The 144,179-nt window shown below is 39.5% G+C and overlaps 2 protein-coding genes and 1 long non-coding RNA gene across 5 annotated transcripts; 1 reads left to right on the top strand and 2 right to left on the bottom strand.

Moving 5' to 3' along the window:
• Window positions 1-29,357: 29,357 nt before the first annotated feature.
• plod2 (procollagen-lysine, 2-oxoglutarate 5-dioxygenase 2) lies at window positions 29,358-65,235 on the bottom strand. Of its 2 annotated transcripts, XM_004546782.4 has the most exons (20): window positions 64,823-65,235; window positions 51,937-52,028; window positions 50,543-50,679; window positions 46,941-47,104; window positions 44,498-44,610; window positions 44,110-44,173; window positions 43,733-43,830; window positions 42,662-42,763; window positions 40,635-40,760; window positions 40,399-40,520; window positions 38,781-38,885; window positions 37,867-37,992; window positions 37,201-37,342; window positions 36,414-36,476; window positions 35,154-35,267; window positions 34,794-34,859; window positions 34,467-34,571; window positions 32,315-32,461; window positions 30,583-30,708; window positions 29,358-30,415 (listed from the first exon to the last, which is right to left on the bottom strand). In XM_004546782.4, the coding sequence occupies exons 1-20, from the start codon at window positions 64,920-64,922 to the stop codon at window positions 30,260-30,262; spliced, it is 2,268 nt and encodes a 755-aa protein (XP_004546839.1). In that variant the 5' UTR covers window positions 64,923-65,235; the 3' UTR covers window positions 29,358-30,259. The 2 variants fall into 2 exon arrangements, with proteins under 2 accessions (XP_004546839.1, XP_004546840.1); XM_004546783.5 differs by lacking the exon at window positions 36,414-36,476 and having other exon boundaries at window positions 64,823-65,234.
• LOC112435307 (uncharacterized) lies at window positions 65,158-80,389 on the top strand. Its single transcript, XR_003024537.2, has 4 exons — window positions 65,158-65,291; window positions 66,425-66,584; window positions 68,773-68,900; window positions 79,914-80,389. It is a non-coding gene; the product is annotated as an uncharacterized LOC112435307 (long non-coding RNA).
• Window positions 75,564-82,587, bottom strand: si:ch73-206p6.1 (phospholipid scramblase 1). 2 transcript variants are annotated; one of them, XM_004546780.3, is made up of 7 exons: window positions 82,483-82,587; window positions 81,743-81,836; window positions 79,376-79,418; window positions 79,059-79,279; window positions 78,725-78,886; window positions 78,055-78,216; window positions 75,564-77,672 (listed from the first exon to the last, which is right to left on the bottom strand). In XM_004546780.3, the coding sequence occupies exons 2-7, from the start codon at window positions 81,809-81,811 to the stop codon at window positions 77,643-77,645; spliced, it is 687 nt and encodes a 228-aa protein (XP_004546837.1). In that variant the 5' UTR covers window positions 81,812-81,836; window positions 82,483-82,587; the 3' UTR covers window positions 75,564-77,642. The 2 variants fall into 2 exon arrangements, with proteins under 2 accessions (XP_004546837.1, XP_004546836.1); XM_004546779.3 differs by lacking the exon at window positions 82,483-82,587 and adding an exon at window positions 82,092-82,450.
• Between the last annotated feature and the right edge of the window lie 61,592 nt (window positions 82,588-144,179).

The following is a 144,179-nucleotide window of genomic DNA, read 5'->3' as shown; positions in this document are numbered from 1 at the left end:
AAGCAGCAGTATACAATTTGACATCTAGCCTCCAAGCTCATTGCTCCCTGTAAATATAATACACACAGAAATTGGGGAATAGTGAGTAAATATCCCTCTAGAGCCTAAAAGTAGAGACGGTGTTGGTGGAGGAGTTGGAATAGCAGGCAGTGTTGCATAGGGAGTGCAGGGCGTTGATATACCATAGGGATAGGAAATTCTGCAGCTTAAATCGAACAGCAGATTAGGAATGTGTGTTTGTGGCATGAGGAGGCTCGGGAGTGCTAGTGTGTATGATTCAGTTCATCATAGCCTGCCTGAACTACCTCACAGTCTTCAATACATTTAGCATGGCGACTGTTTAGTGCTCCTGTGGGATTAGTGGTGACGCTTTGCACGTTGGAAATCTATATTGAGCCGATATTAAAGCTGGGAAGATGTAGCCTTGCAAAATTGTTTGCTTGTATAGTATTAAGACTCATCGGTGCCACACGGTATGTTATGTCTATCTGATCATTGGAAGTAGAGTAATTTAGAGCGTGACATCAAAATAACTGCTTGGATTCATTCCAAGAGTTGCTTCCACAAGGACTAGCATTTGACCAAGATAACTAATGAGGCCAGTATTTTTTTCTATCCACCCACCCTAGATTTTTCATAAACAATATATCAAAGACAAATACATGACTGCGAAAATAATTAATTGGCGTTCCCAAGCCAGACAAGAAATGTGATTTCTCCAAAGTGCCCTGGATCTGCACTGGGGCGTCCTTCTAGTCGGACATGCCCAAAAACACCTCACCTAGGAGGCCCTCTGGAGGCATTCCAGAACCACCTTAGCTGGCTCCTTTATCCACTCATCCATATTCTTCCCCTTATTCATTTCAGGGTAACTGGAGGGGCTGGAGACCATCCCAGCTGCCATGGGGCTAGAGGCAGGGTACATCCCAGATAGATTGCCAGCCTGTTGTGGGGCAAGAAACCAATTCACACTCACATTCTCACCTACAGACAGTTTAGAATAATCAGTTAGCCTAACCTCACTAACTGCATGTCTTTAGACTTAGGGGGGAAGCCCAAATACCCAGAGTGAACCCATGCAAACACAGGGAGAACATGCAAACTCTGCACAGATGGTTGATTCAAACCCAGGGCCTTCTTGCTGTGAGGCAGCAGTGCTAATTTATTATTTTAATATTTCATATTATAATGAATGGAAACAAAGTAACATCAATCATCAGCTTATTAGCAATTTTTTAGCGTTATTATTTTGTTCTTCTTTAAAATAACTATTCACTAAAGTTTTACTTGGAATCACTTTACAGTTTGTGTGTGTTACTCATAGGCTTAAAGAATAACTAGTGACAAAGAGACCTACAACAAGTTTGTTCTTATGTATCTTTAGATGCAACTATCAATTTTTTTAAAATGTACTTACCCAATTCAAGGTTGCTGGGCCGTAGCCTTTTCCAGCTGACACTGGGTGAAAGGCAGGGTCCACCCTGGACAGGGCACTAAGACATTTGTCTTTATTTATATATATATATACATGAATTAATATCTGTCCCTGCTCTAGTATTTCACAGGAAGGTCTTGTTTGAGCTACAAAGACTGAAATGCTGTTGTGGCAAAAACCTTTTGAAAAGATCTGGCAATAATTCGACAAATTGAGTTTGATGCAGCCTGAGTATTTTACTCACAGCAGGCCAGTGTTGTGACTTCAGCTACAGTTAAATACAGAGGCTCGGAGGAAAATGCAATTTTGTGTGTAATGCAATCATTTTGCAGACAGTAATTTGGCGAGCAAAGAGGCAGAGTTCAGTGCTTATACAGGCTTGCACCCATAAATTGGCCACAGTTAATGCACTTTTGACATGTTGTTTGACATAATGCATTTGCTTTCTATTATTTTTATCAAGGCTATAGAAGAATATCGCTGGGTCATATGGTTTACTAAATTGGATCTAATGATGCAACAATGCCGAGGCACCTTTGTGTGAGTAAAGAAAAAGTGACATAGTGGAAATGCTTTGTGAAAACACTGAAAATGTTACAAAACAGGCAGCACAAATGATTATTTCATGCCTGGAATTTTGAAATGAATTTCTCCTTAGTACAAGGAGGACACATAATGTAGCACTTGCCTCTGACTGTCAGCTATGTGACACAGATTACCGTTCTGTCTGATTTTTTTTTCTTTTTTTTCTGCTGTGTTTCTTGATGACCAATGAAGTCAATACATAGTAAATGATTGTTTCAGGGAGCTGTCACTGCACAAACACTAGGCTTGCATCCTGTGGTGTGTGATGCTAGTAATCAACCAACCAGTGGGTCAGACAGACTCCAATCAGCCACAGACTTCATCTCACCCAGCATGACTGCCCATATCAGAGATGGCCGGTACCACCCACAAGATGCCATCTGCTCAACATTTCATCTCAAAATGCCTTTACCATCTCTGTGCTTGCTTGGTGTACACTTGGTGGACTTTCGGAGGAGTCGGGCAAGCAATTAGATTTTGACATTATGGGGCTAGTCTAGTCTCTAGGGACCTGATGTTTTTTCTCCCCACAATATATGATCTACAGTATCACTCAAAATGTTTACTGAGAAAATAATCATTTCACTGCAATATATATGATTGCACGACAGTGCAGTGATATTAGTGGGTGTTATAAAAGAATGCTGAGTTAATGTATATTTTCTTCTGCACCCAAATCCTATATGTTTTTATAAACCCTACTAAAATCTGTTGAGTCTCTCAGTACTTTCCACGTTTCCTGAATATCTGCTGCATTCTGTCTGTTTGTTAACAGGCTAGCATCCACAGTTTTCAAGATATCATTTGCAAACTTTGTGTGATGGTAGTTCCAGCTGATTTAATTCTGGTGACAATTTGATTGAGGTCAGCGTCAAACCAAATGATAAATTCAAGCTACCTAACATGATTATCAGCTTCAAACTTCACAACAAGATATTACGCCTTGGGGGACATGAGTACTTCTCTTGGCTAAGCTCTTGACTTTGACCTTCACTATTAGTGGCCAAGGTCAAAGTTGACCTTGAAAAACAATTTCAAGAAGCCATACCAAGCTGCTCTTGTTGGTGATTATTTTCAGGTGTGAAGTATCCATTCATCCTCTTCTGCTTATCCTTTTTTTTTGTGGGGGGGGGGGGCTTAACCGAGCTGTCTTAGGGCAAAACAGGGTGCACCCTGGACAAATCGCCAGTCTGTCGCAGGGCTAACACATTTACACAGACAGCCATTCACATTCACACCTATGGGCAATTTAAAGTTTTCAATTAGCCTATCCCCACTAACTGCATGTGTCTGGACTGTGGAGGAAGCCGGAGTATCTGGAGAGAACCTACGTAAACACATAGAGAACATGCAGACTCCACACAGAAAGACCCCGCCTGATGGTGGTATTGAACACAGGACCTTCTATATATTTCTACATTTAATGAGTATTTTTAATGTGTGTTTCTATATTTCTGATAGGAGACCAAACTCTTTTGTATAAAGCACTTAGCTTTCATTGAAAGGAACTGGGGTATTTTGGCTTTTCTGCTTTTGAGCTAGGAATCTGATTGAGTCTGTGGCCTGACACTGACATCATTTATCTTTTGAAATTTCAAACATCCTAATGCTCTTTTGAATGTCCCATCACTAAAGAGCACTAACCAGAGTCAGCTATCAAGCTTGAGCGAACATCAAAGTCTGCCTCCAGTAACTGTGTTCACTTAAGAAGAAGAAGAAAAAAACGCATGGTTTGGATCCAAAATCAAAGTCAACAGTTTTCTTCTGACCATATTGTACGCTCCAGGGGTTTAGCTCATTAAGATGTAGCTTGTGGAAAAAGGTTTGAAACCACTGTAGTGAAAGAATATTTGAGTCTGTGAGTCTCTTCATGTGAGGCATGCATTTGGATATGTGTTTCTGTGTATGTCCCACAACATTCATTCTCATTTTGTCATTCTGACTAAGGATTATATTGTGTTAACCAGATGCAGTCATGATTCAGAAACAATAGTAACATTGTCCGCTCCATTTCATTGCGCCGAAGATTATGTTATTCCTCTCCAAACCTAGAGCAGCAGAGGAATACCTCAGAGTCGGCTTGCGGCCCTGACACAGGAAGCCCTAGATCCATCACGCCATATCATTGTCTTAGTGTGCTTTGTTACATTTTAGGGCCCTGCTCTCGGGTGAAGATAAATGCTGTAAACACTGCTTTATGAATGAATAAATTCCCCTCGCACCGACATCGCTCCATGGCCCACCGTTAATAAACTGATTCATGGCGTAATCCACTCTCTCGAGCGTTCAGAGCCCCCTTTTTATACCCCCTATTTATGTTTGCTGTTATTTCAGAGAGTCAGCTGAAAGGAACCGCAAGAGAAAGAAGATAAATCACATTTCCCTGCTTTAATTTATGGAGGTGAGCCGGTGTTATATGATCAAATTGTGTCCCGGCAAACACCGCTGGTGAAAAGCAGTGGAGGAAAACCTGAAAGGGAAGACGAAGTCATGCACGGCATCTCTCCCTGCGAGCAGGATAAGTGAGTGAGTTCATTACAAACCTCATTGTCCGTAACCACGACAGAGAAGAAATCCTGGAGAAAAGGTAGAAAATATGTTGCACCTAAGTCCTTGCAAAGGTTTTGTCTTTCATCATTGTTACGAGGCATGAAAACTGAAGGCCTTTCTTTCAGACAGGAGAAATCATTTTGCAGAAAACTTTAACATTTGTCAGAACAAATTATCATTCTGTTAAGCTTTTTTTTCCCTTTTTTTTTTTTTAAACTGTGGACATTTCATTCCACAGTTGATGTAGATGTTGATGTTTGGTTTTCTTCCTGAATACTATCGTTGTTTATATTTACTGCGGGAAGAAACGGTAAAAACGGCGTTTTATAAGGAAAATGCTCGAAAGCGTTCTCCGCCTGTGAGCAAAAACAAAACCAATTGGTCGAAAAATGTACCATGTCGACCAATTAAAACATGGCATTTAGTTGTTTAGGGAGGGGGGAAGTTTTAGGAGTGACGGCGGTGTTTTGAGATGTGAGAGATTTGCGACGTTTAGCGCAAATCTTGTGTAGTTAGTGTGTACTGTAGTCAATGGTTTTGTTGTGTGTGTCAGAACAATGAGGCGACTGCTGAATGTTACGGGTGTTACAGGAGTGATACATCTCCTGTTGTCAGGCCTGCAGGTATCAGGCTGTTGTTCTCCTTTATCTCATAGTGGACAGAAATTATTTTTTGGAGCGGCACAAATAATTTGTGTGGCATCAAATTGATGCAGAACAGCTGATTGTTCTGTAAATAGCTTGAAATGTTTGTTATAAAAAACGCCTTGGCTGCATTTTTAGGTAAACAGCTGCAAAAAACTTTGTTTGCAAAACTCAGTAACTTTTTTGAACAAGTAACTATATAATTAATTGCCCAGCATTGGTCATTATTTACTGTATTTTGCAGACAGAGAGTTACAGGACTCTCTCCCAGACCCACAGACTCAACCTCATAATACAAGTCAGAGCTTTATAAAAAAAAAAGTTGTGTTTTCAAAATTGTGCACACCTCTGATGTCGCTCGCAGTGGTCCAAGGGACCGCTCAGGGAGTTTGTGTGTTCGCTCAGACACATGAAAAATTAGAGGGAACATTGCCGCTCAGTTTTTGTTTTTTTACCAGAGCTCGAGGAGGACACTAAAACATTCAGTAAAGAACAAGATGAACTGATTGTTCTGTACTGGTGCCACTGGAAGCCACTGTTAGAATTCAGCTTATTATAGAAGCTAATCTAAGAAATATGTAGTGAAACACATAAAAATGGATGCTGTAGGAGACTTGTTCTTTTCTTTTATAAACTATTTATTCGTCTGCTGCTTTGTACATAAAAACATAATTTACAGGTATTCCAACTGGTCTTTGAGGAAGAGGGGAACAGGTGAAAGCAAGCTGAGCGACTCCTGCTCAGAGACTGATTTGATATGCAAATAATGTTGACCCGTGGTCCAGGTCTGACAGAGTGGCCATCTGTTAGCAAGCCAGAGTGGCTGGTGGACGAGACCCCCAACAGTAATCCCTCTGCCTTTAGCCCTCTAAAAATAACCTGCTTTCCATGTTTGTTGTTCTATTAATGCAGAAATAACGTGCATTAAGCCAGTTTTCCAAATAACATGTTGTGGATTGTTTTCTGTGCACGGTGACTGTTGGTAGAAAAATAAATGCATATTCATAAAGCACATTCAGTAATAGTGTATTGACTGTGAATTCTTTATATGACCAAAATTCCCTGGATGTTTAATGTTTTTAATGATAAATGTTGCATGTATGAATGTATGACGTACATATATGTTATTAGTAGTCGGTTTTGTCTTACTAAAGGAAAGGGAATAAAGCTAAACTTCATTTCAACCCTTACAAACTGTGGCGTAAAACAATATCTGCTGCCAACAATAATAAATAATTTATTACTGTCTATATTGCCACGTCAAATCTGGAGAAAACGTTTATATGAAACTGGAAAAGATTCTTTTTTTTTCCCATGAAAAAATGAATTTGGCCTACAAGTCAAGCTATTATAAACCACAAAGCTTTAGTATTTAAATCTGAAATGCACTTTGACCTGCTGTATGATCTGGTACTGACGAGCCGAATGTGAATACACTCAACTTTGGACCAATGCTGTATTACAGCCTTGACCTTAACTGGGGTTGCTGCATAAACAGTTCTGCATGCACTATAATTTAGCTGAGGCAGAAAAGTTATGCAAATACGTGTATTTTTTTATTCTTGTTGATACGCTGCAGCACACATTTATGTTACACAGGTGAACGAACATTTGGAAACTGTTTTTCATGAGTGGATAAGCGAAAGAGGAGGGATGGGTTAAAGGATGATGGATGGATGTTACTTCTGTGTTTTGTGTTAACGTGGACATTTCTCATACAAGATAATTATAAGAACTAAGTATAAATCAAATAAAAATAATGTTGTATAAGGAAAGTGCAAGTGAGAACTTAACAAATATCTTAAAGTTCTAGCGGTGGGAAAATTATTGATATGGTGATCCAATGTAAATCTTACTGTTTTAATTTACTGGCACTTTAACTTAACAGAGCCACCTCTTTATGATTCTTGAAGCAGGGACTTCAGAGGTATTAGTAAAGGTAAAGCGGACTGTAGTTAACTTAATTGCAGAGAAAAGGAAAAGAAATCCAAGCGAGGAAACAATTCAGAGGGCTAATTATTCAAAATGTCTTCTGCCGCTGTAGCCCATCTGCTTCAACGTTGTATGCTTTGGTTGGAGGCAGTTGTTTTTTGAGTTACCACTGCCCTCCTATCAGCTTAAAGCAGTCGGACCTCTGGTTTCAACAAGGCATTTTCCCCCAGAGTACTGCTGCAAGCTGCATATTTTCTCTTTTTCTGACCATTCTCTGTAAACCCTAGAAATGGTTGGAAAACCCTACCAGATCAGCAGTTTCTCAAAATACTCAGACAAGCCCATTTGGCACCAGCAACTATGCCACATTCAAAGTCACCTAAATCACTCAAACCCATTTAAGTGGGAAAATAGTATTAACGCAAAAGCTTAGTTTAACAGATGAAATGATGAAAACCTGGAACTGGAACACCCATAACTGAACTCGACCATAGATCAGCGTCAGGTCAGCTGCATGGACATAGATTACAGAGTAGAAACTTCCCAGCTCAACACAATCAGGCTAATTAGCTATTCCTTAACAGTCACTCAAATGAGGGGCTCATTTCCTCAGGACACAGGAGAATATTGCCAATAAGTTTGATTTTCTGACCATGAAGCTGTCAAACCAGCAAAAAAGAATAAAGAAAAAAGAACTCAGCAGTGATGAATAAAGTTTTGGGAAAACTTTGTTAAAAAGGATCCACAGAGCTGCCATCGGCCAAAACATTTGAAAAAGCATCATTAATAGGATCCAACATTGTATTAGAAATAATGATATTTTTTAATGGGCAAGACCAGGTGACACTGACTCGTTTATGCACAACATGAAAGAAGCATTAGGTTCAAGCTATTAATTAGTATTTGTTTCTTTTTTTCTCTCAGTTCGTAAAACTGTTAGAGACACAAATCACTGTTTACTGTTCATATATCAGTCAGCCTGTGCTTGAGGTTATGCTTGAGGTTATAGGCCTTATGGCATATAAATGAGAGACTTCTAGTTTGTTTTGGGTGTCTGCATCTGAATACACATAGCACAAGTGAAAGCATGGCGATCTGTCTGAAGCTTACAGTAATTTGATATGAGAGCTGAGCTCCAAGTTAGAGAAAAAAAATTAAATTAAATGTTTTCCATCTACTCTGCTACCAAAGAAAAACCTTATGCCCCTCATTTTCCGCATTGTGAAAGGCAGAAATAATGATTTCCTATTTGGTATGCATCTTTCTGCCTCTCTCTGGTGGAATGTTGATTCTTGGGGAGCAGAAAAGGCAGTGTGGTACATGTGCCTTATTAAAAGTCAGCTCTGTGTTCCATATCTTATCAAATACAGAAACAAAAATTATGAAAACAACCCAATGTGTTAGATTGTCTGGCTGAATGGTAAATATCAGGTGCATAATGAGCTTTCCCTGTCGCTGTTTTTCTCTTTTGTAATGTAAAGTGGTTAGGCACCTCTGAGAGAAGGGCACTCGGATCCTTCAATAAACATCATTTCCTCCATTGCTCATGTCCCAGAGACATCCAGTACCTCAGCGGTATAAAAAGTAAACTGCTTCTTCCATAAACCCAATTATGGGAAGACTCCAATCAGCTGATCCAGGGCCTTGTGGGATAACCTCTTATTTCCATAGAAAACATGACTAGTAAATATAAAGCAGATTAAGCTGCTATATACAGCAATGCATTTGGATGATTATATTCTAACTTCATCAGTCTTACTTTAATTCGTGGATATAAAAATTGGAAAATTGTAAATAGCACCATTTGTTCACATTAAAATCTCACCAAAGGACGCTGTGTTGTGCATCCTTGTTTTGGTTTCAGTTCTTGTTCTCTTCGTGTTTTAGATCCAATTGTTAATAGAAAATTTAAGATACAACTAGCTCTAAAAATGTCTTATTTCTGCTGTGCTGCTGCATGACAAAATATGATGTACTAGCTCAGTAAATCCAACTTCTTATCCACAACATTACAATCACTATTTTTTATTCTTTCATTAAATAAATAATGAATAAAAATAATGAAACAGACTCCTTCCTTCTACGTTCTTCACTACGAGTATAGAAAGGCCTTCATGAGCTCAAAAGTACAATTTAACAAAAAGACAAACAGCATAGACTCACAAGTCACTTCATTGCTTATATGAACAGGAAACCACAGCCTTTTGATTAAAGGCAGCATGAATGCAGGCTTTCATTTTATTTGCTCCAAACTGTTACATCCATGATCTGAATGTCACACCAGAAATTGAGACTCATCAGACCAGGCAACGTTTTTCCCGATTTCTGCTGTCCAACTTTGGTGAACCCGGGGAAACCTTATTGAATTGAGTGGGGAGTCAAGGAGGCATTGTACATGAAAAGGGAAAGACCATATCTGAATCGAGGAGGGGGCCTCAGGGTAGCCATTCCCCAGATCTCTGCGAATGGTACTCATGGCCATTGATGAAATGTCATTGACCAATGGTCTTTGATCAGTGGTCATGACAATTTGCATCAAGAAACTGACCTCACAGCCCAATGTTCATTCACTGGGCTAGTTTCAGTCATTATGCAAATGTTTATAAAGTTGGGGAAACCTGCAGTCAGCTGAGACTGAAGCAGTCACTTGGATGAATGACGATACATTTTTCCCACTGGATGCTTTCTTTCCTGGTCTGCCATGTAACAATAAATATTAGTTTGCTATTTAAAAAAATGCCTTTAATTTTTAAAAAAATTTTGTGAGATTTATTTTTAATCAGTCTAATTCTTTTGATGATGTCACAGTCGAAACAAATTCTGTATAAACAGTATTTTGTAGATTGAGGAGTTAAGAATATACCTGAAAGTTAAGTTGCTTTTATAAATCTGCTACATCGCTGTTCTGTAAGTCTAAATATATAAAGTTGTTCTAAACAAAAGAACATTATCTGTCCTTCATCTTTTTCTCTTCTCCATTCAGTTGTCTTTAACGCATGCATTGTAACATAATAAGAAATTTGCTTCCTTTGTTAGCTGTAATTATTCTCCCGCTTGATAATGTTCTCTCTTTTTTCATGCGTGCTATGCGTACACGATCTATTTAGGGCTACTGAACTGACTACATTTTACAGTCTGGTCTGCAACAATGGTCTTGATATGTGTTACGTTAATTCCTGTCTGTGCCACATCTTGACCAAGTGTTCAAGACTCAAACTTTTTGTGAATGATAGTGCAATTTTTCTTTGTTTGTTTGCTTGTTTTATGCCAGCAATAGAAACAAAAGTGCACTGGCATGGTGAAATTAAAAACAAAAAACTAATTGAATGCCATATGCCCATGAAATGGATTCTTTTTGTGCCTCTGGGTAATATTGTTTGTAAAACCATATAATTCAGAACCATTCTCATTTGTATCATTGACATATCTGCAGTACAGAGTAGTAAGAGAGAGACTACACTGATATTATGTCTTCAATCTGTCTACCTATGTGCTGCTCCTCTACTCATACCCAGTTGCTGTCAAGTCTGTTTGCTGCTTGTACTTAACAAACTCAAGGCCTGTTTGATGTCCTGTGAATATAGTCAGTCAATGCCGCAGTCATCAACCACTTCCGAAAATGTTAAAGAAAACACACTCAGCTGTCATTGTGATATGAGGAGTAAAGTTGCGCTAAGTTGTCTGAGTCCATGACTTGTATTTTCTTTGAAATATCACTGACAGCACTCATGCCATCTGTTACAGAAGTGCTGTACATGTCTAATCCCGTGCTTGGGTTCTTTAGATACAAGCATCCCACCGAATCATGTCTAAATATGCAATGGGGAGGAACCACAGTCGGCTTAGTAGCGAGCGACCTTGATCCTGCTTCTCTGTGACATTCTAATAGCCTCATCATAATAGACAATGAAAAGACCAAATTTAGAGTGGACAGTATGCAATGTAGCCACACAAACAACAATGCAGTTAAAGGCCAAGACTAAGTAGGTGCTAGGAAATAATGCAGAGCCTGTTTGCAGAATTGTGGTGTACAATGAAGTATTTTGGTCATAAAATGTTAATGCATTGTTTGAAATGCACCATAAAGACGACACTTAGCGCTTACGCATGAGGTAGGGATTACTTCTTGATGTGTTCATTGTCTATAATTAGTGTCCTTTTAGTTTATGTCATTGTTTGGTGGTTGTAAAAATGAAGACGGTGCTACATCAAAGCTCCTTCTCCTCTGGCCATTATAATGTTATTCTCCACGTGAGGGCCAACCACTTGAAGACTCATTTCACTTGTCTTTGTAGCGTCACTTCAGTTGGCCTTGTAGAGCTGATGTCTCAGTAATTCATTATTGCGGAAAAGGCTACTCACAGGAGTGTGGCATACATTAAAGGAACAGGAACGAGAGAGAGAGAAATAAGCTCACTGAAATTCACCGGTGGAAACTGGATTTTAATGTTCAAGACTCTCAAAGGACAACAATACTCCTAGTTATTTTTTTTTTTAAATAACATCTAACTAATCTTACAGATGTGTCCCATCGTGTGTGTGCTAAATTGTTTACTATACCCTCATCAGCTGCAAAGCAAATGTCATTGAAAATCTCAATTACAACACAGGGCTCACATCGGCAATAAATTCCCAACACACAATAACAAGTTTAACATCCATTTATATCCTTGACGGGAGAAGAAACCTAGTAAATTGCACTACGAAGTCTTGTCATCTTGATAGCTTTTGTACTTGTGCATCTCTCCTTTTTCCCTCCTCTGGCTGAGATTAATTGCTCTTGCACCCAGCACTGACAACAGCGTTTATGGAGGTAGGGTTGAGGTAGGGATGCCTGTATTTCAGGTCCTTTCCCTCCCTGCTTTTTAAATTTTTTTAAATTCTCCCTATGTCCCTCTTATTTACCACTCCTCTGTGATTCACCAAAGAAAGGAGGGAAAAACACACCGAGGGAGCATGTAATGAGAATAAGGTAGATAAGGAACTAAAGGCAGCAGCCTGCAGCGGCAGAAGAAAGGTGATGGCTCAATTTATGATCACCCACCCACACTTTTAAATGCATCATCCAGATACCACCTGCTGCCCTGTTGCCACTACTGATGCCTTTGTCACCCACACAGGTAAACTGACTTTATTACTCTGGAGAACCAAGAGATGTTGTAATTACAGAGTTAATTTTTTTAAAACAAAGGAATAGAAAAAAAGCATGTGTTATAGCAAGGTCTTATTTGTCTTATCAGACCAAATGTTTGCACTTCCCACTCTAGAAAAATTAAAATAAGAGCTCAAAGGTCTTAATGACATTCAGGGATTTTAATTTCGGCAACATTAACCTCTTCTTCTGTTGGTTGAATCAGATGGGTGCTATACAGACAAAAGACTGTAATAATCTTTGTCACGTGTGGCACTTTATCTGAGATACTGAAAGGTGTCTTTGAGGACTGAAAAGGTTTTTATTCCCAGCTGAATTAATTCACCTTTTGCATTTCCCCATTGTACGGCTCTCAAGAGGGGACGGACCGTCTAAAATACCTTCAAAATTCAATGTGCTCCAACATTGAGGTACTGGCATAATGTCCTGAGTTGTTACCAGATGACTTAATAGACAAGGTCTGAACCAAATTGACCCTGAATATCTAGTAAAAAGCCATTGACAAACTTTCCAATGTACTGGATCAGCTATGGCATTCATTTTCTAAGTTTTTGTAAAATGTTTAACCAATAATAACAATAATGAATGGAAGAATGAATAGATAATAATAATGCCAATATAATAACAGGATTAAAATTCATGATTTTTATCAGCAGTTAGTCTGTACATCATAGTTTTAAAATGATAGTCTCATTTATCCCATTGAATTGTATGATTATAATGTATAATTGGCAAAGTAAACTAAAGTGGAGACAGAAAAGACACTGTGTGTTTGCAGGCTGTTTCAATTTGTTTTCTGACACTTTATTTACCAGATACTAAGAAAGTCCTGTTTTTAAATACTATTTGATTCTGAAAACTGGAGGATGTAGTATACAATTCTGTATGAAATAAATGCGAATGTCTCAAAAACGTGGTCCTAAGTCCATGTGCTTAGTTTGATTTTAATAGCTAGACCCAGTTTGGATTTGGATTGCCTGCCCCAGGCAAATTCTTTGGAAAACTAGAAATCCATATGATTGCTTTTGTGAGCCTTCGTTTGAAGATTATCTGTACCGAATTTGGTGAAAACTAAATTGTGTCAAGAGAAAATATAATATCCATTATCCCGTTTACAATATGGGTTTGTTCTAGGGCATTTCTGGAAATTGGGCACATGATTCAAATATTACATGCATTTCCAGCCTTTAACAAGTGGGGGCAGTACAGTTCTCCGGGGGCAGAAATCAAAAGTGAAGAAGTTCTTCCTTGGCCCATACACTTCTCCGCCAACTCAGTTATAATTTAATAACCTCGTTGGTGAAGGTAAGCATTATGCGGCGTGCTTACGGTGACGCGACCCAGCCACCAACAGACTCGCAGTTTTTCCAGTGTGTGCCCCGCCCTCCCCCTGTGAGAGCCGGGATAGACTCCACCTCTCTGAAAACAATTAAGATTAATCAGCAAATTGCAAGGAGTTAGAGAAGCTGAAAAACTTCTATTTTTGCGTTGGATCAATTATTTGACAATCATAATTGTTATTATTATTATTTTCCCGCAGAGAGACTAAATGAAATTATTGAATAAATCATGTAAGCCCTCAATATGAAAATATCATTTAACCCCTGCCAATAATTTCATTTTTGTTTATTGTCTGCAGCTCGTGTTCTCTTTTAACATTCACCGTGGCTGTGAGTCAGTCCCCAAGATTTGCAAGCTGGTTCAATAATGTGCGCGCAAAGTGCTTATGTTGCCGTCATTCTTCAGACACAAAGAGCAGGATGAGAGCCAATTCCGTTCCTTTGCCACCTGATGTTGTCTCTCAGGACTGCAATTTTGCTAGATAAGTGTCCTTATCCTCTGGTGATACGGGACCCACACTAAGAAAAAAATCTCTCAAATTGTATTATGCCTTTGCCATCCTGAGAACATCTAGTGTCACAGCTACTACAGGCATACATCATATCTCCCCGGACACAGACTCGGAATAGAGAGACCCAGCTTCCTCCATCGCCATCCTTCTCTCCTTCTACTTTTGTAGTCTCCTCTGATCGCGTGTAAAGAAGAACGGACTGAATAACAATTCTTGTTGACAGCACTTTCAAACTTAGTGTCTCTATCCCTCTCTCTCTCTCTCTCTCTCTCTCTCTCTCTCTCTCTCTTCTGCTTGTGAAAATACTGACACCAAATGCGTTTGCATCTTCAATGGGAAATATGTCTGGCATTTACATTTATTACAAAGAACATTTTGAAGAGTTTTTGTTTCTTTTTTATGTTTATGTTTGTGTCTTTTTCTTTTGTCAGAGACATCACCAAGTCTAGAATTTCCGCAACGTCTCATAAAAAAACATTTACTTATACTTTGCAGATGAAGCTCATTTGTGATCACAAATTCACTGAAGGCACAGAAATCCGCCAGGCAGCCACATTAAGCTGGAGAATGTGCACTGCTGTTTACCCTCGCTCCCTGCCTGCCCCCACCCCCCGCGCCGACCTGCTTTCAAGCCCCAGTGGCATTCTCCTATTCAACTGATGAAAGAGATTGCTTGGGTCTTGCACTAATGAATTAGCATTATTATTATTAAATGATGTTTGTAAATTATGACCCAGTTTGGTCCCTATGGAAACCCAAAACCTACATCATCAATTAAAAGCTCACAGCCAGCCTGCTCAGTTAGTTAGTTAAACTTAAACTGATTTTCTCTTCTTTTTTTTTCTTTCTTGTTTTTTTTTTTTTTTTTTTTTTTTTTTTTTTGAGTTCTGAAAATTCCATTTGCAGCTCACTGGCGCACCCTTGTGGTGTGAAGGCAAACACCTGCTCTCTTAGCAGACTCACATTAACTGGTGTTATTGTTCGAAATCGCTGAATTGTTCATAAAATGAATGGATGTGTAAAAAATAATGTATTCTTATTTTGTTTTTATAAAAATCTATTTTTATTTCAGTAGCTTGTTGGGGAAAAGTAATCTAAACGTAAGGATGAAGACACTTGAAAAAAAAATGCTTGCAAATCTTAAAGCGACTCCTTCATTAATGCCGATTTTGGATTTAGCCACAAGGGGGAAGGAGAGCGGAGCGGATGCAGGCGGATGACGCAGAGCGTCTCATCTCAGTGATCAAATATTTCTTTTTCATTTGAAATTCTGCTTTGTTGTTAATGATGTTGACAGCAACTTCAGTCGGCTTTTGATATTTCTGATGGCTGAGTGTTTGATAAATGCAAATTAGAAAAATTTTAATTAGTTGTGTGTGTGTGTGTGTGTGTGTGTGTGTGTGTGTGTGTGTGTGTGTGTGTGTGTGTGTGTGTGTGTGTGTGTGTGTCTCAATCTAAACCGATTGCAGGGAAAAAAATTTTCTGTTCTCTTCCTATAGTGTGCTGATTATTTTGCATGAGAATTGTGGCATTTCTTACTTGGAGCAGGGTCTTTCTCACAGTGACATCTTGTGGAGGACATTGTGCATTTAATATCTGTGGCCAAATACTGAGTTTCAGCTAAATCAGATCATTTCAGCTGTGAGGAAATCTGATTTACTTGAGATACACTGATAGTCCTGTGATGATATAATTTCAAAATACCTTTTTTTTTGTTATACAAACCAACATTAAGAGTCTAACCAACACCAAACAGCATCTACATACAAATGGTACCAGTTCCAGATGTGCAGTTGTATAATGTTTAAAAGAAACTTGCTACTGTAATTCTCGCAATGTTTTCTTTGCCTGAGCTTAAACTGTTGTGTTGACCCTCCACACTGAAGCAAGTCAAGGGACCTAAAATAAACTAAGGGTGTTTTGTCATCTATTTTTTCCCTTTAGAGATAAATAAAGACAAACATCACTCTGACTGTGCTGTTAGACCACCTACAGCACTTGTAATCTCCCTTCAGAACACAGCAAGATACAAATAAGCTACCATACTGTAGCGGTTGAGTGAAGCATTTTAGAATTAGAATTTTAATGAGAATTTTCTAACCATGTGCTTGCAAACACTCCCAAATTTTAAAATCACATCTTTTGAATTCATTTTGTTTTACAACAGAGAAACCCATCAAGCTGACAGACCTAAATGATGCAAGACTCCTTACAAGTTCTAAGTGAACACAAAGAACACAACCAGCAGCTGTCAAAGCCTTGCATGCTGGCATAGTAAGTGCTCCTTTAGCTGCATGTTTAGCAGCGGGTTCAGTTTATTTACATATTCAGTCAAATTAATGGTAAACTGAAACATGATGAAGGCGGTCACACGGGATGCACTGGAACACTGTTTAATACAGTTTGAAGGCAGTCTAAATGAATCTGGATTGATCTGGTTTCAAAGTATGTTTCAAAGGAAGAAACTGAGCTGCTGCAACGTTTGTCTCCTGAGTCCTTATGAGTCGTCTTACTTTGCATTGTGTAACCAGACCTTGTTTGTACTGAGTCTCCCACATGTCGAAAGAGGTATCAGCCCCATGAACTCATTTTAAAATATAATAAAAAGACCTTCTCTGCTTCCAGATCAGAGGCTAGTGCTTCTTCTCTATGCAGTTTAAAACAAGACTCAACAAGATAACATATCTGAGGCATGCATTTGTTTAAAGGTGTGCCATTATCATATACAGGTCTGTGCACAAGTCTTGAGCCACAACTCATTTCTTTATATTTGTTTGTATTTGGGTTACAAGTAGCTAGACGTTCTTGAAGTTTGTTAAAAAGGTCTTTAGCAATAGTCCAGTCCTTGTACCAGAGCATTTTCAAAGGAATGTTTGTTTGTTTGTTTGTTTTTAATCCACTTAACACTGACCTGCCTAATCATTCAAGCATAAAAAAGGCAGCTAATTCAAGGGATGAACCAGTGATCTGTCTACATGTGACAGATAACTTAGCAAAGAGCATGTTTTTAAAGAACATCATTTGTTCCCATTTCTTCCATTGAGCCTATGAGAATGCCAAAGATAACACAAGTTTGACAGGTTAAAAAAAAGGTGATTTCCAAAGAGCCATTAACTGAAAACTTGGCAGATCACAGTGTGGTGTGCAGTGTGCCCTCAAAAACACTTTGGAAACTGGGAGATGCATCTGGCCCTTGAGTTCGTCAGTTAACCGTTTGCCAAAGTCTCATCAGAAATAGTGTCAGTAGAAGAGGAAGAAAAGGCTGAGATGTGCCAAATTATACAAGAACTGTCCTGAAAATCAGTGGGGAAATGTATTATCGTCTAAAGAAACCAAATTTGACACTTTGGTTCAGATAGTAGCCAATATATAGGATGGAGGTCAGGAGAACATACCTCGTTGAAAGGCTCCAGTTTGTAAAACATAGTACAGGCTCTATCATGGTTTCTTTCCTTCCTTGGTAGTTTTGGTCCTATATCTCTGCTGTGCATCTGCTTGGGCCAAAGACTCTGAAAATGTGGCCACCAGCTGGAAAAGCCTGTGCTTATTCACTTTTGCCATTTTGTTTCAACTGTTTAAGTGGTAACGTCAGGCTCTTAGGAAATAGCCTTTGCTTCAATCTTTACTTACCATTAATTTTGTCTTCTATTCCAGGAAATCTCCCAGTGTGTGTGTGTGTGTGTGTGTGTGTGTGTGTGTGTGTGTGTGTGTGTGTGTGTGTGTGTGCGTCACCGCCAGCTGCGTTGATCACTCTCCTAACCCTTCCCCAACTTTTCCTATGAAAGCTGGATTCAATCTTGGCACGTTGCCTGCTAGTGCTTCCTCCCCTGAGAACTTGTAAGATGGAGTAGACCCAATTCTGGAATGATACTGTTCTGACCCACCTGCCCACTCTTCAGGAAATCAGTCAGCCGAAGGGCAGTGTTTTTGGCTACTTAACCGCCTGCCTCAGAATTTGTAAGGACTAAATATCCTTTCTCAGACTCTTTTGTCATCATCGTCTTTGTAAATATATCTGTTGAGCTGCTCTCATTGGCTGTGTCTGCATTCTGGGTCCATCTGTCTTTGCTTCGAAACATGGCAGTTTGGGGTTGCCTTTCAGTCAGTGATGTCAGGGAACAGTAAAACACACATTGGAGGACTATCAGTTATAGATTGGTCTCCCCAGAGCCTGGATCTCAAGATTATTGGAGCGGTGTGCGGTCATCTTGACAGAGAACAGAACAAAAAGGCAGCCAACATCCAAAGAAGAGCATGCCTAAGAGAGTTCAGGGTGTGTAGAAAGATAAGGGTGGTCATACCAAATATAGATGTTCAACCTTGGAATTAGAATTGTACAAACTCTGTTTTTGCCTCATATTCTGCATCTGCATTTATTTTTTGTCATAAATGTTCCTATCTATAATGAAATGAGGGTGGGTACAAGACTTACTCAGTGCTGTGTAGATTTGTGAGTGTTTAGTCCTTCAGTGCGGCTTGTTTAGCAACATCCACTCCCATACTGTACTTCACTGGCCAAATGTCTCTCCCAAACAGCTGTGAAGATATGGAGTATTTCAACAATAATTCATGACTGCTCCCAGAGCTTTCCCTCACTTATCCTTTCAAGCCACTAGAGAATTTATACGTCTTTATCAGCAGTAAGTCTCAGTATCAGTGTGGGTGATGTAATTCTTAGGAACAGGCATCATTCTCAGAATTTTTGCAGTCTCTCAGTGAATATCCTCAATGTTCTTGCCATTGCTCTCGGGGTATTGAACTCTTGGCATTTGTATTTTCATTTGAATCTGCTACATGACACCTTTTAAATTCAAAAGAATTTCATCGGAGCACAGTAATGACTCCATTCATATTGGCATTTAGCTTAATGTTCTATCCAAGAGGTGGGACACAATGGTGGAAGAACTCGCTTAATGCTTACTTTCTGTGCCGCTACCCTGCAATTTAAGGCCTAGATTATGGTGCATCAGTGTAAATAGCATTTGGGAAAACACCCAAATCACACTGTCATCCTATTACTTTCTTTGTGCTAGTTAAAATGCCACAAGTAAAATAACCTTATCATAGTGCCTGCTTACTTCAAGACCCCTCTGATGCAAGAGACAAGCCTGCTTGCGTCACATTTGATTTTGACTCAGTGGTTTTGATCAGTTAATCGTGACTGTTTCCACTCTAGACGAGTTTCACAGATTTGCTAAATAAAGGCTGGAGGGTGGGCGAGGAGGGGGTTCAGATTCCAGACCTACTGTGGCTAAAAGGAAATGATGTCACCTTTGCCCAGACCATGACTCATTAGTTTAAAACTGAGGTTTCATGTTGCCCTACATTTGGAACCTTGGCAGGCTCCACTGTCTTGGCAGTGCCATGGAAACTTTAAAAGGAAGAACACCTGGGACCCTCTAGACACATATTTCCATGTTTGTTCCCGGCATTAAAACAATTAATTAATTTAAAAAAAAAAGATCTCTGTTAGACTACATACTATGTTCTTATTCTAAGCTCTCAAATTTCTTACCTGTCGCAACACATTCCTCTCTGAAAAAGGAGAGTGTGGCACACATTTCCAACGTCATACAGGAAGTAAATGTTTTTCATTCTTTCATTGTTCACTGGGAGCCAGATCATTATTGCTGAGGTACATACTGTGAGTTCTGCAGTTACGGAGAATAAATACTGAAAAGTACCAGGGAGTATAAAAAACAACACCATTTAATTAACATTTGACTTGTTATCAGCCCCCCTCTCCCCACCCCTCTATTTCATTTTCTGTGATATGCATAATGAGACTGCAAATGAGCAAAGCACTAAACCTATGCAACGTAATATGTGGAAGCAGACTATAAGATTTTAGCAGCATGCATCAGTAAAGTGTGGTTTGGACCGAAAGCAATCAACACACCCAGCACTGAGCACACAAATGTACATAGCTGGGTGGCCATATGTGTACTTTTATATAGCTTCCCATGAGAGTGAAAATTATAGGAAGCTGTGTGTGTGAATGTGCACGTAGACAAACATACGCAAACCACTGATTGGTTCAAGTTATTTCGGCCTAGTGACTAAGTCAAATGAGGGCCTTGAAAGAGTACCTGTGTATATGAGTAGGTGTAGTGTGCAGCATAGTCTGGAAATGATCATGCCTCTGCACTTCTACCTGTGTGAGCTTATGATTAGCTCAAGGAAAGCTATATTTAGTTTCTTTTTTTCTTTGCAAGGGAAAGTCTATGTAATCCGTTATGATACCCAAGCAGTGAATCTCTTCAAATTAAATCGAATGCATTCATTTCGTTACAAAAACTATTTGGGGGGATTCAAGTCAACCACCCTTACACTAGGTTATTTTTTTACAGTTTATTTTTTCCACTTTATCAGCACAACAATGCAGAAATGTTAGAGAAATGTTTACATTTCATTAAATGAGGCAGAACAGATTCATTGTTAACATACACAGGCAGATTGTGCTTACATGCATAGCCCTACCACCCTCCCCCAAAACCCACTTCTAAGCCATGAAAAACCCTGCAAAATGCAGTTTTTGTAACTTTGTGATGAAAGTAGTCTTTTACCCAGGAAATACATGCATTGTCTACGGGAGAAAAACTGCTTTTCTTATTTTTTATACACAAATCTTGATCTTCAGTAGTTACATCGCAAGTCTGGTTGGAATAAGTATAAGTCTTTTAACAAAAATACTGAATACGTGCTCCCGAATGATTTGCAGTGCACAAAACCATTCCTGTGGTTTAATTTAATTCTTTTTTTGCGACATCTTGTATCAAGACGGTCAACACGGCCTTTGAGTACATTCATGTCAAAGAAGAAGAGTTGTGGTTTGTTTTTAAGATATTGGATGTTCCAGATCACCTCTGGCCTAGAAGAAGAGTTTCCCATCAGCAACTTAAACTCTTCCAGATTTTGGGGGGTATTTGATGCATGTGAGCATAAAAGCCAGAGATAGTGATGTAGGCTATCTCAAGAGGCTCTGTGTGTGTTTTATACAGTACATGATGGAGAAAACCTGGTACAAGGCATAAACATGGGCAAGATTTCTTTTTTAGTCCCTGCATTATATAGTGGTTTACATGTTTGCCTAACAGGAGGAAAAGATCCATAGCTCAATCTTAAGAGACACAAATCCCTTTGCAGTGGCATCAGGAATGGCATCCAGCATTAAACAAAAAATCCCAAATCAAATGTGTGGATGCTACCTTCTGTGGGACCCCTTGTGAATAAAGGAGCAGCTGAAAGTAGCTTTAATTTTAGTATATGACTCTTTTTTTTTCTATCTGAGTTATGGGGGTTACTCAGACCATGGCTCAGATTAGTGAGGTGGGTGGGCAGGGGTGGGGTGTGTGGGGAAAGTGTTTATTGACAGTCTGAATGGCCCAGGGGAAGACCTTGAGCATGTTTGTAGTATGTAAGCAGCTCAGAGCGAGAGGCTGTAGGCAAGTGCTGCTAAGTTCCCGGGACAAAACCTTGGTAACTGGAGAGAGACAAGTGGGGGAGGGAGGTTGAGCCTAAAGTCAGCGTGTATGTATTAGCATTTAAGCATGCATGTGTCTCTACATAAGCTCTCTTACTATTCCCAAGCTGCATGGTGGGAAATAATTAAACATGTTATTTTTAAACCTTTTTTAATCAGTAGTCTCACTTGCTTTAAAAGGTTCCCCTGTGAGATACCTACCAGGCAAGATACAAAAAAGCTTTTGACCTTGTGAGCCAGTCTTAAGCTTTGCATTCCTGGGAGGCTGTGTTGTCTGAGAGATCTGAGGGATTTCTAGCTTTCACAACTCCCCATGGTTTCTAACCTCAGTGTTTACGTGTGCTGGAGAAAGAAGGGAGGGAGAGTGAGGGTGGGGTTCCCGAGTGTGCTCTATAATGACCACCACTTGACTTTGGCATTGTGCTTTGCACATGTTTCTCAATCAAATCCTTACCTTCTGAGGCTAAATTTACTCTGCCATCTCACACAGAGGACCCACAGCTAAGTTCAGGTCTACTCTGTAATTCTATTAAGCCAACCCTAATATTATGCAGAGCAGCACCTGACAGATATAACAGCAATGCAATTTTTTGCTACCGCAAGTGTTGTGAAAAAAGTACCTGCCACTGGGCTTTGAGTAGCTTGTCAGTTTCATTCATTCTTTCCAAAAGATTTAATTAAGTTGTTATATCGAGTAATATTTTATTTAAGATACTGTTGATAGAGGCATGTGCAATGCATCATTACATCACTGGAGAGATCCTTGCAAGTTTGATGGTTAAATGGATGACCGGAATATTTCAACAACTATGGCATGAATCAATATGGAGTTTGTTTCTAAAAAGTGAAATCCTAACGACTTTGGTAATAGTCTTCCAGCTTTACTGTAGCATCTTTAGCCTTCTGTGTTTTGGGTGTTGGGGATCTGAATCCAAATTATTGTCTTTCCAGCTCCGTTTATGCAGAAAACATTTATCTTTTGCAGTATATCCAATTGTTTCAGAACCTGTCCCAGTTGTATGCAGCATTTTAAATGCATGGTATATGCATTTTTAGTCAAGTCTGCCTCATGAAATATTAAAGTTTTGCACAGTTAGTTAGACTTGACCTAGATATTAAATTCTCCTTTCACAGAAACTTGTGAAAGTCAGTACGAAAAGATGGTTAGGGCAGAGTGCCCAAATGAAGGCAAAATACCACAGCACAGAGCTGCAGACCACAATGTCCAGTGTGGAAGATTCCCTTTGTACATACAACAGAGGTATCCAAGGGGAAAAAACACCCCTTTGCTTGTGGTTGGTCTTTTAAGTGGGAGCCAAAGACCCAATTAGAAGGATCAGGGTGGATCACCACTAGTTTTGTCTTGATGTGCTGTGGTCACCAGATTGCCAGCCTGTCGCTGCTGCCTCTGGCTCCTCAGAGGGCATTAGGTTCATATGGATGGCTCAAAACAAACACACCCGTGCTGAGGGATTCTTCGTCTTTAGTATCTGGTACGATATAAAGAAGTGCTAACTACAAATCTAACAAGAGCCACACAACTGGAAACATGCAATTATATCATACCAACAGACAGACAGCTACTGGGGAAAGCTTTCTATGGAATCAAGACAAGAGAAACTATGGGAAAGCTGCAATATCAATCATTTCTATTGCATATAACCTTTTCTGAAGCAATTAGTAATACCCAAGTACAATTTTAAATGTTACAAATATAGATTTTCAGTTGGGCACACAGATTTTAGCTTGGTGGGACTTTGTTACAAGGGAGGGCAGAATCTTTCATTCAAAGATTGCTGAGGTTTGGCAATAGAGACATCATTTTTATGGTCTTGAAGTAAGAGATAGTGGATGGAAAATGCAGAATCGCATCTGTTGTAGCAAAAGTCTGCATATAAAACTTAAATTTTGCCACTGTGATGTCACTTTATTTAACAAAATGTTGGCATGTGGAGGCAGAAGCAACCATAAAAACTGATCTAAGTTTAAATTTGAACATCCATCCATCCACCCATCCATCCATGCCAATTCAGGGTCACCTGAAGCTGGAGCTTATTCATCACATTTCCAAACAGTCCATGCTGCACAAAGTGCTAAAAATATAAAATGCCACTAAAATAAATCTAATACAAAACAATAATACAGTAAAATGTAGGAAAACAAATAAGTCAATAAAAACAACTAAAACAACAACAACAACTAAGGCTGTTAAAACCCAAAATGTTTACATCAAAGTGTGTTAAAAGCCAGGCCATAAAAATGTGTCTTTAGTAACGATTTAAAATGTTCGAATGTTTGTGCAGATCTAATATAAAGAGGAAGGCTATTCCAGAGTCTAGAACCTGCCACAGAGAAGCCTCTGTAGCCACGAGACTTAAGTTTAGTAATAGTTAAGATTAGGACATGTCACCACTCTTTCACTCGACCCACACAGAGAGGGACAATGACCAAAGCTAAGCTAAACACTTACAGGAAATTTAGAATTGCTGTCAGATGTCATAATCGTACAATTAAAGAATAAATTGTACAATTAAAGTCTCCCTTGTGATTGTACAATTATATAACACCTAGTACACAGTTATGTTTTACCATGTGTCTTGTGCTTTTGGATAATAATACATTTGATACTTTATGGCACATTTGCATGAATGAGACATTTCACTCACTGCCTTTCATCACAACTTCAGATAGGCTGTTGCTCTGTCAGTGTGTGGTTGAAATCCTGTTATTCTCTGCTTATCTTTGATGGTTTTAAGAAAGAACCTTGATTTTTGGGAGGGATTTTTCTTACTTTTAAAACTGACATGACACTATTAGTGAACTATACTGATGGTTATTGATTTTAGGTAGTTAACCAGTCACCTCAAAGACTTTTCAGAAACGTTACCATGAAAGGCTAGTGTCTGTTATTATTATCCAGCAGTCCCAAGCCCTCTTATTTTAGAGGGGCCTGTTTGTCTGTACATAAGGTATAACAATATCCATATTCTTGCCAGACTGCCAGTCCTAAAGAAAACTTTTTTAGTGGGGCATCAACCATTTTAAGTCTCTGAGATGCAAAAGTCCAACATAATATAGATTTACATGCAATAAGTGTAATTCTTGTTACATTCTGAAGCAATGCTATTATTAGTGTTGCCTTACTTTATGCTGAAATCTTTGTTAGATTTCCATTTATGATTCAAAGCCTATTTCAAATGCTTCCTACCATCACGGAGTCAAAATTAGACCCATCAAAGATTCATATATTTAGGCCTTAGTTTCATTACGGCCCACTCTCACCAGCTCCTATCTCGTGAATCATTATGGACATACTGAGCGTGGGTGGTCATCTCCAGTACTGTGCCAAGAATTACAAACTAGCTGATGAAAGTAGCAGGGAAATTGACTGTTTGACGTTTGTCGACAGTCATCAACAAACACGGCAGCAAGTGGCGTCAGCTGGTATTCAGGCAATTTCACTGCCTGTCTAAAAGAACGATCAGGGTATTTGATTTGTTCTCTTTGCTTGCCAGCATTAAAAAAAAAGTAGATTATATTTAATTTGTAATGCGTGAACATTGCCCTAGATAATACCTTGAATGTGCTTAGATTTACAGCTTCCTGTGAGCAGACAATATAGAAAAAATGTGCATTTACACAAGTAAGAAAAAGTAATCAATTTAATTTCTTCACACCATCAAGAATCAAAATATATTCAATTTAGCATAACAGCCAAATCACAGTCAATATATATTCTTGGCTGGACTGATTGATTTCTTGGATTTGTATTTACATTTAAAACAAAGGCTGAGTTTTCTTACATCTAAGAATGAACTTGTTTTTATCTTCTTTTTTTGTCTTACCGTCTGTCTTTACAATGAAAAATCTCTGACATCCACTTTAGAAGTGGCATAAACAGTCTGTACCCACAGGGGGGCTCTAAATGCCAGGCTCTCGTTGCTCCTTTTATGCAACCACATTGACCTAGACACATAGCCACCACGTAGACTTGGGCGCACACACCCTGACACCAGAATGCCCTACTGCACAACACTAGTCTTCTGTCTGCACTTCAAATGACAAAATACAGGTTTAAATACACTAAAAGATCATTCAAAGGACTCCAAAATAGCTCATAAAGGACATGTTGTGTGACTGCTGTTTGCTTTCTATAAACAGAGCTTCTGTGGCTTTAGAAAACTCCCCATCCTCCACCCATCTTCCATTCCACATTTGTCTTTTCCATAAATCAATATCTGCTGAGAGTGTGGGGCTGCTGATTGTTTTTACAGAGCGTTGCTGTGTAATTTTGTTAAATGGTACTTGCACCCAGTTTACTTTGAGATGGTAAACAGTCTGGCTGGTAAAAAGTGAGGGTGTTGATTCCCCTAGAAGCATACAATCAACATAATTGGTATTGTGGACTCAATGTATTTCATTACTTACCTGGGAGTTAGGCATGATGATAGGCCCGTAATAATAAGTACTATTTTGGTTACAACCAACATTATGGATCATGTTCAATATGGATCATCTTGTCTTACCTAACATGTGGCATGAATCTTTTTGTTTTTCTGTTTGTTTCATATATGTTATAGATGTTAGCCTCACATGTGAGACTGCAAACAAAACATATTAACAGGGATTTGCAGACTCAGAGTCTCGAGCTCTTTTTATACAACCCAATAAAGGTTTTACAATGTGTTAGAGCTGCTGCTCTTGCCTCAAACAGGAGTTTTTAAATGGTTAAAAAAGAATTAGCAGTAAATACTTCCACTCTTCAGCTGGCACAAACCAGGTTTTAATCAAAATGTAAAAGTCATTTTCTTCTTCTTTGCGCTCCAATGATGCAAATGTAAAAGTGACGATGATGATCGAGTTTTTGGTTCTTTCTATAACAGGTACCTTTACCAAACGAGTAGCAGCAGGCCTGCATACTTCTGTGTCTCCACTGCTGAAGATGTTGCTCCATAGTGGAGATCCTAGACTGCTTGTTAACAAATGATACAGACAAGGTCACATTTCCAAGCTTTTAAGCATGCCTTTATTAGCTGCGTCTGTTCTGCTCACACAGTTCCTAAAAGACTTCTGGTCCCCGAAGTCCCATTTATGTGAAACGTGAGATTAAATTCATTTAACATCTTTTGAACTGTGCACAAGTGAAAATAATGGACACAAACGTATTTTCACGCATCCATTAATGCACAAAATGCCGACTCAGTGGCATCAAATGTTTCCTGCTGTATCTGTGTTCCATCACAGTACTTTTCCACTGATGCCTCACTCACAATTGCACTGCGCCTGAACCTTCTCCCTGGCCCCAAACCACACTAATCATACAACTCCCCTACGACCCCTCCGCCCTCTTCTATAAATGTAATTTGAGAAATTTACAATGAAATAACCATGCACTACATTGTATCTCTCTCTCTCTCTCTCACACACACACTCATGCAGTTGGCCTTTTTGCCATGATGTGTTTGGATGAAAATGTTGCACTGTATCCTGCAGAGGTGGTATATTCCTCAGGGATGATCACTGATTTTGCATGGATTTCCCGGATCTACACAAACCATGTGTGATGAATTACCTAAAGCATATGGCTAATGATAACTTGTATATTTTCACTGGAAACAAATTCCATGGAAATACTCCTGGTTTCATTCCAAACGCCTCCTCTCTCATTGTCCAAAAATGATTCAACACCCACAATCATAAGTGAGTGTGTTGCACTGGATAACATGCTGTTTTACTCTGATTGACACAAGCACTTTTACGTACAGTGTTTTACGTGGGCTCTGGATAGGCTGGCTTGGTGCCAAAAGTTCATAGTATAGCGCACCAAAGGTTTATTAATCTACAGCTGGAACTTAACTCTAGTAAAAACAAGCAGTGCTAAGGTGCACGAGGAAATTAACTGGGAAGAAAAATGTAGGGAAAAAAGTGGGGAAATTAAACTAAGAAGAACTGAAACTGTATATCTGTGACTTACTGTAGCCTTTTTTCAAGAGAGTTAGATTTGGTGGCTCAACAGCATAAACAGAAGTATGAGAGGATGTATCTTGTTGAACTTGGACAGTTAGGAATAGTTATTTTGCCCCTTAATAGATTTTCTGCCTTGTGGCACATGCCAGGTCACAAGGCTCGTACGCTTTAATGTTTTGATTCATTACCCCAGGCAGTAAATGAGTGACTGCACTAACAGGTAAATAGTGCATTAAAGGCAGACAAAATATGCTGGAAACTTCTTATTATCCCCGTGGTGCAAGATTGCCTCTAAACCATCAGCTACAGATATGACCACACATAGACTGACCCCAGGCACTTAAAATCCTACAATGTTGTAAACACTTAATTTAAATCCTTTGTTTGGTCAAGACCAGAGTGCTTGCTGGGGTAATGTCTAAATCACTATTTGCCACTGGGCACCCTGCAGTTAGTGGTGCGCTTGAATTGACTTTGGTATAAAAACTAAATTCCCATCTCAATGGGTATTCATCAGGTTAAACATGGTGCGTACAACCATGTACAACTGTAAAAACACAGACTCTAGAGTTGATTTTATTAATAAAAGAAGGACATGACCTTGAACGACCCGCCTTTGCCTCCAAAACACCGAGTATACTGTATCCTACTTGCGACTTTCGAATAAATCAAGGTTCGGATATGTGTCACCATTTCTTCCTTTTGATAAAGGCATTGCTGTGAGAATCTCCTAGGTTTTTCCTGCATGCCTGGTTGTAATTAATGTCACCTTTCACAGGGTCTGGACACTGCGCAGTTCAAGGGAAATGATGACTACAAAGGGCTCTTTCAGCAGCTGAGAGCCTTTCCTAGTCTGACCTAAATCTCCTCCTTCTCCGCTCCCCGCGTCTTTACTGCTTCATAGCAGCTACTCAGAAATTCAGCCCTCATTCGGCTTTACGGGGAGCAAAAATGCACATCTGGTCAGGTAAATACACGGCCCTCAAGGGGGAAGTAAAGCTCCAGAGGCTGTCGGCAATAAAAAGAAATGGGATTTGATAAGAAGGTGAGAACTTGGATAAAATCTAGGGCTCAATCTAAGGTGGATATTTTATTAAGTTTCTAGATGGTAAACATATAGTCATGTAAGGGGTAAAAATCATAGTTTTCACTGGATGTTTTTTTTCCTCTGTAAGCTGTGCTTTTAACACCTCCCCTCTCTGTTCTGTCATCAGTCTTCTAAGCACCATCTGTACCACTTCCATGAAGTTGCACGTACATGTTTACACTTAGCCCCTAAGGTAAACTGAACCACATTTGCACTGATATACATCATCACACCGCGCCCAAACACTTCGGGGCTACTCCCTGTGCAGAGGAGTACTTCAGTCCAAACCAACCATGATGGGTTTAACATGTGATGCGTCCAGACTTGAACTGATAAAGCGATAAGACAATGAAAGCTTGTATGCAGTGGTAACTACATCCAGACTTTCTACAATCTACGAGGAGACTTTTTGGTTTTCTCTCTGGACAGCGAGTGCTTTAAATGAAAGAATGTGCTTTCAGCTGCTCCATTATTTCCTACGAGGTCATCAAAGTGGATGGATTCACATGGTATGCCAGATGCAACCATCACATTTACCCACACTTATGACCTCCTGAAGCTGGGTTTGTGTCTCCTTTCAGGGTCTCGTGAGACTCATGAGGCAATGTGTTGACTATACCGCAGCATACTTTAGTATATTAAATGCAAAATTAGAGTAAATGTGAAAACATTAATTTTTCAGTATTCAGGGTTTTTTTAATTGAATTAGACAATAAGTTAAAAAATAGTTTGCTGAGTTTCAAAATAAAGTCACTCATATCTGTCAGAAAAAAGGAAGAACATTTTGCAGAAATATTTTCAGTAAAGCAAATCAGTGTTGCCAATATTCAGTACAGAAAGAAGGAAAACCTTTCAAGTAAAAATGACACATCGATCTTCATTTAGCTTGAATTCTTAATGAATTCTGCTCTCTTTGCTGTGCAAAATTACAGTGCACAAGTTCTTTTAATGGGGCACAAACCAAATGGAAATGTAATTAAAAAATCACAAATAAAACCTTGACTGACTCAGGGTAGAAAACAATGTAACTTACACTGCAGAAACATGATTATTAGCACCAGTAGTAACTTTTGAAGCAATACGCAAGTTCAGTCACATTTTACCTGAAACACAATTTTATACACAATGGTCATCTGCACAACCTCACACAGTAGAGCTAATTGCTAGCAAATCAACCAGGGTGGATGAATGATGGTTACCATGACAGAGCAATGAAAATCATGACAATCTACAGCATAGACGATTTCCTGAAAGATTTTTGTTTTGAATCAAAAAATGAAGCAGTAATGTGACAGAAATCCTTACCCTGCTAGCTTGGTTTTTGTTTCAATTTGTGTATCAAAACTGTTAATTGCCTTTGTTACTTCCCTGGCCTCTCTATTCTCTGTCTGACAGAGGTTATTTGAATGCAACTTTTTCAAGATTTTAAAGCATCTGCTTTAAAAAAAGAATCGCATCAGAAGAACAGCTTGTGCACAAAACTTCAAATCATACAACCAAACAAAAAAAAAATTGGATGAAAAAAAGCGAAGCGTGGTTGAAAGACTTGACATCATAAGGCCGTCAGGTAGTTCAAGGATCAATAAAGGACACTGCAATATAGCGGGTGCCGCCGGTTGTGGGTAGGCCTTCATGCAGGTGAGTCAGTCGTCCCGGGTGCATGAAGCTCCAGCCTTTCCTCGGTGATTCTATGCTACAGTTATACCGATGGAAACGGCAACCCCCTCCCTAAAAAAAGTAAATTGGATTTATAATTGTGAAATAAATCACTGGGTTAACAATACTCATCAGACAGATTATCTAATTGGAAAGCTTAAAATAAAATCTACATTTAAAAAATATATATAACAGCTATAATATTAGTGTGACTTATGCCCCATAATACAAGTCCTTACCTGAAAGTCTATGCCTTTGTTATTGAGAGCAATGTTAATGGTGAAGGTAGAGGAGTCATGGTGGGGCCTCAGGTAGGCTTGTCTCTCAGGAGTGTATTTTACAACAAAGTTCATCAAAGCATAACCCTGTGACAAAAGGATAGAAATGCATTGGCTGACAGTACTGATGTTACCTTCAAATAAAGAATTATGCTTACAATGTGTTTACAATATGGTAATACTATTCTAATAAGTGAACCTGTCCACCAGTATTACTTTATTATTATAAGGTTACTATCACTTTAAAATCTGTATAAAAATTTTTTAAAATACATGGATGTCGCCTCCAGCTCGCACTGGAACGGTTCGCAGCCGAGTGTGAAGCAGCGGGAACGAGGATCAGCACCTCCAAATCTGAGGCCATGGTTCTCAGCCGGAAAAGGGTGGAGTGCCCACTCCGGGTCGGGGATGAGTTCCTGCCCCAAGTGGAGGAGTTCAAGTATCTCGGGGTCTTGTTCGCGAGTGATGGGAGAAGGGAGCTGGAGATCGACAGACGGATTGGGGCTGCAGCTGCAGTAATGCGGACGCTGCACCGGTCCGTGGTGGTGAAGAGGGAGCTGAGTGTAAAAGCGAAGCTCTCAATTTACCGGTCGATCTACGTCCCTACCCTCACCTATGGCCACGAGCTGTGGGTAGTGACCGAAAGAACGAGATCGCGGATACAAGCGGCAGAAATGAGCTTCCTCCGAAGGGTGGCTGGCCTCTCCCTTAGAGATAGGGTGAGAAGTTCGGCCATCCGGGATGGGCTCAGAGTAGAGCAGCTGCTGCTCCACATCGAAAGGAGCCAGCTGAGGTGGTTCGGGCATCTGACAAGGATGCCCCCTGGGCGCCTCCTGGGTGAGGTGTTCCAGGCATGTCCCACCGGGAGGAGGCCCCGGGGCAGACCCAGGACACGCTGGAGAGATTATATCTCTCGGCTGGCCTGGGAACGCCTTGGTATTCCCCCGGACAAGCTGGAGGAGGTGGCTGGGGAGAGGGAGGTCTGGGCCTCTTTGCTTAGGCTGCTGCCCCCGCGACTCGGCCCCGGACAAAGCGGATGAAGATGGATGGATGGATGGATGGATGTCAATTTTATTGCTAGCAAGTTCTGATAGTGTTTCCAGTATAATATTATAGTATTCCTACTAGACATACATACAAAGGCATATGTATGTTTCCTACTACAGTTTTTAGGGCCACTGAAGATTGGTGAAAAAAATGAGGGAAGGGGAATCGTCTCAGAAATTTGCCACTTTAATCTTGAAGCTTTGCCTTTTTTTCCCTCATAAATAAATGCACCTTATTGTCTTTCTGATCTTCAGCGGCCCTAAAACGGTATCATAGTTTTCCCTAGTTTCTGGTTACTTATTACCAAATGACTTAAATTTCAGTGTCACATTAAATTATTATAAACACTGTTGACACAAGAGATTAGTTGGATTACTAAGGGGTAATAACTTAAATTTTCCATATTGGCACCTTTTTCTTTCCACCTTACTACCCCATTATTACCATTATTACCACAATATTAACGAGTGGTGATGGGAAATTCTACCAATTTGTCATCCAATGGAAAATTTGTCATCAGTTGTTAAGATTCACATCAGAATCACAAACATAAACATGAATAGCAGGTCAGCAGCTCATTATATGATTAAACTTTTCTGCTGTTATAACTCAGCTTTTACTAGAAAAAGGTCAGATTCACACAAACCTTTGTGTAATAGCCAGAGAAAACTTTTAACGTGACAGGTGATATGAACTCTCGGATGAAATGCAGCCACTCTTTCTCAAACCCAATTTGCTTCATGTGAATGTCATCTGTCGGCACAGTCTCATAGCCTCCAGCAATCCGCTTGTCCTGAGAAAAAGGAGAGAAACAGAGCCCGATGCAGTGTGACTAACGATGGAACAAATGACCTACTATCCTCAAAGTGTGTGTCCACAGTTTTCAAAGTGATGGTGATTGTGATGATGTGCATGTGTTATTTTTTTTTAAACCACAGGCTGTTCTGTTGTCTGCCTGTATGAGACTTAATGACCCATCCAGCTCAGTCGTCTCTCAAACAGAGTCAAAGTATTTGTAATATATTAATCTCCCTGGCCAACTTTGAGCCACTGGGAATTAGACACCATTAAACTAAAACACAGCTGGGTTTTTTTGGTTGTATTCAAATGGCCAACCTTGTGATGACAGCACTAAAATCATTTTTCACTATATGCATTAATCATAGTTGCATGTGTGTAACTTTCTGTGTCATACCAAAACATAACTTTGACATTTAAAAGCTAGCAAGCTAACCAAGAATAGTCTGTTTGATACTTGTTACATCTGGATGCCATTTAACCCACAAACAGTGAAAGAGTGCTTAGAAGTATCAGCAATAGTTAACTCAGTTAATTTATGTAAACTTTTGGGGTAATTTCAAAAATCTAAATTTCTACTGTATAATTTAAAAAAAATCAATAAACCTTTTAGTCATGCTAGTGGTGTTAGCAAATGGTAGCATGCCCTCACACTATTGTTGTGAGCTAAAGCTGGTGCTGCACATAACCAGCCATAACCAGCTTCACTAGCAGGCTTTTTAATCATTATTAATGATGGGAAGAGTGTCTTCTTGTTTCTGGCAACACACAATGGGTATTTGTCATTATATAACATAAATGAAACCATCAGTTGATGAATTTAAAGTACACTGGTTGTATTTAGCCCTAAAAAACTTTAAGATGTTAAGCAAGATAAAGCAGACATATCAAACTATAAGTACATTTCAGTTTTCCCAGCACATCTGTTATGCTAACTAAATTAACTTAGGCTACGTTCACACTGCAGGTCTTAATGCTCAATTCCGATTTTTTGATCAAATCTGATTTTTTTTGCCTGCTTGTTCACACTACAAATAAAATGTGACAGCAAACGCACTCTAGTGTGAACGCTCAAAGCGACCTGCATGCGCGAAAGAAGACGTCACACACAACAAGCTGTGTTTAGATGCAGACCAAACAATATTGTTTGACTGATGGCCCTTAATATAAAGACTTCAGACTTTACGTTTCCCAATTTTGCTTTAAGTTATAAAGTTATTTTGTTATTTACATTTGGCCTAATAATTATCCTTATTGCTGTTTTAGAGGAGCGGTGCTTCAAAGGATAGTTGCAGATTTCTGTCAGAATCTACAGATTATACAGTACAAATAAAATTTTCACGTTTCTCCAACGTTGTCTTCCCAACAGTTTCACTAACATCTACACTGGATGGCCAGGAAGCGTTCATGATGACTTCTCGGGGGCTGATAATTGGCGTCTGTCTTGTGTCAGTGACGTAAAAGACGGATTTAATGCGACATGACCGTTCAAACAGCAGTCGCTTTCTAAAACATCAGATATGTATCGGATTCAGTACCACATTCGAAAGTGACCCAGGTTGGATTTGAAAATATCGGATTTGTGCTGTTCACACTGTCATACCATGATCGGATATGGGTCGCATAGGGTCAAAAAAAGTCAGATTTGATGCGCTTTCGCCTGCAGTGTGAACGTAGCCTTAATCTTTGCCATCTTCTTTCTTATCATAGTGCTGAATTTTTACGTTCTATACTTTTGGATACATTTAATGTATTTTTTGTCCCTGTGGTGAAGAGGTCAGTGGTTGCATCTCAGTGCCTGGCCTCTCTAATAAATAACCTTTGCTTTTTGGCTCATACTTCTAAACTGAATCCAGTACCACTGATATTTTATTATGCTTGTCACCTTATTAAAATGTGTAAACATAAAACACAGAAAGAATAAGAAGAGCACTGTGCCTGTAGTGTGACGATTACACTTAGCACTTTATGTTCAGTGAAACTGAGCTAACAATACACACCTGGTGTTTGCCTCCAGACCATGAACCGTAATGCTCCATCTCCTCGACTAGTTCATCACAAGCCTTCTCTGAAAAGACTGCGAACCAGAACACATCTGGACATGGCTATAAAACACGCACACACATATTGACACACAAAAAGAGGCCACTGAGAATAGACTTGAATAACACCTTCATGTTGAGCTCTAGTAACTGTAATGTAATACCCAGATATGGTAAAACCAGATGTTGGGATTTTTTTTGCTGCGACATTATGTCATCCCATTTCCCCCCTCGGTCTGTATCAGTATGTTGAAGACATACAGATACACATGTATATATACAAACCTGCTCCAAGTAGTTGTCAGTGAAAATTCGAGTGTAGTTTGAGTGGATATATTTCTCTTTCCAGTCCTGCAAGCAGAAAGTACTTCAAATTAGTGCCCATTTTTTGAACTGTTTTCTGACCTGCATACCTCACAGAGCTAATCTCATCTCCCACAGGGCAGATCCCAGCTTGTCAAATACAGTAGTAAATCATCAGCCAGGAGCCTTATCACACCAAAGTCATTATTCCAAAATTGTCTCACATTTGTAATCGTTCCATTATTGTTAATAACCTTTACAGGTGGCTGTTGTTTATCTCAGCTATTCAGAAAAAAAAGCTTTTTTGTGGTTGAAGGATAATGAGAGATCATAATGACTTACCACAGGGTTTTCAAATATCTGCCACAAGTCATTGTTGTAATGAGAAATGTTATAATTGGCTGTGGAAATGAGCCTCCCAAATTCGTGACGGTTGGTTATGTACATGAAGACTCCCTGCAGCAAGCAGGAGAAAGTTGAGTAAGTTTCATAAAAGTTCGAGAAGCAAAAGATTTCTGATGTTCCACAAGCAAGATTTACTTCTCTACATAATCATCATGCATGCAGTATTAGAACACATGAATACTCATGAGTAGTTATCACTGGCAATGAAACTGACAAACTGATACTTGTGGCAAACTACTAAAAGCTTCATTTGCACAAAACTGAGAATATAGTTGGATTTAAGTGTGCTTAAACACACTGAAATCATTACTGAACTCTATGTTCAAACAGACACAGATGTCATATAAATAATCTTAGATTATTTATGGGTGTTGGGGGAGGGTCCTAGAGGGTTGGGAACTGGATAACATGGGGCAGGAGAGGAGTGGGAGAACAGGAACAGAGGGGTGCTAGGGAGGTCGGGACAAAGCAAATCCAGGAATTATATTCCCTCTAAAGTGAAGCATGGGGAGGGAGATGTGTAGGAGTGGTTTGGACTTACTATCAGACTAGGCTTTGTGCTTGATGAAGATGAATGAAAAATTAAGGATAGTTTTGCAATCTCTTTGCACAAGATTCCAAATTGCTAATGTACAAATGCATTCTGTGAAAAACTGTGATTTGCACCAGATGTTTAGCATGACTGCGGGAAAAAATAGTTTGAGCCTAGTCTGAGATTAGTCAGTGTGTTTAGAAAGAGCAGCTGGTAACGTGTGTGTGATGTAGGGTTTGGTTGTTTAGGGTAAAGCATCAGGACAGGGGAACTGCGCACTGTGTGAACTTTTTTGTCTCCTCCGTGATCTCCTCTTAGAAGCAATCATAAAAACATAAAAGATTATGAGTCTTTCTCTGTCTGACTGAGATCATTTTACTTTTAGACCTAAAGTTATCACAAGCAAAAAGTCAACATAAATTTTCGAAAAGTTGCCGGTCATCTTAATTTCTTATGCAACAAGTAGGCAACTCAGTACGAATTTATTAAGAATTTGTAACTGCGCATTTTCAAAAAACAAAACCTCCAATACTAAATTCAGTATAAGGGAAAATTTATTTCTGTACCTAAAACTATGCATGCTACATGGCTTAGATTGGTTTCTGAGTGCTAACCCATTGGAAATGGATGTTTCAGAAAGCAGAGTAGTCAAAACAAATGGAAACCTTTGGGGGCCTGAGCATATGGAATGATTCCGGAGAAGGGGAGTCTTTTTCTCTGTGACTGGTCTAAAATAAAGGAGAAGCATCATGTAAATAAGGTGACATTAGTGAATTCAAAATAAAAAACAGGGTGACAGAGGAAGTACATATGTCACACACATAGGAATTCGGGAGGAGAGGAAACACGCCTGCATGAAAAAGAAGCAAGATTCCCTCTGAAGCTGATGTTTTTGTAGGTTAACATGGGAGCAATGCATGCTGGGGGAGCAGGCCAAGCAAACCAGACAACATACACTGTGTTTGAATCAGACACCGCAGCTGCCAAGTCCAAGTGACGCAAAGCAAGACTAGGTAACAAGTTCACAAGTGAAAAGAAAAAAAAACCCACAAGAGACAAGACCCTTTCTGTCTGGTAGCCAGCCAGGCATCGGTTGTACTGACTGCGCTCAAGACGTAAGGTTAAAAGAAGGTAAAGGATGATGGGATACAAGTGTAGCAGAGAACCTCGCACGACCAAAGAGACACTGTAAACACAGGACGGTCATGACTTGCTGACGAAGACACTCATACATACTCATACATACAAACACTGATACTTGCCAGTCTTTGGTTTCCGTTGAGCTGTTGACTTTTGTTAGTAGCAAATTCATTGCTTAACCAAACTAACTATTATAAATATACCTAAAGTTAGTATGACCTTATACATTCTTGTTGCTAAATTAATCTTAATATTTTACGGACAGTAGTGCTAATAGAGGAATCCTTAAAGATGGCGGTTGTTCCTTCTTACCATGTCTCTGGCATTTCTACATAAAGCCATATCTGGGTCCAGTTTTTCCAGAACAAAGTAGTTCCTTTCTTTCAATTCATTCCTTAAGGCACTGCCCTTGACCAGGTATACATGTGCCATGTAAGGAATGTTCCACACACCCCTAGAAACAACAAGACATAAAGACAGGAAGTGCTTATTTTGTATTAATCCAGTATGTATGTATGTAAGAATGTATTCTTACAGTGTGCAGTAGTGAACTGTGTGGTAGAAAAGAAAAAAAAGCTCAGCATATTCATTTAGAATCTTTTGAAACTTACATAACAACCATTTATTTTCTGCATGCTGTCAATCTGAGTTCCAACTGTTGTGGGTAAATAAGTGTTTCCGTGCAATCTTAGAGCAAATCTAACTTACTAACTTACTTTTAAGCAAAGTCAGTCAGAAATAAAAGTTTAACTTAGTGTTTTTCTCATCAAATCACTTTTCTGACTCTTCACATAGGCCTTCTAAGTTAGCAGGTCTTATTTTTTGTGGCTAAACATGAAGGAAAATAGTTCCAGCACAACGGTGCAAGATTTATTCATAGTTACGGACATGCTCAGAGATCCAGTACCCACATTTGCTTTGTGAACCATGAAATGCAAAGCCATAACTTTGTTTACCCTTATTGCTCTTGTGACTTACACGCGTTTCCTCTGCACAATGTCAACATAATCTTCAGATCGGGCGTAATACCCATCCAGACTCAAGGCTCCCCAGAAGTTGGACCACAGCTTGCCGTGACGAGTGACAAGGGGGCCAATTATTTTTCTGTTGGAAAGTGAGAGACGGAGTGAAGAGATGGTAACTCTGTCAGGGCAGTTAAAACTCAGTGAAATCTCCCAAGCAGGCAGCCACCTATTGCACCAGACCACTTGCCACTGGGGTAAGGCCTCTATCTAAAGTCTCAACCTCTAGCTGGATAGTATACTTTATATTACACTGCAAAGTCAGAAACAGATCACAGAAAACCACGATTCGAACCACACCAGTACATCATGCTGGACTCAATTCAAAGAAGTGTACTTTCTTTCTGTTAAATAAACTGGGAAAAAGTTTGCAAAATAACACCACCATAAATCACAGTGTGGGTTCGTATATATACTGCAGTATGCTAATGGTAAACTTTCTTGGTTGAGATAAATTGGACTTTTGCTCCCACAACCTCTGTGCCAGCTGAGAATTCCCATGCTGTCTTTAAATATCCGTAAACGCCAGTCACAATACCATGCCACGGCCACAGTGACATCTAGTTTATGGGAAGGTTTCTTTAAGATCGTGAGCTGCAGAAGGGCAAAAAGAGGTTGAATGTTTGTTTTTTGTATAATGCAAAGTGGCATTTCTGAGTTAGTTCAATAGACTCTTTTGCTGTATCCATGTGGCCAGAGAAAAACAGGAAGCCAACGCAGCCTATTTTAAAACTTTAATTCACTCAGCTGTAATGTTCCTGTGGTTTTGCCACTTGCGGGATAAACTAAATGGTTCAATGATCACAACAGCTACCAAGAAGGTCCAAACAGGCTCAGTTGTGGCTTCTATTCCAGTTACTGTGTGATTACCTGTTTTGCTCAATGAGGAGCTTCAGTGTCTGTCTGTTGGTCAGCATGACATCAGAATCTATGCTGAAGTAGTAGTCGCATGTGGCATCCTGACGGCAAAGATCCCTAATGAAATTAAAACACAGACATGGCGGAGAAAATGATTTTTTGTTTTCCAACCCAGAGCTGATTACGGTCAATAAAAGGCTTGGAATTAATCACTGTCACGGCTTTAGATTTATCAGCGTCAAAGTATAAGGTGTAATTTTCAATGGTGGAGTCTGACTCTTGCTATCTTTAAACCTCCAGTGGATAAGGAGATTTCAGAAAATTAGAGACTCCTAATAAACCTAAGACTTCTTCATTACAGGGCTGTGCTGACCAATGCTTCCCGGGATGCTGTGCCTAAACGTTTTGGTCCAAATAAAGCTGCAGTTTACACCTGAGTGTGTGAGTTTGTGAATCCTTACACATTGCCGAGGATTTTAAATCAGTCACAATGCAGCCTGGAAAAAAAATAAGTCAATGAATTTAATTTAGCAACATTTACAACCTTCTTGAGGACAGTCTCAGTCTCCATCAGAGGTTTGTAGATGCTTATGACACCTGCTAAACTATGAGAAGACATTTTGGATTGGTCCTCCTTAAATAATTGTTTTCCTTCTACAACAATTCCTTTATGATGAATTGTAGATAGATGTGAAGAGTTCAGACTTAGTTGTAGAAATCCATAATGTCAGAAGGAAAATGGAATTGCATGCTAAAAATCAAGCATGCCCAAATATAAAGTATGGCAGAGGGAGCATTATGTTTGGGGCTGCTTTTCAAAAATAGGGTCTAAGGCTTCACAGATAGAGGAAGGAAATAATTAAAAATAAAATTTAAAAAATCAAAAACATTAGAATGGCTGAAAATTAAGAAAATTCATATTTTTGAATTACCAAGTTGCTGGCCTTAGCCTGACTGGGATGCTGAAGAGGGTTGACAGTTACAATAAAACATACCCTGCCTTGACATCCTTTAGAACGATAATTTACAAAATAAACATTATGTTATAGTTAAAAAACTTTAGACTTTAGAGCATGAACCCATTAAGAAAGAGCTTACTAAGACTTAAATAACTCGACTTTATTTTCTGTAATAGGAGTGGACCCCTACTACCATCTTTTATCTAAAAGCAATTATATTGATAGAGAGGGGAAGCTCACAGCCCACATTTCCAGTTTCCTTAGCACCTTTTCCCAGGTTTGACTGTGAATGATATTCAGAAGCAAAAACTACAACTGTTTGCCTGTTATTAGTTTAGTCATATTATGTTTATCTGTAAATCTGTGATTTAGCTGGACCTAAGAACACGTTTTATGAGTAATCAATACAGAAAGACTACAAAGCAGCACCAAAGGTGTATTTGTCTCTCTGGTTATTCTTAATACAGACCTTGAATGCACTGAATTATTCATGCTTCTAGCAACAAAGATGACCGTTTTCCCAAACAGAAACCATGAAAACTCGTTTAGAGGTTTTGAAAGTATTGCATGGTTAATCAAAGTCAGAAAACACCATATCCTTTATAATCATTCAAAAATTCTAAGAAACTTCAGATTCTGAGAAATGATACATTTATAATAGTTATACATACATTGCCATATTCCTGGCCTCTCCTTGGCTCAAATTTTCTTCTGGTCCCACAACTTTGAAACTGTTGAGCACATTCTTGTTCTCTTCCCAGAACCTCTGGATGTGCTTCTCGTGGTAAACCTCCTGAGCAGGGAGCCAATATTAATGGATTAACAGAGACACCACATACTGTGTAAGGAGCCATGTAGAGATCTAGGAAGGAAAAAAAAAACTGCACATGCAGCTGCATGTACTCACATTGTTGTGGACAAAGAGTTTGAGTTTATCCTTTGGGTAATCCAGGGTCAGCAGTCGCTGAAAGAATTCAGGAAGAAATGGAGTTGGCTGCTCAATGAATACTCCAACCAGCACATTTGGATACTCCTGTTTAGATTCGAAAGAAAGACATATTGTTTAGATTTCATAAAAGTGTCCCTGGCAGTGGAAGACTTGTTTAAAATAAATCATGGATGATTTTGACATTTCATTTCTCACATAAGCAAACCATGAAGCCAATACATCTGTCACTGCATTAACTCTATTTTCTTGATTTGACTTTAGAATTGTGCCTTGACTATTGTCTTTGCAGAATTTGGTGCTGGCTTTAACATTTTAAATATGTTGTTAACACATTGCAAAACCCTTCGCATTAATTTCCTGAACATCTTCCATCCTGACCAGCTGATATGTTGTAATCTAATGAAGTGGGTAACCAAAACCACGGTACAAACACGTGCACAAAATGATTCCGCAGAAAGTTGAGGAAATAAAGATAAAATGGAAAAATGAAGCAATAGAGAAGAGAAGAGCAAAGACTTTCCCATGACACTCAGCTCCAGCCCACACAGCTCAGTCTGGACTCTTGATCCTCTTGACCAGTTCATGGCAAAGGTCTGGGCCAAGGATGAAAAGAGATCCGAGAAGAACCATCTAATTTGCAAGTTCCGCAATGACTGTGTTTTAGGCACAAGAATGGGAGCTCATCCATCAAGGCAATGTGAGCTTAAATTGTCACAGAAAAGTAGGAGCAGACAGAAACATTAAAACGAAAGCAAAAAGTTACCCTTAGCATTTCTTATAGCAGAGAAAAGCAACACCCAACAGTAGAAACAGTTAAAGAAAAGCAATGAAGTGGCCTGGGTGGGATTGTTTGGTCTTTCGTGGTGTAACTCTCAGTGTCATTGCAGGGCTTAATTTCAATCTCAAAACACAAGTACACTAAAAACCAACAAGTACCTCCTCCAAACTGGGTTTACCCCACAGGAAAGGCCTGGACAGTATGACCAAACTTTCCACATGACCTGAGCTCCCACCAGTTTCTGTCCCACATAAACAAAGGGGCACAGTGGAATGAAATGTCCTTTCTAATGTGCCTATTATTGAGAAGGAGTAGTGTTTTCTTCATTCACTGTGGAAGGTCACCAATAGCAACTTTCACAGTGATGCCTTTCATGTAGCTTGGTTTGTACTGAATCGGCTCCAGTTAAACTATTGAAGTGTATCCATGCAGCATGTTGGATTACAGCAATTTTATTTGTGTAATGTGAAAACATCAATTTTAGTGAACAGTAAAAACACATTTTGCTCTACAATAGACAGATTTTCCTCAAACTATTTTTAAGGTAAAAATAAATAAAGATGAACTGAGATCTTGTGTTGGTTACAGTGTTCGCCTAGAGGACCCAGAAGTAAAGTTTGGCATCATTCTTGACAGACGTAACCACACAGCAATAGACATTTCCTATTGCCTGCCATTCCTGCCGGCTATACGTTGCCAGCCTGGGTTGAACTCTGTGACAAATTTTCAGTACAACCACTGTAAGTTACTATTGTGGATAAAACCCACAGTGCGGCGCATGCTAAAAGACAGCCTGGTCGACAGTGACACCCCTTTAAATGAGCCCTTCAGAAAACCTCAAAAGCCATATCCTGCACCGCAGATGTGCAGTGCTTCCTCTTGCCCAAGTAGTTCCCCTTGCACTTATGCTCTTTTAAAATGGTCCAGAAATGCGGAATGGGCACATAACCTATTATCGCTGGAAAGACAGTGGAGTACCAACAGAATTGCTTATCTGTTGAAATACGGAAAAAAATCTGGGATCTTCAACTACTGTCTAAACAGTCAGTGTGATACATGGGTGGTTGATGTTGGGAAATGGGCTGTATGTGTCATCCTTTCCGGAGTCCAGAAGAGAGGATGAAGAAGAACTTTCCACAGCAGCTATTTCAAAGCAGACTAAAAAAGGATGGCAAGTAGATGGAAAAAAGCAGTCTGGTGCACCTACCTTTAACTGAGAAAAGTCTACGACGTCATCATCACAGTGGCTACAGCCGTGTTCATAGTTCCATGCATTGGGAACATAGTTGGCCAGATAGTTCAAGTACATCTGCAAGAAAAAAGCATTCAAAGTAAATAAAAGACTTGAGACAGCTGAGGTCACATTCTTATGATATGTTTGAAAATCCTAACCTGGAATACAACTGTGGACGTAAAGATTTATTGTACGACTGTGTCATGACTGGACACATTCACTTGCAGGTCAGACTAAAGGCCACAGAGTGATGTGTCGTCTACAGAAGCCAAGGCTTGGCAACAATGTTATCATTCTTCATAACTTTCAACATATTGTTAGCACAACCATTGCTGCTCTGTATTTAGTGTGAGAACGTGTAATTTACCGGTTGCTACCGTTTGCCAGTCTGTTATTGCAGACGTTAACGCCATGATCATGTAGCTGTCACAAAACTCAACTTGGCGAGATAACTGGGAAATAAAATGAACTAATGGTCTGACAACTCGCTAGTCAGCTCATACTGTGATCTCTCATTAAAAGCTTTTCTTTCAGCTGTTGAGCCCTCTGGGAAGAATGACTCAGTAGTTTGGTGGGTTTGGTTCTTTAACAGGGAAGACCAAACATAAACAGTTGGCCAAAAAATGAGACAGGAGAAGGAAAAGACCAGAAGAAAAATCAACAGAATTATAGCGGGCATCCTGCTTTTTAGTTTCCTCAGCTCTACACCATGATGTAGAATTGAGTGATGGCAAAAACAAAATGAGAGTATTGTAGCTATATTCACTGCCCTTTATGCCTAGGTAACTACCAAGTATCACGTTACCAGTAAGTAGAGTCAAATTTATACAACGAACAGAACATCAGCAGCAGTGATGAATGGTTGCTGGATAAAATCTAAAAGTCTAAAAGGCCAACAGAAACTCATTTGCAAATGGCAGGAAAGAGTTTGATAATTACATTCAAGGTTAGTGTCATAGGTCAGGATAATTATCTTAAAAGTATCTGTTCTGTCCCTTAAGTAGGCTACATTAGGTGTGTCCTTGACTGCAATTTCTTGCTCACTTTGGTGTTTCCGTTGCCATGGACAACTACTGGCAGAGAGTCGTACGCCGTGTTTCTAACTCTCACTCTGTCCGTTCCAAACTTGAGAAGCACTTCATCTGCCAACAAAAAGGGGAACACAAGACATTTTAGGCCATATTTTGAAAGCTGACATACTACATGGGCAAGAGCTGCGAGGATTTAGAACTTATAAACTGCAAATCCTACATGTTCACTGAAAGTAATCCACAGATTGGCGGCAGCACCAACATCAAATGTTGGTTTAAGTGTTTTTTTTGGTTGTTGTTTTTTTGCCACTTAGACATCCAAGACAGAGTTTAAATTATAAAGATTCAGAGATTATTCAATTAGAAAATAAAATATCTTTAAATTCTCACCAACAGCCCCGTTCAGGTTTTGAAAAATCTGGCACTTGTGGTCCAAAGTCATATTGAGAGATTCCTGTAAGAAGACAAAGACCTACATTTAGCCATCCATAGCTATCCATAATTTAAAACACAGACATGTGTTTTAAATTAAGATGCTGCCATTGGGATTCAGTGGTGCACAGTTTACTCTTCTGGGTCTGTCTTCTCTTATTGCAATAACCACATCCAATTTGAACCTGTTGCCAAGCTGTGGAGCTCCCATTACATTACTAATTGAGACATGGCAGATGTTGATGCAGGCACGATCAAGTCACTGTGCCCGTGGTTAAAAAAACACAATGGAGACATGAACCAAGCCACAGATTTAGAGAATCTTTGCTCTCTTGGCAGGACTCACCCGCTGTAATGGGTCCAGGTATATTTTAGTGTAGAAGAGCTGGTCATCATCATTATCATGAAGGTTCCACTGTGAAACTATTCTGTTTATGTACGGGGCGTAGCCAATTATACCTGAAAGTAATAAACAGTGTGAAACACAAATCCAGCAGTAAAAGATAGAGTGAGAAATGTTTACAGGCGTATACATGGCTGGTAGGCTGTTGGTGACAATTACAGTACAACTGCTGGCTCCGTGGTGTAGGTCGAAATACTTGGGAAGCCTGGACGTCTTAGCACAGAGTGTGACTTTTGGCAATAATCCCAAGCACACACGAGAAATAGCTAGGGACTTTCTCTTCCCTCAGAGTAATAATGGGTAGTAAGAAGGATCTTTATGTTTAGAACAACACAACTTACTGCTAGCTGAGTTTCTGAAACTATATTTGGTGGTATCTTACACACTATAAATGCACATTCTCATGGCAATCTCTACTCCAGTTTCCCCCCCACGTCTCTTCTTTTCCTCACTGTGTTGCTCAAGGACAGTGACCACAATAACAGATTGCAGGGTTTGGCTGTGTTGCTGGTTTGCTCCATTTTGCATCCTATCATTTGAAAAAAGCCTCAGACACTGTAAACAAGTCGATGGACAGACATGACATAATCTAAGCGGCAGGAATGAGAGAAAAATGTTCAAAAGAAATCATATTTTATGTTTTTAAGCTTTTATTCCTGATAGCTAGTCCACCTCAAATGCTGCGAATTGCATGCCTGTTGGAAACGTTCAGTGTCTTGTACTGCTCTACTAGATGAGGCAGCATAAAACATTCTCAGGAATGAAAACACATAATATGAAACAACAGTTCACATTTTTTATGATATATATGCTTGGACAGACAGGGTTTAATGGCCAGATCCCAGGGATTTCAGGTAATTAGCTTTAACCATTAGTAGTTTTGTTAGTGTGCGTGACCCCTCACTCTACTTAAATAAACACATGCAGTCACACACAAACATAACCCTATCTTGACTGCATCTCAAAGACACTAGACTCTCTGTGACAAAGTATGCATCCAGATGCTATAAAACTTTCCCCAATGGTCACTTGGGCGGTAGCGTTAGGAACACAAACAAAGCCTACAATTTTATACAAACTGTGGCACATTCAGGGGCCCAAGACAAATCCACGTCATGTCAATGACAATGAATGCTAAAAACAGCCTCTGATCAGTCTGAGACAGCCGGGCTCCAATATGGGAGGTCAGACCACACTGATGACCACAAGGAAGGCAGTAATTCAAGGTCCTGAAGAACTGGCAGGATGCAAATGACCAGGCCATATGGCTTATATATGAGAACATACTGTTACTTTCTTAAAAATGTCTGCATGAGTGCACATATTCTGAACTGTCTTCCCCCTCTCTCATTTCACATCTTCAGGTGTGTATTCACATCCCCTCATGTAGCAGAGAGGATCATTACTAAAGAAAAGAAACCGCAGTATGCCATGGGATTCACCCACCTCCAGTGTACCGCAGACAGGAAATACCTGACGGAGCAAGATTACAAGGAAAATATAGTTGAATTTCGCAGCAAAAGATAATAATAATAATAAAAAAAACATTAAGTGGTATTGTATTTTTAAAACTAACACTGGGCTGCAGGTCTCGCAGCTTCTCCACCTCTCATAACTGTAGAACTCTGAAGGGCCAGTGCGGCTTAAATTCCCGAATTCCAGCCAGGCTTACAGGTCTTCAAACTTTGACAGCTGATGGTGGAATTTCAAAATCCCTTTGCACACATAGAAACTAGGCGTGTTTACAGTCAAGCATAAAATATCTAGGCACATAACATAAACACTGTGGGTAACATTGGAACCAGTTTCAGTGGAAACCATTGCCGTAATGATCCTAATATTGCCTTCAGATTTGCAGCGTCCAGTTGTCCAACACAAGGAACCATTCACCCTAACTAATACATTTTATTCTCTGGAGATGCCTGGATTTTGTCACTTAGGGTAAAACATGGGTGACAGGGTTGAATTAGAAACATTATGTTTACACAGGAGGTGCAGAGCAGCAGCAGAAAGAGAATGCCTTCAGGCAGAGTATGTAGTTGTGCTGAGTCTAATATACAATCCCTCTACTTGTGCATTTAAGAACAGAGAAAAGAAGACCTCACATCTTTGTTTTCTTCTTTGAGTAAAATGCAAGCTGGTATACAGCTCGTGCAGACAGCTGGGTTGGTTAAAATAGAAGTGAATTGTTTCTGTCAGATGCATGCCAAACATGGGATTAAAAAACAAAGTTGCAATGCTTTTTGTGTAGATGTACCTCTAGGGAAGAGCTATTCTAGTCTTTTGAACTCACTTTCTTTAACCACAATTTATGGTTACTATTACTCCAAAGTCTCAGAGATTGGACTTGAACAAGTCAAAGCAGCTTTTCATATTCAGAACCTACCTCCAGAGTTGAGGTAGCGTTTCCCAGTGCGGACTAAGGGGTACTTGTCAGCGAGCTGTTTATCTGGCCATACCAGTCCCTCTGCAGCAAATAGCACCTTGTGATTGGCCTGCTGAAACTTCCTGAGAATTTCTTCTGGTCCCCCAGCAAAGATAAGATCATAGCTAAAAGGGAGGAGTGAAGACGAAATGCAACAGATCATTTAACCTTTCAACTTCATCAACATCTTTTTATCTTACATCTGACACACCTGCTAGGCTTCTACTTGCCTGAGACTGATAAACATCTCAATGTAAACAGTAGACATTCTTCAGGTGGGAACACTTGTTTAGCCAAGCACTGTGGATTGCACTGCTAGGCATTTCAAAAAATGCTGTGATTTGTCAGCCACCAACACACAAAAGCACTTTAACTGTGCTGACGCATGCATGGCCTATACAGTTCTGCGCCAGACTGAGGGGAAAATGCCCACCTCATTACATAAGCCTCATGGTGACTTGTTTAAAAGTATGCTATTACCCAAAGGTCAGATGTTTTAGTATGTGGAAAATCGTAATATTTCTGGTGATTTTATTACTTGGAGGTGTGAAATCATAACAATAAAAGAGGCGATTCATTTTAGTGACACCATTCCCAAAATAATTGCTTAATAAATATTTTCTAATAGATGTGGCTGTGATGAAGCCACACTCGTCTGTACTTGTGGGGATTTGACATGAACTAAATCCCATTTTTTATAATAGCTCGAGTTGTGCAATGACAGTTTATCACCATGCCAAGCAAAGCAATTGCAAAGCAATTGTAACTATTCATGTAGTTTGCAAACCAAGAAAGGTGCAAAAGACAAATTTGTCCATTAAAACAATTGTCTTTTAGATTTCTTTCTCTGTATTTCTCGTATTTACCTAAACTTACTCAAATGTCTTTTCATGATGTTTAATTAACCATCACTGTAGTGAAATGCCAAATTGTTTTGCTACAATTCCAAACTTTGGTGTTATTGAACACTGTGTAATAATAACTAGTGAATATTAACTGCTGGTACCAAGAATTGTTTTAGGTTGCTAGACTCATCAACACAAACTAGCAGGCGAATGTAACCAGTATCTAACATAGCTTAAACAAGGTGCTGGAAATATTCCTTAGAGATTTTGGTCCATATTCACGTGATACCTAAATATCCACGATGTAAATATCCCATTTCGAAGGTGCTCTATTGTTACCTACTTACCATGAAGTAAGTAGAAAATTTGTCAATAACATTGTCATGATTTGAGCTTTGTGACATGGTGTGTTGCCATCAGAAAATGGGTTCACTCAGTTACAATACTCAGGTTGGCTGTGGCATTTAAATCATGCTCCATTGGTGCTAAAGAGGCCAAGGTATGTCAAGAAAATATTCTGTGCCCCATTACTGCACCAACATCCTGAACCATTGGTAAAAGGGATGTTATTTACACCCAATTCGGACTCTAGTATAATAATAATGGACTGGATTTATATAGTGCTTTTCAAGGCACCCAAAGCGCTTTACAATACCACTATTCATTCACTCTCACATTCACACACTGGTGGAGGCAAGCTACGGTTGTAGCCACAGCTGCCCTGGGGTAGACTGACAGAAGCAAGACTGCCATATCGCGCCATCGGCCCCTCTGGCCAACACCAGTAGGCAGTAGGGTAAAGTGTCTTGCCCAAGGACACAACGACCAGGACAGAGAGCCCGGGGATCAAACCGGCGACCTTCCGGTTACAGATGCGCTTCCCAACCCCCTGAGCCACGATTATTATCTGAATGTTGCACCAGAAATCAAGATATCAAGCATGTAATTAATTTGTTTTCCAAATTTGTTGAACCATTGCAAATTGTGGCCTCACTGGGTGACACCCAGTGTGGTCTTCTGCAGCTGTTGTCCAAATGCTTCAAGGTTCAGCATTATGCGCATTCAGAGAAGCTATCTTGCACATCTTGGTTGTTACCAGTGATCATTTCGAGGTTCTGTTGACTCTTCTGATCTCTGGCATTAACAAGGCATTTTCATTCAGAGAACTGCTACTCACTGGATATTTTCTCTTTCTCTGACCTCTATTTTGGACCTTTGTATGACCCAGACATGGTTGTGTGGGAAAATCCCATTAGATCAGCAGTTTCTAAAATACACCAGCCTGTCTGGCACCAACAACCTTGCCACGTTTAAAGTCACCTTTCTTTCCCATTCTGATGCTCACTTTAAACGTCAGCACATTGTTGTAACCATGTCTGCATTCCTAAATGCACTGAGTTGCAGCCATGTGATTGGCTGATTTGATATTTGTGCTAATGAGCAGCTGAACAATAATAAAGTACCCAGTAAAAAGTACATCTGGACATAGTTATGCAGCAATTACAGAAAACGTGTTATTCTCCTGTCTTATGAATTTAAAAATGGAAAAACCATTCCGTCCTGTCTTTACAAAGGTGTGAGAAAACACATTTATCAATTTATATTGTGCAACGTGAAACACTGAAGTGATTACTTCTATCTATGCATGTCTTTTTTTAAATGCATGTAGGCGTTTTGATTTTGAAAATTCAGCACATTTTTTAAAACGCACAAAAACACAGTGAATTACAGTTTAATGACTAAATTCATCAGAAGACAAAATATAGGCCTGTGATTGTAGCGAAGGCAGAAACTGTCAAAAAACCCGAGGTGGTCTAGCAGGATTATAGATGTTAAATTACATTTAACTGGCTCCTAATCCTCTGAAATGCAGAGGCAGTTGAATATACTACAATCACTTCCTCTAAAAGGAAAAAAAATACATTCCAATTACCTGTTTCAAGGGTGTGACAGCTCTGCACAGTAATTATGGTGAACATTATTCATGTCACATGGTATGGCAAGTATCATCGTCTGTTGCTCTATTTAAGGAAACGTGGCATGCAAAGCTCTTATTATTCTTAACCACTCACATTTACTCAGTGAAACTTTCCATTTGACTGCAAAACTCATAATTCACCTACCTGCATGGGAGAATTATTCTCCTCATGTATTTGGTATTGCTCTATAATAATGCCTTTACAAGAAGAAGTGGAGCACACGTAAATATGCAGAAACACCTCTCACTCAGGAAATAAGGCTTTCAAAGCAATTATTATGCTCTGTGATTGTGAAAATTAGTTACAATATCTCATTTATAGCTCTACGTAGCAATTAAAGGTGTTTTGCATCTCTTTTTTATACTGAAACAGAAAACATAAATCAGATCAAAGCTGATGGTTAAACAGAAGCTGAGCAACAACAAAAAACTGAAATAACAAAGATATAGTGTAAGGAAGCAAAAGCACATGATCAAATAACTTATTCTTTTTTTTAAATTTATTATATTTATTGACTGTAAATATAATAAGAATAAAGGCTTTTGCTCGTCTGCACATCTGTCTCACAAATGTCTATTGGGAATATTCTGCATATCTTACATCTGTCAAGGCTTAGATTAAAATAAATTTAGCCAATCAGACATATTTTTTATATATTTTCCCATGTAATTAAATGTGTTTATTTAACAGAAAATGAATCTGAATATTAAAGAAAAGTTCAGAAAAAAACAGAACGTACCTATCCACAGAGAGGACAACAAGATCCTCCTGATCAGCCAGAGCCTCCATGGCATTCTTCAGTAGTCTGACTTTTTGCCCTCCACCAATAGAACGACCCACATCGCCGCCCTTCCATACCTCTCCCATTCCCAACACCTAAAACATAACACAGAATGAGTCCCAAAACCCTCTCGACACCAAAACTGGCCTTGCAGCCCTGCCTTGTCTGTCAGTTTTATTTTGTATAGTTTTCAAAAAAACACAACTCTAAAATGCACAGTCAGATTGGTTACTTGATTAATGATAAAATAATTCAAATTCTTTAAAGCTGATGGGTTAATATTGCTCAGTTGAAGAGCTTATTACGCTGTGTTCAGTCTACACAACTGCTACAAGATATCAGCCCGCTTATGGCTCGATTTGGAGGACACAGGGAATCATTGTCTGATGGGAATGAAAATGGGAGCGTTGCAAGACAGCTGATGTTTTAATCTTACATAGTGTTTGTGATGAGAACCAGCGCTGCATCCGGAGCATGCAAGCCTTAAAATGCCCCAGTAGACAAAAAAGCATGTTAAGAGTTTTCTGGATTCTTAAGTGGCAGCTCCATCACTTTTGTGAAGTTGATCAGTATGACTAAAGCCTCTGAGAGTTTTTTTTTCTTCCCTGCTGTGTACAACTGTAAACTGTCTGGTTGCATTCCTTTCCCAGAAACATCCATCTAGCCCTCCTTCTTGATAACAACATGTGCAAAACTGATCCGGGAGCCATGTTTACTCTGCAGCCTGATCCCGTACAACGCAAGTGTGATACTATAATACTATAATAGCCAAAGCTAGCATAATAACCATCAGTAACAGGTAAAACTCCTGAGATACAATTACATTTTCTGGATATTCTTTTTTTACTAATCTTTTTTATGAGCTTTCTGTACAGAAGTTATTGTATGCATTTTGCAGAAACAATATAAGCAAACACATAATAAGAAACAATACACAAGAAGAACTTAACTTAGTTCAAACCACTAAAATGGATTGTCTTGGCCCAAAAGGCTTACAAAGTATCTTGAAAATGTCTGCCTGGAGAACAAAAACAAACTGGTGCAGCACAATTACACGCATAAGAATACAAATGAGGGCAGAGCATGAACTGAACCCTGAGCAAGAAAAAAAAAGAAGGAAAAAGCGTTTTTTAACAATTGTTTCAACCACAGAGGGGAATTCTGGATCCAGATTAAACGCTATCCATGAATGTTTTTGCAGCTTGCTCCACTCCATTGTTTCCTTTAATAAGTGCAATCAATCCAGGGAAGTTTGTGTTAAAACATTTTGCTGCTGTGTGTGTCAGTGCAGTGCCCTTAACTCTGGATTTGTGAATATGCAGTCATTTCAAAATTTAAAAAGAAAGTTTTACCTTCACAGTGTAGTTAAAATAGTCAGCAGACCTCATGAAGCGGAGGAAACCATCTGTTTCCTCAGTTGCAACAGTTAAGACGAGCAATTTCTCTGAAAAAGAGGAAAAAAAGAACGTTAAATATTCCTTATTTTGACCTTAAGTCATCAAATGCTTTCTTTCCTGTGAAATTACAGGGATGCAGGGATATACTCTTGCAGAAGACATATTAGGTTGCAAAATTTTTGGCTTTCATTGAAGGATATCCACAAAAATGTGTATATTTTTCTAAGCTTAAATATATGCATTGAGATTCCCACTTCTTTGTGGACCATGATCGTTGTAAACCTCAAACCTATGTCAACATACTGGTAACTATTTGGTTAAGCAAACCTATGTCTCAAATTAGGAGGGACTACTGTAGTTTTAGTTTGATCCCAAAACGGAAGTGTATTTTCAAAGACAGACAAAATAATTTCTTCCTTTTTGGGATAGAAGAACTCCCACAAACCTCCAGGATATTTCTAGTGGCCTTGAGTGCTGAAAACTGAGGTCTGAAGAAGGGTTAACCAAATGCAAATTTTCACAGTAGTGTGTCTGGATTCCTCAAAAGCTCAACTCACTGAGCTAGTTTTCACTTGTTCTGTCATGTTTTGTAAAACGAGGTGTGTGTGTGTGTGTGTGTGTGTGTGTGTGTGTTGGGGGGGGGGGACCACACATCTTTAAATCTTTTTCATGAAATGCTATTACAACATAAAGGGGGGAAACTAATTAATTCCTAGCTTACATTTTAAAATGTGCTGTTCTGTGCTAGCCATCAGACAAGCTAACAAAAAAGTTAATGATGCTTTTATGTGGTTTTAAATGACTATTTGAGAACTATTCCTGCTATTCAAATATGGAAACCAGACTATCCTCTGTTTAATATACAGCACAAAGTTCCATTAAACCCCTGTAAAATATTTATTGGACATTGGCAAGTGGAATTGGGAGTGGGAAAGAGTAGATATCTGGGACTTATAAACGCTTCCACAGGACCTAACTCAAAAATGCAGCCTGCCCGAGAACATAGTTAAAGAGCTTCCATTTCTCCTTTGGAGTGCAAAGTTTAACACGATTATCATCACTGATCTTTTTCTTGTCTTTTTGACTGCAATGCAAACCTCACTAGACGTATAAAGAGTTAAATTATTAGACAGTTCAAAAAGGACATCACGTTTTCATCTTGAGAGACCTGTTAATCTTGGCCAAATAAATCTTACATGGCTGTCCTTTGATGTGGATCTAAAAAAAAAGCTGATACAAGTTAAATGGATACATTTGTTGCTTCAGTTTTATTTCATATAATTTAAATGCAGTTTATGAAACCCTAGTTTTTAAAATGTAATGTTTGTTCAATGTTAAGATACAGAGACCTTAGTTCCTGTTCCATCCCTTGCCCCATACAATGAACAGTTGGAGGAGCATGGGCTTTTTAAAACATTTGAACAACTACCCTGAAAACAGAAGATTTGTCTGCAAACAAGTGATAGTGTAACTTAAAAAATGTGAAACAAAGGTAAAACAGAGACCCTTTGCTCTTGAAACTTGTTGGCTGCAGCAGTATGGCACAGCTTTTACTCTGAAGGCAAACAGTCTTATTTGCATTTGTGTTGCACTTTTCACATTTTCACTACCATTTTATTAGTAGTTAGCGAGTGTTTGCAGGCAAGTCTGTGTCTTCTAAGCAAACTGTGGATGACTGCAACACTACCACAGACGTCCATGAGACCAGTTTCACCTAGCGAGACAGCAGCATTCGGCAATCAATCACTGACTGATCAGTAAATAAACCTTTTTCCCGAGTAACCAGTAGTTACCAGGGGCCACAGACCAGTATCTAAGTCTGAGTGACCAATTGGAGTTTTAGCAACTGATTTTTTAGTGACAGCCATCAACCTCCAGCGACCCCTCGCCAACTAGTTGGGGTGTACACATGCTTCCCTAGTGACTGGAGGTTGCTAGGGAGACACCAACCATTCTCTAGGCCTGTTTAACTGGGGACGAACTGACACAGACATACTAACAGCTATCTACTACTTCTCACTATGTGAACAAAAAACACAAACAACTGAATATATGTAAACAAACCTCCGAAACTAGTGTAAAATTAAACATGCTGTCAAGTAGAGCTGGGCGATAGAACGATAATGATATGTATTGCGAAATAACTTTTTCTCAATTGAAAAGTTAAACTATTGCGATAGGCCTCATCTCTCTTGTCCTCTTAAAAAAAAAAAAGAACAGCCAATCAAAATTAACTAGCGCAGAGCCGAACCAATCACAGCCGCAGCATCACGTCACGTGACTTGTTACGTACAGCACAAGTGCCAAGCCGCACATGTGTATTTGTTTGGGAAGCAGCCAGCCGCCGTGCCACCTGGTAATGGAGGAAATGAGTGTGCCGACTAGAGAAAAGTCAACCGAGAGCGTGACCAAAGGTGACCGAAGAGAAAACAGATGATGGTTCCAATGCCGGAGAGATTGTCGAACGGAAGAGCCACAGAAGTTCCGTAGTGTGAAGGTATTTCGGCTATTTCAAGTCTGACAAAAAACAGAGTAAATTGTGCCGAAAGCAAGTCTGGAAATACAATAAACCGGTGCATGCTCAATCTCTGACTGGAAGCGCTGATTCGTCATTCGGCTTTTGTCAGACTAAAGTAACTGTTAAAACTGTTTGAAAAGCTAAGCTATACAACAAGGAGAGATTGAGAATTTCCTTTTAGTTCTCAGTTTATTTGATATTGACAAAAGTTAGTCAGTTTTGTCTGTTCTTCTGTAAAACAAACTCAGATTTATTTTTAGAATTAATATTTTGTTTCTAAGTGGAATTGACAATTTAGTAGTCTGTTTCGTTTGTTCTATTTTGAAACTTAAACGCTTTAGCGGCTGCCCTTTGTGTAGTTTGCAATATTTGCCTTTATTTATCTGAAAAAGTCTCATGTTCCTTAAGTACATCTACCCTGTTGAACTTATTATGGGAAATAAATATTTAAATAAAAACAAGCTGCTGATTATTTCACATTTTACTTGTGAGCAACGGCACATTTAAAGCTTACAAATATAGTTATTTGGCTTATATTGTGATATATATCGTTATCGCCTGAAATGAAAAAAACATATCGTGATATGAAAAAATCTTATATCGCCCAGCTCTACTGTCAAGTAAGGAACTAGTTCACATGGTAGGTCCTGTTCTAGAGCTGTATTTGTCCAGAAACCTCATTGCAACTCTTTTCCATCCCTTTACTGTCAGTGTGACTTAGCTTAGACTTAGCTCTCATTTCTATCTAGTCTGTGGCTCCGTCATCACAGCCATTCCAGTATTAGTGTGACGTAAAAGTCCTGATCGAAAGTGGAAATAATGCCCTGTCTTGCTTTTTCCAAACAGTTCCAAATGCTATGTCACCCAACAAAACCTAGAAACATTTAAAAGAAAGAGTTTCACCTCAATCACTGTAAAGAGGCAAGGGATGACTATTCTGAACCACAGGTGTTCCCTGTTCTTGTTCTTGGCTTGAAGTAAGAAGATGTTGGAGCACAGTGCTGCCAGGGGATGATGTTTCCAGCAGCTGAGAAACACATTTCTCATACCGCTCTATAAAACAGGTTATTTAAACGGTTGCAGGAAAGGCTTCTATTTTGCCCATTTCCCTAAACCTGGCTGACCTGTGAGACACAGAGGCAAAGCTGATGTCTCACAGGTCAGCCAGGTTAGGTATGGGGATAAACGAACAGACTTTCAGACTGTGTACCTTGGAAGCTAGCCATAGTGTTGCAGACAGAAAAGGCGCACACAAATATGTCTTGGAAAAATTCCGAAACCTCCATGAAAGGTCTCTTTTACTTGTGGGCTGTGATTACAGCCAGGGGAAATGTTTAGTATTTCTTTTTGAAATTAACTCCATTTGTTTTTTCTGCACACACATAAACTCAAGACTTCAAGTAGGTTTGTTTGTATTTCTACGATGAAAGATAACAGGGTGCTGCATATTGTGATATCTGCACGGTGACATCTATTTTCACTTCGAAGAGCTGTGCTTCAGTACAGTATATACTCTGAGAAAAAAAGGAAAAGAAAAACAGTGACTTTCCTGTTATGTCAGTGAGACATTTCCCATGAGGAAGAAACGCACTGACAGCTAACACCAATTACTCCTCTGTGACTCTGGCGTGACCTTTCGGAACCACATACTTCACCCCTGTCATAAACATGGAGACCACATGAGTGCATCCCAACAAGCAAGCTCCCACTTAAGTATAGCCTGGAAATGCAAACCACCTTTGATTTAAAAGAAATGAGACATACACTTTTATTTCCTACATTCCAAGTGTTTCTTTTTTTTTCAAACATTTATGGCAATCCCCTAGGAGTTTCAGTGCCCTCATGTGAACTGTTGATGTTAACTTTGCTTAGAAATTTGTGAAACTGTCTTCAAATGCAAGCCAAAGTTCCATCAGAAAACTGATGGGCCAAGCCAATTTGTCAGGGAACGTTTGATGGAGGCTATTGCTGCTTCAGGAGTCTCAACAAGTTACTAATTCAAGGGTTCACATTTCCAGTCAGCATTTTGGGTAATTATATAATGTGCTCAACAGAAACATTAAAAGTAAAGCCATTCATGTGTTCCTAGTTTAACTAGCATGTGGTCTGCTATTGTGACAAAGATTAAAACCAGACCACATTTTGCTACCAATTAATGCAGAAATCCAGGTAAATCTGCCTATTTATTTTACATTTAGAGGACTTGTTCACTCTTCATTATTTAATGGAGCAACAGCACTGTCATATTAGATTAGTGCAAGCTTCTAGGATAGGGCTCCATGAAATTATAACAGACTATTAAATTAAAACAGATTATAACAGTGAAAAGAAATAGTTAAATTATTCATCTAATCTAGCTATACCATCTCACTTGTTTCCCCCAAATATTACATTTTCTTTTAGAAATAAATATCCTTTTATGCAACATTCATAACCTATATTATTCATGTTTAATATAATAATGATAGCTACTATAGGCTTGGTTTAGACCAGGGGTAGGCAACTCCAGGCCTCGAGTGCTGGTGTCCTGCAGGTTTTAGATGTGTCCTTGATTCAACACAGCTGATTTAAATGTCAAATGGCCTCCTCAACATGTCCTGAAGTCCTCCAGAGGCCTGGGAATGAACTATGATCCAGGTGTGTTGACCCAGGGTGATATCTAAAACCTGCAGGACACTGGCACTCGAGGCCTGGAGTTCCCTACCCCTGGTTTAGACCAACTAAATAACTGGGTGATGAGCTAGCGCAGGGGTGTCCAACTCCAGGCCTCAAGAGCTGGTGTCCTGCAGGTTTTAGATATCACCCTGGGTCAACACACCTGAATCAAATGATTACTTCATTATCAGGCCTCTGGAGAACTTCAAGACATGTTGAGGAGGTCATTTGGCATTTGGATCAAGGACACATCTAAAACCTGCAGGACACCGGCCCTCGAGGCCTGGAGTTGGACACCCCTGAGCTAGGGTGTTAATAGAAGACGCACTTCCTTCATTATTTGACTTAATCCGAGGGACTTTTTCAGGGTAATAGAAATACACATCTTCCTTTGTTTTTTTTGTCTAACACTAATTTTGAAACTTAGGGCAACTGACCAGCAGTCCTTTGATGTGTTTTTATGCAAACACCATAATCACACCCATAATGAAGCATAATTGAGCAGCAGATGGTAACACTTATAAAGGAGGTTTTCATACAGCTGTGATTTTAGAGTTTTAGTGTCTAGTCAGGGTAAACACAGCGTGTTCTCTTGTCAGTAGTGTATGAACAGCCCACAGGAGGAGAGGAATGTAGCTCATACAGTGCTGCTGAAACTCTTCTCCAAAAAAGGCATGGACGCCAAGTGGTCTTTCCTTTGCACTTTTCCTCTGCACCACATGGGGCTCAGCCGTCTAGGTAAACTTTCACACTTGGATGAGCAAAAGTTCTGACTCACTGGCTGGGGCTAGGCTTAAGTAAGCATTTCTTGCAGAAAGGAAAGGGGTATCGTGGGAATGTGCCCTGGCCTGCACATAAGGATAACAGGATTCTTTTTGATGAGATGGTCCTGGCCAGTGAACACAAGCCTTAGTTCTATTTTGGTCAAGTAAGTAAAGATACTTCGCAAATATTGCAGTCAATGACCTACACTTATTTTATCTGCATTTACTGGCTTGAGGACGCTGTTCATGTCAACGAGAAACAATCGGCCTCATTCACAGTCTGCTGGAATTGGTCCATATTAACCAGAGCATGATGGCAAGAACAAGAGACCTACTGAGCTAGAAAGGGAATTCTTATAACCTCATCCAGAGGTCATTTAGATTTTCATGCAAGGATTTCATAGTGAACTTTCAGATATTCTTGCAGAAACTCCTGAAAAGCCAGTCTGTGATGTAAATTTAAATTTAATTAAGGTTTGTGTTGACTTCCTGCATTTCTGAGTATATGGAACATGTTAAGAAACTGAGTATAATGGATTTCTAAAGATTCCTCTTAATGTATGGCTTTGCTCCTCGTGCATAACCAGAACCTTAACGCTGATTTATACTAGCACTTTGTATAGCTGAAACCCTTCATTGTGTTACTTAAAGTAACAAGTCCTTCACATACAATTATCTCTCTTTTAAAGGTAATGCTGCTGAAAATATAACTATATAAAAGAAAAGTACAATGGAGAATCATTTGGCTGGCCAAAGCACATTTTTCCTAAGGCAAGTTGGAGAAGCAAGGTTGGTTTAGCAACAAAATATAACAACACTGTTTTAAGGACCCAACCAAGTTTTAACATAGAAGACTACTTTTGGCATGCTTCAAAAATGTCCTGAGACATGCTTGGAGGAAGCTTTGTTTTGAGTGCATGAAGGAAGATTAGCTCCAGAGGCCATACTGGTGCTGGGAAGTGACGAAGCTATGCCAGGTGTTCTTGGCGTTAATCATTGCAAACAGTGCTTATCTTTGTCTACCATGACATTCCTCAGCGTTATTAAGAATTTTCAGATAGAAGATAACGAGGTTGTTGTATTTTCTTGTGTCCTGCAAAGCTAACTCCAACCCTGGAAGAATGTATACTTCAGCTTCTGATGAATGAATATTTCATCACTTGTATCAGTTGCCAAAGTTACCGAAATTATTCAAATTCAGCCATCACAAGAATCTGCAATCAGCCAGCATCCCAGCTGAGATACCGGGCCGCAGCTGGAATGAGAAAGGTGTTGATCTGAATATCAATGCAAACTTGGTTATTTAACTCACCCACATTATTAACAATGCCACACAGCGTTAGTCAGTCTCCTTCAGAAGGCTAGTAAATTTGGTTTAACACATTGAAGGGACAGAGGACTTGAAGAAAAAGCTCAAACCCAATCTTGACTGGACATTTCAAAACCTTTGTTTAAAATGTGAGAGAGTAGGGTATTTCTGAAGCTTTATGACTTGTGTATATTGATACTGATAACTTGGCACTGATAAAAATTAGAAAATGATGACCATATGAATGTGTACAATATAAGAAGAATACATGTACACAAAAATGAATGAACTCTTAAACTGTTAATCCCTGACATTTACATCCCTTCATCTCTAAGTTTTCAGATACACATAAAGCATACTACCCAGCCCACAGCTATTTTGTAAGGCTTTTTCCAGCTTTGGAAGATTTAGAATTTTAATGTGACCACAAAGAGGCTTACGCACAGAAGTTTTACTTTTCATGCATTAAACCTGGAGCTTGCAGACACGAGGACCTGTGTGTAGCCTTGGGATAGGCAAGGCATTAGTAAACCTTTTTGCTTACAGAATTGATGAAACAAGTCTTGTTTTTGTTGTCTACAACTAAAATAAAGAGTTTATTTTTTAGTGACTACCAGAGTCACCATAACTGATAAAACACACTATTTCCATAACACAAGAGCCACGGAGGGCATCCACAGAAACGGCTGTGTTTTCAATTACACATTTCAAACCACAGGCACTTCAGGCGTAGGATGTGGCATGATGTCACCAACAGTGGGCCAGGAAACAATTTTCGTAGTCTCGTCACACATCATTTTGAATCAGGAATAGCTCATTACCTTTCCTTACACAAACAAATAAAAACTAGAAAAAAAGCTAATCTGTCATTTAGGTTTTGTCATGCTGTGACAGTATGGACAGTAATTTTCTCTTCTGCCAAAAAGCTGGTTATACTATAGACTTTCAGTAATGAAAGGAACACATAGTCCAGTTCAACATTATGCACTCGCAGGTTAAGCACTCAATCAATATGCTAATGTATTCTGTGCTGAATTGCTGTATAAGGAATAACAAACACACCTTAGGTCTCAATCACATTAGAGTAGAAATTGAATGTCAGCCTTTGTGCAACCAGGACAAATGTGTAAGTGATTGGGCTGATTTTCAGTTTTTTTTTTAATTTTTTGCTGTTTTAGACTGATTACAACCAGCTGGTTGTCCAGAGGTTGAGCATGCAAAATCCTCAACCTCTGCAAGCTCAGTGCAAGGCAATCTGTCTTGGTCCAACTCGGACTCACTCAATCACTCAATCAGATTGCGGAAGGCCTCCAATTAATCGCCATATGTCAAAATAAAGCTGTTAACAGGACTGTATATGTGTGTTAGACTAATGTCTTACTGTTGCAACGTGTTAGGTTTAGTGTTAAATTAACATGCACAATTCTCAGTCTGACAATTTGTTTGAGACACTCACAGCCAACACAACAATGCAAACATGCCAGGATTACATCCCATCTCCACTTGAGTAGTTGTGCCATTTAACTTCAGTATTTTAATAAGACATACCGTAATGTTAAAATGCAACAGTATAAAATGCTTTTAGTTTAAAAAAATAATTAACATAACACTGCAGTAGATTCCTAAGAAAATACTTGCTTTGATTTCAGATTTTCTCCTACTTTCCTGGATAGTAGTTTTTACAGTGATTGAGTCTTTCTTTTTACCCAAATCTGTAAATATCTGACCTGAGAAGGAGGGGTCGCCAGCAGAACTTCAAACTTTTAAGAGTTAAGAAACATGTGAAAATTAATCTGTAATGTGTTTTCCAGCATTATGGACCACAAGTTCTAAGTACTCTAAATGTTTCAATAAATAATAGTCATCTTGGCGATTTTTTTCAATGAGGAGTGTCGGCCCATCATGCCTCCAGCATCATCAGTGGCAAAGCCAATGAACTGTGCTTGAAATATTTCTTCAGAGATGCCCTCATAGCAAGGTTTTCTAACAGTGCATAAATTCAATTAGTTGTACGTACTGCAGAAAAACCAAAAGATGTGAACATTTAGTTTTCTGGCAACGTAACAGTGACTTCATTACCAATGATGGCTCAGGATTTGATGGGCAAATAATATTTTATGTTCTTCTACACATATATATATCAGCGGTTACACATAGATTTCAGGTTTGCATAGAGGAATAATTTGTAATAAACCAACAACACAGAGTCCCAAGTAATTTCTAACAGAAGAATTCACCCTTATATCATAATTATATTGATTCTCTCCTCTCATTTGTCAGAACTGTCACACAGTTTTCAGAGAGAAAAACGGACATTAAATTTGCTTCTTTTGCTGCACCTGGAAAGGGAATGAAATGATTTGTTTAAGGCAAACAATGAGCGGGTCCCTAAGAGCATGGGTTGGCTTCTTCTCAGCTATGAAATTTATTTTAACAAGAATCAATGATTACTCATATAAACTGAATCACTGCCTCATTAAATAGCACAAACATGGCTTTACTTTTGATTTTTTCTTTTTTAAAATTGGTTTTGTTGTGTATCAATTACTTAAACCAACATTATAATCAACTACAAAAGGCACTTGATGAGCACATCCTTCACCCGGACTAATGACTTATCCTGCAGTTTTATGAAGTACAAATCAAAACTTAATGTACTGTCTCATTGTTCATGTTACACCTTGATCTTTTCAGTTTTGTTTAATTTTGCAGAACAGCAGGAATGCACATGAGCATGTCTCTGACTTTGTAGCATAAATAAATAATAACTAAAAAAGTTTTGTTGTTTTTCTCTCTACTATAAATGCATTAATGACTTTCAGAGGCAAAGTCTGCAAACTGGCCCCAATGTCTAACTTGTTGGCAAGTGAAGGTAAATTTTCCAGCCTCAGTATTTTTGACATTCTGGCCAATATTACTACAATCTAAATGAGTCCTGAAATTTTGACGAATATGCAGGAGTCTGAAAAGTACTGCCTTTTCAGTCTTTTCAGCTGCATCAATATAAGGTTCAGCCAGCATGTCTTTTGTCAAAGATCAACAGCTGCTTGATTCCCAGAAAGCCATTTAAAATGACTTAAAATAATTGATTATTTGTACAATAGGGAGTGTTTTGACATTTTTAAAGTGTCATTGACTTTCAGTTCTCCTTGAGAACTGTGCTTCTTGCAGTTTTCATGTATCTATACATTTACAAGTTAACATAAAATCCCTGGGAAACAGCAGAGAGAAAACAAGGCAATGCAAAAAAGCAGACAACACAACACATATTTGGCATAAAGAAGGCACGAAACCAACCTTGTGGTGACATAGTGACAACGTTCTAAGGCATGATTACAACCTTGGCTTGGCAACAAGGTTTGTTAAGTTTGTTAGACTGGAATTACAGGCAATAGAGAGCGCTATTATACAGTATATAAGGCATGGACAACCTTAGGTGGGGTTTCCTTTTCTTCTCTATAAAATGCTGCCTGTTGACACGTCAATGATGTCTGGGAAAAGGCTGAGAGATGCATTATCCATGGAATAGGGGGACAGAGTACAAGCCATGAGAAATAGCCTTTAACCTAGCCAGCATTTACTATTAAACTTCAGGCATTGCGTCATATTAAATGATACTAGTTCTGATAGGATGCCTGTCAGAGGTTAACAGTGAGCTGGTTATTTTAAACTATGTGTTGCAGCAAACTATTCAAACTTGGATTAGCAAGACCTGCATATTGAATCCAATGCTCCGTCCGAAGTTCACACAGTCATTCAGACATAAGTGAAAGGCTTCTTTCAGACTGCTGGACAGTGGGGGTCTACGCAGCCCCAATTTTTGTAACTTTCCAAAACGGACAAACCAAACAGCCATGTCCGTTGTTCACCATGAGTGGCCAGGTGCACACTGGTGAGAAATGGGCAGAGCTGTAAATTCCTCCTCTTCTACTGAACCCTTTTCAGTGCTAAATCACACCGTTTGCATCTTGTGCTACAACCAGTGTTTAACGAACACCTAGGGACTTAGGGTCCTTTCATTGGTGCCTTATTAGCTACCATTTCTACTTTTACTTAAACAGTGGTGACACCTTGTTCTTTCATAGCAGCATGTGATTTGAAGTTGTTCTAATGAAACATATTTATGTCCACCTGGCAAACACACAACTACCAAGGTGTTTCTCTGGAAATGTTGCCTTTCTGCAAAATACTCATCGAGTTGATGCCAAAAGAAAGTCTTGCAATCATCCACTACCATGTACTGAATCTTTAACGTAGAACTACCCAAAACTAAAACAGCTTTGAATTCCCTCCTAGTTCTTTTCATTTAATCACTTTAGTAAGCACCACCTTTATATACAATGTGTAAAATGAAATGTCCAGTGCTCTCATTTTAAATGACTTTATATGTAGAGTTTACAGTTTACGGGTTCAATTTTAATATTAGTCATGGTTTTTGAAAGTTTGCTCTCTGTCACAAATTTAGCCAACATATTGCATCAGTTTAGTGATCGAAGGCTTTCACAATAAAACATTATATCCCTCGTAAAGTTAATGTGGCTACTGTGTGGAAGGCGCTTGGTTAGTCCAGAGCAGATGACAAAACAAGCCTGTAGAGACTGAAAGCAGCTGTTGTGTCCTGATAGTCAGATCTCCCAGCTTTTCAAATGATCCCAGATGCATCATTTGAAAAGAATCAGATTTCCAGATTTAACTAAAACACAAGCCACAACATCTGCTTATGTTGTCTATAGGTTTTACAAGGTGCTCTGTGACTATGGAAGAAGTCATGCTAAACGGGAATAATATGAGGGTAATTTAGAGCAGTTTAACGACAGCTACGTGTTAGCAGAGGGTGGATTTCCCCCTCCCAAAGTCAATAAAAATGTGACACGATTTGCTTCAAGGAGCTTAGCCCTTTACATCAGAATAAAGCCTGTCTCAAGATCTGAGCAGTGTTTGGCTCTGTTCCATAAACCTTAAATTATAACACGTTTACAGGCGTTTCTCTGTATCTCAATCACACAATTGCTTGTTTTCTGTATAATAAATAAATTAATAAATAAAATGATATACTCGGGGATTTCACTAGGATCTAGGTTGAGTCAATAACGATTTGAATGTTTAGTCTTAATGCAGAGTAAGGGGAAACTAGTGAAATCATCAAAGACTCGCCCGCAATTGGTTAGTTATTTCTCGCAGTGAAATTTACAGCCTGACATCTTTATGAAAAGCCAGCGCTGTGTGCAGCCAAACAAATAAAAACAGGATTGTGAGAAACCGCAGACGACTCTTCTGTCAAGCAACATCATGTAATTTTACGTTCCGACATATGTCGCGCTAGACATATTCACTTTCCCACACAGGGAGCCGCAGGCAGGCAACCTGCGTCTCATGTAGACATCATGTAACCGGAAATTACAGCCAGAAAAATAACCTACACAACTTCGTATTTGCACAGTTGGCATGACAACTCAGACGCAGGAAAATATAGCAACATGTAAACGCAGTAAAATGTGATGTAGCCAGTGGCGGTGTCAAAGTAGCCATATTTGCCAGTATCTAAACAAGAAGTGAAAGTTTTTGTTTTGTTTTGTTTTTTTAATCGTTTCTTACCTTTAGGAATTGGCACAGGGGCTTGAGGAACATCATTGGACAAGACAGAAGTTGCAAACTTGATCGAGGATGAAATCACTAAAACCATGAGGTATTCCATCTCTGCTATAGTGCGTGCTCCAGGTCAGAGAGCTGGGATATTAACTCCCAGCCCGGCAGCAGTGGTCAAGATCAGCCCAGGAGGCTCGTACTATTGGCTCTCGCGATAATACGATTAATAAGGGAGGATTTAGGAAAAAAAAATCAACGAGTAGTGTGATTTCTGGTTGGGAGCCTGTAACTATTCTTTTAGCTCTAGGGAGCTGTCGTATAAGTGCTACAATTCAGGGAAATTAAATAGCAACAGGCGTGGTTCCTTAATTGCAGCTGCAGCTTGAGTTCCCGGTAAAGCCTATGAAGTGAGACGGTGCAGAGGAAAAGATAACGGTATTCATTCACCCCTGGCACAGGGACGTCCTACGCGAAAAGTGTGAGTAAGCGCAGCTGTATTTGAACCCCGCACCCCGTCGGCTGTTAACTGTCCCCTCCCCCCTGAGCACATGGCATCTGGTTGACCAACACTGCTCCCCTTCTGCAGGGAAGTTGAAACAGTTCATTAGTGTAAAAAAAATATATATATAAAAGTCCGTTTCCAGAAATTACTTTCCTTTATAACTATAATAAAAAATAAGTTTTACTTATTTTATTTATTTATTATTTATTATCTCAACTTCTTGTTTTCTTTCTTACTTTCTTGCATATTTCTCACACTTAGACGTTTCAGATGGTCAAAAAACAAAAATAATAATACATTATTAGGATATCATTAGACAAAGAAAACCAGACAAAGCTGTTTGTTTGTTTGTTTGCATCATTATTTCAATATTCAAGGGAAAAAATGCTATACAGACTTATCTGATGCTTATTTTAAATTATTTAACAGTGATTAACCACATTTTTCGGGAGAAAAACACAGAACAATGTCTAAATAACTGACCTCTGTTGAGGTCAGTTATTATGATTCAGTAATAAGAAATAGACTGGCCAAAAACAACATCCACAGGGAGAGTTTCAAAGCCAAAACCACTGTGATTAAAAAGAACACAAAGGCTCATCTCATATTTCCCAAAAGAAAACTCTTGATGATCCCCAAGGCTTTTGAGAAAATATCCCGTGGAGTGAAAAGACAAAAGATTAATTTTTGGGGGGTTTGAGTCCAATTAGATTTGTCATAAAACTAATACCACATTTCATAAAATTAACATGAGAACAATCAGACATGGTGGTAGCAGTGTGGCTGAAGCTGCTTTGCTGCTTGCCATAAGTGATGAAACCAGGAATTCTGCACTCTACCAGAAAAGCAAAATCCTGAAGGAGACTGTTTGGCCATCAGTTTTTTTTTCCATTAGAGAAATTACAGTATGAGAAAGTTTTTCCTTTTTACTTACTTGAATAGTTAAATAATCCTTATAATTGAGTGTAAATAATTTGGTATTATAGCACAAGCTTGAGTTGAATACATATACGATTAGACATGTAAACTTATACAGTTAGAATGCGCAGCTTATGTGACAGTCCAGCTACGAGTAGGATAAAAGCTCTTCGTCCTTTCTGTCTTGGCAGGCTGCAGGCTCCCTGATGGCAGCACGGACAGCAGCCGGTTGTTGCTGGAATCCCATGCGATCTTCCTGGCTATGGATCATTTCATGTATATGTCCTGTTGGTTGAGTAGACCATCCTCCCAAGGACCAACTGGTCCCATCAAATGCAGATCCTCATCCAGGTGATGATATACAGTAGGGAATCCTGTAACATAATCGAGCCGATCGACATATATGAAGCAGCTATGCAATACTACACATGTTAGAGCTGCTGTATGCCCTCAACAAGAAGAAATGAAGGAGAAAGCAGAAACCAGATGATAAATCTGGCTTTCATTAACTGTCACATTGTATTTGTGTTTCCTTGTGTTTTAGTTGACACTGAAACTAATGCCTTCTGTGATTTGTGTCCCTGGTTCATTATTAAGAGTAACAGACTTGTCCCCCAGCTCAGACCATTTCTTCCTGGTAAACACTTTGCATGGCTGTTGTAATCACTGCCAGAAGATTGTTTTGCTTAATGACATCACCAGAATCGTGGTTTTAAATTTAGAGTGAGAACCTTTATTACTTCTTTCCAGTGAGGCCCTGATAGAACTATAAAATGTAGAGTCATGCCAGAAAGTTGGTATTGGATGTTTGACTTTGATTTCAGCTGTTCTCTTGTTTTTGTTTTTAATTTCTTCTTTTTTGGTAAGTCAGTGTGTAACTGACACTATAGCAAGCACTGGGCAGGCACGCTTGTTGAAATTAGTGTGTCATTAGTGTCATGAGAAAATTACCTCTTTAAATCTTGCTGTCTGTCTTGAATAGAAATACTTTCAACAACAGAGATTCCTCCTATTCGGAAACTCAAACTAACGCAGACCAAGTTATAACAGTAGAACAACCCTTGCTTTTGCACTTTTGCAAAAATTTCAGTCCAATCATTCACAGCCAAAAGAAGGATTAAAGCAATTTGACAGCTCAGCACCAAACATATAACTTATAACAGGGATTTTTGCCCTGTGGGTTTGTGAGGGAACTCTCTGCAGCTGGAAAATAAAAGTGTTTGTGGTGCAAAACCTAATGTTTTATTTTGGAAGCTTGTGACAGGAATATGCTACAACCATTGCTTCAGTTCACTGACTAAATATCCATTAGATATCTGAAAAAGCTAATGTAATGTTCTTTAGATTTGATTACACCCTGACAAAAATGTCCAGAAGTCATACAGGGTATTTCATTTTCTGCCAGAGACAGTAATTGGAAATGTGACATACCATAGAGCTGCAAAAAAAGCAGGAGGCCATCTATAGAGTTTTGTCTGCACTGAAGATTGAAGTAATGACATGTCAAGAGTCCACGGTGGTGGCAGTAGCACTGTTGACAAGTTTAAACATTGGGTATGTGGTGTGGGTGAGAAAATTGCATTTAATTACACAAAAATGGGCAAGTGCAGGGTACAGAAACTGGGAGATGGCTGCGGTGACGGGGGTAATGGCAGAGACGCCATTAGCTCATCGTTGCAACAAGACACACCTGGACCTCATTATCCCCACTCTATCTGCCTGCGTATCAGGGGATACTTGGAGACTTTGGATGGCAACACGGTTAAATACAGCTGTTTATCAACCTTTAAAAGGAATGCCGGCTGTTTGAAAGTTTCCTGCAGCACAGGTGGTGTGTTCTTAAGCCCGCCTTTTAATTTAAGCTCATTTTTGTGGAAAACAAGAACACACAAGCCTCCAGCATTCACTGTCACTTGAAGTGAGTAAAAGGCTAAATAGTGTTGTAGCTCCCTGACGACAGCAGACCATCCGCTATTTTTGGCAGTGTTGTGGAGACAGTGGGTTTAAAAGCGCTGCTTAAATTTAATCAAGCTGCAAGAAGAAACAGATGATTCATTAGGGAGACAGGTCTCAAAGAAGATGCTCAATACTGAACAGAAAACAGCAAAAATGGCTTAAAAAGATGAGAGAAACAGGGACAATTGAAGACAAAACTGCTCATTAACTGGTAACTAACACAAACAATAGTGAGAATAAAATGTAAAGAATAATATATATTACTCATTTAATTCATGTCAGTGCAATAGTTTAGGAAATATATAAACCAGAATATTGACTATCTGTCAGTTGGCCCTGGATTTTGTTCTACTTTGTGCTCTATTTTTAACACAACCCTCTTTTTCTGGTATGGTTTTGCAATTGCACTGGTGAGTCACATATAACAGAAACCCCTAAAGCATTCATGAGAACCCGCAACTGCACTGTGATTGTAAAAGAATGGGTTTTATTTTTATCCCAATCCTTTGATCACTTCACAGAAAGTGTAATTACTAGTCCAGATCAATGGAAAGAGTAAAACTCATTTTTCTTACTTCAGCAGGTCATCTTCCCGAGCACCCAGTACGTCACCACGTCATCGCCTGGCTCCTGTGGTCACATTTATGGGATTTTAGGACTTCCATTGGCCCAGGGTGTGGCTGAGGGATTCCTCGAAGGAAGTGCTAGAAGGTAACACTGCATTTAATCTTAGACCAAAGACCTTTAAATAGCACAGCGTGCACATTTGTTATAGTCACAGAGTCTAGCTGCACAAGGGGAAAGGGTTTAGATATGGATTAATTCCCTCTTTACGTGGATGGCTTTTTATCTACTGAAAACAGGCCACAGCTTACTGTAACCACTTGAGGCAGCAGTTTGTATTTATCAAGTGTATAGTTTCTTGCAATTCTTAAATATATGTGAGTTCTAGTCTTATGAATGTCCATTTCTACTGGACAAGCTGGAGTTTTGAGACACATGTAATAAGCTCTTTTTTCCAGACTTTCATTTGAATGTCATCAGTAGGCTGCAAAGTTAGAACCGCAAGGCCTCAAAATGTGTACCAGAAGTGGGTTAAGGAAAAGAAGATTCAACCTTGTAGTAAACCTGCCAATATAGTGCCACCTCATCACTATAAATATGTGTACATACCCTACTAATTTGGTTTTCCAAATGCAGTTTGGAGGACAAGTAATTGTTGCCTTGATTCTGTTCACTGACAGTAGTTGGTTCAGTGCATCTGATATGTGACATCTATATCTCAGTGGTCACAAGGGAAGCTTGGGTGTGTGGTTAAGTTCACAATTTAGAAAGTGTAGAGTAGGATTTTGGTCCTTTTTCCCACAGATTTTAAGATGTCATCAACTACCAAAGGGTTGTGGTTTTGTCATAAATTTTACGAAATATTAAACAGCCCTGTTTTTACTTGGTTTGCTCATTATGTTTATACTGCTTACTATTGTTCCCACTGTGCTCTAGTCTTTAGATTTCCAGCTTCAATAGTAGGTAGAAGCAGTACGGCACCCTGTGGCTGTTTCAGCAAGACAGTGCCTATCCCCACTGTCCCACTTCTGGATCGGGAGTATAATCAGACACTTCCCTAGCTTTAACATTTAGTACTGATATGTCTCCGATTATATATGCCAACTGCAATCAAGCGTTTGCAATAACTGGCACAAGTGTTTAACATCGCAGTGGAGGAATTTTGGCCACCTTATCTTTCCAGAATTGTTTTAATTTAGTCCCACTAGAGGATTTTTAGCATGAATAGCTTTTTTTAATGTTATGCCAAAGCATCCTAATCAGATTTAAGTTTGAACTTTGACTAGGCCATTCCAAAACCTTAATTTTGTTTTCTTTTTTTAGCCATTTAATGGTGGACTTGCTTATGTTTTTTTTTTTATCATTATTCTGTTGCATAATCCAAGTGTACTTGAGCTTGAAGATTTGAAACGATAACTGGACTTTAGGATTTTCTGGTACAGAGAAGAATTCATGGTTCCAGTTACAGCAGAAGCAGGAGACCATCACACTACCACCACCGTGTTTCACTGCTGGTTTGATATTCTTTTAATGAAATGCTGTGTTAGTTCTACACCCTAACCCTTTTCGTAATCCATGGATGACATTTTTGCCCAGTCTCTTTCTTATTGTTAAATCATGAAAACTTTGACTGATTTTAACTAAAACAAATGAGGCATGCACTTCTTTACAGTATGTTCTGGGTTCTTTTGTGACCTCTTGGATGAGCTGTTGAGGTGATCTTGGAGTAATTTTGGTAGGCTAGCCACTCCTGGGAACCTTCCTCAGTGTTTTCTATTTGTGGATAATGGTTTTCTGACATCTCAAAGCTTTAGAAACATCTTTGTAACCCTTTACAAGCGGATAGATTTCAGTTACTTTGTTTCCCATTTGTTCTTTATTTATTTAGATCAGGGGTGGGGAACTCCAGGCCTCGAGGGCCGGTGTCCTGCAGGTTTTAAATGTGTCCTTGATCCAACACAGCTGATTCAAATGGCTAAATTACCTCCTCGGCATGTCTTGAAGTTCTCCAGAGGCCTGGTAACAAACTAATCATTTGTTCAGGTGTGTTGACCCAGAGTGATATCTGAAACCTGCAGGACACCAGCCCTTGAGGCCTGAAGTTGCCCCACCCCTGATTTAGATCATGGTATGATCTGTTGCTTTTGAGATCTTTCAGCCTACTTCAGTTTCTCAGACAGTTTCTACTCAAGTGATTGAGATTTGACTTTCTCGTGTGACTTTCCACACTTAATTCAGGATTTAACAATGGGGCAATTACTTTTCCACACAGAGTGAGGTAGGTTTGGATAAGAACTGACACTAACATTCAATCATCTTTGTCTGATATTACAATATGTGTGATGATCTGAAACATTAAGTGTGACAGATCTGCAAAGAAATAAGAAATCAAGAAGCAGGCAAATACTTTTTCCACAGCTCTGTATATACATGTATTATAGTGTTGGTCTTAAAAAAATCTCTCTCAATTCTGATGGCAAAAGAGCCAAACGGGACAGGCGGCAAAAAAAAAAAAAAAAAATCTCTCTAAAACACAAATGTCTGTTTCATTTTTTGACTAGTTTGTCAAAAATCTTTCTTTCTTTTTTTATTTACAAATTAAAACAGCTTCTAAATCTTTTTTGTAAACAAGCTGTTTCTGATACACTTACCTTCATAGGCACGGGCAGTCTAAACTGACTCCAGTCCAGTCTAAACTGACTCCAGTCCAGTCTTTCTTATTTCAGTGTAAAAGCAAACAACCATCCCCCATTTTATACTTTACATCTGTTTTCTTCTACCCTTGTGGGTATATAGTGTTTTCTTAGGCTCCATTTGCACAGATGTTGCTTCAGCCATTTGTTTATCACCCTGGGTTTAAAATACAGATACCAGAAATTCCACTCTCTGTATACTGTTGGGAGACAATTGTAGTCACTGCAACACAGAGCAATCTGCGTTCCATTTTATTCTCAGAGCAGAACAGCAAATGTAATGAGAAAACGTGTTTTCTATTCCAGCTTGGGTTTCGCCGATTTATCACAATACTAATAGGATATGCTTATTGCATGCATGACAAATGCTAACAGATGTTAAAATGAATTTTAACATCTTTCAACATCATTAAAAATATGCAGAGTGATTACACCAAGCAGTTCAGTTAATATAAAATAATCAGCCAAACTTGTGAATCGATTACTACTATAATGCTGGCTTGTTGCTAGAGCTGAAGAATAAATTTGTTTCATATCACAGTTATGATTTCTAACAAAGGAAATCACAATCTGCAAATACAGTTTTAAAAGTATAGATTGTTAATACTTCATTCGAATTAATACGGTTATATTTTTGTAATGTTTGACAAATGTTTTTTGATCTGAGTTTGTATTTTTTCATTGCAACGTCAATATTGAACTACAGCTTGACTTCAAAAACCTTTTAATGTTGTAAATCACAAGTCAGGAATACAAATAATTCAGCCCATCTAGTTTCCCGAACCGACACGTCTGCTTAACCCACCACTGTTGTAGTATATTAAATATGTTTGACTCACAGATGTTTATTTTTTGTGTAACCAATTGTGTCATTTTTAAGTATATGTATTGCAAAATATTACACAGTTATCGAAAGCAAATGTGTTTAATTATAATGAAGTTTCAGATGTTTTGCACAACACATTGTTGTTTTTCCAGAATGTTTTTCACAGTCTGGAACATGTCAGGCATCAAAATTGCCGCACCGACATCAGTGAGGTCATTCTGTGTGGTCTGAATATGTAATTCCTAACAAATCTGGAATGTTCCTTGGAAACATGATAGCTTATAGCAGTAACAGCAGTAACAACTCCAGTAAATTCTGTAATGTGTGCTCTTTTACAGTACATGTCAAAGGAGAGTGATTTTTTTCTAAGGAAGTCTTCTAAATCCTTGTTAAATTGAATTTGCAACAATAAAGGGATTGCTCCTCACAACAGATAGTAAAGTTCCCAGTGGTGTTGATTGAAATGTGGGGTCACAAAGAGTTCAAAGGTGACAGTTTTACACCTGGTGGTAATATTTGTAACAAGCTGTGGTGAAATGTTAGCTGTGTGTGTTACCATTTTTGCAGGCATCTACATAGCGCTACATTGTTAATCTCAAAAAACTGTTCCTCATTTTTCATGGTTGAAAACCAGGGTAAGTTTAAGTACAGAATTACAGTTGTCAGAAAAATAGATTATATTTAGTTATGTTAGTGAGGTTATGTACTTAAAAAGTTAGGTACACACTCTCTGTTTCCATAGGAATTAACAGGGTAATTAGCAGCCGTGTGCTGCTAATCAAATATACCTCATTAATTTGATGATGACCAAGTATGAGGACATCTATAAAAGCAGATGTTTTGTCAGTTTGCTGGTCTGGAGCATTCAGGTGTGTGCCACAATCTTCCAAAGACTAGACATCCCAGTAAATCCACGTCAAGTTCAGACTGTACAATACTCCGAAAAACTGCAGAGCTACACGTTGGACTCTACAGGCCTCAGTTAGCATATTAAATGTAAAAGTTCATTAAGCACAATTGGAGAAAGACTAAACAAATATGGTTTATCTGGAAGGGTTGCCAGAAGAAAGCCTCCACTCTCTAAAAATTACATGTCTTTGGAAAGTTGCTTTTGAACAAAGCTAAACACTGGAACAATTTGGAGATGTTTGATGCACACTGCCACATTTGGTGAAAACCAAACACAGCTCATACCAACTGTCACCTTAAAGTCACTAAAGTGACCATGAACTCCTCTGTATACCAAAGTATTCTAGAATAAAATGTGAGGTCATCTGTTTAACACCTAAAGCTTGGCCAAAACTGAGTTATGCAACATGACAATGATAGCCAAGAAAGCAACAAATCTACAGAATTACTAAAAAAGAAAAGAATCAAGGTGTTGCCCAGTAAATAGCCCAGTAAAGGTCCAGACCTTAACCTAATTAACATGCCAGTACCGTAAGAGCTGTACATAAACAAATGTCTGTAAAGTTCAATGAACTGAAGCAACACTGTAAAGAAGAGTGGGTCAAAATTTCTCCACAACAATGTGAGAGACTAATGAAGTCAAATAATCGTGCAGTCACAGTGTCTCTGTAGTGTATTGGTTTATACATCTGCCAAACCAATGAAGGATTCCTGATCCCTGATTCTTGTAGCAATCCCTTATGAACAGGAGACCAGCTAATAGTAGCTATACTGTATATGTATTTGTGTTAGAATGCTAAAGTTAGCATTCTAATATACAAAGACTGACTTGGCTTGTTTACACTGGCTTATACTGAGCTGCCATAGTGATGCCCCTGTAATATGGTGGACTAGTACTGCCTATATTTACTCATCTCCTTCTTTGCTGTGGGTATTGGGCACTAGTTTGGGAGGTTTTTGTGTGTCACAATTGCTGTGAACAAGTGGTTGTTATGGGGTTGGATTCATTGAAGGCAGTTTATTTGATTGTACTGATACTCTGGTCTATTTATACCCAATACAATGCTGTGATATTTTGTTTCTCTGTGCCTACTATGTGACACAGCCTAAAGGCAGAGTTGGTTTACTGAGGCTAGAGTGATTATCAGCCCTTTACTTACAGGGCGTTGGGTCTTGGAGGACAACTGTTGTTTCCTGTTAAAGTTGTCACCATAGTGAAGTGTGGCATAGCTTGAACTGTGTGTTGTATCCCTTTTGCAAGTGGGACACTGGACTATTTTGTCCCTTCACTTTTATGATCAGTGTACTAATAAATTATCTTTTAGAATTTTATTGGTTGTCATCTTTTGCCCACGGCTGAGAAGGTTGGTCAGATCTAGAATCTGTGTGTGTGTTACAGCCCTTTCATAAACCCTTTAATAAAAGAATGGATGTCACTTGAAGCCTAGAAGAGCTAGGCTTACTTGCACATACAGAAAATGTGACTTGCTCTATCATAGACATCGCCCGTCCACAACAATCTGACCATCTATCCACGTCAGTACTACTGCAAATATAACCACTGCCATACCTATGTCATGAGAAGAATTTTATTTGATGATCAGAAAAAAAGGAAAAAATGGCATGAAGTGTTATTTTTAATCACATCCTCCTTCCTCCACGTGCACTCCTCCACACTATTTTCCAACCACAGCTTAATTATCTGTACCACTCAGAGAAGTAGGACATCATGTATTCCGGAAAATATTGCCATATAACATGAAAACCATCTGCACCACAAAAATAGCTGAAACTTGATATTTGCCATGATTCACACATATCCTTAAGTATAATACAAACCCTATATATAAGAGAAATTTGCCCTTAAATAGTTACCTTATAAGGAAGCTCTTAATATAACTTAGTAATGATAATTTTCATAAACACCAGGCTCATCAAAAGATACGAGTATTTTCACAGCAGATAATTTTTGTCATAACAAAAGGTGCTGTTGTTGAAAAGGCTGTTGTAAATGAGAATTACTTGGACTTATCCAATGAAGGTTTGCAGCTTATTTCAGAAGGGAGAAAATGAATAGTTTTCGTTTCCCTCTTCATTCTGCACCTCAGATCAGGTTTTTCCATTAAAAATTCAACATTCAGAAACATTAACAAAGATGTTTTAAGGAAACCGATGAAAGACCAGATGAAGGTGGTTACCAAGCACAGTGCCTTTACATAACCGTTTACAAGGTCTGAGCATTGTTATTAAACATATTGAAATGACTATAACAAAGAAGTTCATTCATAGTACTAAAGTTGAACTTTTTCACTATCAGTGGTTGTTAATGGTCAGTTTCTACTCATTTTAGTATTGAAATCAAAAGAACATCACACATCACGGTTCTTTTTATTTTTTATTGATGTTTTTCCATGGACTATTTGCACAATCTAAGCGTAGCTCATTTCCATTCATTGCGTGACTAAACAGTTTATCAGTTTACAGTAATAGTGCAAAAGTAGAAGAATAAGGACTCTAACTGTTTTTGTTATATAACTGACTGAAAATAGCAAAGTTCCCTTTTTTAAGATCACATTCTGGCTGAATTTTTTGGCGTTTAAACACAATCAAAGAGCCTTCAGAGGATCTAGCACCAGCATCTTATACTACTACTGTATTATAAGAAAAGGAAAGGCCCATGCTAGTGGCGAGAATGGGATTGGATTTTATTTCAACTGAGTATTATCTTAACCAACTGTATGCAAAGAAAAAAAAACAGACTTCATAAAAGACATCTATTAAGTTTTTATTTAGGTTTCGCATAATTAAGGGGTTTAAAAAATTATGTTTATAAAGAGAGAAATATATCCACTTATGGCTATTCTAAAAACAAGTGTCAATACATTAAAGGCAGAATAAAACACTCTGGACACCAAAAAAAATGTAAGTTTACACCAGTAATATTATCTCTTCCAACTGGCAGTTTAAAGTACTTTTACAAAAATAAAAGCTTAAGTATTAATATGTAAAAATGGCTTATGATGGAGGCTAATTTTTCAGGTTTGTAAAGTCACAGATTACACAGTCATGGTGAAAAAAATATTTCACAAAGAATGTTTGACACATAACGCCTTTGCTACAATACTTTATACCACCCCTAATCACACCGATTGCCACAATTAATATGTATTATAATTTTAAATTGAAGTATGGTGAAAGAGTACCAATGTTCATTTTCTGCAAAATATTACTCTATTGTACTGGAAACTACAATATTGTGATACATGTAAAACTGTCATATAGGATATTAATGTAAAAGGTAAACATAATCAAAATTAAATGTAATATAAAAGAAAATGGAAGCAATATATGGATATTAAAATCATATAATGTACAAAATGATTTAAGAAAACAAACCAGTGAACGCTTTATGTTCATAGTATCAGGTGCAGGTGTGTAACGTCCAGAGCCAGTAGTGACCAACACTGTAATACAGTAGTAGCATGCATTTCAACCTGAGTTTATCAAAAAAATATACAATGTCATCAGATACTAATAACATTAGCAAGTATTTATATCGTTCATCTGGGCTGCTTATTCTTAAATGAATATCTAGCTCCCTCTAGTGGGGAAGACAAGAACAGTATGTCAAGCTTATAGCACATCCTTTCTACTTCCCACCCACCCTTTCCTTTAAAAAAAAAAACTGTGGAAAAAAATATTTTATGGTATTATAACTTCTGTTCACAGACAAGTACAATCATAGCTCACAGACACACAAACACTTGTTCAAAGCAGTGCGCACAGACATCGCTATGTGTGGCAAATGACCAAAACATAAAGCAATAAAAAACAGGGCACTGGATATCAGAACTACAGATAACTGAATTAAACGAGTTCCTTAGTTCTCACACAGTAGATACAAGCAGAGTAGATTAAGTAAATTAGTATCTTTACTTGTAATGTGACCAAATTGCATATGAGGGTTTCATACTAATCATATTAACACCAAACCATTTTTTCCTACACCACTGTGCTCCGTTTTTGTTTCCTTGTATATAAATGTATCTTTACCCTAAACGTTATTTTGCAGTAATAGCAAAGTTTTTTCGGGGTTCCAGATTGACTTAATGGTCACAATGTAAAACACACAGCAAAAAATATATTAAAAAAAACATTTCCTTTAAATAATTACAAGATAATAATTATAATAATGAAATCTTCATGAACACTGGCTAAACTAAAACTGCATTTTGCACTTTCAGCCCAATGACATGATTTTGCAACAAACCTGAGCAGCTAAGACTAAAACAAACCTTCTATTTCTTTGTTCATGCAAAGTGTTGACGTTGAGGTACCATTTGGTACTTTCTTTAAACTATTCCTTTGAAGGCTGTTCGATGTTAGGGCATTTGGGACTAATCATCATGGCTTTGAGGCCTCGTTCTTCTTCCAGAGGTACAAGGAAATGCGGTTTGGCTCCTAGTTAGTTGACTCAAAGAACATGAAATCCTGTATGCAAAATAAGGAAAAAGAAAGCGTTCATAAAAATGTTTAAAAATGTAACGATGTAATGCTTAATCGTCTGTTAAAATGCATCAGCCAAAGCATATATAAAATTTGTACTGCCAATTTTCTAGAAAAGTAAAAACATATTGAAAGAATTTAGCAAACTCTGTTTTCTATTAGTTGAAATTCAGGTGATTCTAAACCACATTTCCCACTAAATGAGGGCAAAGTTACACATTAAGTCAGTCGGTCAGCTGCTGGTTGACTGTGTTGAAAATTACACCTAATCTGCAGCTCAAGAACTCTAAAATTATATCCTTTACAAAGCCTTAACATGACATCATATAATCATTTTGATTAAAAGGTAAGTGAAGGTTGAACTTACAATGAGAAAACATGCGCCGATCATCACAGCCTTGATTTTCACATCCAGATCCATGGGAAACTGGATACCAAAGTTGTCTGAATCTGTGAATGCCTCCCTAAGAAGCCCTGTCCACTGCTTACTGATTTTCCCAATCTTGCTGACTTCATCGATTGTTAAAATCTGTGGAAAGAGTTGCATAAGAAAACAGATTGTGCACATGTGTTGCATTAGCGTAAAGGTCATTCCCTGGACTTGTTTGGTTTTACTGGAACAGGATCATCGAACAGCTCATAATTCGATTTTGTTTTTTGCCCGCTGCCACTGAAATCTGAGATTTGTACGCTCCATAATGAGTTCAAAGCAGCTAGGGGATGGTAATATCATGCTTCAGTTACCCTTTCTTTGGATCTGGCAAAAGGCCTGTATCACTGACCCAAATCCCCTTCACAGCTCAATCTAATAAAACTAGCTGAGCCATGGAACAAAGCCTACACTATGCCACACAAGAGCATGCCCTGTGCAGTGGCTTCATTCAAGCCATGGGCTTGTGTTACTGGAAACACATTTCTCGCTTCAGAGCACGAGGAGGCTTCCTTTAAAAAAATAATGTCCAGTGGGTGTGAATGTAACCATGTCATGTTGTGTTTTCACAAATTTCACAGATTTCTCTGTGTTTGGGTAAACCCACCTCAAAGTCAACATCTGGAAGGCAGCTCCATCCGCAGAAAGGCCCATGAATTTTCAGTACAGGTTCGTTATGTTCGTTAGCAACAATAAATTTAGGGGAGAAGGGATGCCACTGTTGTATCACATAGCCCACTGTGTTGCCGGGGGGAGCCTGCACCTCCAGCTGAATGAAGCGTTATTAAAGAACAGTTTCATTTCTAGTCAGCTTTTAAAAAATACATGTAAAAATCACAGATGTGGTGCAAGGTGTAAACAATGAGTGATTTGGTGATCAAAGGGAAATACTGTAATTTAACATATACAAAGAGGATGTCTCTAAACGTAGTTACTCTCACCTCTTGTAGACAACAAGGGAAGAAGCATGACATGCACTTAAGTGGTCTGGTGACAGTGATGATTTCTTGTCCAAAATTGTCAAGGATGTGGATGGTGAAGGAGCGCAGGGGACCGCAACACTGTCGACTCAGACAGTCGTTCTCCTCGACAGCGTAGAAGACGTTCTGGCCCATGACATTACGAACTTCATACTTATTATTGCTTTCAAAACCAATAAGAGCTGCATGGATTTAAAAAAAAAACAAAAAAACACTGAACAACTGTCGCTAAAGACATCCTTAAAATATGCATGTAGTAAACTATTTACGTACTATACCTTCAATCAACTCAACTTTCTGTTTGATGAGCAGCTGATCTACCTAGAAAACCACATAAGCAATGTTATTTTTTTATGTAACACTTGAGAGGAGCAGCTGTTGGTGGCGTAGTGTTATATATGCTGGCATAAACATAAATAACAGGTGCTGTATTATTTCTCCCTCTCCTCACTGCCACCCAGTCACAGGAAACAGCCCCTCCTCCCTGAGCCTGGTTCCAGGGGCGGATCTACTGTGGTGGCCTGGGGTGGCATGTGCCACCCTAAAATAATCTTTTCCCACCTCTAGTACCACCCAAGATTTGCATATGACAGTTGTTTATTAAAATAATCTATCATTAACACTTTGAGCCTAGCTTCAATTAGCATTGAATATCAATTCTAAAATGAAATATACTGTATAATCCCCCCCCCTCATTAAAAATGGTTCAGCCCCTAAACCAAAATGGCTTTGTTTCTTGTTGTCAGAAGCAACCCACGGCACATTTTTGACGTTTTGTGTAAATTTAGGCGTGTAACAATTTGATTATTTGCTTAGGCTGCTGCCCCCGCGACCTGGCCCCGGACAAAGCGGATGAAGATGGATGGATGGATGGACAATTTGATTATTTCTAATAAGAAGAGTGAAGAAATTTCTAACTGATCCATGTCATGTTGTGTACTTTTCTGGATTGTATACTTATTGGTCTAAGAAAGATACAGATTATGTTTATATGAAACATGTGTATACTTACTGCATTTAATGTATTTATCCATATATAGTACATATTATAGAAGGTAACACCTGCATATGTGTAAAGAAATGGCTTTGATTTTGCCACCTAATCTGATTTCCATGCCACCCTCATGCAACTCTAAGAAAACGTTTCTACATCTGACCCTGCCTGGTTCTGCCAGAGGTTTCTTCCTATTAAAAGGAGTTTTTCTTCCTGCTGTTGCCAGGTGATTGCTTATAGGGGGTTGTGTTATTTTGGGGGAGTTCTCTTCACTATTTTAGGGTTTTTACTTTACTATTAAATTGCCTTGACTCAACTGTTGATGTGATTTGGCACTATAAAAATAACAGTGAAACAGTTCGTTTCACTGTTATTTTTATAGTTCATTGTTTTAATGAGTAGCCCTGGATCTCAGATAGAAATAATCAATAGAATAGAAGAATTATAGCCCTGGATCAATACATTCCCCCCGAATTATGATAACTCTTATCAAAAATGGTAGTAGGGTATTTTTCTCCCCTCTTTGGGTCATTCAAGCAGCAGATAAACTTCAAATCACTTGGCACACACTCATTTTATGAGAGCGAGGCCAGAAGAGACAGAGGGAGCGTTCCCATTACTGTGTTTGTCACTTTTGGCCTCTGGTGGTAACTAAGCTGGAACGTAAGAAGCTTTTTCTAAAACAAAAAAAGGATGAAGGCAATGAGGCGCAGGCGAGGCCAGAGGGATCAGAGAAAAGAGTTGTTGCTATGGCAGCAGAGTAAGGATGTGAGAGCCACTGCCTCATCTACAAACTTTTGCTAGCCAGTTAATCTAGACAAGTTTTGTCACTGTTCAAATTTGTCAAACTTTAAATGGAGCTCTAGAAGCTGAGCAAAGCAGTGGGAACAAACAGTCTAGCATATGAGTACCAATCTATCTCTGATGACTTGATTTTTTTTTGTTCTGAAAGGCAGCCTTTGATTGGATCAGAACAGCCTGGTCTCACATCTTTTACTAATTATAACAACTTACCCTCTGGAATAAACACATGCAGAGCATCTCACTTTATTTTAAGTGGATCAATATACTTTTACCATGGACTTCATTATGTTCTTCTCAACTTTAATGAATGGACCTAAAGCTGCAAGGAATGAAGAAAAAGACTGGTGGCTTCAACTAACTAGCAACTCTTTCCAACAGAGCTTATTCACAGGGCAGATGTTGACTTATCACAGCAAGCAAAAGTGTCACTATTAACAACAAGTGTAACAAGTGTAGCTTGCACAGAATTCAGTCACTTTTTCTTTAATTTTTCACACTCTCCTACTGTGACATGTCTGAATGCCTGTGTGAACATCAGTGGTGATCATCATATGTAGGGTTGTTAGTTACGTCAATTTGGTTAAGCATTCAATTTAAGCTATTTAATTTAGAGGAAATATTGTCAATGCTACACAGCATTTTAATCTATGTAGTCACAAAGGATGAGTAAGTCAGGGTATGTTTCCATAGTTTTCACTGCTATGTGATTTTCTGCTGTGTCAGGTGGCTATTTAATATTAGGAACCAGAAGGAAGGTAATATTGCTCATTATGTCTGGCCTTGAGCATCAATTTAGACTTTTGGCTATGCAGATTGCTCCATTTAGAGTCACTTGTACTTTACCAACCTGCGTCAGGTACTCTAATCCTGGGGGACAGCCTGGTATTCCCGGGCTGGGCACAGCATACATGTTCATACCGTCCAGAGGGAGTTGATGAGACCTGTTGATGAAAAGTGTTTAAAACTGAGAAATGGCGCCATCTTCTGCTTATGTATAATCACAGTCGTGAACAAATGCTGCTAAACCGAAGCAAATGGACAACGATCCGTATATTTTCGACATCTATCTAGTATTTTGAGGTCGATAGAAGAGCCTGGGGGCATCGTTGTGCTCTCTAAGGTCCAGTATATGCTTTTTGTTAACCAACAGCGATGTAGTTAAAGTCCAGAGCGTGGGGGAGCGGCTGCAGACCTACATGGTGGGCGACACAGACATTCTTGGTTGGTTCTGGAAGTGACGAGCTTCTGACGGGGAGACACCAGCTGGAGAAATCCTCTTAGTCCGTTTGTTTACACATAAGACTGCGGGCCTAAAGCCCGTGTGAGCCACACTAACCGTATTCAAGCAAGCAGATCGAGTCAGCGCAGATTTATGTGACCGATCGCGTTAAATATGTTTACTACCCGTGAATGTTTCGTCAGCTGGTGCAGAGAGCGCACCCCGATCTGCCTACTTTGGGATTCAGACAGAGCCAGTCGTTCAAAGCGACGCGCTACAATCAACACGAAAGTGTCTCTACACGCCCTCCGCAGTGCTAACTAGACGCGAGACACCCAGATGTTACAAGAGGGACAAAAAATACTCACCGATTTTAACCTGCTACTTAAAATAATAACGGGCCACTCCGGAACCAAACCAATGGAATAAAACTCGAATCTCATTGGTCGACGTGGTTGTACTTCCCATCTTCATGCACCAATGGCGATATGAGAGTATAGAAATGAACTCAGCAGAAACAAATAGATTTGAGTAGAACTGAACAAAATAGAGCAAAATAAAAAAAGGAATAACTTGCACGATTAGAGCGTTTGCATTACACAAAAGCAAAAGCAAACCAAAAATAGATAAGTATAATTGAAAAAGCAAACATTAATAATTAATGCTATTTAATTTATTCATTCATTATGCACACGTTAGCAGCATATCGGTTTTCCTGGTATTTTCTTTTTCCATCCTCTTGATGTCACCATAAATACGAGGAAACGCAACTCTGTGAAACGGTTTCAAGTATATCCTGTTACCTGTGCATCTTGTTGTGGATTTTACAAAGCAGTCTACAATAAATTCGAGCAGTTAGGTTATTTACACCAATATTAATGGTGCCTTCATAGAAAGCAACCCTTGCCATGTATGGTAATCACATCGCATATGTGTGCTTTTGAACTGCCTGCTGATAACAAGCCGATAGTTTCTTCCGTCTTTAGCAAAACGCAAAAAGCAATCCCCCCCCCCCCCCCCCCCCCCCAGATGTAAATATTTGATTTGTAAGAGTAACATGACAGTTTTCTACTTTGCCTCAATCCATATTATATTTAAAAAAAAAATACAACAGCCTTTCCGGATCTTGGTCATATATGTTAATTTCTTTGCATCGTAAAGGTCAAACTTTTTTTGAATGCAGACAAAATATAATCAGTCACAACAGTTTATCAGACCTGATCTCACACAGTGATTTCTACTACAGAACGTTTTTTTTTTTTTTTTTACAATCCCTTGTTTATGTGCTTTGATTAAGCTCTCAGATGTTATTTTTGTGTCTTCCTGTGTTTTAGTGCTATGATGCAATTGTTGTTTGATAATAAAGTTAATAGTGCAATGTCCAGAGGACTTTCAGATGTTAAGACCATATGCTGCATCCTAAGCATGGATGGCATTTATTAAGATTGTTTCCTTAAGGGTAAGTACCCTGCAGTATATCTGGCTTTAAACTCACTCATTTGGCATTAATACCCTGATTATCTGTCTTTGGCTTAACTCCTTCTATTTTGAAAAACATTTTTTTTATACTGAAAATCACTATACAGAAATAATTTTATATTATATATTCTTATTGTTATATTCTACTGAAACTGAGAAGTTGAGATGTTTTTGTTTTGGTCATGTGGTTGAAAGACATATGCTGAACATCACATTACATCACATCAATTCAATTTAAGTTGAAATTGATAATAATTTTTCCATTTGTGTTGTGTGGATTATTGGTAAGATTTCCTTTTTTTTTCATGACTACTAAAACAGTTAGTTGAAGGAAACGCACATGAACTCTAAAACATAAATTTAACATTTAAATTTATTTATTTTAAATAAACTAAATTAATTAAACTTAATTAAACTCTAATCTGCACACAAAATAGTAATAATGCATTACTGCACTGTACTGGATCACATTACATTTTTCAGTAATGTAACTCAATATTATGTCATTACTTGTGTTACAATGTTTCTTGTTATCTACATGCTGGGTGGATATAAAGAAAAGAAAAAAAAATATTTCATTTTATTTTTCGCACACTTGCGCTGGAATCAGCTGATTTCATTTCCTGTTCCGGAGCAGGAAAATGGTGGAGCGGTTTACCACAGATAATTTAACATTAGTTTTAGTTTTGAATGATGGCAAAGTGTAAATCGTCCAGAACAGAAACAACTGCTTTATAGTCCTAACACAGCTTCTGCTCTTTGGAAGCACCTGCACAGACGGCATGCTAACACAAAGCTAGCCAAGAACCCAGAGTGATTTGAAAGGTGAGTGCATGCCCAGCCCAGGAGCCAGAGACTGATCTTTATCAGGTAACAAAGACAGTGATGAGCAGTCAGGCTTGAAGCCTGTTTGTGCCTGTTCATGTTTCTACAGTAACACTTAAATACTGTGGCATTTGTTTCTTTGAGCTGGTTTCATCTTTGCTTTTTGTTGTGGGTTTTGTGTTCATATGTAAACACTAAAAGAAAGATTCTATGTATTTTGGGGATTTGTGTTGGTGTGTGGGACTGAAGCACAAGGTTTATATTGCTAACTGGTAATCATGTGACAGTAATTAAGTAACATACTGAACTGCTTTTAGGGAAAGTAATGGTTAGTTTGTAATTCATCACTTTTTTATTGAGTGCCAACCCCAACACTGGCAATAGGCACATAAAGCTGGGTTGTATGGTCATGTCACCCAAGGCACTAACAATGATCATGGATAGTATGACAGAGGGATGGTGTGTTGACACCACTAGAGCTCTGAAGTTGTGGGATTTTGTTTCACAACTGGTATACGAGACACCGACCTGTGAAGGGAATCATCTTTACACCGTCTCAGCAGATTGAAGCAGCCTCATTGCATTCTGTTTAAGGGAGGTCTCACCTTACAGAGACCTCCCTTACATCAAGATAATTTGTTCCTTTCATGGCCAATCTTGAAGAATCTGTCTTGACTATAACTATGAACCAATAAATGTGGATCCAAGGTTATCAGTGTCAAACATGAACACAGATATGCTAAAGAATGGTTTTGGCTCCCGAATATTTTCAGTTTTAATGCTACCTTCAGGGATGAGCACTTGCCTCTGATTTGTTTGGTCTGACGTTTTTTCTGAAAACCTGGTTGCTTGTTTTCTGTGTGATGTAATCAATATCTGTATGTTGGATGGATGGATGGTTGGGTTGTCAACACGACAGAAGAGTTAGTACACTTTTAGCATACACACACACACAATCAGTCATGGCTGCCACTCCCTGAGCCTGGTTCTGCCTGAGATTTTCTTCCTGTTTATAGGGAGTTTTTTGTTTCCACAGTTGCCAAGTGCTTGCTCAAAGGGGCATAGAACTTCTGAAATTCTGTTAAATTGAAAAGTAATGTGATTGTTAGCAATAAAAATTATAATGTCTCCAGAAAATTATTATTTAATCTCCCTAGAGGCCATAAAATGTGGAAACTGCATCATTTTTGTCATTTTCACGAAAGTCCATGTGCTCTTGGCATCCATAGAAGGCCCAAAATGTCCTCTCCTGACAGTGGAGCACAACTTTTATAGATTGAATAGAGTCAGACTATAGGTCTCAGACTGAGGTCCTTCACACAGGAGAAAGATGAATTGACTTATAACAGTTGTGTGAGTTGATTTGATCTCCCTGATTTAAGCTCTATTAGAATATCAAACTACTATGCATGAATTTGTTAAGTCCAAATAAGTCAGCCTTCATTTCCTTATACTGTATTTTACTATGATGGGTGCACTGTTTTGAAATATGTGCAGTATTGATGAAAATACAGTATATAAGGACAAAACAGACTTTATACAGTTCTAATAATTTTGCAAGTCAATATTTAGTATGGCCGCCTTTATTCATCAGCACAGCCTGCAATCTGTTAAGCAAGATTTGTTGTAATTTCTTTAAGTAGTCTTCAGGAATAGTTCGCCAGGCTTACTGGAGGACATTCAAAGCTCTTCTTTGGATGTTTCTTCCTTTTGTTCTGTTCTCTGTCAAGATGATCTCACACTGCTTCAATAATGTTGAGTTTTGTAGAGGGTAATCCATCACTGGCAGTGTTTAATTGTCTGTGCTTTTACTTAATTGGCACTGAGGCTGGGATCACAGTCATCCTTTACAGATAGTATTGCATGGTGTATCAAAATCTGATGGTTCTTTTCTGTGTTGATCATTTCTTAATATTCCGAACATCGAACACCTCTGTCTTTTACAGTGTGGTTTCATGGCTATACACTCACTGTTGCACCGCTCTCCTGACCTGTAATGTACATACTGACAGCAATTTGAACCGACAGTTTCAAATTTGGATTCACACACTTAAAATCTGTTTGTTTTTTTTCATAAATTCTCAGTCCAGTTCCCATGTAATCTTCTTTTCTCCTTGTTTTCTTCCTATCTCTTAAGGATATGATTTTAAGATACTGTTCTGATGTAGAGACCTTTGTTTTAGTCATGTCTTGTTTTGTCAAACTCTGAACATATGTCATCCTTACAGTGAAACTCAATAATCCAAGACATGCAGGAAAAAAAAATTGGCTTGATTTCTTAGACATGGATTAATCCCAGACCTAAATTATTAAAAGCTTTTTCTTAGTCATGTTTTTAATCGTCCTTTAAAACTAGGTTTAGGTTTAGGTTCACTTATACAATCTTAAGCTGCAAAGCACTGGCATTTCAAAACCTTGAGACTCAATTTCTACAAATATAGTAGAAAACCCTCCCTGTGCGCTTGAACTTCGAGAGTATCAATGTACCTTGCATCCACTGGAGAGCAGTATCGAGCTAATGATGCCCGGCCTCATTGGCGTTCGTAAGAAGACCAATGTAGAAATTGCTTTTCCATTGTGAAAAAAAAGAAGATATTTTTGTCCTTACAAACACACACACGCGCAAAAAACATTTTCTCTGTTACAAATGACATGACGTCGTTGGGTCGAGTATGCTTATTTGTGAATACAAATTACCTGATTTCCTCAAGCGCTACTGATTTCTCCAAGAAACACTAATGAGAACAAATGATGACTCACACACAGATCTGCTGACACTTCAGGCGCAAACACCTAAAAACATGTTTTAATTGATTCACGTTACGGCGATTGCTGACCTGATGTAACCTAAAAAGCGCTGAATCTACAGGCTGCTTTGTGTTTTCTCTGTTCTGTAAATAAATGTTTTGCTATAAAACCTAAATATTCACCCCCCCCCCTCTCCAACAGCTATACACGTAGCATGAGTTTGTAGACCCTGGATCTAATGTGAAATAAAGCAGACTTATTTGTAGCATCGGTGATCCCATTTATCATCCCAGCTGCCCAAACAGAGCACTGAAATGTCTTCATCAGTGTGATCAAAACATACTAATGCTTTGCCTCTGAAATGGTGGCATTCTTTACTCCCATTTAAATAAACAGACCGTCAGGGGTCTTTGAAAGCCAGTCAGATTGTCCTTCTGACTTCCAGAGTCGAGTTACTTCCACCAGGGAATGATCTGCACGTTTGTGTACGAGTGTGTGTGTGTGTGTGTGTGTGTGTGTGTGTGCGTACCAGTTGTACACCCTTTGCTCTTGACATTCCTACCTGTTCTACAATTCTTCTGTGTGTTTTTGTTTTGTTTTTTTTTTATGTGAAGGTGGTGCTCTTTATCCGCATGGGTAATCTTTCGTGCACTCCTAACGAGGTTGTCAGATTCACCGCATAATGAGGAGCCTAAAGATAAATGTAAAAATGCCTCCATTACACCGCTTTCATCCTCTTGTTCATTAGGTTAGCATAAGGTTACAATACATTACTCCAGTCCCAATGTTCCACACACAAAATTGCATGTGTCACCGAAGAGGCTGTGTTTTAGTTTGCCATGATAATGTTCATTCAGGCACACAAGAGCACAAACACGTGCATTGTTCCGCACTTAAACTAAGACCTTTGCTGAACCTCGATCTCTAAATCTCTTTTTCTTTTTTTGCCTTATTATGTTCTGAACACTGGCCTTTAAATTGGTCACAACAAGGTTTTTTTTTTTGTCTAGCATGAAATGTCTATAATTCACACCCTCAAACAAACAAACCTCCCAAAAATACAGATTTATTTTGTACGTTTATTGTCCAAGAACGCTGCTTTTGTTATTCCATCGCTGTCTCTTCACCTCTGCCCATCCCTCACCTCCCTCCCTCTCTTTATTTCTCCCATTTCTGCACCCCTGTCAAGTGCTTTGTTTGCTGTGACTTTCCATGTGGTTATCTGAGCGGAGACAGTATGCCTCACCCTGGCACAGGACCTCAGTTTCCACGGCAACTTTATAATTGTTTTGGATGTGTTCCAAACGCGACTGGATACCGAGGCATTATTGATGTCAAAAGAAACATGTATGAAATGAGGAGATGTGGAGGCGTCCATATGGTTCTGTACACAGCCTCATGCAAAGCCATTTACCCGTTTTTCAATGGGAGTTTTGTGATATCACTGAATAGATCCCACATGTGTCGCATGATATTTCATAATTTTGATCTCCCTGTATCACAAAGGAATAATAGCACGCAATGCAACCCACTGAACTGTGCAGTATTTACCCCATTCATGTCATTAAGTCATTGTCGCAGTATGCACAACTGGGTTGAGTTTGGTGACCTTACTGAATACAATATGTCCATCACGATGTTGATTTTCTTTTTTAAAATTTGAATTGTGAAAATGAGAACTAACTGAACTCGTGAAAGAAAAAGAAAAATCGGTGCCAAGAAAAGCTTTTCCGGTTACCATAAAATATGTCACTGCTGGCCTCATTCACTTCAAGTAGTCTTTGTTTTGACAGGAGAGGTGTATGAGTTATTCCAGCGCTTGTCACCGTAACCATATTGTGACCCCTCCACCCCCATCCCCCACCAACTCTGTCTCCCTCATACGCACACACACACGCTTCCTCGCAGCACCTCTGAGCCACGAGCCGTGGCCACATTAACCACTGCGCTGCAACACTCATTAAAATAACATATAGTGTCAACAGCAGTGTGGCCCCAAGTGGATGAACCCAAAATGCACCATCCCAACTCACAAATCCACCGACTTGTCTGTACATTAGGGAACCTCTCACCAAGCAGCAGGTTTGCTTCTTACACTTGCTTATGAAACAGACTCTCTCTGTGCTGTTGTAGCACAGAATATGTGGCAAAAACCAACTGAAATAAGGCCCTGACTGATCTTTTTTCTCTGATCTCAGGCCTCTCTTCCCTCCGCTTAATTTATGACCTGTGAGGAGGAACCCAGGGAGTGAGAAGTGAGTGAGACTGGTGTGAAAGCCTTGAATAGAGCAGGGGCAACAGGCCCTCCAAATAATACAAAAGAGGCACCACAGCTGTTTGGAGGCAACACAAGCCTTCGTGAGGCACTGTCTTCTCTACTGAGCTCCGAGACTGGCACTCATGCTGACTTTGAAAGCTCTGTCCCAATACTGTAACGTTATGTCTGTGGAGAATAAACCTTACAAGATGATGTGCATGTGAAATTTAAAGTTTAAACGCTGGCAAAAAATTTGATCAAAAGACTATTTTGTTTAAATGTAAAACCCATCTTTTTTCCCCCTTTTTTGAAATGATTATTTGCGTTGAACTGGCATTTCCCATACTGGCTCTTAATGTGGTGCTAGCAACTGAGCAAACAGAGCAAAGGAGCGAAATGTAAATAAAGTGGAGAGAGGAATGAAACACACTCTATATTTTATTGCACATTGAAACAGCCAAGACGAAGGAAAGAAAAACACCACAACAGCCGATCATCTTTACAGAGGGCTGGACCACTGGGGGACCCCGCTGAGCCCCAGGAAAGTGTCACCAGCTTTCGTGAGCTTGCTGTCAAGTGCCGGTTACTGACTGTCAACTGCAGCTAAAAATGATTTTGGATTCAGGGGTTAGAAGTTCAGCATACTGTTTTCTTCCCTTGACTGAGGGGAAAATGCTGTCACTATTGCTTGGCCTATAATAATTTATTCTCCCCTGTCCAAAACTCAGTTGGCTCCCAGTTCCCACGTCTGCTTCTTAGTTTTCCACTCGCACCCATTAACTAGCCATATGCAGGCCGCGTGTGAACTTTCTGGAAGATGGCAGCTTTTTGTATAACTTAATTGCAGGCCGTATTCATCATTATGATGTTGTTGGGGGAGGCATATTGTAAAATTGTATCTAGCGGCACTTTCATTTGTGACTTTCCGTTGATCAAAAATAATAGAACATTGACTAAATGACCCATTAAGGTAACTTGTGAATAACTGGAAACTTCAGACTTCAATCGTTAAACCTCAGGTACAAAAATGGATACAAAAGAGCTCAGCCCTCTCTCGCTCGCTCTCATTCCCAACCATCCACACAGAGAGTATCCGGAGCCATCTGCAGACCACGATCCATCCCCAAACACTGGGGATCACAAAGGTGTTATTTTTCAAAGCTGGCCCTGTCCACCTCCTGCCGAGGGTGTGCGGCTGCGGTTCAAGGGAAGGTGGGAAACTTCTGAGGCCCTGTTCCCCTTGTATCCCCCTCCCTGTCGCCTGCCTCCTCATGGGCAGCCCTTTGAGGGTGTCATAACTGCAGCCTGTATAACATGGGTTACTGCTGACGGCGGTTGGTCACAGTTGATGAAGCCTTTAAAGCAGCCTCCCCTCTCATGGTTTCTGTTAAAATTCTGGAGAGCAGGACCAAGGCCTGGCTCCCAGACAATTACAGACATAGGAATGGGAGGACTCTGGAGCAAAGTCGGCCTGCATTTTAACTCATGATGGGTAGAGGGTGCTCCAAGTCCATATTTCACCAGAATATTGTTCAGCGCATTGCAAACCTTTCACTACCGGCTTCCCCTTGCAAAAAAAATAAAAAATAAAAATTAAATCATCCTCACCGTTTTATTTCTGTGCCCATGTGCTTAAAAGTTGTCAACATAAAATGAGTCTGCTGTGTTTTGGGCCACACAGCAGTGTCCACTTCACAAAACTAAGGGAGGAAAAACATGCGTATAGACTATGAAATATGCTGTAAATGGACAAAGCTGCCGAACGTGCAGCTGTTGTGATGCCATCCTGTTGTCTGGCGGGTTGGGGGAGGGTGTATGCAAGGTAGAAATGGGACAGAAAGCCATGACAGTATGGTGGTAATAGCATGAGAGGGTTCACAGCACCTGGTACTCACCTCTTTCTCCAGAGAGTCCCTGTGGACATGGTTTCCTGCTGGCACACCGTAAAACTTGATTGTGGAAAACACCCTCACGCTGAGGCTGATAAAAGAAAAAAATAGCGCATGTTTTTATTTTCAAATTTTGGTTGTAACAGCAGACAGGGAAATAAATTGTTTTGCAAATATAGTTATTATTTTAGGTTTGTTTTTTTTCTCCCCTAACCCTTGTTGAATTTTGACATGTAAAAACTTTTATAAAACATTAACCATTTTCTTACAGTATAACTTAAGGCTTGCTAATAACAAATATACATTTTTTTCTAAATACAAAACATATACTTTAAATTATTGTTTCTTTCTGTCAGTCTTAAAAAAAACTTTGCACATAAATGTGTAAACTTTAGTCAAGGTTTAAATATTTTTTACATTTAAAAAAAGCAATTTAGTTTTGCAAAAAAAAAACTATCAGAAAAATAATCTTAATATTGTTAATGATAATACTTACTGTTTAAGAAAAATAAAAGTTCATTTTTGAAGGAATGCTTAGCAAAAAAACAAAAACAAACCAACTTTTAATTTGAATTACATTTTGTAACTAGTATTTTAAAGGTTTCATGTTTTACATTTTGCAAATTTTTTTAATATAAAAACATTGTTGGTGAAGTTTTATATTAAATTTGAAAAATTGAAATAAATATCAATTATTATATCTTTGCTGAATAAAAATTAAAAAACAACAACTTATAAGGGTTAATATGCTAAGGTTAACATGCCAGTGCTTATTGCTAAATGAGAAACAGCTCCGTGCCTACAGTGAGTCTACTGTTCCTGCACGGCTTAGGGAGCGTGTTGAACCTGGTCAGGCCAGACAGATACAGCGAGGTGGCCACATTGCCCTGTGTGAGTCAGTGTCAGTGCAAAGTGCAAAGGCCAGTGCGGTTCAGGACTCCTCCTCAGGCTGTGCACTGTGAGCTACAGCATGTGGACGACGTGCACGGAGTGGACCTGAGGAGGCTCGGCGCTGCACAATGCTCCTCTGTTCTTTGTGCTGTACTTCTATCTCACTGCCTCCCTGTCTTGCTCTTTCTGTGCTGCAGACACACATGCACGCACACGCACACACACACACTTGCATGCACACTGAAGAGTTCTCTCCACACAGTTGGAAAGACAGGGGTCACTGACTGGATGCTCCCGCCTGAGTACTTCAGTGCAGCTTTTCTCTGAGACATACACATATGCGCGCACACACACACACACACACACACACACACATTCTGTTAATGTCTTTTTCCATGCAGGCACCCCATACAAAGCTTCAGTGGTGTCGTAGTTTGCTTTTCTCTCACAAAAGCTACCATTAATTGGATGGTTTTTTTGTTAGTTTTTTTAAAAAACCCAATTATTACTGTTATTATTATTATTATTATTCATTTTCTAATCAGGAACAACTGTTTCACAAATGCATTCTTACACTTGAGGTAATTCTGGCTCCTTCAGTGCTAAAAAAGAATAACCATGGCAGTTAATTGTTTTTAATGGTGCCTCTCAGCAAATCATCCATAAATTTTATTGAAGACTTTGTTTTGTGTATGAGGGGAAAAAAGCAAGAAAAGAGTTCTTGCTTTCTAAATTTAATCAAAATGTAATGAGATCGAGTCATTCTCCATGATATTCTCCGACTGTACATGGGCTGGAAGGATATTCTGTGTTAAAACTAGCGCAGCACTGTGATCAGATACCGCGTGCTTTCGACCCCATAGCAAAGCTGCCGTCAGCCTGGAATCTTACTTTGCCATCGCTATAAAATGAGTCACTTCTTTGTGAGATCCATTTTATTTTTATTTCACATAAGTGGAACTATTAAAGTTCAGAGAAATTAAAAGCAGATATACAACGTATTTGAAAATAAGGCTTGCGGAGAGAAATGGTATTTCATTAGTCTTGTAAGAGATGCCCTGCAGTGATTAGCTGGAAACCCTATAAAGGCACAAAAGTTTACTTTATTACACGGCAGACTTTTCACATTATGGCAATAACAGAAATAAGTTGCAGTGAAAATAATGTTTAACCAAAACAAACAGAATGTATGGAGGGATTGATTCAATTATGCACGAGTAATTGACTCGACTCTCTCGAAGCTTTCGCTTTTTCTACACTGATGGATTCGTGTCAGCAGATGATTCAATCGACAACCTTTCAATTGTCCTCTGTATTAAATACCGCCATATTGCTGTAGCATCGATCAAAAACTCAGTAAACCTGCGGCCGTTAATCATTTGTGTCAAAATCAGAGAAACATGACCCAACCACGCAGTGTGTGCGGGAGAGCGAAGGAAGCGGAATGCACGAGGAACAGGGAGGTTGATCCCTCTGCCGCTTTGACGTCCGGCATCCATCTACTGGTGTTATTCCTTAATCTGATTCACTTGGCTGCTCAGCAGACCAGTGTTGCCTGTTGGAAGGGTTTCATGTGTGTGATGGATGCTATTGTCAAAAATGCCAAGGTCAATATGCGACACAGCGGCGAAAAAAAAAGAAGAATTTCTTATTTCAAAAGTGCTTCCCATGTATCATCATCTCTGCAATCTGACCTTGCTTCCCTCTGTAATAACATTCAGAGGGAGGACAACTGCTGGGTGCATGCTCATGGGTTGGCGCTGATCTTTAAAACGGGTCACGGAGCTGAAGAGAAGAGGCCCGTGTCACTCATGACAGTATGCAGGCATATTACTTACACTAAGACAGAGTTGGTAATGGAGCTGTACTCTCTGTATGCTGGGTGACAATTATGTCTTGATTTGGGAATCTTAACAGAGGGGCCACTGTTTGACTGCTCGCTTTCTGTGCGAGAGCAATTAGCTGATATCGAGGCACAACATCAGATCGTCACGTAAACAGATTCAGAGTAACGAAGCGGCAATTTTGGGAAATGATGAACAGTCGAGGTGAACTTGTCGCACAAACAGGTGAGAAATGCAGCGCAACAATTTGTTCGCTTGATTGACAGCATCAGCTTTGCTTACTTTTACCCCGTTTTATGCCTCATGTAACTGCTAAAACTTAATGATATCACCTGCAGTATTACCACGTGAGGCAGTGATAGACTTTTAATGACATGAATTGTGTGGAAGTTGAATTTTCCTTTAAATACAATATTCCAGTGGCTCAATTAAATCCCCACACAGACATTTTATGCGCATGCAAAAGTATTTTTGAAATTTTTCATCCATTTTTAGTTCGTCTCGCACTGGTTTGCTCTCAAACTGGTTGTGATGGCACAAAATCAAACCCCCTAAATGCATCAAAAGTGATAAATTTAAATTGTCTTTAGTTCCTCCTGCACAGAGAAAGTCAAAGTGAATAAAATGAGCTAAACACATTTTGATTGTATGTTTGACTTTAAGTTATTAAACCCACTGTGCTATTTCTATGTCATGTAGTATTTCCCTTACCGCTCAGTTAATAGCTTTATACAACTTTTAATTGGACTGTCTGATAAGTAGAACAACATTACACATTCAGTTAGGAAAAGCTGCTATCACCAAACAAGGTGGACATCACACCATCCAATCCCCTCCTTCCTCTAAGCGATGTAAGGAAATGGCTGCTAACCCAAGTGGCGTTTCCCCACTGAGCCCTCATCTCCGACTGTCCACTGACTCGACGCTCCCACAGGGGATACTGACCTCCTCAGCCACCTGGGGAAGACCCCCCTACACACTGTTAAATATGCTCACAGAAGGGAACCAGGGAGGAGAAAATCACATTGTTAAGACTCTACACCAGACACGCTGCCTCCTCTCTGTCCGGTTTCCTTTTTCTCTAAGGCCACGAAATAAGAAATACCCCTAGTCTTGGAAAATGACTTCAATTAACCATAATGTTAATCACTATTGCTCAGAACAAAAGTCAAGCTGAGAAATCCCTTGATGGAAATTGTTATAATTGCCCTAACAACGGGGATGAATATTTCTCCCTGCTTAATTACATGTGACTTAATATTTAAATATACCATTTGCGGGATTTAAAGTATCTTAATCACGTCCATTAATTTTAAATATCTAGCATTTGGAGTGGCGGGGGAGCAGACAAACACCTTTTACAGTGTGACTGGTTACATGTGGCAGGTAACGTTAGCAGAATGTCAGGTCTGCATTATGCACGAGGCGCTGCTGACAGGGCCTGTATACCTCGACAAGAACAGGTAATTGTGCTTTCCTCTTACAGTGGGAGGCACAGAGTGAGCTGTGTAACAGGCTGACTTGCAGCTCTGACCCATCCGTTGTAAACAATGGCACCTTTCAGACGACTTAGATTGAATTTCAACAACCATGATATAAGGGACTGAGCATATTTAATGTGTAACAAAAATATGTCCTTTTAATAAGCTGTGCAATTGCTGACTGGAGAATTTAGTGCTTAAACAATTAGCTGAAGTTGGCGTGATGCCCACATTTTTGATAATAATTGAAGTCAACATAGGCTAGCTTGAGCCTTTTTTCCACATTTTGGACTGCTATTTAAAGAACTCGGAGACTATTAGGCATTTCGAACCATATTACTCCTTAAGCAGTTAACTAATTTACTTAAAGATCAATCAGCCTTGATGTCTACAAGGGTTAACTTAAGAAGAAACAGCGCAGCACTGTTTATCCAATGTTCATTCCCTCCTCTGCTCTCACTGTGGTCATATAGGAACTCGTGACATGACTCCTTGAGGATCAGGGGTGGCAACCCCAGTATCCTGGCCAGCAGCCAACTGTGGCCTTTCCAATCTGGCCACCTAAATCACCACCTCATCTAATTGGCTAAATCACCCGCTGTTCACAAACCCTCATTGCTGTGTGGCAAAGGCCTTCTGAGGATTCAGATGATGTTTGCAAACTGTTAGCGTTGTGTTTGGTCAGTGTTCAGAGACTCTTCCAGTAGTCTGAAACACAAGGGTCTCAAGTTCTAGAGTAAAACTACATTTTTTTTCTCAGTTTTTATGTTTGAAATTTGACTGCGAGAATAAGTTTTTGAGTTTCAGAGCAATTACTGCAATGCACACAAATCAACGCGACACTGGGACGCAGCTTTTCCACCATGCTGTCACTTATCGAGAGTTTACAATAAGCTGAAATGCTGTGGGGCTAGCGAACACACAGAAACACAAAGAGAAGCGCACACACATCGACAGACAACTGTGTACACACACACAAGTTAAGCAGGCCTTTGGGTCACGCAGTGTGAGCGAAAAACAGAGAGTGGGAGTGAGCGAGCAGCTGCAGGAGCCATGGGGTGGGTTGGGCCTTACGGCGAGCAGCAAGGGGCTGGGGGAAGCTTAGGGGATGGAAGAGGCTGAGGAGGCTGGGGAGGGCTGCAGGGAGACCCAGAGCTAGCGGCCGCCTGTTTAATTGGAGCTCATTTACACAGCAGTGGAGCAGGAGACACCTGAAGGGCCTTCCCTGCCTTATCAGCTAAATGGCTCTCACTCCCCCTATTCCACAAGTCAGATTTTACTTCTTGTTTATTCACGTGTCTCTCTTTCTCAGAATCTTGTTTCTACTTATATTTCTAGAGCTCTAGATCTGCTAAACTTTGTCTTCTCATATATTATTCTTTGATTTAAAGAAACAAAAACAAATATATAGGAATGTGGAGAAGACTGCTGTTGTATACTTACGACATATTTACATGAATTTTAAACAATCCATTCCTTTAATATATTATCCTCCTATAACATAATTAAATTAATTTGCATTGACAGCGATGCCACCATAACACCTTCCTGTATTTTTAAAATGAAGGTAGAGGATGGTAAGGTGGAAAACAGGAGGAAGCAGAGAAGGGGAGTATGATGAGGAGGAACAGGGGAAGAGGAGCCAAAAGAAGGAACAACTTACTGTAATCATAGTCATGTTCAATCAGACACCTGCTATTAAGTTGATAAATACACTTTTCCCAGTGTGAGTCCGGATACACTGAGTACCCCTAAGGCACTGTTCTGCTCTTTAACTACCTACTCTGCCTGGCTTCTTCACTCAACCACTGACTCTCTTCCCATTAACTCACATTTCACCCAGTCTCACAAGATGTCCCAAAATTCATTCCTTATAGGGCACTATATGATTGACTAAATGTAGTTCTCAACAGTGGGACACAGAACAGATTTGGTGAGTGGTTTTTCTGGCTTTGGGGGAGTGAAAAGGTAGGGAGTTGGGAACATTTTTGCTCCATTAGTAAGTACTTTTTTTGTCCTTTTTCCCTTTGTGCTTACAGTAATAAGAAAAAATGGGAGCAGAACGTGTGTATGCGTATGTGTGTCACAGAGAGGAGGCGGGTGTATAGAGAGGTGGTTGTGCTTGAGTCGGGGAGGGTGCACAGACAAAGCTTCTTGCCTCCTTAATCTCTTGTCTCGCCTTTTCAGCTCCCGTCGGTGCCCACATGCTGGTGACGGGGCCAAAAGGATGCCTCCTGTTGAGAATCTTACTCAGCACGGTGTCATGGCCGCCACAACACCTGATAAACATTAAGTACAGGCTGTGATACCTAAGTGTTATTATTTTTGTTTATTTATTTTATATCTCCTTAGTATTACAGTGTCCTCAGCTTGTCTTTTTTTTTTCTAGTAAGAAAAGGGAAAGATAGATGTTTTTAAGGTAACTTTTTTTCTAGACCAGAAAAGCAGGAAAACTGTATTTCTTATCCCAGGTTCCAGATTTAACGTAACTCATTAAGCCAGATAACTTCTTTACTATGTTGTGTGTACTATTTTAGGGATTTTAGTGTTAAATATGTGTCCTCCACCAGGTTAAAAGTAACTTCTTATTTTTTTTCTTCAAAATATAAAATATATGTTCCTGTAATTTAGGATACAAAAAATACTGCTTGGCTCTCTAGGTACAAGAAAAATGAAATGCGCTCTTTTTTTTCTTACCCCTCTCACTCGATAACTCTCCATTTCTCCCATCAGAAGGCAAAACTATAAGAGACACTGCTCTTGTCATAAAGCTGTTTTTACATGGAAATACATAAAATTACAGGACGTGTTTAATTTATGTCACAGTGTTGTGCGAGTGAAATGGACAGGAAGGAGGGCACTGGAGACACAGGATAAATATATCCTGTAAATAATATGTGAGTGGGGAAGAAAGGTGAGACTGGCTGCTCAGAGTATTTCTGAAACTGCTGATCTACTGCTGATCTCTACAGTTTACAAGGAATTGTCTGAAAATAAAATACCCAGCGAGTGGCAGTTCTTAGGTGAAAATGTCTAGTTGATTCTAGAGGTCAAAGAAGAATGGTCTGACTGCTTTGAGCTTAACAGAAGGCAGTAACTCAAACAAGCGCTCGTTACAACCAAGGTATGCAGACGAGAATCTCTGAACACATAGTATTTCAAACCTTGAAGCGAATGGGCTACAGCAGCAGAAGACCACACCGAGTGTCACTCCTGCCAGCTAAGAACAGGAATCTGAGGCAACAGTTCATGCAAGCTCACCAAACTGGTGAATAGATGATGGGAAAAGCAGCATTCAGATGGTACAGGCAGAGCATTGCATCAACAACAGGAAAGCATGGATCCATTATGCCTTGTAGAAGCAGGTCAGGCTGGTTCTGGTGTAATTGTGTGGGGGATGTTTTCTTGGTACACTCTGGACCTCTTAGTAGCAACTGAGCATACCTGAGTACTTCTGCTGCTTCCAGCAGGATAAGGGACCATGTCACAAGCTCAAATCGTTAAACTGGCTTCTTGAGCACGACAATGAGTTCACAGTATTCAAATGGCTTCCACATGTTGTGGAATGGGACATTGGATCATGGATGGACAATTTTTTTAGCAACTGTATAATGCTCTGATATCAGTTTGGTCCAAGTTCTCTGACAAATGTCTCCAGCACCTTGAAACCTTGAATTTCTGCCAACGCAAAAGGCGGTTCAATCTGGTGATAACAAGGTGTATGAAATACAAGGGGCGGTAAGTGTATATATATAAAAAAACAAACAAAAATGAACTCTGTTACTGTGTTTCTATCATTGCCATACCCCCTGAGTCACTGCCTCTGGCATGATCACAGGCCACGGGGATGTGGTAAGTACATCAAAGACTATCTGATCAATAATAAGCCTCTAAGTTCTTCTGTTTGCTGTGATTTTGTCTACATAAAATTCACAAAAATAATCTTGAACCACATTCTTTTGTTTACGGAGTAAATAGGGTAATAAACGTCATATAACAATATTTTTTTAAGTGTTCAAACTCCTTGCACCAATATTATGAATGTTCAAAAGAATGAAGAAAACAAACTTGTGGAAACAGCATGGTTAAAAGCTAGACATTATTGAAATCAAAACTTGCTTTGAAACCTGAATATCCTGTGTACACTATCCCAGAAATGTTTTCCTTAAGTTCCTTTGAGCCTTAAAAGAAAATTCATAACAGTGTGGTCAAAGTTCAAAACCATCTCCTGCTTGAACATCTGAAAAAAAGGCATAACATACTATTCCTCTCTAAAAATCACACATGTCACTGATTGAGTTGCAAACTGGCTGGGATAAGTTGCGTCTGGAGGCACCAGAGGGGGGTCCCTCTCCATCTTTCTCTTCCATCCCTTTCCCTTCCTCTATCTATCTATCGGTTGAGTGGAATTCATCATCTGTTGTGAGGACGCGGCACATGATAAGCATACAAGCAGGCGAATCGGGCCGCTGTATCACTGGGAGTGAATGAACGACCTCATGTTGACCCGACCAAGGGAGGAAAACACATGTTCTGCTGGTCTTGGCTGGCTGGCTACCTGCAGAGAGGGTTGGGAATTCCTGCAGCAGGAGGGATGAGGGGATGGAGACATGGACGACGTGGAGGAGGAGGCGAAAGAGAGCCTGTCTCCATGTGTCTACTCTGCCCTAACATTAACTTGGAGATGATGTTGGAATATTGTCCTTCTGTCAAACATGGCAAAAGTGTCTTGTTGGAATGGCTACATGATTTCGGTACTGGTACATTAAACCTGTTAGGGGAGCAACGTGTGAATGTGTTAACCTCTGAAACAATTGAAGACTAATACACAATTAACATGTGGTTCCAAGCCTGGTAAGCTCTTGTAGACCCTGCTCATACACACAGCAAATCCTGTGCTTCCTGCTATGAGCTCAGCTAGCTCCATGGCTACGTTTTTTTTTTTTTAAATTTTTTTTTTTAATTACGTGCAAAGCATTTTTACACTTTTAAATCTGCAGGAGTATCTGAACTCTTTGTCCACCATTTCCTCAATTCAGAGACACTTTTTTTTTGTTCTTCCACCCGTGTTTCAGTGAAATGCAGCTCTGGAATTCATTAACGCTTAAGGTGTGTGTGTGTGCACATTGATTTGTGTGTCCAAGATGGAGTAGTCAACACACTTTATAAGTATTTGTGCAGATGCAAAAGTATATACCTTGCCTGATATGAGTTTGCATTACATGCATAAAGAATAGCTTTTATGTATATTTTGGCCATTCTGCCATGTTTCAGCACTAGACTGTCACAAACTGAGATTGGACTGTGGCCTGATGTCTGGACTTGAAGTTTGAGAATGTTTGAAATGGTATGTGTGGCAGTGGAGGTATGGATGGCTTCAGAAGGGCGTGGTCACTGGATAAAGAGAATGATTCCTGTTACTGGGGTGTGGGATGAAAGGCGGAAAAGCGGTTGGTAAGGGGGTTGTTGGAGGCGGTCCACATCTCCCCTTTATTTACTTTGACCCCAGGTCTGCAGGAGGCCCAGGGAGGGCACATGCCAAACTCCCCAGGTGGGCAGAGCTGCCCTGCCCTTTCTCTCACCTCTCTGCCCGCCCCTCTGTCTCCAGTTAGATATATGTGTTTGGAGCTAGGGCTGCATGACTGGCAACGATACCCCCTTTCTGTTTTCTTACATATCTGGATTTAGACAGTGTGTCTCAGCTAAAACAATATTTGGATATTAATGTTGTCTTTTGAAATGGATTCTTCGACATATTTTTTGACTGTATTATTTATGGTACATATTTGAAAAGCATTATTTCTATCGTAAGTAAGCCTAAAACTCAAGAGGTTTCCAGTGATTTTCAGAAATTTAGTTAAAAACCTTGGGGTGTTTTTTCTTATTGACCTCTATTTCAGAAAAGGCATCGAGATTCCATTTATGTCTACAGACATTTCTAACGCACTCCTCATAAATATGTGAATTTGGGTAAAGCTGCAGAATGTTTTCTCTATAAACCAACCAATGATTTATATTCTTGCAGAATAGCTGGGGGACATATTTATACAAATTAATTTTTTAGTCATAAGCAACAAGACGCATTAAACTTTAATCCTAAACAAATGTGACGTGTTGTTTGAAGATGCAATTTTACAAATGTGTAAAATTAATTGGTAAATTATGCATAGGCCTCATCAATCCCCTTCTTTAATAAACTCACAATTAGGGGCAGGGATGGAGGATGAATGGGGGGGAAAGAGGCAAAAGGAGAAAAAGGCATAGCGTTTTAAGATGTTAATTATTCAAATGAGGCAAAGTCTACCTGCCTGATGCTGGTGTCATCACAGTAGTAATTATTACCATAGCATTGCCATGGTGAATCAGAGTGTGATTTATTTAGTTAAAGCAATTAGGTTGTGATTAGAAATACAAACATAATTGCAAATGAGATTTTTCTTGTATGTGGGCTGTTTTTGTGTTTTGTCCCGTTTATTCTTTCCAGACACCTTTTTTGAAACCTCTACATTTTTCACTAAATATTTAGGGTGTAGTACAGTGTAGATAAAGGATGGAATAATCACATTCAGGTGTTATGTTTATTTATATGTGTAAATGCTTGTACATTTAAAGGAAATTAAAGCACCAGAAATAAGAATAAAACCCTATTTTGGCTTAGCAGTTTATATCCCAGCACAACACTAATGGCATCTGCAATTGTGGATTTGTTATTTTCTAAGTCAGATGCTCCTATTTCATCCTTACAGCAGACAGCGGAAGAAAATCTTTTGCTGTTGGTGTCATGAACTGACTCTAATCAAGAGGTCTTGTTTAGTAAGGGGACGGTTAATTGATTGTCGAATCATGTCATACTGTAGCGGGTAACTGAGATGACTCCGGGGCAAATATGTCTTCGTGAACACGGTGCCCTCCTGCCCAGTGAGCTCAGCGGAGTCAGTCGCAGCACAGTGGCAGTGCTGAAAATGTCACCCCAAGATGACAGTCATATTCCATTACAGCTATCGCTCAATATCTTCATGCAGGGCAAATTACAGCGTTTCAACAGAGCATAAAGTAACAAAGGAAAAGCCATATGGATATACTAGATTTATTTTTTGTGAGGGCTTTATAGCTACCACAAATTTTATGTCATCTCTGGATTTGATAGTCAATCAGGACTTCACAGTTGCATGTACTTTTTTTCATAGGCAGAAAAAGAGTTTAAAAATCCGAATAAGAATTACTTAAAAATATTTTGTGTTGAAAGTAACATGCTGTGACATATTGAATGACCAATTACTCTACTGTAAACTGCTTTTCCATTGAAAGCTGAAGACAGTTCCAAAATCTATCCAATTCCACTGGTTGTAAGTACCCAGAATGTATTGGACTTCTATGGGGACGGGAATGAAGCTGCTGGGCATCCAGCGAATTTCAGCTCCATCTTGTTTCTTGCCGAAAGGCTCTGGCGTGGGCCTGTGGTTGCCAGGCGCCTCCTGAGGTGACTCTATCAGAGCCAGTCAAGCCTGAAATCAATCACTCACACCCATCAAAGGCTGCCCTGCACCGCCATTGTGACTAAGCCATCTGGGCCTCAGCACACTGTGTACATTTATCTCTATGAACTATACGTATACTGTGGTTTTTTTTTCTGTATTTTTGACTGTAACAGTGTGTATGCATGAATGTGTGCAATACATTTGTGTGTTTGTGTAGCTGCCTTTACAGAAAGATAAGTGGAAAGTAGAAGCAACAGGCATACTGTATTGCTTTCTAAACCATAACAATCACCAGTTGTGAATGCTGGAGGAAGCAGTGGCAGGTCTTAGCATCCATCATACAAGCACGCTTCTTTACACCTGTTCACAGCCTTCCATTACATGCTTCTCCTGCATGGCATCATCTGCTTGAACTAGTTTTCCTATGTGGAGGGCCTTCTCCTTTGGCCTCACTTTGGTCAGTCTCCTGGTCTCCAGTCCATCCTCTCAGTACTGAGTGCTAAGTGCCCAACACTGCCAAACAGAGTGGAGCAGAGCGGTGCGGAGTCTGTATGTGTGTGTTTGTGTATGTATGTGTACGTGTGTGTAGCAGCTGCCATTGGAGGGCAGTAGAGCACCAGCGCATCCATCTCTATCAAAGTGGCCCCAGTAGCCCCAGAGGGTGCCCTAGTGTAAAGCACTACTTAGAGGGATGTTGGGAGCACAGAGACAGGCTGGGGAAAATGTGGACAGGTCAGGCCAACATTGGACTCCAGTGGCTCTATGGAATGTGTGCAGTATGCATGCTCAGTTTCATATAAAGAGATAGACAGAAACAAGTGTGCGGAGAAGGGGGTAGTAATGCTGCAAAGAAAGGAAACGGTTGCAGTCAGTGCTACATGGTAATAAACAAAATATGACATTCAGTTTTTACATTTAGCAGTGATCGCATCTTAACAGTCATATTAATATAATCATTGTGCATCCCATTATTTGTAGTCACCTGTTATAGAACTACACGGATTAAAACTGCAAATTATTTGGTTTACTCTATATCCCTTACAAGTGAGTGCAAAACAAAATACACATTTACAGACCTGCCACAAATGTGATTATATTTTATGTTATCTGATTAGATGTTGTTTATGTTAGGGAGGATTTTACAGTTAATCCTCCCTAAACTTAAAGCTATAGGCTCTATACTTTGAATAAAAACTCTGAATCATTTTTCCAGGAGGACATCTAAGGTCAGCACTGTTCATACAGCATTAGTCAGTGCTTTTCAATGCCATCTTTTAAGGGACCTTTGGGGGGGGGCTTGGCTGTATTTCGGTAATTTTTGGACATATACCCTTTAATCCTTTTTCTCAGGTCAAAAGTGTAAGGATATGGAGCCATTAGCTTCACTAATTTATGTTTAATTTAAATTTCCTCATTTGTATTTTTTTGCAGTAGTACCATGGACATGTTGAGGTCTAAATGTGCTTTTCAGATTATAACATAACTATTATGCATCAAGACAAATAAATGATAGATTTCTTAAACTTAAGCAAAAGTATAAGTTACTTAAAACCATTACCACCTTGTGATATGGCATATCACAGAAAATTGCAGTACAAAGCATGACGTCCAAATTAATAACAACAATAACAAAGAAATGTTTCTCAGATATGCTATATTTAGAATAAGAGATATCGATCCCATGAACCTTGGCTGTGTATTTTTGCAGTATTGACATATTTTTGTTCTCTAGTAAAGCATTTAATGATGATACTCCTAAATATTAAAAAATCTGTTTGTTTACTATTGTTCTTCCTAACTTACTTTAATATAAATATCCCTGGTTATCCATAATATTGCACTCATATCTTATGTCTCTTCTTCGTTTCTTTTACACATTTTACACATTTGCTTTTTGTTTTTGTCTTTTTTGTTTTTGTTTGTTTTGTTTTTTTTACAAATGTTACTTGCAACATTTCGCAAAAAAAAAAGTACAGAAGATTATTTCGAAGAAAAAATGCATTTTGGAGTAAGAAAAAAATGTGAAAATAAATGTTATATAGATGTTCCTTTATCTAGCTAAATTAAAAGAAAAAAACAAAACAAGAAAGCATCCTACTCATCATCCAACATTTGGTTAACTTAAAACAAGCCAGCTTGGAAACTTTCATCTCTGAAAGAAAAACACATGTTCCTTGTTTTCTCCTTTTACATTAACATCCATGTTTTCTCCATTCCACCTCGACAGAGGACTGGGATGCCCCAGTCCCGAGTGCAATGTCCCAGACCTTGGTTGGCTCTTTTATGTAAACAGAAACTCCTTGCTGTGAAGGGGTCCCATAGTTAAGAATTCCACTTAGAGAGCACACTGAACTCTGTTGCAATATGGGGCGAGTCATGTCGTTGCTTTACTCTTTAAAGCTACTTCATGTAGCTCTAAGTGTAGCCGTAATACCCAGTTGGCTGAGTGAAAGTACAATAAACACTTTAGGTTAAGTCACAAACTCCTTTCTCTTTTAGGGTCATATCCATTTATTATGTTTGATCAATGTTTTTATTTATAAGGTAAATAAATATGTGTGTACATTAGAAGACACGTGAAAAACCTGTTTCATATTTATATATACTATTATTTTACAATTCTGGGGTGTGTGGCATCAAGAAATACATTTTTTTTTATATTTGTATCTTTTTTTTTAATTAGTAGCACAAGTTCTTTCTCTTTTCATCTTTCACATTTTATTGTCAAATTGTGCTAAATGGGTATTGTGCATATACAACTGCATATTCAACATGTTTTACGTAATTTCTGGGAATTAAATTTTTAAAGTTCAACTTTACTTTAAATATTTATAAATAATAATCATTTTATTAACTCCTAATATGTTTCCCTTATCTCAGAACAGTTTTTTTTTTTTTTTGCCTTTATCAGGTTGTATTGTTTGACGGCATGAGAGATACAGCAGGACACAGAAGTTTGCATGATGATGGCATCATTTTCCAAACACTCATTCCATGTTTACAAGTGCCACAGGGCAAAAAAGGACCTTTCATTTCCCTCCTGCTAATTGTTTGATTTCCTGTTGCCGCTGGAGAGCTCAGCCTACAGTAAGGGAGGAAGAAAGAAGGCCCAGGTTGGCACAGGAGCTTGCACACACTCACTTCATTTGTCTCATATACTGCAATGGCTCCAGGCTACCCTTTCTCTCTGGAGCTTCCTAGAAATACCAAACGGTGACATCTGATGTTGTCTGTCTACAGTTCTTTTTTTATCATCTCCCTTTTTCCCCCTACACCATCACAACTGTTACCGCCACCCTTGCAGTGCTTGTCAATGTTTGTTTCGTAGCCTTACCTCACTATTAAGGTAAGAGTATAGCATTAATATTTGTGTGTTCATCACACAAAAGCCTGTATATTGCTAAATTATGCTGCTACTCTGCATGATGTTCCTGTTTCTACCCTCAGCTGTTATTGTGTCTATCTGGAACGTGTCATCAGTTAGTTTGCATGGAGATACAATCCTCTCATCCTATACTGATCCCAGTTCTTAGTTCAGCAGGTGGTGGACTTTAAAAGTTCTTGTTTGTAAGCTGCCGTGGGAGAGATGACACATTTACGATGAGCAGCGCAGGCCAAACAGGCTGAATACAGTCTAGGCAGGGAAGATTCTGCGCTCGTGGCGTGCATTATGGACTTCCTTCTGAGGGGCCATAACACCACATAGGGTGCTGCACTCACCTACTACTGTTTGATCACAGAGAGCTATTCTCATGTAAATGCATGCTAATCAACACGCAAGGAGATTGTTTTAATCGGATTGCTGTTTTTTTTTGTTTTTTGTTTTTTTTTGTTTTCCTCTGTCTTGAGAACTTAGGAATGCATCAGGAACAAAAAAGTGCCCTTGTCAGGTGGCAGTAAGCCAGTAATTCCTCTTGCAGCTTTTTGACGTTACCACAATCCCACTGACAGACAGAGTCTCTGCGGGGACCTCCATGGTGATTGGGCTTCTTTGCATGCAGCCCTGAACCTGGACGCTGTCCTTTTGAATTAAATTTAAAGAGAGACCGCATACTCAGGTTACTATACTTTTTACATTTCAAATGGAATTATAAAAAGCGCAGCTATAATCATTAAAGGAATAAAAACTGTAACATAAAATGTGTTTTCAGAACAGAAGCAAAAGGTTCAAGAACAAAGCTGCTGCATTGTAAGAACAAAACTTTGCACTGATGTCACCTTTGTGATAAAATGTTTCAGGGAGCCACCTGTACTTTTTTTTTTTTTTGTTAAAGTTACGGTAAAAAGCAATTCCTGGACAAGCAAATTTTATGAAATGAATTTACACTGTTTTGTGCGATTGTAATGAGAAGAATGACAGTGGCTGTTGAGTGACTGACTTGTGCCACATCGCCTTGGGTTTTGTGTGACGGATGCCCCTGCCAGTGCCAGTGCATTTCTGCCTGCCAGCAGGCCTTTAATCCCTCCTAATGGGGGTTGTCATCTCACCGCTAATTTAAATGCTCCAACCACGAAGCTCCCCCACCTGGGTAAGCTAATCCCAATGCGAAGGGCCCCCTTCCCCACAGCTAGCTGCCTCGTTTTGGGGCCCAGGGGCCCGGGGGCCTGACCACCCTCCTACACAACAACAGCATCTTTCAATCATCTCTCCCTGATTGTATTAATCTTATCTGTGTTTAATTACATTTTTTTAAGATTATTGCTGTATGCCATCTTTGCACACTGTGGGGGCCACAGAGGGCTGCTCATTTCGAATGCATTTTCATTTGGGCACAAATCCCCACAAAGACTGCCAGAAATTATAAAGGAGCCATTTTTTTAACAGTTGGGGGAGTTTGTAAACTTACTAATAGAGCATACAGTTATGCGGTCTCTAGTTTGACTTTGTCTAATACAGTTCATATATTGAAAAATAGGTTTAATACACATTAAGATCCAGATAAGGAAGAAATATCATCGCTGATTTTAGGTAAAAGATGAAATGCAAGATTAAATATCACAATAATAGTCGTGTATTCAAAGTCTCAAGTAAAAGTACAAAACTTTTCAAAATGAATAAAACAGAATGTAACAATTTACACATAATGGGAAGCACATGTTTAGTAGAGTTAAGGAAGCATTGAAAATTCAAAAGAACAGTATGTGCTGATTTGGAATTTGATACCAGAACCACATTTCAGTAAAGCTGGGATAGAGGTATATTTACTTCCACATTTTAAAAATTATTTTTAAGCTGAGGAGACCAGTAGTTGCAGTTTTTAAAGTAAAACGTTTCCCCATTCTTTCTTGGTTGGATTTTAGGACCTCAACTAGTTGGGCCTTCTTTTGACATATTAACAGCTTGACCAATGTTATTAGGTGTCAGTTTTTATGAAACACCCAAATTCCTTTAGCATGTAGGTAATATATACTCAATGTAGTTTAGCCCAGTCTTGATGAAATAAGCAAGGCCTTCCTTTAGACACCTCATCCCTTATATAATGGTTAGTATTCATCAGCGATCTGTAACATGCTCATACTATATGCACTAATGTTCTGTGTAGTATCATCGATGCTGGCTTTTGAACTGTGTGCTATCACAACTCTGATCCATTGCCATCAGTTTTCAGCTTTACCTCTGTCCATCTTACTGGAAAGGAGAGAGGGCTGAGAAAAAGGACTGCATATTTGGATCTGTGTTTCGTTTGTTTGTTTGTAATTGTCTTTTGACGAAACCTTTTTCATTCTCTGAATCTTTCAGTGATACCGTGTTCCAGATGATGAAGATGATGGTAAAGAATCACCAAAATTTGCAATTTTATGCTAAGAAATTATCTGCTTGCTAAACGATTTGCCAGTGTGCTTTTGTTGGGGATTTGTGAACCCTTTGCCAACCTTACTCCTCCTCACTTCTTGCTCATCTTTTTGTATATTGTGTCAAATGTAAAGTGCAGCTACATAACCTCATTTGTGGTTAAGTTGCCATAATTTACAGACTTTAATCATGTAAATAAATCATAACATCAGCTGTCAAATAAATGTACAGAATTTAAAAAAATCCAATATTTCCAAGTACAGCAAAGTGAAAATATTACTCACAAAATGAAGGCAGTTACACAAATTACAAATACCTCAAAATTTCACTTTAGTACAAGTACAACTTTTCGGTCATAGCAGCTTTGACAGTTAAAGTACGTGCTCTTTTCTTATGATTTCATCATTGAGTGGGAGTTGTACTTGCATGTGTGTGACAGACTGAAGAGTTTTCTTTTTTTCTTTTTTTTGTTTCCTCACAAAGTGAATATGAAATATTCAGGCTTTAAAGACTGATGCTACCTTTTTTAAAAATTCAGAACTTTACCTTGTTAGTACTTTTGTTTTTCTTTATCTCTTTGGGCATTGTTTAAACTACACAACGACACTGATAAAACAGGAAGCTAGCTAAAGGAAGGAAGCCAGAGGATTTTTGTGTCTGTGTGTGTGTGAGGAGGGGAGGGGTTCATCAATTTTGTTAAGCAGAGGCTAGAGGGCTGCCGGGCATTGGGGGATGCTCCAGCAGGTGCAGTTAATTAACCAGGGGCTAATTCTCCACAGTGTTCTGTTACAGTGTAAGAATGACATGTCTCCAGACTACATCTTGATATGTCTGTAAGATGCCCATGGTCCGGGCTGACGTTAACATGGTTACTAACAGGTGTTTCACATCTGCATCATCACAATTCCTCTAGTCTCCCTAATGAAGCTCTGATGTTTGAGAATGATTGCAATCAGAGATATGGGTTTTTTTTTTCTGTCAAACCCACCCACAAGTATAGAATTAGCCATCTGGTCAGATTAAGACTTTTGTTTGATTGTGACTTCCATACCAATTTTCTTGGCACTGGCCTACCACAATTAAAAGATTGAAAAGTAATTATAGGCACTCTTGATAAAGATACTGAAGAAACGCATTGTTTGAATAGAATTAGATGAATTATGTACATCAGAAAGAACTAGCTGTTCATTTCAGCACACACTTACTGCCTGTGTTTTATTAATATAATGTACATGATGGTGTTGCTAATTGTGTTAGAGTATTTGCATACAGTAGCTATGAAATCTATTCTCAGCCCAGCACATGCATTTGTAATGGTGTTATGCTGGGCTTGTAGCAATCAGCAGGACCCTGTGTTCCACTTTAATGTGGAATGGGCGTAACGGCACACACAGAGCCAGTTGATGATTTTTTTTTCACCACACATTTAAAGATGTTATATGAAGTTAAACAGTAGCATTTCCATGTTTAAGTCCAAGTTAAATGCTTGTGTGAGTACAGGAAGGCAAGGGCCAGAGGGCGCCTTTCTAGCTCCGTCCAAATCTGGGAAGCCAGGTTCACTGCCCAACAGGGGGCAGCGGAACTGATTATTAAAACATTTTCAAAAACGATTTGATGTTCAAAGGTGCTGCACATGCAAAGAAGTGACACTGCATGCAACTACATCATGTACAATTACACGCCCATTATTGTTACCTCTTCAATTGGTGCTGCAAAATAAATGTAATGGCAAGATCAGCTCATTTAAATAATTTCCAGAGTGCAAAGGTAGATATGGGTTTTGGGGGAGAAGAAGAAGAAGCAATTTTTTTTACATTATTTATTATTTATTTATTTGAAAACAATCATTTGACTTCAAACATCCACATTCAATCAGAGATGACAAACCTGTGCGTTCAAATGTATTTGATCTGTCTCTTTTCTCGTTGACTCTTTCTACAACCAGAAGTAAAATAATCGAACCGTCACAGACACACGTTTGATATAACAACCCACCACCTTGCCAAGATTAATGAGGAGAAATAACATATGACCACATTTTCTTGATGGAAGTCCAGAGACCTCCATTCTCAGCCCCCTGAGTGGCTTTGTGGCCATTGGAGATCAGATCAGTTGTGTAGCTCTATTACCACCCATTCAGCCCTTACACTGGAAGAGGAGCCCTGTAATGACTCTCTTCAACAAAGCATCACTGATAAAAGGATTAACTAATTAAATTAACAGAGTAAAGTACTTTATAACTGTTAATTATGTGGTTCCCTTGGCTGCTCTGGGCCACTAGCACCCTTTGTTTGAAAGCCCCTTGTCTGTCCTAATTGACCTCTGGGGAGCCTTTGGTGTATGCATTTGTGTGTGTATGTGTGGGTGTGTGTGTGTGTGCATTGAGGGGTGCCTTACACAATCAACTGGCAAGTATAAACAAACTGACAATTTACTTTGGTGTAGAGTGACACTTTGTAGAACGCGGGGACACTTGCTTAAATGACCTTGAATGTGCCACCAGAGAATAGAGCCTTCTCTCTGGTTTGGGCCCCTCAGAAGCCTCATCACGCTCTTATGGAGGACCCCAGCTATCTTTTACATTAAGGCATCACTGTTCGGATTTAGAGAGATATAGGTAAGATTTTTTAAAACGGCGTATTTTTTGGATCTCATCACAGAATTCTGAAAAGTTCAGGATGTGTGGGAGCATGTACATGTGCATGCCATTTATCACCCAAAGACTGTCCGTTTCAGCACAATGCTAGTGGGCCATATAGTGCTTTATAGTTTGAACCATAGAGGGTTTGTTTTGTTTATACGCCCCATCCTTTAAACTTTTCATGCCGTAGCAAGAAGGCAGGAGTGGAGAGTCTTTTATTCTCAATGGTGTCTCCTCTAATGCGTGGCCAATCACATTATTAATCTCCATGGCTCCAGTCAAAAGGCTAATATATGTGACCTGGTCTGCATCCATTCCCGTCTGTGCTAGCTCCGCCTCCTCCCAGTTCTTCCTTTAACCACTTCTCTTCTTCCAAAGGCCCCAACCACCAAAGTCCTAATGACGTCCTTGACAAGTGATCTATCAGTTGGCAATTACAACATCTGTCACTATGACAAAGCTGCCCCTCAAAGATGGCTCCGGCACTCTCCTTTGGGGTAACTCTTCCTCCCCTGTGATTATGTCTAGGTCATGTTTGTGTGTGCCTTGGAGTTGGGGCAGGGGTGGAGGGTTAGCCACTTTGTTCAGTAAAAAGGGGCCGCCTCACAACACAGACAGACATGTTGACAGCAAACACAAACATAGCAAAACAAATGGTTCACGCCTACCTCTTTAGATTTCCATTCAAATGCACTCCACAACTCTGTGGAAGTGCTCTATCTTCTATAGAGGGAAGAACCTACCAGCTGCCATCGTCTCTCCTCACTATAAAGAGGACCTTTCACTTGGGAACAATGAGAGGGCTTCTCTTTTCTCTTGGCCTAGAATCTCTGCTGCACCATGTTTAATTTCAGTTACCATAGATCAATGCTGAACACCACTCCAGAAGAGACGGGGCTATCTGAATCAGCCAACAAGACTTTTGTTAGCATGCGCAAACATGCATTCAAACAGTGACTGAGCAATAACCTACAACTGTCATTGTAACAGTCAGAATTTAACCAGCAGACATGTCATTCTGAACGCCTACGCACCTTCTCAGAAAGCACCCTAATCTGTAAAGGTGTGTTTTGAAGGGAATAAATCCTGTTTCAGGTGGATACATTTGCAGATGATGCCTTTCATGCTGTCTTTTCTGTGGCTCAGTGGGAGGAAGGTGTGGGACTTTGCCTTGCTTTTCTTTCACCCCTTTAAGTGGAGCACCGGATAGATGGCATGACATCACGGGCCAAACTGGCAGCACAATACAAAGGTCATGCAGCCCATTGATCTAGGGGGCCCCTGATAGAAACCCCCCGTATTATGGGTCTGCGCACGCGGGGTCTTACACACACTGAGCCATAGAAACGGACCACAAATGGAGCCTTGTTGTCTCCCCATTCAGGGCCTGCAATCAGCGGATTTACACTTTGATGTGGAGCTGAGGAATAAAGCCCTTTCGAGCACTGACCTTTATCGACTGACGGATTAAAATCCATAGCCCCCTCTCTCTAGCTCCCTCTCACCCTCGCTCTCTCTGTATTTCTCTCTCACTCTCCAAACTACATGTAACTTACAGTCCAGATAGCTTTCTGCTGAAGGCGAGCATTTCTAAAGCCATTCCTTTTCTTACCCTTTATTCTTTCATGCTCACCCCGACTTTTGTACCTGGCTGCTAACACTGAACTATTTATGTATTTATTTTTTATTATTTTTGCAGGAATTTACTCACTAAGACAACTGCTTAACTGTATTCATTCAGGATAAATAAAGAATTACCCAGCTGGTGTCTGAGGCGTTTCATCACATGGAGCAAATTTAACCATAAACAAGAATGTTTTATTTCAAGCTTTGAAACAGCTTGCCTTTTGCAGTGGTCACTGTCACACATACAGCTTTCTCTTCTTGACAAACTGTACCATTCAGATATACAGTAGCAAGCCTTAGGGCTTTATGTGTGCAGCAGTTCCTTTAATTGTGCATCAAACCCAACAACATATATTCCATTTTATGTTTTCTAATGCCTGGATTCCCATCTATTGTTTTTAAAACCATCCCTAATGCTCTCTTGGACAGTCCTCTGTCTGCTGTTCTCCCAGAGGTGCCAGCTTGAACCAAATTAACAGAAACAGACTCTATCACCTCTCTGTCCACAATCAGGCCAACTGGATTTGATAGCCCCATTTTGCTTTGTCAGAAACATGCCAAAGCCTGCTGTAATCCGCTAAAGAACACTTAACAACCAACTAATGTCACGGTAGACCAGCAGTCTGTACGCTGTGACGCACTTTAAAAATCTCGCAGCCATATCCACTTAATTCAGCTAGTGCTTTAGAAAGACCCACCTGAGAATTGTGAGACTGCCTGCCGAGAGTCAACCATCAGCATTAGAGAGCATTACTACTGTGCAATGAAAAAAACACCCAGGCTATTTCCCACTAGAAAATGCTAGCCTACAAGCCTTTCCCAGAGCTCTTCTAAGTGCAATGAGAGTTTGAGTCTCGGTTTCATGCCGGCGTTACAGGCCCACAACACCAATTTGACCGCAGATATGGGAGTTGTATGCAGGCAATTACTGTTCTGTTAGTGTGAGGCTTTGTTAAAGAGTCATTAATTTGTTAGCTAAACAATAATGGTTCAAGCGCTCAAACTGTGAGTTTAAAAGGTTCAAAGCAGCACAGATCATGAAACTATTCTTTGTTTTCAGTTTGCAATGTGTAGGGTCTCGGAGCAAAACAATTACATCACACTACAACAAGGCCCTGAGTGTACAACAATGACAAGAGAATTGTGCCTTCAGGCAGAAAACACTTTACACACTGGAGATGGAGAATGGACGGAGGGGGAGGATTTTCTGGTTGATGAGCATAAGGTACACGGTTCATTCAGACAAATGGGGAGAAACAACAAGGTACACTGAGAGAAAGCTGAAAAAAGAATAACACACACACACACACACGTACAGCTCCATGAAATATTAATGGGATATGTTTACTGACAAGCTACAATAACCAGCAGCTCTCCCTCTTTAGGGACTTCAGGGAGAGGGAGTTTGTGCTTGACTGACAGCCACTATATACATGAGGTACATGTGCATGACCTGCGAGCACAAACACAGAAGCACACTCATATGTGTACTTGTGACTGGAAATTATGACTGGGCAGGAACAAGGAAACCCCATTTCATACCTACTTTCATACCTACAGCAGACACTGAGAGCAACCTGTGCATGCACTGCAGTGAAAACATCTTCATAATTTAAAGCAAGACCTCTAGTGACTCAGTTAATAACACGGCGGGATTATGTAAGCATAAGATACGTCTCCTGTACATGCTGCAACCCCCCCCCCCCCCCCCCCCAAATCTCTTAACCCTCTCCCCGGTTTCTTCCTTGGCGCTGCTCCCGAAATCTTGCTCCGTCCCAGAAATTCCAAACTTTGCTTACCTAATTTTTGCAGCATATTTCTTTGCCACAGGAGGTGGTTATGACAAATTAGAAGTCTACAAATGTTCTGATGGTGTAAAGGCTCCAGCTGTCACCAGGGAGATGGTGATCAGGTTTCCAAGCTGCATGGTCTCTTGGCGCCACAAAGAGTTCCATATGGTCATCCAAATGCTCCACCTAAATCTGCTCCCAATCTCCACCCTGGAGCTGAGCACTTCTACTGAATTAGTCACAAGGGCTTCTGAGCATATGAGGTACAAGACAACAAAAAGCATATGCCCTTCATGAAAAAAGATGAGAAAGTAGTGAATGAAAAAAATAATTTATATTTAGTTGTTTCTTGAAACATACCCTTTAGGATCTAGGTATATTTTAGATGTACTCATAATACCTATGATATTGCCTGTTATTAATAAGAAAAAAGTAGCATGTTCGCAACCCAGTTGGGTTTGTGTCACCAGTGACAGTTAATGGATAACCATGAATGCTGAGCAGGCTATGACATCAGTTAATAACATTTGCAGCCTCTTAAAAATCAGTCAAAACAACCACATTAGTTGTGCATTTTTATGTGTATGCAGCACATTGCGAGATTAATTTTAAACAGCCCATGGTAGAAAGAAACGACTTGTTGTGTCATGTTCTTTGCAAAGTCTGTCATCCCGCTTCAACAGAACATCTCCCCATAACCTCATGCTCCTGTCACTGCTGAACAGTGAAGAGCAGGGGATTGGTGATCTATAATTAACCAGTGAGTTGGTGTTGATGTCATTGACACAGCGTGGAGTTAGAAGGTGGCAGTGCCAAGGCACCTGTTGTTGTCGAGCGTGGCATCTGATATCATTACCTACCCAGCCGGAGTGCCAATGTCCCTGCTGGGCCGCGAACTGTCCGAGCTACCACCAACAATCACCTTTCACACACACTCGCGTATACATATACACACACAAAAACACACATATCATCGACTGTCATCGTGTCCTCCTTTGCATAACCAACTCTGACGGTCCTAACACCTAGAGGGCAGAGATCCACAGAGAGTTTCAATTACTGTTAATGATATTTTGATGGTAGCCGGTTAACTTATGCAACCATCAGTATACAGCTGTACAAATATTTGATAGTGAAACATTCAAAATCTACAATATGTGGATATGTGGGTATAAAGCCTTAAAGGTTTAAAGGCACAATCCAATATTTTGGTAATGCCTGTGATCAGACAGAAAACAGTTCAAGGGAAATTTAAGTATGGAAGTCACTAAGTAAAGTAAGTAAAGTTTATTTATGTAGAGTTTTTCAAAGACGTAAAAAATCACAAAGCACTTTATGACAAATAAAACACAGCTTGTGAAGTAAAATCAAGGAAAGTAGCCCTTCAAACAACTTCAGTTAAGAAGTAGATCAGCGCTCAAGCTACTTTAATCTTTTAAGATACTAATTACTAGAACATTTACTTACGTGATAGAGTAGAGATTGTAAACCTAACAACTAATAAGCACCATTGTGTATTAAGGTTTCGTTATGTGCCTCTATATTAACTTACAATATGAATATAAATCATTTTTGACCATGATTTATATTCACCACCAAGATGTGGCTAAATCTTTGGTTCCCTTCTGCTTAAAAAATTATAGAGCACGTTTTTTTTCCTCATGTGACTTGAAACTGACACAATTAACTGGCATTTATCATTTTCTCTTCCATATTTAACTGAAATGGCATTGCTATTAAGATTTTAAAAACATAAAGGAAAATGCAATGTATAAAAACTATATTACAATAATCCTGATATTTAATTATAGGCGCCCTTGAGGAAATCTCTACAACCACCTTTGAATTTATAGTTTTGTTTTCCTTTGACAAGCTTAGTCGAAGGAAAACAAGTTTTAGTTCTTTCCATTAGTATTCAATTGGATTAAGATCAGAAAGAGCTGATGTTTTGTTTCTTCTCCACTGTTTATGCATGATTCAGATCATTATGCTCCTGAAGTGGCTGTGACCTGTGACTGAGATGGAGCTCCCTGACAATGCCAGTGTAGTCAGGGTACTATGGTTTGCTCCAGAATGCCTTAATTAGCTTTTGATTTCATTGGACCTCAAACAGAGTCAAAGCAGCCTGTGCCAGATGCAGCAAGCAGCGCCATGATACCAAGCCACCTCCGTGCTTCACAGTGGGCATGGTGTTTCTTTGAAAGCTTCTTTTTTTTGTTTTGTTTTTTTGTTTTGTGAGCACAGAGCTTATGTGACTTCTCCAAAAGCTCTAATTAACTTCATCCAAAATATCATCCCATAAGCATTGGTTCTTATCAGCATTCATGTTAGCAAATCCCAGTTCTTCCTCTTTTATTTCCTTTTTCAAAAGTTGGGTCTTCCAAGGAGCTGACTTTCATTCGGAAAGCAACAAATGGTGCAACTGGATACTGTCAATTTGTCAGCTTGTATCTATTTTGAAGTTTTCTTGGTTCTTTTCCCACCATTCAGACGTTCCTATCTAATAATATTACCAGCTGTGGTCACAGGAACACCAAGCTCCTTCGAGATGGTCTTGTAGTCTTAACCTTGAACATAATTTGTAATTATTTTCTTACTTATCTCCTCAGACAATCGTATTCTTTCACTCTCCCACATTCAGTGTGGTGCACACAGTGATGCCAAAGCACCATGGGTACTTTTATTCATTTAAATAAGATAATGACTAATATATTTGATAGAAGCCTCCTGCGGTACTAATTGAAGACAATAGTCTGCTTGAAATGTCACTACAATCCATATTTATTGCCCCTTCTGAGGGGTATCAATGATTTAATCCAAGCTATTTTACAATATTTTAGTAAAAGAAGCATGTCTTTGGCTCTTTTCACAACTTATTTTTTATTGCTATATTTCAATCCAATAGACATGCAGGTATTCACACACTAGACTGCTGCACAAAGAGGTATGAAAAATGAATAGAACGTTTACAGTGAGACAATGTGACCGTTCCAGCTTAATGCCACATATTAGTGTAGCAGCTTTCCCAAGCAGATCAGAATGCATAAGCCCTGGGCACTGACAGGGATTTCACAGCCCAAACTGATTTTCAGGCTGGCGGGATTCACACACAGAGACACACACATGCGCACACACACACACCCTCGAGTCCATATCAAAAAACACAGACAAATATATATCATGACATGGTGCTGGGGTGAAAATTTGTTTATGTTTTTCTATTTTTTGAAGTTATGCCAGTATGTCACATAATCGGTCACACACAACTGTGCAGTTATTTCTTTACCTCTTATCATATTTTTATGTAGACAGTTCTGCGATTTGCAGTGTGTCAGCAACTAAGAATCGTTTCTCAATAACTTTATACTTTCACTTTTTAATGAGTCATTACTGCAGATGCATGCATCAATAAATTAACAGACATATTTACAGAAGACTTTGATGGCATGTTTTTTTTTCTAATTGCAATAACCTAAACCCCTGGGCAAGCAAATCCCATATTGTATTTTTTTTCTTTTTTTTTTAATGAATCGGTAGCTCCCCAGATAGGCAATAAAGACACAGCAGTGCTCTACATTATTGATTCAGTTTCATAACAACATGGAATGTCTTTATTCACTGCAGTTGGTTGAGAAGAAATCACACGTGCGTTTTTTTTTTTTTTAAATCATTGCACCAATTAGTGAAGTTGAGGCCTTTTGCTTTAATAACTCTTGTAAGATTTGATTTATAATAAAAACTGTGTTATGCTCACCATGGTGTTGCTGTATTACAAATTTAAAGTCATTTACTATATAACCAAACATTCAGGAAATATATTAGGTATGTCAGTTATGTACACAGGCATACTTGCACAGAATTGTAAGTGTATAAAGCCAGGGAAACACACAAAGAAAGAAAGACATAACTACAACAAACTTCTATGTTTAATCATTAATGGTTTGACAATAACCATGATCACCACAGGAGGGGCATTGGTTTTCTGTCTGGATTCCGTCTGCATAAACAAAGTCTTCACAGCTGTCTGTCCAACACATTGTCAAAAGTAGTTTTCATGAAATCTAGTGAACAAAATCGTCTTTGGTTTGTTTGTTTTTTTGTTTTTTTTATATATATACTGGATCAAAACTAACTAAAGAAAAAAGACAAATATTTTTTTATAAGTTTCCATATAAGTAAAACTTCTCCTTTTTAGTGTCTCTCTTGGCCATTATCTGGTGCAGCACTATGTGCTGTGGTGCGGTGTTTCCTCAGGGAGCTGGTAGCCTTTTCATTAATGTCCCTCAGAGTTAAAGCCCAATGTCCTCTGGGAGTGCATGTCATTGGCTGACAAGGTTGAGGGATTTGAGTGAATTTTCCTTCAATAATGGAAATATCCCAAGCCCTTGAGACAGACAGACAGGAGACTGGCAGGAAATATCTCAATCTGCATTGACCCTTTGCTGGCACTCTCACATACTCTTAGTGAGAAGAACATGTGCACGTACGCCCAACGCGTGCATACCTGCACACACAGTAGATTACATCTGGATTGTGTTGCAGTGACCGTAGGCCCCTGAGTGTGCAGCCTCAGTGGCAGTGCGTGGGTGAAAGCCAGGGTCCACTGCACCATGGTGGGGGCTCTCCATCACTCTGCCTCCTGGCTTGACAGGCCCTGGCTCTGGGGCCCATCAAGGTCTTGCTGAGTGCACTCAAACTGTGCACTGCTGAGGAAGGGATTCTGTATCCTTATAATGGATTACTCACCCACATCACCTGTCTGAGTGGATTCTGTTGACCGACAGACACATGCTGCATACAGACATGTAATCGTGCACTATAACCTCTAAGGAAAGTTGGAAGATTGATATTGTAGAAAAGAAAATCCTTTATCAAATCAACCATAAAGTGCAATATGAGCAGCATCATTGGCTTTTTTTTGTGTAATAATGAAAAACAGACATTTCGCTCTTTGTCACGAAGAAACACTACACAATAGATTTGCTTTTCTTCATATGGGATAGCTTGTAAAGTGAAGTTCTTTCCTATCTAAAAAGGTCACATGCCTTCACTATTTCCTCTTAATTCGGACAGAGAAAGGCTGCTGGTGTCGTGCTGCTGGACACCTGCAGACCCCAGTCAAGGCTGTGCTCCTAATCAGCCTAATACATATGTGTCACATCCAATGACCCATTGGCTCTGTTCATAATAAAGGTCACTCTGTGAGAGATACTCTGTCCCCCAAGGTCCTTCTTAATGGGGAGCCACCGTTGCTTTTATTACCAAGTGCACGCTACTGACTTGAATATTATGGCAAGAATGTAAACTCACTGTAAACAAATCTTAGCTGTTATTATAGGACAATCTAAAATCATGTAATAGTCTGTATCGTTCTAAATATAGACTAAGACCATCAACTGATTGATCCTACTCCATCACACGTGTTTAGAAAGCCTGATTTTAATATATTTGTATGTACTTTCGTCTTAAGAAAATACCATCACATTAGTGAACTGAAAATTTGATTGGGTGAAACACTTCATTGTAAAAAAGATCTTCTGAAAACTACCCTGCAGATCCTGAAGTTGGTTCAGAAAGGTCCCACGGATAAGTAGCACTCACCTGACTCTTTCCACTCTCGCTGTCCAGAAACAACATTGCAGTGATTTTCACTTTTTTGTGAAGAGGAATCAAGAGTTTTTGTGCAGCGTTGCTCAGTTGTGTTTTACTGTGCCCCTGTGACGCAGAAGAATACGTTTAATATTACACAATACAGATAACCAGCAGAATCAACTAACTGATGCTTTTCTTAAATCAACTGAATCATTTCTTAAATACTCCATAAAGGTTTAGAAACATTATTTTCCAACAACACATCCTGAATTCAGACATATCTAGACATATCTCCTTATCTCTTTCCCCAAAGTAATACTTAAAAAAACAAATATCCTACTTTATGTCAGTATGAAATTTAAGACATGTTTAGAAGGTTTACACCAATTCAGCACAACAATTTGCAACACCTCCTACTTCCTCTGAGAAAAATAAATTCTGTTGTTTGCAGTGTGGATTATAAATTCATAATATAACACATGCATAGAGGTTAAACAGTCAGCAATACCCAGCGTTGATTATAATGGGGGGGGGGGACATATGATAGTGTTCTTTGCAGGTTTTCATTTTTGTTTCTGTTTTGCCTTGATACATCAGTCACAGGAAAAGCCTATTAGCACAAGGTTAAGAACAATGTATCCCCTTTCCCTCCAGACAGATACTGTACATCATTTTTAGTAAAAGCTGAAAAGCTATTGCTGGTAAGTAATGGTTATAGAGGTCAGGTATCGATCTGCTGCTGAAGGGGACCTTAGGGGCATGTTACCAAGGGCTATTGTTGCTTGTCAATGATCCCTTTATGGCCTTGAACTCGACAGGTCTGCTACCATAAATCAAGGTTAAACTAGCCCTCTAATAGCAAATCAATGATGGTCAATAGATATTATCATGTGATTATAATTCAGTCAAGTAAACTATTAGTCAAAGCTATAATAGCCTTTATAGTCTGTCTCCAGTGCTCCCAGTACAGAGGAGAAAGCTGCAGATTCTCTGTAAAGGTTCTACGTTGATGCAGACTGTTTTCTGAGTTCACTGTTCTGCCTTGAAGTCACGCTATTCCAAAATGGCAAGGTCCTCCATTAGTTTAACAGAGGATGTTGCTGAGATTTGAGAAAACAATGTAGAAGTTATATTGAGATAACCTTTACACAAGAGCAGATATTTCACCTGCATTAAGATTACCCCGAGTGTAACCTACTTGTTATTTAGCTCTAAGCCTCCTCTATCAATGTGCTTCTAGCTACTTGAAAGCAGCATCAGTCAAAAGTGTCTACTATGCAACTAAATGGAGCGCAGGGACATATCTATCTAACTATAACCTTTGCAGCACTGATATTTATGATAAAGACCATTAGGTATTTGTGAGATGCTTGCGCAGGGGCTTTAAGGCTAACAACGATCGTGAAACAAGGCACTATCCGGGGGTACATCGGGTGCCGTGTCATCTGTCTAGCCTTTCAGGGAAATGCCACTGCTTAGAAATTTTTTGAGAGGCAATGATACAAACGTTGCGTCTAAAGCTTCTGCCGTAAAACCACGAAAGACAGTAGGAAAAATGCATTGTTATCTTTGATTCCCCCCACCTCCCCTACCCTATTTTTCCCTTTTATTTATTGTCTCGTTCCCGTTTGCCCCGTAGACTCTACTTGTCACAGGCAGTATCACAGCCACAGGCTGGACAACTCTGTATTCACCTTACTGTGTTAAAGAAGAGTATATACTCTGAGTAGCTGACTACAGAAGCAAGAGGCAAGGGAGAGGGTGGCATGCTCCAGTTTGAGCACTTGAATTAGAAAATATACTGCAGTGACAGCAGTGTGAGGATACTGATCTGACTTTTAATTCAGTCTTTAAAACTTTGAATCTAATGTGTTCTTTGCTAAGGTGCATTTCACAATAGATTCTAATAGATGCAAATCAGATGATAGCATTTATACTAATTAAAACATGTACAAACACATAATTGCTCTTATTCATGCAGATTTCATTCAGTAGGCAAAATGCACCTCATCAAGCATACCTCTGTTTAGTGTCTTAGGTTGTGCATCTCAATGCTAATATGCAAAAATGTAAACTACAAACCAAATAGTGCTCTATCAATTGCATCAACACAGCAGCGGGAAGCCCCGTTTCTTCTTTTGCATATTCATAGGACAACTGCATTCACGTCAACGTGATTGTACTTTGATTCCACATGATAAAAGCCTATCTCATTTCATTCTTGCACCTTCATAGTCCAAAACTAGACACTCTGATTTGGTAAAATGTAATTCTAATTTATCATTTTTCTGCCCAAGGCAAAACTCTCTCATGCCCGAGGCTGTTTGAAAAGCAGTCGGACACAAAGACAGACCCTGGGAACTTTGCCCATGCAGTCAATCAGTCCGACACCCCAGAGTGCCCAGACCCGAACAGCTTGTTTTTTGTCCACGGATATCAAACAACTTCTCCTCTCCCGTTAGATAATAAAAACATGTAAATAGGACTGAGGTGTTTCTGTCTTTTTTGCTCAAGATGGTTGGTGGATGCACTGTGTTTCTGTGGTCAGGGGCTGGGCAGCAGAGCAGACATCAAAGGCCAGTGGAGGTTTGTGACGTTGAATGCAGCTGGTGTCTGATTCTCTTTGCTGGACAGAGCTACAGGCAGGGCCTCAGCTGCACCACAATAAAGACACACAGGGGAAGGCAGTGCCTTCAAAGACTAGACAAATACACACGCTCGGTTATATGCAGTCAAATACACACACTTATGAACGCACACCACACGAACACAAAACAATGTCCCTTGAAAATTATTTTCACAAACCAAAACATCACGCAGTTTCTGCAGACAGATCATGAAATCACGCTGGTTTTATGCTCTTTCTTCATCTTTCTTTTGCCTAATTTCTGTGTGTTTCCTGGATTTTTTTAAGTAACACTGAACTAACTAATTGCTAATGGTTTCTGTGTAAATATTTTATTTACAGTAGCAGGTTTCAAAGAGGCGACTCAAAATGTGGGCCGTCAAAAGAACGCAAGGGTGCCAGGGAGATTTGAGATGGCCACAAGCCACATGCGAAACAGCTAATTTAATTGTTGGGACATTATTCTGTAACAGAGGTTTTATTCACAAATCATTACATTTACTGAATTTGTCTCTGTCTCATAACTACAAAAAGAAATAAATTAATCAATAAACATACGATGGAAAACCATACCGTAAAACATACATAAATATTATTGTGACTCTGGACTAATGTGGATCTGTTTAGGATGAAAATGAACAAGAGTGGTAGGTTATGAACGACTACATTTGTGGCTATTAAATAGTATAATGGGATCGTTTTTCATCCAGAGGGAGAAGAGAGAAAAAAAACAATCTGAAGGACAAAGAGGGAAATCCTGATGGCATGCTGTGGACAGCTTTACATCTTATGTGGTCCTGACTTCACAGTGGGAATCTGTGTCAGTGTTGTTGACAGTTTTTCCCTTGTGTCCACTCAAGAAACTATCTCAATGGTTCTGGATGTGATAAAACAACGGCACTGTCCACTTTCAGTTATCTGACTGAAGGTGAATTTTCAGCAAAAACAAATTATATTTTTTACATTGCAGGAATAAAGTTGTTTATTTGGTTGTAAAATATCCCAATATTTCCTTTTAAATATCAGTATGTCTGTTCATACTCATTTTTAAAAAGATGACATCAGAAGATAGTGGTCTCAGTTCCAGATTCTGCCTGTAGAGGGCATGCCTGAACAGCAATCTGGTCAAGCTCAGTGGGGAGTCCACAGACATACAATATCCCCAATAGGAGAAAAGCACAGTCCGACTTTTATCTGTGTGTAAAGGGAAGATATGGTTTTGTTACCCAGATGAGAGCGAAAGTATTATTCCAGCACTGATTAACTTAGATTTAACAGCACAATCATTTTGCATTGACTTTGGAAACTGCATTTGATTTAAAACAATGAAATACTGCCTCAGATCTCTGTAGGCACCTTTTGTAGAATAACCCAGCATACCTGCATTTTATTAAGATTATTTAAACTTAACACTGAACATCTCACTTTGTTGAAATACCACCCTCACTCAGAGGCAATTTAAAGAAACGACTCATTAAAATAACATCTTCTTTTCTCTCTAAACGGGTTAGCGGTCCTGAATAAAACATGACTTATCTATTGCGATCACGTTACTCAAGCCATTATTCATTTAACCATTTATTTATTACTCCATTCATCTACATAAATATTTAACTATGTCTTGGCATCTTTATGGACTGCTTGCTCTGCTGCTCAATTACAAGGAGCAGTGTCCTACCATGGCCATATGCCTTCTATCTGGCGACACTATATCTCCACAATTTATGGATGGCAAGTCAGAGTAATATCATTCTGTTGGGTTTTATGTATATGTATTCAAGTATTAATCTGGGCCTAATGACTGGTAACAATATGTTCTAGCCTGTGTGCCCAATAGGATTACAACTGTATATATATAATATAACTTGGCATACAATGAAGTGATTTTTTTTTTATTGTGTAGTTTAAACGGGTGCCGATATGGGGTCCTCGTGAGAAGTGTGGAGACTGTGAGGGAATATGGCCACCGAGTAGTTTAAGTTGAATAGATGTATGGTTTATTACTCACCCCCCATATATTCACACCATATATTATAAGCTCTTACAAGTTTCCACTTCCCCTCCTACAACAAAAGCTCCTGCTTGTTTGGTGAGGGGAGCATGGAAGCATGTGGTACCAAGAGGAAGCGAGGAACCGTAAACACCCACCATGGGTCCTCCTTCAAAGTGATGAACAGCAACAAAAGCAGCACTTGTTTTCTGCTGAGAGACAAAAAGAGCATTTGACCACCTGGGTGCGCATCATTTTCTCATGTCATATCTCAAGCATGACTATCAAGAGATGTTCGCTTCAACTTTTATACGTGGCAACGTCAACCCAAGTCTCCAAGTCGTATGAAGCATCTTGTATTCTCTTGTGTTGACGATGCGCCGCCTGTTTTTATGGCGAGATAACTCACTGGCATCCTGGGTAACACACCTTTACATGTTACTTTAATTGTTAGGTCACTACTAAGCACAGTCACTATTTTATCGATTGAGATGCATATTTGAAAACTGAAAGGAGAAGATGGAAGGACTTTTTGAGATGTTGTTCGCACAACTGCTTGTAATCAGCAGTGGATCGACTACTTTACCACATAGCACACTTTTCAAATGTGATATAAATTATCACACCTAAATATAAAGTCATAACTCCAAAAGAAAAATGTCACTTGTGACACTTCATGCCCCAGCCTCATGGTTCCAAAAGAGGGGGGGGAAGGAGCAAATCACCTCTAGATGCCTTTTAGAGTTTGTGTTGCTGATTTAAATTGGGGGCTCTACAAATCAGCGGCAAATCAAACATCCAGCCCACATAAACCCACCCCCATATCCCCAAAAAGGTCTCTTTGTCACTTACAATCAGAGGCACTTGCTGTTGTCTTTCTCTTTCTTTCTCCTTTTCCTTTTTTAATGCACCTTCTAAAATCACAGAATAGTGCATACTACTGGATCCTCAATAGAAATTCATGCATCAGGAACAGTTTAATAACTACTTTTTCTTTTACTTTTTAAAATTTTGACTTTGTGTCTGCATATACATTTACCAGACGTATTTGCCTCCTTTGTGAGCACAGAGATATTTGGTAATATTTAGCTTTCCCAAGCTAAAAAGGCATTTTTTTAGAGACAATTCAGCAATCACATGCTATAAGATACATTTGCATATCTTCTCTCATAGTTTCTTATAGAATATGCAGACCGGAATTCATGTGGCTAAATAGTATGCATGTTTTCTCTGTCTTTTTGTCAGTTACCAGACATTTCTGTCAATAGAACAGATTTTCTCCTGACTATTGGATGGAAATCCATGAGAGAAAAATCCACAGTCTCATTGCAGCTACAGAGCGTGGCAGTGCAATATGCAACAGACATACTTATCTTTTTTCTATTTGTAAACACATCCCATGTCTGTCTGGTGAAGTTAGTGACCAGTGGCATCCCGCTGGCTCAGCTTGGCCTGCAAAGTCGGTCTGGCGCATGGGTGACATATCTGGCATGCCACTCTTGGCTCTTTTTTACACCACAGAGTGCGTGTGACTGGCAGGACATGTTTCCCATGTCTGCAGGCCCTGAAACAGCCATCATTCTGAGAGGATGTTTTCAATCTCCAGCCCCATACCCCTTGCCGTTCAGAGAGAAGGTCAAGTTTGGCCCATCACTCACTGACCAAAGGGCGGGGCCTATCAGTTGGTGGCCATCAACGCCTGTTAAGATGTTGACTCATCCCTATTGTCAGTGTTTTACTTTTTTTTTTGTATTATAGCTAAAAGTAAAAATAAAGTACAGATGTGTGAGAATAGAAATTGGATCCTTAATTAACCAAAAAGAAAGCTTGCACCTTCTTAGCTTTAGGAACATCTGGGAAAAAGAAAAATAACCAAGAAGTTTAACTTCCTCAATAAAGTTTAAACTTCGTGTTTATAATAAAACCCCTTAATGATGAACTTCAACGTAAAAGATGACTGGAGTATTGAACTTTGATGCAGTGCTGTATAAATATACTCACATTTGACCTCATGAAGAATGCTTCACACATATGCATCATATGTTCATGCGCTGACACATTCAGCCGCATGTCACATGAGTTCAAAGAAGAAAACCCATGAGGTTGTCATTTGTGTGTTTACCCATGTTTGGGTCAGTATTTTCAGCTGCATATACACCTGCCCCTTTTCACCATGGATACACACACACACACACATCATTTACACCCAAAGCTGTACCTATACTGGCGCACACTTTCCCTGGTGTTGTTTTAGTAGGGGGTTAGCAGAAATGGTCTGGAACAGGCATGTTTTTTAGTGCGGGTCAAACTTTGGCCAGGCCTAACGGCACCAGCCATACGATCCCTCCCGAGGTGCCTCTGGTTTGGGACCCGTTTGAACCTCCACCTGCTGAGAGAACTTCACTTCAGATACATTGTTCAGGACTATTTGAACACTGTGGAGGGGAGTCAGGACATTATGTTAAAGTCAACACCACAGGATCAGTCCACTCTTTGTACTGGGCTTTGAGGGTGACCTCCATTCTTGGACCATGTAGACTACAAGTGTAAGTGCGATAGCTCATGTGGTTACACATGAACCGAGGAAAATGGGTTTTCAGTCTTTTAAAGTCGCTGTTATAGACCAGTACATTTTATGATGTGAGGCAAAAGAAATTTTGTTCAGACATAAGATCTATGATCCCCTTCTTACAGACAGCACATAAATAAATACATAAAAAAAATACACAATATTTTCTGTCTTTTTTTAAAGCCTTTTTTATGAGTTACAAGATGTTTGGACTAAACCTTCACATTCATTCTGGTCCATTTTGAAACCTCCCCCTATGAAATGAAAGTTCTGAGGGTGGAAGCTCTCCTGTTTATAGATTCATAGCCATGTCTTTAATACCTCCATCTGTAAAAGAGATGGTATAATGAGTATACTTTCAGCATGGTTTGCTAGTTTTCTCAATTTTATTCTACTAAAGAAAATTCCAATAGAATATGGAGCGTGCAATATATGTACAGTATGTGCTTATACGTGTTTTTACTGTGTATTTTGTCTAGTTGTTGTTTTAGGAGCTTCTGTTAAATCCGTCACAGCTGAAAATTCAGGATCACAATAATTTGGCTATTAGCTAAATTTATCTAGGTAAACTAATATGTTATCTTAGGTAATTCTGTATCTTAGTCTTGGCAAACCAGTGCAATACTGTTTTTCCATTAAACAGTTTCCCCCACCTCTACAAAAGTCATGCAGCACTGTGCATTGTCTACTGTATATATAAAAATGCTACTCCTGGCTGCATGTTCATGTTTCCTGTGTTGTTTTTCTGCCTGTGCGCTCTACTTGTCGGAAGAGGCAGGATGAGAAGTCATCCATCTCCAGCTAACAGCCACCAGTCTGGCCCCATGCTGGAGCCCCTGAGAGAGGAAGTGATCGCTCACAGCACAGGAGCACATTCCCCCTCAACACAGGGGGGACATGGCCATTTAACCCATCAAGGCCCAGTCTACTTTTCTTTTTCTTTTTGCGATTACACACAACTGTGTATGTGTGTATGTTTTGGACACCACACCTGCCAGTAAGTAGTTAAATAGCATTCCAGGCGTCAGACCACATATACAGTCGCACACTACATCCTTCACATCCCGCCCGTACCCCCTATCCCTCTTGAGCCGCCATATGTAATTCCTAGTGCACCTACCCCACCCCCACATCACTCTGTCCTACTGGCATGACTACAGCATACCTGGACACACAGAGTCTTGCGGTGTAACCAGCCTGAGGAATTGACACTCCAAGTGTTTCTCCACACTTTTTCTAATGGCATTGTGAGCCCCCCGCCACTGCTGGGATGGAAGGTGTTTAGCACCTCACTGTTTTTACTTTGACAGAGGAGGGACACTAGAACTCCCCTGGTTATAGAGGCCTAGACCAGTTCCACTATTATCATTTCCACTGTGGGCACGCTTCCTCCCATTGAATCACAGGTATTTAGGTGGGTGGCAGCATAGCTTGGCTAGCTGTGCTAGCGCTACAAGCTCTGGCTTGGTTCAAGGTTTCAGAAAGGTACAAATGCTCCTGACAAGGTAAGCTTAGGTGACACGAAGGTGAAAAGCTCAATCTGTATATGGGCAAATGTCTCAGACAGACAATTGTGTGATAGAGACATAATGGTTGACCATGCACCATTACAGAAATAGAAGTATCTGTGAAGAATGAGACGAAAATGAAGGGAACACTGGAAATGAGAGAGCTGTTGCGTGGTGAATACATACGCACTGAAGCCATCGAGTGAGAAGGAGACGAGAACTGAACGGGTAGTTAGGTCAAGAAATGAAAGAAAATGGAGTCATAGAGGTTAGGCAGAATGACTTTTAAACAATAAAATTGACGACCCTTGTCTTTAGAGGCAAAGTGTGGACGTTGTGAGCCATGACCAAAAAGCTATTGTTGACTACTGTCAACCGAGTGCGTTGTCGTTGACCCCTGTGGCTAGAAATGGAAAAAGAGGTTGAAAAGAGGAAGCAAATAAGAATTACAGAAGAACATGTGGTGGTATGACAATGGAAGGAAAAGAAATGAGTCTTTACACATTCTGAGTCAATTCTCTAAATGGCAGCACAGTAGTAAGTATCCTCAGGTAATATATTTATTCATAAAGGAAGTGCAACAACAGTTTTGTTTTTTTTCTCATAAGCTGTGCTATCGAAGAAAGAACAGCATTCTGGGAGAAGACAGGCTGCAAAGGTCATAATTATTTGCTGTCATGCTGCTCCTCACTTAACAGATGGAGACAACCTGAGTCAACATTTTCAATTAAAAAAGAGAATGCAAACAAACAGAGGGGAAGAAAAAACACACACTCACATATGCACGCAAAGACGTACACACAACCTGGGAACACGGAAATGACCTTGAGGAAATGATACCTCATTAAAAGTGATGCTCCAAGCCTGCAAACAGGCTAATTAGACAATTCCTGCTCACACTATAGCACCGGTACACATGGCAGGGGGTGCAAGAGATGTTATCGTGTTTGCGTGTTTGTTAAATGTTGTAAAAAACTTGTTTTAGATTCTAGTGCAAATATCTGAAGTCAATTAGGCCTGTTAAACACGGTGGCAAACTGTTATAGAGATGCATTGAATTAACATGCTACCACATGCACACGGACATATGGATGCACTATGTTTTGGATATGGTTGGATGATGACCTCTCTCATTGAAGGAGAAGCAACTGTAACTCCATATGCTGGAACAAGTAAATTAAGTTTGTGTTTGTTGTGTTTCCACGCCTTTTCAATCTCATAATGTTTATGGTTTGACATTTTCAGATGTAGGACTTTCAATGCAACAGACACAAGATGAGTTTAAATAGTTAAAGTCAGTCCAAATGAAAATAAAAAAGTTCTTTCACTATTTACATTTTAAAAATACCATCTGGTTGTCAAATTGTTTAAAAAATGACTGTGTTAGTGAAATGATGCTGAATGAATCTGATTATTTTGCTCATTAGTTATTCTAAGTCAGCATACCAGCTTTTATCTTGCTAGCTAATTAAGTTAACTTTAGTTGAGTTGGTTTAAAATAATGTTTCTGAGTTTAATTTTTCCTGCTAGCTTACTGTACTGCAGTGTGTAGAGGGTGTAATCTGTTTCATTCCAATGTAAGGCATTACTGTAATCACATTACATTTTTTGCGTTTTCTCCCTGCACTTGCATTGTAATCCGCTGATTTCAGCTGCGTCTAGGACAGAAACACCTGCTAACACAGCATCAGCTCTTTGCAAGCATCTGCACAGACAGCACGGTAACACAAAGTTAGCAAAGGAGAGCGTTTCAGTGAGTGCATGCTGACTCCAGCCCAGCAGCCAGAGCCTGTTCTTCAAAAGGTATCGAAGGCAGTGATGAGCAGTCAGGCTTTGTATCACTGTAGCCTGCATATCTACCTGCATATGTGTCTACTTTAGAATCTGTGGCAATGACTTTGAAATCTGTCGTTAGAATAGATATTGGTGATAAAGGGTTTATAAACAATAAAATCATTCACAAATTAAATGGACCACTATTTGTATAGCTCCTTTCTACTCAGTAGAGCACTCAAAGAACTTTCTTACTACAAGTCTCCGTCTTCCAACCATGCACGATCCTACAGCACTTTTATCTATACCTAAAAACTTTCTTAAACTTACACACGCATACACACACACACATTCATTTTCTTATCTTAGTGAGGACATCTCATTGATATAATGGTTTCCCTAGCCGCTTACCGTAATCCTAAGCATCAAAAATGAATACCTAATTCTAACCATCAGCCTGAACCTAACCATAACCCTGACACTAAAACTACATTTTGAGTCTAAAACAAGCCTTCAAACTCGTGGGGGACGGGCATTTTGTCCCCGTGACTGTGACTGTTGGTCCCTACAACTATAGTAGCATGCCAATTTTCTGTCCTCACATGATGTCTAAACATGTATACACATACACACACACACACAGTCCAATGGATGAATCAGGGGCAACTCTGAGTTCAGTACCTTGCCCAAGGACACTTTGCATGCAGACTGAAGGAGTCAGGGATCGATCCAGTGACCTTCCCACTGATATAGAGCTAAGCCGCAAGTGCACAAGCAGTTAGTTGGATATTTAGTTATGATACAGAACTTTTAAAAGGGGTTTGAATGTTAAGCTTGACAGTTTATACTGGCCTGATTTTAAACTAACAATATATATTGGTTTAGCTTTACTCAATTAAACTAATTTAAAGATAGTATCTAACTATCTAACTGTGCATGATCCATGGCTCATGGGTATGAGCCATTGATCATACCCATCTCAGTGCACTGGGTACACTGAACCCTTTAACAGTCAAGAAATACTGCAAGGAAGTAATAGCACTGTCAGTAATAGCAACTTTTTCTGAGTGACAGCAGCATCCTGGTAAACATAATATCAAGCTGACAGCCCCAGAGAACTTAGCCAAAATGTGACAGCCATCACAGACCCGCATCCACACATGAAAAGGGCTTTGTGTCGAGAAGCCCCACTACTGAGACAGAAGAGGACATGTTGTTCTCGGCTAGAAACAGACATTCAGAGACTGGAAAAGAGAGAGAGGGAAGGGGGTATATGTTTGTGTGCGTGTGTGCGTGCATGTGTGTGTGTGTCTATGTCTTTACCACGATAGGACAAGGAGTGCTGATTTAGACATAGCCAACCCAAACACAGATGCCCCAGTCCTTCCTTCCTGTGGGTAACAGAAGGAGACACAATGTGTTCAAGAGGCCAGGGCTGACAAAGGGATTAATCCGATGACAACAAATGCTGAAATTTCTGGCATAAATCGCAGCAGAAAAACACATATCATATGGTCACAACAGAACTGACACAGACAAACATGCATCGAGCGCCAGAGACTTCCAAAAAAATGAAAAGAATGAAAAACCGCAAAATAATAGCTCACATCTCTAGATGGATATGAGTGTCACATATTTTAGCACCAACATAACCTTCAGAAGAACTATTTCTGCACTGTGAGCGAATCTGTAGTAGTGATTTTTTTTTTCTTTTTGAAATATAGTATCTCCCACTGGTAATCTGTCAGTCTTGCTATTATCTCTTACTTTCTTGCCAGTGTTGGTTCTCATGGCTTTCTGTCTTTTCCTGTGACTGTCTTTTCTCTCACACCCAGTCTGAATGTTGTTTCAGGGGCTTATATGAACCTGTGAACATCTGCCCGCGATACAGTGGGAGGAGCGGACCGTAGAGGCTGAGATGAGGTTGAGTTCATGTGAACCACCCATGGCGCCGGACTGTTACGGCCATCAGTAAATCTACCATCTCACTGCTATCAAAGGTTCACTCTCTGCCTCTGTCTGTTGATGTGTGTGCGAGTGTGTCCATGTTTTTTCTCTATGTGTTTCTCGTCTGTCTGTCTGTATGTGTGTGTTCTTCTCAAATAACATAATCCCATAAGAGGGGAAAGAGACATTTTTGAGGATAAGGGCAGAAAAGAGAGGAAAAAATGATGGCGGTGAAAAGAGAAAAGGCAATGAAAGGAGAGAGGGGGGGGGGAGGCAGAGCAGAGCAGGAGAAAAGCATTAGTAGTTCCAGCCAGCTGCCAAATGATGCCCTTGATTGCCTCTCTTCTTGTGCAGAAACAGAAGGTGTGAGGGGTGATTAGGCCTGGGCCCGATCCCTGATGAACAGATGTTAATAACAAAGCCCATGTTCATTGTGGTTAATAGCCAAGTGCGCCAGGGCTGGCTGCTGAGGCTAGGGGAAAATCTGCCTCCATAGCTCTTCCTCTCCTCTCCCTTCATGGGAGAGAGATAGGCTCCCTCTACTAATGTTTTGGCTGTACACTAACGTAATGAGCATGGTATTTGCAAGAAAAGGTAATGATAATCAGTCAAGGGGGCAGAAAAAAAAACAGCAAATGATCGTGCGTCGCATTCAGGAGATAGAGGAGCTCAGGGTTTATGCTGTTAACTTTTAGTTGATGATAGCCTTTTGATGATATCAGAGATAAAGGCATGTTAATAAAGCAAGGCTGTATGGCTGAATTCATTGTTGCCTCATTTTTGATCCTATTAGGCTGTTGTCTTCAGGCTGGAATGACAACAGCTATAATGCAGCGAGAAATTGTCATGATTCAGTTTCATCAAAGCCCAAATCAGTCAAATCTAAAGAACACAGAGCATGTCAAGCTAAATCATCAAGCCAAGAAGGGTTAAAGCATACGTTATGCCATCCTTGTTTATGAAAGACAACAGCGAAGGCAGCTTCCAGTACAACACCACTTCCTTCCTTCTAAAGATTACATAGTTTACTTATAAAACATTCAAATGCATTGAATTATTGAAGTGAAGCAGATGTCGAAAATTGAATACTTTTGCTCTGGTTGTATTGGTGAGGAAAAACTTGCTATTCGTCCTAAGTATGCATCTGCACCAATTCTCTTTTCTCTGTGTGTACACAGCATGGAGGGAGACTCATCTCGCACTCAAATATCTCCGTGGGGAATGGAAAGATGGCAGAGATGCATGCCGAGGCCACTCCTTTTATCCGGGCCATAGAAAGAGAAACATAGGCTTGGCTGACAAGGAAAATGCAACATTTTCCACACCGTGACACCTCACATCTTCAAATTGATGCCTTGTCTAAAATAGACAGAAGGAGGTAATGAATGTGCTTCTGTGGCACAAAGACAAGCTATCAGGGCATTGTGGGGTTTCAGCTCTGAAGCATACCAACTGGTTTGCTTTTTCTTTCTTGTTTTTTTAAAGCACGGAGAGCCAGATGTTTATATTTTTCAAATTAAGAGAGGTTGGAGAAAATTTGTGTCCATCTACTGTTGCGATTGTTGCGGGGATAATAGTTTGCACAAGAGCAGGCATTTCTAAAACTGCTCTTTATGCTATTTTAGTCAATCAAACCACATTAAAATTAAATTCAATGACACTGCTTGAGTTTCTCAGTGTGTACATCAGAAACTTGGATAAAAGAATATAATGATTGTCATTTTCTAGTAGTTGCAGTCACACTGCCGTCTCTGCATAGCAGCTGAATCATTTGTGCTTTGTGTGAAATCCTTCACTGGTAGGACACCATGTAACTGTATGTGTGGCTTACAAACAGACTCATTGGAGGTCATGGGAGGGCTGAGCTGACAATCAAGCGACCGGCTGTCACTCATAGCCCCATCACAGCTCCATCACCAGCCGCGCAGCGTCGAATCTTGTGACGAACACATGACTACAATGGCACATTTCTGTTCTTTTTTTGACAGGTATGTATCAGCTTGATGGATTGACATCAACGAAAATCTTTCATGAAGACCCAAATATTCTTTGTAATGAGCCTCATTGTGAAACATGAAGGCAGGCAGATGCTCTCTTATGGGTTCAAGTGCCATCAAGGAAGCCATTGTCTTCTTAAAGCCGCACACTGTATGTATTTATATCAGTGGTTTTCAGCCTTCTTTGTCTCATATGTCCCTACAGCTTTATAAATCTTAACTCAAGCAACCATTCTTTGGCATCACCCTTGTCCAATCATGTTCATTTAATTTTTTTCAAGGGTTGTTGGTTCTGTTTTGTTTCACGGTGCACCAAATATTTTCACCCACTGATAGGTCTGGTATGCAGGCAGGCCAGTTTATCAGCTAGTCTTTTCCTAATAAGCCACAATGTAATACCTAGTAAATTAGATAATTAAATGTTGTCGTCTCTAGCTAGTGCCAGAAATACTCGTTAATTAGCTAATTAAAAAAAAAAGTAGGACATTCTCATATCATATTGTAATCCTTCTTTAAATTTTTACATCATATAAATGTGTCACATCATCAGGTGAATGGTAAATGGCTTTACTATACCCTAAGGAGCCCAAAGCGCTTTACACATCCAGTCATCCACCCACACTGGTGATGGTAAGATACATTGTAGCCACAGCCACCCTGGGGCGCACTGACAGAGGCGAGGCTGCCGGACACTGGCGCCACCGGGCCCTCTGACCACCACCAGTAGGCAACGGGTGAAGTGTCTTGCCCAAGGACACAACGACTGAGACTGTCCAAGCCGGGGCTCGAACCGGCAAACTTCCGATTACAAGGCGAACTCCCAACTCTTGAGCCAAGATCGCCACAATGCATCAATGATAGAGCAACACCACGTGTTTATGCTCCTTAGCATACACAACAGCAGTGTTGGTCAAGTTACCTTAAAAAAGTAATTAGTAACTATTTACTGATTACGTCTACCAAAAAATAATCCCATTACTTTACTGATTACTTATTTTCAAAAGTAAGTAGTTATTTAGTTACTTAGTTACTTTTTAAAAACATTATACACAACCTGAATACGTAATAAAGCAATACACCTTTCAGCCCAATTCTATTTTTTATGCATCATATAAAATTGAATCAAATGAAAAAGTCTCTTTTTAAAAATTGTTTTATTAGTTTTAATTTTATACACGTTGCATTAAGGAAAACTTAAATGATATGCAATAGTCTTTGACTTAAAGAAATTCTTTAACATTTAAACTTATTTTCTGCATATTCCAGCATATGAAATAAAATAATGTTTTGTGTTTACACTCACTCTTTCAAGTAGATGCAAGTAGACACAGCAAAAAAATAAATATAATCAAAGCACTACGTCCTGTCGCTCTTAAATCTATTTTCACCTGTTTAGCAGGAGTGGGGTGGGTGGAGGTTTGCCCGGTGCCACAGCGGTCATGTCAGTGGGGGGATCCGGGGGATCTCTGTGAATTTCACATTCTTGTGGCGGCTTGCTAGGTGCTTGCTCAGATTTGAAGTTTAATTTTTCACATAATCAAACTCAAAGTAATGTCAGTACGTTCACGCTTTAAACCCTGCATGGTCATACTCTCTCCCGCACTCCATATTATCCATTGTTGATCTACACACGTCTGTTGCTGCCACGGACGTCGCAAGTGCTTACATCATTGTCATGAGACATTCTCACAAACAAAATCATGATGGTTTAGTAACGCAGTATCGCAGTGTGCTTACAGAAAAGTAAGAGTAATGTAATTTCTTTTTTGCAATAGTAATCCCTTACATTACTCATTACTTGAAAAAAGTAATCGGATTACGCGTTAGTGCCCATCTCTGCACAACAGTGAGACAGACATGTCTGAAGGTAAGAGCTGAGGGTTGGCCTCTGCTGAGGATTTAGCTGCTCCAGAGGATTTCATAATAATCACAATACTTTGCAAAATATGCAATGCATGATGGTGAAGAAAGGCTTTTAAAGTAGCAACAAGTACAACATCCAACATTTTTTTTAAATGTAACAAATTAAAATGTTTAATTTTAAACTATAGAGCTTATAGTTTCACAACAACTTAAAAACAGCAAGCCCTGCACTGCCCTCTGACACCCATTCTTGTGTATTGTTTGCACCGTGCAGTGCAGCACAAATGTGCTAGCCAAGGAGCGCTGTGATGTACATTCGCCTGACTAAAAGAAATGGAGAATATATGAATACAGTACATGTGAAAACCACAGGTGGCGGCTAAAAAATGTAAAATAACATAGTACAGGTCGAGAGTCTGTAATCAGTGATGGCAGCTGTTTGTTTTGTTTGCACTGACAAATGCTGCTCTCTGCATGCCGCAATTTGCGATAAATTATTGTTCACCTTTTTTTCTATTGTCAGGAATAAAATTTGTTGCAAATTTTCGTGAAATATCTTTATAAAATTTTAAGGTTATATTACCCACCTCCAGTACAATGTCAGCTAACTGCAATGTAAGATGTTACATAGCCTGCACTAGCTGCGTCTTGAGACCCAGCAGATGGCAGCACCCCTCCCTTTGTGATGTGAAGTTGTAAACAAGCAAAGTTCAAAGTAAGAAGGTATACAATCCCTGCAAGCCAGTGTAGTCCTCCTGTCCTGATCTAGAAAGTGAACACCTATAGTATTTTGTACAATATTTCAGCTGTATTAGAGTACACTGGTATATAATCACTCAGTTGGAGCATTGCACACATGTATGGTGTATGGAGATATAGGCCTTAAAGGAGGGATGGCTGTTAGCATTTGTACTATGGAGACTGGGCACACAAAGCACAGTGCCACACATTTTAGTGATATTAATACACAATTTGATTAACAAAGAGTTTCAAATATTTAAAGTATTTTGGGCAGATGTTTACCATCACATACATTGTGCTGAATTTTTATTGCTCTCTGGGTGTTTTAGACCATCTTACTACTCTGACCTTATCCCAAACCTCTATACACCTTAATGGAGGTCACATCAGATGTGCAAGAAACCCATGGCATCATGAGTGCAAGCCAAATTGTCCCTTTCTTATGCAGTGGTCATTGCTCTTGTGAATTGTGATGCCATCAAAGCAGCAAAACCACTTGTACTTATGTTTAAGGTAAGCCCAGCTCTGAAATAGGAATACATGAAGTCAAACCATGAAAAAGATGATAGCAGAGGTTGGGGAGGAGGATGTGATGCCAGTCATTTTCGAAGAGTTTCAGATTCTGACTTGTCACACCACAGGGCAGATTTCCAATTTGCCATAGCCAGTCTAAAATAAGCTCAGGGCCGGAAGGTGGTTGTGTTTCTGGGTCTTGTTTTATACGGTTACTTTCCGCGCATGGTAGAATTTTAACTTGCAGTTCGTTGATGCAGTTATGAACTGTGTTCACTGAAAATGGTTTTATAAAGTGTTCCTGAGCCCATGCAGTGATTTCCACTACCGAATCATGTCTGTTTTTATTGCAGTACTGACTGAGGGTCCTAGGACCATGGCCATTACACATTGGCTTTCAGCAATGCTACAAGAATTTGTCTTCATGTTCCACAGGTGATAAGATCCCCAAATTGTTTTCGATTTTACATTTTAGAAACGTCTTAAATAGCTGAACTATTTGTTAACAAAGTCTTTTTCTTTGCGATGGAACCCCCACCCCCTCTACCCTTACATGTAAGATACTCATACTCGCTGGAATTTTTATACCCAATTTTAAACCCCTGTTGCCAATTAACAAAATTACTTTTGAGATGTTCCACCAGCTTTTCTAATGTTTTACAAAACTGCCCCCGGTCCCTAGCCCTTAAATGTTTTATGTGTGTATTAATGACCTCAGCTATATGCAAAAACGCACACACACACAGCATATAAACATAGTGTATTTATATATTCTGTATATTCGCTAAAGATAAAATACCCAAAAAGGTTGTTGTGTCTGATGAGCTACATTTCATTCTGTGCTGATACATTTTTCCCCCCTTTTTCTTCTTTTACATTTTGCTTAAAGCATTATTGTGGTCATAAAAAAAGCCTGAGCAACTCTGTAGCTATATGTACTGATGTGCTTAAATATCCTGGGGCACATAACATACATTTTAACGCTGATATTCTAATTAGCGATATAATGTATAGTAATGAATGTTGATAACCACCTTTGAAAAGAAAGAATTATATAGATGACAGCACTTGTTCTTCCTTTAAATTGAAAGGAGACAATACTAGTTAAGAGTTATATTCCCAGCGGTATGCTTTCTTTCACAGGCGTCAAGCACCGCTGTTTAATGTACACTCATGCCCCATCTACCCTCTCTTCCATTATTCCACTCTCCAAACCTCCGTCTCATGCACACTTTCCCCAGGCCCCATGCTGTCCCTCTCTATTTATTGAATACATCTTTTACTCTGCAACATTTTTCCACCTGAGCTGGCAGTTGCAACTTTTATGGGGGTGGTGCACACAGGGACACGGAGAGAAGAGGACCCTCGTATTTTCATTGCACGCATCATGCTCCAGCGAACGAGGGCCATCTAGGCTGAAATGAACTAACAGGGAAGATGACTTAGACTTTACCTTTTTTGTTGTTCTCTTGTTTATATTATTTAAGAAGGAGTGATAGCAGCACTTGGTATTGCGCTCTCTTCACTTCATGAAAAAATAACAAGAAGTCAATTGAAGGCCACCAGCTGAGAGGAGACAGAATAGGGATTTAAAAGGGTAAGTAAACAGCAACCTGATCAACAAAACAATCTATTATTCAATGCCATTTTTGGCAAGATCAGTTTTTACATGGCCCCAATTTATCAGACAAGCCAAGCAGATGAAACACGCCACCAAGCTTTCAGTGTAGCTAAAACAAAAAGACAGAGGGGAAAAAAAAACATCATTGAGGCACATTTTGATAACCTCATGTTGCTTGTAACCATCAGAACAACACAGGAAAAAAAACATTTAATGCCCAACAGGAATTATTTCAAATGGGTACAAGAAGATATTAGATCTCACCTTTATCAGATGCTTGGTTTGAAGCATCCCTGTCATATTTCCCCACTTTGCATATGTGTGTCTACTTTTTACAAGATGACTTCTGTCACATACTAACCCTATCAGATGCAGGTCAAAACAGGACGAGTGTTGATGTGAAATTCACTCCATTAGAGTGAAACCTGGCTTTGTATTCATGGCAAAGGCGAGTCTTTCCAGCAGAATTACACCAGCTTTGTGTAAATAATCAAGGGCTGACCTGTGGGGTTAAACCCTGTAATTGAAGTGATACTTCAAAGAGACGACTAGCACCTTCTCTAGGCGGCAAAACGCTGCATGGAGCAAGCAAGGCAGACAGGGGGGGCCGGTTCACACACACACATATTCATAAACACACACAGACACACACAGGGCAAGAGAAGGAGGTAATGGGGTGCCCAGATTGGATGACACTGTGGGAGTGCCTATTCTGTCATACAAGTGCTTTCTCTGTCTCTCTTTCTTTGCCATCTCTGGTAAATGGATGACTAAAATGTTCATTGTAGTCCAGCGACAATGAATGAATACATGAAATGAACATGTGTTGTCTTCATTATTTCTTCTTACAGATGAGTGTAACAGTGGATGTGTACAGCTGCAATGAACTGAAAACATTTGAAAAATGGGGAAAGTGTTTAATGGGTTGTCTGGACGCGTTTCCAAGAGGACAAAAAACTTTTGAAAAGATTTGTATCTATCGTGTCCAGTGTCTAAAAAAAAAAAAAAAAAGTTTATGTGGTGTTATTTTGCAAATGTGCACTGCCATTTACATTTTTCATTCATTCAATTTCCAAGTTTTCCCATTTTGGCAGCATCAAAATCCCACAGAATCAAAAAAATAACATTATAAAACATTATTTGTAACAAATCCCGAGCATTAAATTTGTGCATAAAGTCTCCCTACTTGTCGCAGCAGTATTAAAACCCCAACAAAACATATGTCCATAAAAATCTGCATTGCATTTAGACTCCTAAATGTCCCTCATCTGCTTTGACAGACTGAAAAGCATTTTAATGCAAAAAATCCCCAAAACAAGATCAATGGCCAAAACTAACCTTTTAAATCACATTCTAAGAATTTCTAAAAAAAACAGAAATAAATCTTCAATTTAGAAAATATTAAAAAACAAAGAAATCATATTTTTAAAAATGATCTGCTAAAGTGTAGAGGAATCGGCGATGTAAAATATCCCAAAACAAGGGAGTTTGAAAATTCCTTGTTTCTGTTGTGACAGCATCAAAAACCCCTCTGACTCCCAGCCATTCCCATGGCGACAAGAACCACACGCAGCCCGGATGCTGAGCTTTTCGCTCTAAACTAGTCTCGCTCTGCCACAGAACGTAGTCACTTTATTGCCAGCGCTCCACGCCAGCGAGCTCATAGACATTTGCCCTACTGCAATTCAATTAGAGGCTGTAAACAAGTGTCAAAGGCAAAGACAGACAGACGGGCAGCCACAACTGGAAATTAATCAGTAGGGTGGTGGTGGTGGGTAAGGAACTGTGCTGTCTGTCAGGGCTGAAAGGAGGAGTGACTGGCACTGCTGTAATCACTCATTTACAGTAGTGATCACCATAGTGCATTGTGGGTGAATGCTCAAACTGTGGAAGTGCACAACGCGCTATCTTCCTTCCGTCTCACCCGCCTCTCATATCTCCCCCCACGCCCCCGGCTTCACACACACACCTCCAGCAAAGAGTAGCAACCAGCGGAGAGAGGCAGATTGATCCCTGGATTCTGCGTAGCTACGGGCCTCCTTCCCTCATTAATTTTGCTGATTCCACCAGATGGGAAACAAAATATTAATTTTATTCAGCCCTAGGCATAGGCTCTCTGTTAAGGTGTTCACTAAATCACCGAGGTTTCATCAGGATGCTCTGATATTGCAGCCTGGTTGTAAAATTGTCAGGCCGGTGGGTGGGACAAAGGTTCAAATTGTCATAAATGTAATTAATTGTATGGCAAGAATGATTAATTTATCAGAAATGGAAGGGCTGACGTGACTAGCCAAGTTGCCTAGCCATGCCTTCAAAGTGGCTGTACATGCTCGTTTAAATTATGCAAATTAATTGACTCTTTCAATGTGGCATAAAATGCTAGTGCAACTACATTGCATGGTACATTAGTCTGTTCATCCAATAAAACTGCATTCTTTACAAGTGAATCCTTGACTCAGAGGGCTCTGGGATACAATTCATTTTCGGCACAGATGTGAGAGTCTGGCAGCATTTGGCAGAGGGTTTCAGGCGGAAAGTGAGGGGAGGATGGATGGGGTGGGGGGCTAGGAGAGAGAGATGTACAGTGTGGATGTATTTGTGAATTTTTGGTGTTTGTCTGCTGACCCCACTGAGAACTGCACTGGCATGATACCCTGCACATTCGCGATGTAATCTTAGCGGCGTCGGTGCGCTGGCTTCTTATTTTTCCTTTCCGCTTTCCCCCCATTAACCCTTTTGTTTTAGAGCTAGATGACAACTTAGTTTGTTGGTCACATCTAAAGAACCATGGATCATTGATTTCATTGCAGCGTTGCAGTGCTGCCCTACCACCCGCCGAGCCATAGTGGAAACTGGCAATGACAAGGCATGTACACATGCACAATGCACAATACACATGCATGCACATACACAAACAAACACATGCCTAATTATAAGCACCACTTTGCCACAGTCAAACTCCAGTGAAGGATGATGATATCCTAAAAGGCACAAAATTACGTACAAATAAACAATATGAAGATTTTCATTCCAAAATTAAGCATCCACCATGTGAAAATGTGTCATTACATGCAAAATAATCACCATCAGAAGCGAAGGAATAAATCATGGCTGCATTCACAGCTCTCTCATTTTTATCATTATTTCTTCTTCTTTGTGGCCAAATATTTTCTTCACCTCCTGCCTTTTTACCCTCTCCGCATTTTGTGAAGCGTCTTTCCCACACTAAATATCCTTTTTCCCCTCTTATGAAATCAAATGACGGTACACCTGCCTCTCACTTAGCAGCGAGAAGATGGAGAGAGAAGCGGTACCTTGCCACCTAATGAAAGCTCACCATACCACTCTTTCACCACTGCCCGCCACCTCCCACTCTCCCCTATGAAGCCACCTCTTCACCCCTCCAGGCCTCTCTCCCCACCCCCACTTTGATATACATGTGTCAAGGCAAAGTGACAAATAGCACATATTAATTAGGCACTAGGTCGGGCGAGATTGCTGTTATTAACGGTGGAAAGGGGTAAGGTTGGATTTAATTGCCTGTGACATCAAAGTCAAGTGACTGGTATTTCAAGCATCATTTAAAATGCTTGATATTGAGGCCATTGTACTCACATAAAGAACATCTAAAAATATAAAAGGAGACTGATGGGGAGGAAAATACCTACATGCTTTTGCTGAAGCTATCTGGAAGCTAATAACATCTCTCTCCTGATAAATTGACTAGATCCTGATGGAAAGTATATTGTGGTTGCCCCTGACTGACTATCACACCCTCTCTCCGATTTGCCATCTACTCTCATGCTTTTCATTCGCTTTTTATATCGCTCGTACACAGGCAGAAAAAAAAATATAATTTCAACATCAAGTTCAGGAGTGGAGTGAGTAAATATGCCTGGTTTGGTTTGGAAGCGTTTGTAATGGGTTTTTTTATTACAGAGTGCATCTGATAAAAACATAAATATTAAAGACAAATGGATAAAGCTCTTGTCCTTGTGCTATTAATTTGAGATTAATAGCAAATTTTGCTACAAAATCCCATCTTGAGCACATGGGGATTTAAAATGCACGTATAGCAAATGCCAATGCATTTAGTTATGCTGTAGCTAAATCACAGATTTAGCTGTTGCTGAGACCTTGCGTGTTGAAAAAGACTGCTATAACCGGCTGTTTGTCATGATGACTGATTATTTGGGGCCCCTATCAGACTGTAGACAGTGCTTTTAGCTGTTAACCGTTGCCATGGCAATGCCGTTCTCCTGTTGGGCGTTCTGCTAACCCTGAAATTAGTGATGAGGTGTGGCACCACCCCAAACTGTGCTCTACTCCTTGGCTGAGCCTGCCCTGATTTGCTGTCCACAGCAACGCGAAAACCTGTTGAAAAGATAAGCTCCAAACGCTCCCCTGGATGCAGTGGCTGGCTAGACATCCCAGCACTCCAAGCAAGGCAGGTGAAAGTGATAAACAGCATATATACTTCAATAGTCAGAGCTATAAACATCACCCACTGTAGTCCTCTTAAAGGTTTTAGAGCTTTTCTTGGATATGGGACAGTTCTAGATGCTTCTAACATCTGCATGTC

This window comes from Maylandia zebra, linkage group LG9, assembly GCF_041146795.1.
Source record: "Maylandia zebra isolate NMK-2024a linkage group LG9, Mzebra_GT3a, whole genome shotgun sequence".
Taxonomy (NCBI): domain Eukaryota; kingdom Metazoa; phylum Chordata; class Actinopteri; order Cichliformes; family Cichlidae; genus Maylandia; species Maylandia zebra.
Note: the sequence above shows the minus strand (reverse complement) of the source record. Positions and strands in the feature narration are given on the sequence as shown.

Coding starts and splice junctions, on each gene's coding strand:
- plod2 (XM_004546782.4), bottom strand. CDS start 64,922: ATGGAATACCTCATGGTTTTAGTGATTTCATCCTCGATCAAGTTTGCA. Junction 35,268..36,413: donor ATATGCTCAGGCCCCCAAAG/GTTTCCATTTGT, acceptor TGCTTGCTGCAG/GGAGTCTTCATGTACATAAC. Junction 34,572..34,793: donor CTGACAACTACTTGGAGCAG/GTTTGTATATAT, acceptor CGTGTTTTATAG/CCATGTCCAGATGTGTTCTG.
- si:ch73-206p6.1 (XM_004546779.3), bottom strand. CDS start 82,111: ATGTCTGTGTCGCCCACCAT. Junction 81,837..82,091: donor ATGTCTGTGTCGCCCACCAT/GTAGGTCTGCAG, acceptor TTTCATCAACAG/GTCTCATCAACTCCCTCTGG. Junction 79,280..79,375: donor GAAAGTTGAGTTGATTGAAG/GTATAGTACGTA, acceptor AAATCCATGCAG/CTCTTATTGGTTTTGAAAGC.